Genomic DNA, 105626 nt, shown 5'->3' with positions numbered 1-105626 from the left:
AGTGGAATCCGACGTGGCCTTCTGATGTTGTTCGAGGTGTTGTGCATTCTGAGATGCTTTTCTGCCCACCACAATTGGACAGAGTAGTTATCTGAGTTACTGTAGCCATTCTGTCAGCTCGAACCAGTCTGGCCATGCTCTGTTGACCTCTCTCATCAACAAGGTGTTTTCATCCGCAGAACTGAATGTTTTTTCTTTATTCCACCATTCCAAGTAAATTCTAGAGAATGTGTGTGAAAATCCCAGGAGATCAGCAGTTATAGAAATACTGATACCAGCCCGTCTGGCACCAATCATACCACGGTCAAAATGACTGAGATCACATTTTTCCCCATTCTGATGGTTGATGTGAACATTACCCAACCAGCTGGCCTGCGTCTGCATTATATTATGCATTGCACTGATGCCACATGATTGGCAGATTAGATAATTGCATAAATGAGTAGGTGTAGTGAGTGTGTGTTCCTAATAAAGTGCTCAGTAAGTGAACACACACAGTACATAACTAACGTATTAATTAAATAACGTAATATGTTTATAACACTTGCATGACATATCTATCTATCTATTATTGTAATTATTTGTCTAGAGTGACACATATGATCAAGAAAATTATTTTATTATAGTAAATACATAAAAAGAAAAGTTTGGACAGAGATATCAGATAGATTTGTCAGAATAATTGAGAGACACCGAGCTGAAACATGTAGTTAGAAGTGAATTAGAGCTCATAAATCACATTGTTGAATGTCATCACTGTAATCTTGCATGATCGTAGATTTTCCTCAGCACAGAGCAAGCTCAGCTCCTGACCAAGAGGTGGCACTATATCCTAAACTATCAATCATCCATCAGTCATGTCTTCACGAGTGATGGTGGGAGTGAAATACATACACAAGTACGGAACCATGCAACAGCACAGCCCAGTGCAGAGACAGTACAGAGTACAGAACCATACAACAGCACAGCAGAGTGCAGAGACAGTACAGAGTACAGAACCATACAACAGCACAGCCCAGTGCAGAGACAGTACAGAGTACAGAACCATACAACAGCACAGCCCAGTGCAGAGACAGTACAGAGTACAGAACCATACAACAGCACAGTGCAGTACAGAGACAATACAGAGTACAGAACCATACAACAGCACAGCCCAGTGCAGAGACAGTACAGAGTACAGAACCATACAACAGCACAGCCCAGTGCAGAGACAGTACAGAGTACAGAACCATGCAACAGCACAGTGCAGCACAGTGCAGAGACAGTACAGAGTACAGAACCATACAACAGCACAGTGCAGCGCAGAGACAGTACAGAGTACAGAACCATACAACAGCACAGCACAGTGCAGAGACAGTACAGAGTACAGAACCATACAACAGCACAGTGCAGTACAGAGACAGTACAGAGTACAGAACCATACAACAGCACAGTGCAGTGCAGAGACAGTACTGAGTACAGAACCATACAACAGCACAGTGCAGTACAGAGTACACCACATCCACACTGTAGACAAAACTATGTGTGAATACTCACATTAAATGCCCTTATGGAGAACACCAACAATAATAAAAATAATATCAGCAAAACCAAAACCAATAAATAATAATAATAATAATAATAATATCAACAATAAAAATACCACCACCACCAACAACAACAACAATAATAATAATAATAATAATATAATAATACAAATTATAATAACAACAATAAAAATACCACAACCACCACCAATAATAATAATAATAAGCAGAAGAATAATAAGAATAAAAATAACAACAATGAAAATATAAATAAAAAAAAACAAAACATTTTTTTAAAGTCCAACTTTAAAACCCCTTCATCAAGTGCACTAGAACCCCAGTATGCCGATTGGAACACAGCCCACGCCACGCCTCTTGCAACGCGACTAGGGCGCTCCAGCTCCACATCGGCACCGTAAAGAAGTCTGAGACTGTCGTAAAGCAGTGAAGCGCTGTCGCAAAACGAACGTGAGAAATAAATAAATAAATAAACAAGAAAAAAATAACAGGAGCAAACCATGCACTGCTGCTTCCATAGACTCGCAGTGGCTCATGCAGGGTCGCTGTAGTGAGCATGGGGTTAACTTTCCCTCACTGACTTAATCAGTCATTTAAGTCGCCTGTCAAGCCGAGGCTAATCAGGCTAGCTGGCTTGTGCAGTGTTTCATGGCGCTTTACGACATTTAGGACGTTACTGAAGAGGAAGGCAGTGCGAAGTGCGCGAGCTGTAAGCAGCTCGGTGAAGGATTCCAGTCATCCGGAGCTGTTTTACTAACCTGGGTAAGTTAACTAACTAACTAACTAACTAACTAACTAACTAACTAACTGCCAAGAATAACAAGCTGTCATGTCGATAGGGAGCTGATTATTCAGCAGTGTGTGTATGTATGTGTGTGTGTATGTGTGTGTGAGTTAATTACATTGGTGGTTGACGTTGTTGTGGCATTCAGAGCTTATTATTGGCTTCTTAAGCCGAGGATCTGACGCTCAGGCTTTACCAGCAAAGTAAATATAGGGCTAGTGAGATGAAAATGCCCCAATGCCCCTAATGCCCCTCTGCATTCAGACTTTCCACTTCAGAGAGCAAGTTTATTCTCCAACACACATCTCCTGATAGGTTTAAGAGCGAAATAAATGTGGGGTTAATGACATGATAGGGAAAGAAGCTGGCACTGAAAACACTCATAGGGTCCAGTTCCTGGCAAATGTCCAACTCTTGGGTCCTAATTGTGCTTAACTGCTTCTGTTTTTATATAATATTATATTCTTTACTTGATTTCTGCAGATAGGTTTGTTAAGTTTTAAACTTTTAATGATATGATGACCTAGTCTTTGTAAAAAAAAAAAAAAAGAAGAAAAAAATTACAATATTAATCAAGCATTTAAACACACATTTAAAAGTAAAATTTCTGACAAAGTCTTTGTACAAAAATGTCTTTGCAAAGAAACCATCTCCTAAGTTTCACCGAAAGTCTCGTAATTCTTGTTCTTTGTGTGCGATAAGATTTCTAATCATATGTTACTTAAGTAATGTTCCCAGACAGGGTTGTCAGGTCTCAGCAAAAAATATTTTTCTTGTGTGTCTTTTTTTTCAAGTTCACTGTGGTGCGCACATATTTCTAATACACAACGTGCCTTTTTATCATCTCCTACTACGAGTGTTAACCTCTCCATAATCACATTTTCTTTGGAATATTTTCTTCGCTGTTTTGTCAATTTACCTGTCATTCTGACGATATACAAAACGAAACTTGTGGAATTAACAATAACTAGCCTTGCTACTTTGTTCGAACATGCTCTTGCAATATGATGTGAGACAAAGGGATGTTACACTTTCTCTTTGTTTTGTCGTAGCCTGGGTTTAATGAGATTTAAATCTGATTATTTGCTGTGAAACAAGGTCTTGACTGAGACAGACAGCTTTTTAAACTAGCACAAAAAACCCACCACCCACAGGCTTGCTTTTTCCACATGCAACCTCGTTCCAAAACCAGTCCAATTCACTGTTTAAAAAAAAAACAACAAACCCACAGCCCTGGCATTCCTGTTACAGAAAGACATCTGTAGCGATTAAGAGAAATTCACAGTGTATAAATCACGGACATGGGAGTGTCTTCATCATGACGGTGACATCATGACACATTAAAAGTTCCATGCATGCTTGATACACATCATTTTAATACAAAGTGCTTGTTTTAGGGTTATGCGTATTCATTAGTAGGTCACATGACCGTACCATATCTGTATACTGTACCTATGTTATCTAAAACCCCCGGAAGCGTCACTTCTCTGACACGTCATGTTAAGTGTTGTCTTTGTTTTGTTGTTCTCTTATAAACTCAGCTGATACTTGGTATTGTGATTCTTGGTACTCGGTTTTGTTTCTGGTGAGAGATGATGGAAAAGTGTGAGCAGTTTTTTCTGGAGTGTCTTTATACTGAAGAAAAATGAAACCTCTTTTCCCACAGGATGTAAGGGAATGTTATACAGGATGTAACGGAATGTTACACTGGATATAACGGAGCATGTCAGTTCGAACGGGATACGTGTCTATTACCTGAAGTTTTTTCTACTGATCATTTTATAGAAGGTAAAGTATGGCGTAATCTTATCAGACTGACTGCGAGGAAAAGCGGTGCTGAACCAAAAAACAGAAATGTATTGTAGTGATTATTTTGAAAACGTCAGCAGTGAGGTGAGCGTCTGATCGTACACTGTGACTATCTGTGAAACCGTGACAACCCCAATCAACAACCATCTACCTGTTTCGTGTTGATTGTTCTGTTGCAATGGTAATGGCAGACAGAAGGATTTTGCATGTGCGCAACCCCCTATTTATACCCCATAGAAACAGAACATGCTTAAATGCCCTCATTGCTGTCTGTCAAATTTCAAGCTTTCTTTAATACACATCCCTTGGAGGATTTAAGACATTTTCCAGTGGTTATGGCAATGTCTGACATTTCAGTGAGACTCAATCAGCTTTAGGTCTGCATGCAGTGTACAATTAGGGCAGATACACTACAAAATCTGATAATTATAACTTGCATATACATATTAAACATGAGGGTTATTGTAAACTGACATAAAAATAACTGCTGATTTATGACAAGCTATACAACCTGATAGGAGATCAGTTCTATGTACAATATTCATCACGCCAGCATTTTTTTTTTTTTGGCCAGCAAGATAAAGTCAGTCCCATTCGGATACCAGATGTCATTTGAGGATCCTTTATTTGGGACTGATTTTAGGATGAATGTCCTCTTCAGCTGCCAAGCTTCCTTTGCAGTTAAAAAGACTCATAAACTTGGAAGCTCATTGAAGGAAAACTCCTCCCTGAAACACTTTAAATACGTTTGAAATGTTTGTGATGTATTTAGTGATTCTGGTGCTCTTTTGTCAGTTGGTGCTGTATTTTCATTATTCCTGTGCAGATGTCACAGGTGGACAATGCTCGCCGTTATAACTGCGCTTTTAATAGGAGAAAAATATCAATACCATTTTCTAGTGATGTTCAATGTCATATTAATAAGAAATCCAGTGTAGAACTAGTGGAGGCGTTGGCACAAATGCTGGACTCTAAGTCCCAGAATGCAATGCAGCTATACGACACCGTTGCCCTGGTTACGACAGAGACTCGGCTCGACTAGTCTGTAATCTAAGTGACGGTGAGCATGATGGTGTTGACGAGGGTATTTGCATGAAAGCTTTGGGAGCTGATCTGCTTGAGCAGAGTGCACAGATGAGATGAGAGAGCTGGACAGACTAAAGGACTAAAGCGCCGCCGCATCGCTCTCTAAGTAGAAAGGCTGCAAGGGCTGAATCACACTGCAGCACTGTCAGCACTTAGTTGAATGACATTTTGGGTAATGTAGGAAAACATATCAAAAGTAAAAAAAAAAAAAAAAAAAGAAAGAAAGAAATCTTGGACGCCATTGAAGATGTTAATTATAAGTATTAAAATGTAAGTAATATTACAGCAGAACGTCTGTAATGATTATGATTGATTTATAGCTAGGGAAAGTAAGAGATCTCGGTATAATTTACAAAGCGTGTCTATGTGAGGTATGCCTATCACACACAAAAAATCAACCTCTCCATCAAAAGATGGAGAATATTTAGCTGGCTTTTGTTTATATTTGTCTCTCGGCTGCTCCCATCCGGGGTCGCCACAGCAGATCACCCCTCTGTATATTTTGATTCTGGAAGAGTTTTTACGCCGGATGCCTTTCCTGATGCAACCCTCCCGATTTCCGGGCTTGGGACCAGCGCTGAGAGTGCACTGTCTCGTGCAAACCTCCAGTGGCTGGGGTCAGTTCCCTGACCGGGACTCGAACCCGGACTGCTGCGATGAGTGTGCCGGATGCTAGCCACTAGTCCACCATAACCACTGGAAATATTAAACTTGAAGGCTATTAAGAGCTAGATGTTCTGGTTGTCATGCCTAAGGAATGCAATAATATTACATAATCACATCTTAATCGTATCTTTTAATACAAACCTATTGTTTGGATCTTTATTACAAGTGCTGCTGTTGGGCAGGTTGGGCTTGATAATTAGGAAACTATGTGACTATAAAATAGTCCTGTTGAATGTCATCTGTTTCACCAAGTTTTAAACTCGACTAATTGGTTTCATTCTGATTTTGAGTGGGAGATATAAAGAGTGCCTCCTGCGTACTTCCTGAGGGTTTGACAGAATATTTGGTTCACAGAATATTTCCAAAATGTCAGTTTCCATGGGATGTACTGTGCTCCTCAGGATTATTCATGAAAATGAGTATCAGTTAATCTATAAAAATTAGGGATGCATTGATATTGATACTGATATCACTCTTACTCGTAAAAAAAATGCTCAGTTACCAATATCACTATGATGATACTATGTGACTTAATCCTACTTTACGTTGTTGCTCTAATGAACAGACAACAAACAGTAACAGCAGTCTGGAGGTGTTCACGATTAATGATGCTCTGCTAAAATATCAAGAGGAGGAACTATAATGTTTTCCTACAATAACTGAAGTAATGACGTTTTAACAGTATCTTCAGTAAAAAGTGCAGGAGTGTGTAAAGCAGTATCAGTGAGCGTGGTCATTAAAAACGAGTTCAAGGTGCTGTGAGTTACACACACACACACACACACACACACACACACACACACACACAGAGGCATTCATGAGAACCTGTTGCGCCTGCGAGAGCAGTTCAGTTCAGAGAGCACTGAGCACTTGAGCATCTGTTTGTCAGTGTCTACACAGTGTCTGCAATTCACGGTACATTTTCACTGACCACAATCGCTGATACTGCTCTGCGTGATCAGGTCGGCCGTCCTTGCGCTTTCTGTTAAAGGTACTGTTTACACACTAGCACGTCTTAAACGTAGAACTCAGCACGAGGATAGTCATTGCTAGCAGCTCACAGCAACAACCAACATAAGCACAGCTAAATGAAGTGTTCCATAACGAGGTCTCTGATTAATTAATACTCAGTAGGTTACTCATTTTGGTATCAGTGTAGACGAATCACAGAAAGATTCAGTACTCGTTTGCAAAAAAAAATAAAAAATTGGTGTCGATGCTTCACTAATACTAAACGAATAACACTTGCAGTAATTTTTATTTTGAGCTCAAATATGAAAAACAGGAATGTTGTTTAGTTTTATTTAAACATGTTTTTTAAGTAGTGCAATTTTTTTTTCTACAAAACCCTAGTTTCAAAATTATCGGCACCCCGTCCTGGAGAGAAGAGCAGCACTTCCTGTAATATCTGAGAGACACTACTGCAGAGATCTTGCTCCACTCCTTTTTATTCTAGGTTAGTGCATTTTGTGAGATGCTGTCAGGAAGTGCGTCTTTGTTGTAATACTTTCAAGCATGTAAATACCAGTTATGCTCACAATGCTCACAATACTTTCTGAAAAGTCTTCCATCGCAAATATTCCTAAACTATGCCACATTCACGTCATGTGGGAAAGGAAAACATTTCCTTTTCCTCCAGTTACTATAAAAGTGGCAGTTGTAGTTTCTTTTGTATCTAATACTAGTTAATTAACATTAGTATGTACACCTGTGTTCATGTAAAATCTTTGAAGCTGAAGCGGATGGAGAAATTTGTCAGATGTAGTTCCTTATAAAATGAAATATAAACTAAAATTTCTGTTTTATGTCAGCATGTTTATGTAGGCAGTTGCCTCATTTCCAGGTTTGGTCTGAGAAATCTGTGCCGTGAGAAAGCTTCCAGAATTCTAACTCGTAATTCCTACTTTTTTTTTTCCCCCCTGTCCGAAGGTCGTAAATTGTATTTTCCCCATATGACATGAATGCAGCATTAACATAACATATAACACATAACATAATAAACTCACACCTAAGTTTAAGCAGATTTGTAAACTGAACCTTTAACATTTCTCCTTTTTTCCTCATGCTTAAATAGACACACTGTCTTCTGTAATTTTAAATGTTTTATATAATTATTCTGTATAGCTATTCAATGATTTTCAGCTCATGTGTTTTACTTTCCCAGGTGAAGGGGTATACAGACGCAGTCCAGCTCATCCAGGACTCGTAACGTCCTTCATTGCTCCCCATGGAGCAGTACACGCCGGCCTCATGCACTCAACTCTGACACTCTGAGAGGATTTCCCACCGCTTCATTAAATATTTCACTCATACCACAGAGAGCGATAAAGAGAGAAAGATGGGCTTTTAAAGCACAGAGGCAGCATCTCGTGATTGAGCTCCCCAGAGACGTTCCCGTAGAGAGCGCGGCTTGGACCATGTGGAAGCCACACTGCTGACTCCGGGTTATCGTTGGAATATTTGTGCCTGCATGCTGGCATCGCCCTCACACACCAGCGTGCAGAATGGCATCGAACGAGAGACTGTACGAGGTCTGGATGTTGTACTGCAACAAGGTAAAGTGTGCATATGCCCCAAATGCGCTTTGTACCTTTTTCACAAAAAAGAGACCATGTCCTGTTTCACATCTGTAATAGTGCACTTACATGCATATAGGAAGCAGAGGATCCAGTTGGTAAAACTGTGTATAAAGAGTGTGTAGGGTATGAAACAGGATACACAGGGTGTACATACTTTTAGAAAACGTAGGAATCCCAAATACATCCACAATTTCTGACATTTACAGACTGCTGCATAGCGTGTATGAACGTTGAAATTGCCATTTATTGTATTTTTAATGTGTAGGCCTGAATGTGTGTGTGTGTGTGTGTATACATTTAATGCTAGTACTTGTGCTTCAAAATTCATAAGAACAGAAGTGTGAGAAAGGTCTGTAGGGAATCCAGATCTGAATCCCAAATGGCTCCCTATTGCTCATAGTGCATATCATAGTGCACTCATTTTGTACCCTTGTTTGTAGTCCACTTTGTAGAGTGTAGCGAGCTGGATGTTTAGGTGTTCACTGCTTGTAAATTTCCAGCTCAGTTCATTGACCCTGCGAATGGTGTGTACGCTCAGGAGCAGTAAAATATTGATGTTTGTGCAGAAGTTTATACCCCCATGGTTTCTGAATGGAAAATCAGAATGTTTCAGCTTAAATGATCTGAAAACTGCTCAGAGGTTAGAAGCAGTTCTACATCTCTCTTTGCGTAAGAACATGAACTGAGATTTTTTTTTTCCATCGTTAATGTGTTAACATGCAGTGTTTGATCATGTGATAGTGAAGGAGCATGTGCGAAACATGACGTGGTGAATGCCTTGGTGTGAAATACATTTTTTCTCTCTTCTTCATTTTGAGTCGTGTTCAGAATTGGTGACTTAAGTAGAAAAGTTACTTCAATATTTATGTGGGGAAAGTTTTGCGTATTCAGAGATGGGTTAAATACTCACTGAAGTTCTGGGCGTGCCAGATTTTTCTTGAGTAGAAGCATCTAAGATGGGATTTTTAAAAAGTGCTTAGACCACTGCCTTTAAACAACAAAAATCAGGGATAGAAAATCACATCAAATTTAATTTAATTTAACAATATGGCCTTCATCCTCATTATTCAGCGGTTTATAAAATAGCACTTGATCCAGCGCGGGTCTGAATACAGCCCTATATCTTAGGGGATGCAAACTTTTGCACTTGATGAAGGGCTAGTGAAACAGCTTTGATTTGGGCTTATGGTGTTTTGTGTTTCTGGGCTAGTTATGCATGCTAGATTATTAAAATCAGCGGTAGAAAATTTGGTATCAGATGCAATACAACTGGAGATGGCACCGATTCAATACCCAGGATGGGTCTTGGGCCGATACTAGCAAACATGGTATTGGAGGGAAAAACGAATGAATTCAGTTTGATCCTGTAACATATAGAAAATATTTTTTGGAAGTTGAAATGTTTACGTATAAAGAACCATGCCTGTATATTTGGTTAGGATTGATTTTACTATATTTATACTTTATTTTTTTATTATATTCATTATATTTGCTATGTAGATGTAAGAGTTTAACTGGATAAAAAAAGATGTGGTTTTGTGTACGTAATGTTTTAGCTATGTATTTTTCCTGTATTTTTTTTAAAATTGAAGTGCTTCCATAAAATATAGTTTTGATAGTTTTAAAGAAAAAATATTGGGTGGGTATCGATATCAGCTAATACTCATGGTTTCAGTATTGGTATTACTATCGGAAAAGAAAAAGCGGTGTTGTGGTATCTCTAATTAAAAACATAACATAAAAGCAAAATAAAAAAAGACTAAAAATGAAAAAATAAAAGATTAATGTGAATATACAGATTTGAATGAGACAATGGCAAACATTGAAATCAGTATTTAATAGGAGTCTAGGATATTTCCAGTATATTGCTGATTAAATAGTCTTAGCAGTAATTATCACATTAATCAAATTTAATGTAATCTAACAATATGGCCTTCACACTCATTATTCAGCAGCTTATAAAATAGCACTTGATGTGGCACAAGTCTGAATACAGCCCTATATCTTAGGGGGTGCAAACTTTTGCACTTGATGAAGGGCTAGTGTAACAGCTTTGATTTGAGATCATGGAGTTTTGTGTATTAATCCATGCTAGATTATTTAGCTCCTTGTGTTTTTTTTTTTTTTTGAGGAACTATAGAAACTAGAGATTGTTCTCTCTGTGTGTGTGTGTGTGTGTGTGTGTGTGTGTGTGAGAGAGAGAGAGAGAGAGAGAGAGCAAGAGAGACAAAGAGAGAGAGACACACACAGAGTTTGTTCTTCATGCAGTAATGAGTTAGCATGGGCACTTCTGTATTCTAGCTGGTATGTTAGTTACGGCAGCACGCACACACGCGCGCGCGCACACACCCGTGCACACACGCACACACAAACACACAGTTCAGTAAAAACAGCAGGATGATGACTGCATTTACCAAGCGAATGAACACTGTTTTGCACTAAACCACAGAACAGAAGCGGTGGAGCTTGTAGCAGATAACGGACAGAGCTGACGTTCTATTAATGAGCTGTACATTAAAATGGAAAACACTCTGCTAGTGCGCTAACATCAGGTAGCACTGAGTGCATTCTAACATGCATTTTTAACATAATTTAACTTGAGTACAAAATGGTTGTTGCACTTGTTTAGCTGAATCCCAAATGACTTCCTATTGGACATAGTGCACTATGTAGGGTATAAGATCCACTATTTAATACCCTTAGTAGAAGCTGAATACCTTACACTTAGACATGAAACGAACTATGTAGGATGTCAAAACCAATCTATCTCACCCCATCTAGTGTACTTAAAGTATGTAGTGTGCAAGAAGCAAGTGCACTACATAGGCTGTAGGAACTCTTTCCCTAAAGTAGTTCATTTCAATCTGGAGTAGAGAGCTGAAATCCACCCTATTGGACATATAGTTCACTATACAGGATGTGGAAGTCAGTGGTTCACACCTTACTATAAGGACCACTATGTAGGGTGACTGAGGCATTATTCCAGGCCCTTCATTCATATCTAGTGTGCTTACTGTAGTATATAAGTGTGTAGGGAACTGTATCCCGAATGGGTATAACGTGCACTACATCATACCCTGAGTAGTTTGCCTGATAGGGAGGAGGCGTATTATCACACAGAGTTGTGACGGTTTGCTTCTGTATAATTTTAACACACACACACTTAACAAACTTACCTTTAACAGCAGTCAGTGCTGAGAGCAAACACACTCGAAGTTTGTGTTTGCAGATTTGATGAAGTAAGTGTGTGTGTGTGTGTGTGTGTGTGTGTGTGTGTAGGTGTGAGATATCCTCTCAGTAGGTGCTGAATAAACGTATCAACTGTTTTATTGCGACATCCTTCAAAGGCTGCTATTTCATTTTTTTTTATAGTACTTTATCTGATTTGTAATATTTATTGACATTTACAAAATGAGGTGTTCTCTGTCATAGTGTGTTATGATTCATAAAACCAGGAATAAATCGCACACATGCATCACGGGGCATTACAGATGTAATATGGCTCTAGCGTGTTAAGTCCTACAGTAAAAATGATTGACTTAACTTGTAAATGACTCCTCGGTCCGAGTGACAATTTGGTCCACCATCTTTGTTGAAACTGTCATGGAATTATGGGACGTCCTGCACATAGCAGGATATCTTCAATTCAAATTTGGATGAAATGAGGGACTAAACATGTACTGACCTGATGCTGAGTCTGAAACTTCGAATCATATCAGATTGGATTTGACCTCTGATGCTGTGACAGAATATTTTATGTTGTAAACTCAAGTGATGACGCAACATATATCATCCACTTCAACACAAATGGACTTGACTCTGTTACTAAGAGGATGTTAGTATCAGATCAGTTTAGGGTTATTGATTGATGGTACAGAAAATTTTCCAAAAATGGTATGGAATAGAACAGGCTTTATCTTGGAAACATACAAATGCCCTCAAGCTGATATGAACACAAGCACAGCTTCTGGAGGCTGACCTTTCTGTGGCTTTTGTTTTTGCCTTTTGCGTTTGTGTTTTTGAATTGAATCATGACTCAACCTTGAGTGCTAGAAAGGTCATAAACATAATACTACACTTCAAGGAGAGTTTAATATTTAATATATCAGATTGCTGGTGTCTGGCAGGAAACACACTGAACGCGGGTATGTGTTATAGTGTTCTACATGCACAGTATTGGCTAACACTTTAAAGTTTCCAGTGAATAGCTTCTTAGCTGTGAGTGGATTCTGCACGTTGATCTGAAACAGGAAGTCAGTGATGTTGTGTGGCAGTGATTGACTGATACATATACAGTACAACAGCCAGTGGCGTTTGAGATAATCCACAACCTTGCAGAATTTTAACAGTTTGGACAGGAGGTTAGAGCTAGCTAAATATAGAGAACTGCGAAGAATTTAATGAAAGACTTTTCCTAAAGGAGAAGCCCTGATTGTGTATAACGTTGGTAAAACACTTCTGAAAAGCACTTATCACATAACCACCACCTTGTAGAAAAAAGAAACCTAAAAAAAAAACCTGTGCCAAAACAAACGTGGACCAGTGTTCCGCTGTGGCAACCCCTAACGGGAGCAGCCAAAAGAACAACAACTATCTATAAGTCTCAACAGCAATTGTCTATGTATTGCCCAGACCCATGGTTGCCTAACTGACTAGCTTCAAAATGTTAGCTAACATAAATACCACATGAAATAAAATGACAAGCTAGTTAGCTAATTAAGTGCATTAATACGGACACAAACAAGTATATAAATTCATAGTCATTGTCTTTTTCATTATGAAGAAAGTGTCTGAAGTCTGTAGCACGTTGTGTTTGTGCCCTCGATTAAAAAGCCAGTAATTTGTTGGCCAATGTTTGATGTTTTGCATGTTCCTGATTCTGAAAAGATCATGTCATCCATCCACTTAGTAAAAGCCAGTGTGTGTGGTACAGCAGGTGGTGGGAATCAGAAAGAGTGCTGTGCGCTGTAGTTACAGCATTGAGGTGTGTTGTGCTTCCATCTTGTCTCAACATAGACCCCAAATTGTTTTGCAAAAGTCAGTAGAGAATCTGGTTTAATTTCTCATGTCGTTGAACATGAGTAGAAAAAAGCTAGCTAGCTGCTTACTGCTAGCTCTGAAAATAAGTTACACTCCTGAAACTGAATTGTGGCCAGTCAGTGAAAGAGTGGATAAAACTGGCCAATAAGCTCAACACACAGTTTACATCTTTAACTGTCAGGGTTATTGCTGTTATTCATGTAAGGAAAGGCATAAACAAGTATTAATGAAAAACGACTGCATTCAGAACACTTCAGAGAGATTTCATTTCAGAGGGATTTTCAGAGAGATTTTCTTGTGGTTTTCACACAAACCTTTAACCTCACTGATTCCCTCACACACTTTCAGGTTGGGCAAAGAATCACCTGACAGCTCTAACACTCTAAAAGGCTAAGAGCCAAGTTCTCCTCTCTCACACATTAACCTGACTGTCATGTAGGGGGCGGAGTCAGGGTCAGGTGATTGGGTTCCTCACAGGCTGGTTTAAACCACAGCTTTAACTAAAAGTGAAAGTGTGTTAGTTCCTGTTGGTGAAAGTCCATCCATGAAACATGTTAATTCCTGTTATCGCTTATGGTACAGCAGCTACAAGCAGTCATTTCCTCACCAGCCTCTTTTTTGTCCTCTCTCTGCATTGAAAAACACTTTCCTGTGTCAAAAAACCTCTCTACTAAGAGCCGACACTGAGACTCCTTCCATAAATGTTAAATAAACATCTCCTTATAGACAACTTCACCATGTCAATGATTACACATGTATTGAAATCTGTTTATGTGGAGCGTCCACCATACAATTCCTGTGTAAGTTGTTACTACAGAAAGGATAACGCGGTAGAACACATGCATTAATGTAAACCTGTGATTGGCAGCTGCAGTACATGACTCATAACATTGTGACCAATCAGAATTGAGAATTCAACAGCCCTGTGGTGAAAACGAAAGTAACAATACGCGAATATATAATATAAGACATTACGAAACATATATTTAAGCAATATCGCACAAGCCCGAGTGCGGTTGTAGGTCTGAGGTAATGGTAGCCGTGCTGATATTCAGTAAAGCCGCATGCTTGTGACTGCGATATTGCTTTTATACAGCAGTTCTATAAACAAGAAATTAATATTGAGTAACTGACTTCAGACACACTGTGCCTAGAGGTTGGTTTATTTTGCTCCATGAATGGAAATAGATTTCGAAGAAGCCACACTCACTTTTTAGCCCATCATCTAGCTTGGATTTGAAAGTCATTAGACTTTAAATTAATATTACAATATTTAACTTCACTCTGTGCATTGTTTAATCATTGTTGAGTTTAGAGGACTTGACACAGATTGGTCTCTCTCTCTCTCTCTCTCTCTCTCTCAATCTCTCGGTATCTATCTATCTATCTATCTATCTATCTATCTATCTATCTATCTATCTATCTATCTATCACTCTTTCTTTCTCTCTCTCTCTCTCTCTCTCTCTCACTGTCTCACTCTCTCTCTTTCTCTCTTTCTCTCTACCTCTCTCACTGTCTCTGTTTGTTCTAAAAATATTGTGAGTGCCACAGTGATGTCATAGGCCATGAACACTGACCGCACCTCTGGTTTCACTCTGCGTGTGTGTGTGTGTGTGTGTGTGTGTGTGTGTCTGTCTGAGAGAGAGACACACCTCTCTTGGTGTTGGTTATTTCACTCTGCATGCCAGTCTGACTCGTATTTAAGTAAACTGATAGCTGATTTGATAAACTCTTTTAGTGCTCTCTAAATAAACAATGTGAACAGCACAAGCTCCATTAAACTGTAGCATTACCATTTACACCATACATTAACATCATTACTTTAACACCATACTGTTATGTAACACTGTGGCACACCGCATCACAGCTCCAGGGTCCCTGGTTCTCCCAGTGTCCATGTGGGTTTCCTCCGAGTTCTCTGGTTTCCTACCAACTCCTAAAAACATGCCGGTAAGTGGATTGGCTATGCTAAATTGCCCCTAGGTGTGAATGAGTGTGTTAATGAACGTTCCGTCTAGCTATCATTTTCATAAGTAATAGCAATTATCATAATTAAAATACATTTCATTGTGCCATCCTACTTTAGAATATTTTTGTTTAGATTTAAAGTGCCAAGAATACTACTAGTATTACTACTATTACTACTGCTACTATTACTACTACCACTACTACTTTTATTAATATTACTATTAGTATGACTCTTACTACAACTACTGCTACTATTACTACTATTACTGCAACTACTGCTACTATTACTACTATTACTGCAACTACTGCTACTATTACTACTATTACTACTACTACTTTGACAACTTTTATTACTATTACTATGACTATTACTACAACTACTACTACTTTTATTACTACTGCTACTACTTTTGTTAGTTACTATTACTATATTTACATTTATGGCAGTTGGCAGACGCTCTTATCCAGAGCGACTTACAAAAGTGCTTTTGAAGTCTAGCAAAAATACATTCTGATACTGGCTTGCTAGGTCACAAACTAGGAATACCGTAAGTTCAAAAACTCTGTTGGGGAGGTAATAGACAAGTGCTCAGACAATACAATTTTTTTTTGTTTAAGTGCTAATTTAAGTGCTTTAGGAAGAAGTAAGTCTTTAGACGTCGTTTGAAGACTATCAGTGACTCAGCTGTTCGGACATCTAGGGGAAGTTCATTCCACCACCTTGGTGCCGGAGCAGAGAAGAGTCTCGATGCATGCCTTCCGTGTACCCTGACAGATGGTGGGACCAGTCGAGCATTGCTAGAGGATCGGAGGGAGCGTGGTGCAGTGCGAGGTGTGATAAGTGCTTTGAGATAAGTGGGTGCTGGTTCGTTTTTGGCTTTGTAGGCAAGCATCAGTGTTTTAAATCTGATGCGCGCAGCTACAGGAAGCCAGTGGAGGGAGCGCAGCAATGGGGAGGTGTGGGAGAACTTAGGAAGGTTGAAAACCAGTCATGCAGCTACATTCTGGATCAGTTGCAGAGGACGAATGGCACTCAGAGGCAGACCTGCCAGGAGTGAGATGTAGTAGCCCAGTCTTGAAATGACAAAGGACTGAACAAGCATCTGTGTGGCCTGTGTGGAGAGAAATGGATGAATCCTTCTGATGTTGTAAAGGAGAAATCGACATGAGCGTGTCAGATTAGCAATATGAGAGGAAAAGGACAGTTGTTTGTCCATGGTTACCCCAAGGTCGCGTGCAGTAACCGAAGGCATAACTACTACTACTAACGCTGTTACTACTGCTATTACTATGATTATGACTAGTACTACTACTATTACTGCTGCTGCTCTTACTAGTATTAAAACTATTGCCACTAATACTACTACCATTATTACCACTAATGCTGCTATTACTAATGCTGCTATTACTCCCACTAATACTACTATTAAAGGTAAAGGTCCTGAAATGTGTGAGAGTGCAAAGCCATGTAAAGCGTTATATTTTACTCCATCGTAAGCAGGACTATATATTGGTTATGTTTAAATGTTTTAGTTGGAAATCCAATGCAAAAGAATTACAGTAATTTTGCAGAGTGTTTATGAAGGCGTGAGCATCCTGTGTGTTCAGTTAGTGGAAAAGCTGTGTAGTATTACTGGGATGTGAGACAGGAGAAAGGGGAACCAGTGTTGTGCACTACAAGAGAAAGCTTTCAGATGTCCGTGTTGAGGTTTGGACATCTTGAGTTTAAGGATTTGGGACGAAAGTAGACTTTAATAGGGGTGATGATTTCAGATTAACATGCATCTGTGTATCATCTTTAGAAAGGTGAAAACTGGTTGTGGCTCTGTATTTTATCACCCAAGCATAGCATTAACAAATACATAAAAAAAATAAAAAATAAAATAAAATAAATAAATAAAAAAGTGGGCCAAGGAGTGAACCCTGAGCAACACGCTGAGTTACAGTAGCAGTAGTAAGTTTGCGTTTATATGTTATATTTAAATATGACATAAATACAGTACTCAGGATCCTAGTGTTGGTTTAGTGTGTATACACACACACACACACACACACACACACGGTGGTGCTCTGTAACACAGCAGGAGCTGCAGAGTCTTAAAATAAGCAGGGCGTGTTCTGTACGCCTTGTCCAAAACCTCACTGGGCATCTGTGTTCTGCTAGACAGACAGACAGGCGCACACACACACACACACACACACACACACACACACTCAGAGCACTAGTTTGATGATTTTGGATATGTCTGTTGGCATGGACACACACACACACAAGCTGTGACGGGCGGCTGTAATGACCTCACCCGGAGGAATTTTTGATCAAGACTTCCCGTGAGGTCTGTGCAGTCGACACACACACTTGAGCTCATGAACTAGCCAGTAGTGATTAATGGAGGATTAGCATAGCATGCTAGTATATCTGTCTCATTCTTTTAATGTAATCTCAGGAACACTGATCAGGATTAAACATTAGTTTCATCATGTAATTGTTTATTATTTGTTTTCAAAAGCTTCAATCAATGAACTGTTTGTAATTCTCATGATATGTCAGAGTCTCTAGTATCAGTGCTTTGTAGCAGTAGGTTTTCCTCCACATGAAAGTCTTCAAGATAGAGAGTTGTATGCTTTCTGGTTTCACTTTAACGTGACAAGCTGCGTTTTTGTGTCTTATTTACTTCGAGAAAAAGAGAGAATGGCTGGGAACGACTATTTATAGCTGCTATAATGTAAGTGAGAACAGGAACTAACTTGATTCTCGGATGTTCCACGGCATTAAGCGTATAAAAAGTATAGCATGTCATTCTTTAATAAATTATAATTGTTGGCAAATTGTTGTGGTATAAAAGGGATAAAACACTTATTTGTGCTGTTATAGGAAAGTAATCAACAATCCGGTGCTGTGATGAAGCGGTGTTACTGTTAGCAACATGAAGTTGATTAATTTCCAATAACAGTACGTCCCGTAGTGTTTTGTTCCACAACCAGTTTATGTGCGTCGTATCTGTTCTCTACATTTTTCTACTTTCCAAAAGGCGGGAAATTAATTTCCTTATATTGTCGGTGCGTGTGTGCGCGCGTGTGTGTGTGTGTGTGTGTGCGCACGTGTGCGCCAGCCCGTTCTCCTCCTGTCCTGTTTTTCTGGAATGTTAGGAATGTGTTAGACAATCACATGAGTACTGTTGAATGTGATCAAGCCTGTTTTTTTTTTTTTTTTTTGAACATACACACACACTTTTAGGTGAGATAAGTGAAACCTTCACACCCGTAAAACAGTTATGTTAAGCCCTAAATAATAAGCTCACCTTTCAGGTGTTTCAGGGTGACCGGTGTCTCTATATCAGAGGGGGAGGGGCTTCAGTTTAAATTTGATCAGCCAGTCACGGACAGACATGGTGTGATGTCACCATCAGCCTTTCATTAGGGTTGATGCAGAAACACTATCATAAATTTTCTGTTACATTACACCATCATGAGACTCGACTGAACACTCTTTACGAGAATGGGCAAAAAATGTTTTTGCTGAGAAAAGTACACTGCTTAAAAAGTGTCAGTGTAAGTGTAAATTACAGTGTCAATGTAAGTGTAAATTAGCATGTATACACACTTCATTTCATTACTGTTATTAGAAATAGCAAGTTATTTTGTTTGTGTGTGTGTGTGTGTGTGTGTGTGTGTGTGTGTGTACACGCAAAGTGCTGTTGTATGTGACTTTGACTGATTGTACATGACTATCATAGTATACAGTCAGTTAGTTAGATAAAGTTTTGACATAAGGCATGAGGAAGTTTTTTTCTGGTTACCATGACAACTTGCTGCCCCTGTGGCTGTGTCTGAAATCACATGAAGCTGTGCAGTGTGTCTGCATTAATAATGTAGAGTATAGTGATATGTCATCTATTACAATTAACTCTGTCTGTCTCTCTCTCTGTATCTCTGTGTCTTTTTCTCTTTGTCACTGTGTCTCAATCTTTATCTCTCTTTTTGTGTGTGTCTCTCTCTCTTTGTGTGTCTCTCTCTGTCTGTTTTTCTTTCTGTGTCTTAATATCTGCCTCTCTTTGTGTGTCTGTCTGTCTGTCTCTCTATCTCTCTCTGTCTCGGTTTCTCTCTTTCTCTGTCTCTCTCTTTTTGTGTCTCTTTTTCTGTGTCTCGCTGTCTCTTTCTTTCTTTCTTTCTTTTTCTTTCTCTCTCTCTCTGTTTGTGTCTGTCTCTGTCTCACTGTCTGTGTCTTTCTTTGTTTGTCTCTCTTTTTGTATGTCTCTCTTTGTCTCTCTCTGCCTTTATTTCTATATCTGTATCTCTGTCTCTGTCTTTGTTTGTCTGTCTTTGTGTCTGTCCTTGTGTCTCTTTGTCATATCTCTCCATCTCTCTCTGTCTCTGTTTTTTGTCTTTCTGTCCATCTCCCTCTCACAGAGGGACCCTGATTATCTGAAGCTGTGGTTGGAGATTTTCATCAGCTCGTATGATCGCAGTCTGGATGTGGACTTTGAGAAACAGCCGATCAGGTACGGTGGCCATGTTTAAGCAAAACTAGTACTGACCCTGATACCAATACCAGAATACATGCATAATGTAATAACTTCATGTAGAAATTTGAACATTAACAGCATTTGAATGTTTTTTTTATAACCAGATTATACATGTTGATGAATTGCCTTAAACAAACAAATAAAATAGAGTTCAGGCAGAAGCTACACACTCTAGATATCTTAATTCATTTAAATTGTTTTGGCAAAGCGTGTGTGTGTGTGTGTGTGTGTGTGTGGGTGGGTGTGGTGGGGGTGGGGGTGTGTGTGTGAGAGAGGGCGAGAGAGATTGTGACTGTTCAGGAAATTAAATCATAGTTAACAATATAAAGAGGGTTCTCTCTCTGTCAGGGTCTTGTTTTGTGACTGTTATCTGTGTGTGTGTGTGTGTGTGTGTGTGTGTGTGAGAGAGTGAGAGAGAGAGTGAGAGAGAGAGTGAGAGAGAGTGAGAGAGAGAGTGAGAGAGAGAGAGAGAGAGAGAGAGAGAGAGAGAGTGAGATGGGAACAGAAAAGGATAAGTATTAAGCACAATAATGTACTTTCTGGGGGGGCATGAGAGAGAGAGAGAGAGAGAGAGAGAGAGAGAGAGAGTGCATGAGCAAGAGAGCAGAGAACTTTAAACACTCACTATTTAAGCACATTATGTAACACTCTGAGACACACACACACAAACAGAGAGAGAGAGAGAGAGAGAGAGAGAGAGAGAGAGACCTGTTAGTTCCAGCACATAGCTTTCCCATGCCTGATCATCGGCTTTATTAAATCCCTACGAACTCTCTAGGTTTCTGTATGGCCAAAAGTTTGTGGACACCTGACCATCACACCCATATGTGGTTCTTCCCCAAACTGTTGCCACAAAGTTGGAAGCACAGACTTGTATAGAATGTCTTTGTTTGCTGTAGCATTACATTTTCCCTTCACTGGAACTACGAGGCCCAAACCTGTTCCAGCATGACAATGCCCCTGTGCACAAAGCGAGGAACATGAAGACATGGTGTGTTAAGGGTGGAGTGGAAGAACCCGAGTGTCCTGCACAGAGCCCTGACCTCAACCCCACTGAACTCCTTTGGGATGAACTGGAGCACTGACTGAACCCCAGGCCTCCTCACTCGACATCAGTGCCTGACCTCAGTAATGCTCTTGTAGCTGAATGAACACAAATCCCCACAGACATGCTCCAAAATCTAGTGGAAAGCCTTCCCAGAAGAGTGGAGGTTATTATAAAAGCAAAGGGGGGCTAAATCTGGAATGGGATGTTCAAGCACATGTGAGTGTGATGGTCAGGTGTCCACAAACCTTTGGCCATATTGTACATATAAACTCCCATGTTACTATTGATTAAAATATGCAGATTTAAAAAGAGTCTTCACATTTAGCTTGTTTTTAATACACAAAAGTAAACCATTGTTAAATAACATTTTTTTTTTCCATTTCAGTAGTGAATATTGATGGTTGCTCCCAACCAGAAATACTGTAGATTATGAACTTGCCCAAAGTTCATCCTGTGTGTGTGTGGGGGTGTGTGGGTGTGTGTGTGTGTGTGAGTGTGTGTGTGGGCGCGTGGGTGTGTTTACATATATTTACATATATTTTACCTATGAGCCTTGATACAGTGCTAGAATTGAAATCACTAATTTAGATTATACTGTACACTCACAGCTTTAATAGGAATATCTGTACACCTGCTTATTCATGCAGTTATCCAATCAGCCAATCATGTGGCAGTAGCACAGTGCTTAACATCATTCAGATACAGGTCAAAAGCTTTAGTTAGTGTTTACATCTAATATCAGAATAGGAAAAAAATCAGTGGTGATCTTAGAGACTTTGACCTTGGAATGACTCCTGGTGCCAGTTTGAGTATTTCAGAAACTGCTGATGAATTGTGATTTATACACACAATGGTCTCTAGACTTTACACAGAAAACAAACAAAAAGATCCGGTTCTTCAGGCAGAAACACCTTGTTGACGGGAGAGGTCAGAGGAGAATGGCCAGACTGGTTTGAGCTGACAGGAAGGCTGCAGTAACCCAGATAACCACACTTTACAACCGGGAAGAGCAGAAAAGCATCTCATAGCATGTTGAACCTTGACGCAGATGGGCTACAACAGCGGGAGAGCACATCAGTTTCCACTCCTGTCAGCCAAGAACAGGAATCTGAGGCTGCAGTGGGCACAGGTCGTTGAAACTGGACAGTCTGGATGCTGGTGTTTTTCTTGTCCAGTTTCAATCAGAATTTTCTTCTCTGTATAAAGTTTGATGTGAACACTGTGTAAAGCTTTTGTCCTGCAGCTGCATGATTTTATTCACTGCACATAAGCCACATGATTGGCTGATGGGGTGATTGGATGAATGATCAGGTGTACAGGTGTTTCTATAATACACAGCCCTTAATATAAAAACCTTAAAATTTGTGATTGCGTAAGTATTCACCCCCATTGCTGTAAAACCTGTAAATTAGTTCCAGGCTGCTTGTTTGCTTCTTGATTGTGTGTACATTTGTGTTACTTTAGGCATGTATGATAGCACATTTAGAGGGGTGTGTGTGGGTGTGTGTGTGTGTGTGTGCGTAGGGTGGAGGAGGTGCCCCCAGTCCTGTCTCTGCTCCCTGATAACATCCTTCAGGTTTTACGTGTTCAGTTGCTGCAGTGCGTTCAGAAAGCTTCAGTCGGACTCGAGCAGGAACAGCAACACCTTGCTCTGCTGCTCCTCAAGTTCCTCATCATCATCTGCAGGTGACACACACACACACACACATGCGCAAATCCAATTATGCACGCTCCAGAATTGGAGAGAATGCTCCATTCTGATTAGTCAGAAGGTGTTAGTTGTTTTTCTATAACAGCAGTTCTGACAGTAGTGCAGCTGCAAATCACAGGTTTATAGTAATGCACTCGTTCTAATACGTTCTATAGTAACAGCTTGCACAAGGACTTGTATGATGGACACCCAATAAACAGATTTTTCTTAAAATGTTAATTGTTGATATGGTGATATTTTCTGTTAGACGTTTATTTAGCGATATTTGATACCTGGATGCAAGTGAAGACGTAATATCATGTAATTTCATAAAAATGTAATAAAACATATTAGTTTATTAATACACTTTAATGCGGATAGTGGATTATTTCCCAGCATGCCTCAGTGCTAAGTGAAGATGATCTAAAATCAGAGAGTACTACTTTTGCTCTGTATTAATAATTAATGTTGCTGGAGTTGCAGGTGCTTTCCGCCTTTCGCACACCTGATGTGAGCACATTGTGCTCTTACACACACACACACACACACACACACACACTTAGAATATAGTCTTATAGACTTGCAGTGTTTAACTGAAGCTACATGATCATGTGACGAACACTAACCATCATCAAATACACTGACTGAATGTCAGAAGGTCGAACCATTTTTTGGGACATTTGGTCCAAATAAAAAAAAAAACATTCACACACACGTGCATATACTGTGTGAGTGTGTGTGTGTGTGTGTATATAATATATATATATATATATATATATATATATATATATATATATATATATATATATATATATATATATATATATATATTTTTTTTTTTTTTTTTTTTACACTAACTGACCGCAAAATAATGGTTAAGCTACTTTTACTTTTAAATGTATATTTAATATTTTTATTCAATGGATGTTCAGCTCTTGTATTTATGCATGCAGCAAGGTATGTATTTTTTTTAACCTCTAAATTATTTACAGAATTACATACAACAGTAATGTACATTTAGTTCTCATGAATATAGCAGTGCAGATACGCACGCGCACACACACACGCACACGTCATTTCCTTGAATATTTAGAAAGCCAGAAATGTTCCGTTACCTCACCATAATACACACACACAGACACATATACACACACAGTCTTCTCCACAAACACTCACGCTCCACTCCAGCTGCGTCTGTGTGTGAATTATGATCATGGCATGAAAACGAGTCTGACTGCTGGAACTAATGGCCTGTCAGTCTGCATCACACACACACACCTGACCTGACACAATGCTCTAAAGCATAACACAAATCTCTCCACTGAAATGGTGGGTGAGTGTGTCCGTGTCTGTGTGTGTGTGTGCGCACGTGTGTGTGATATGTCTGATGTCTCTGACAGGAACCTGTCTAATGTGGAGGAAATCGGTACCTGCTCCTACATCAATCAAATCATCACCATGACGACGCTCTACATCCAGCAGGTTTCTCTCTCTCTTTCTCTCTGTCTGTCTTTCCAAGTAAAGCCTATCCATGAGAAGGTGTGTTGTTACCGTATGACTCTGTCTGTTTCTTTATAGCTGAAGAGTAAGACTAAAGAGAAGGAGCTGGTGGATCAGACACAGGCTGAGGAATTTGTGCGACATGCACTGGCTTTCTGTGAGAGTCTGTATGATCCATACCACAACTGGAGACACCGCATACACGGGTATACATACGTTCTTCATCAGACTCCATAAAACACCAGCATTCTCCATTCACCTCCATCAGACACCAGCATTCTCCTTTAAACTCTGTAAAACACCAGAATTCTTCGTTAACCTCCATAAAACACCAGAATTCTTCGTTAAACTCCATCAGACACCAGCATTCTCCATTCACCTCCATCAGACACCAGCATTCTCCTTTAAACTCTGTAAAACACCAGAATTCTTCGTTAACCTCCATAAAACACCAGAATTCTTCGTTAAACTCCATCAGACACCAGCATTCTCCATTCACCTCCATCAGACACCAGCATTCTCCTTTAAACTCCATAAAACACCAGAATTCTTCGTTAAACTCCATCAGACACCAGCATTCTCCATTCACCGCCGTCAGACACCAGCATTCTCATACCACAACTGGAGACACCGCATACACGGGTACACATACGTTCTTCATCAGACTCCATAAAACACCAGCATTCTCCATTCACCTCCATCAGACTCCAGCATTCTCCTTTAAACTCCATCAAACACCAGCATTCTCCATTCACCTCCATCAGACACCAGCATTCTCCTTTAAACTCCGTAAAACACCAGCATTCTCCTTTAAACTCCATCAAACACCAGCATTCTCCATTCACCTCCATCAGACACCAGCATTCTCCTTTAAACTCTGTAAAACAGCAGCATTCTCCTTTAAACTCCATAAAACACCAGAATTCTTCATTAACCTCCATAAAACACCAGAATTCTTCGTTAAACTCCATCAGACACCAGCATTCTCCATTCACCTCCATCAGACACCAGCATTCTCCATTCACCTCCATCAGACACCAGCATTCTCCATTCACCTCCATCAGATACCAGCATTCTCCTTTAAACTCCGTAAAACACCAGCATTCTTCATTAAACTCCATAAAACACCAGAATTTTTCATTAACCTTCATCAGACACCAGCATTCTCCATTAAAGTCCATCATGCACCAATACTCTCCATCAGACTACATCACACTACGTAAATGACTTTCAGTAAATATAAATGAAATAAACCAGTGTGAAAAATGTGAACTAGAAAAATAAACACACACACACACACACAGGTAAAACTCGCCAATCAGGTGTTTAGGCATACGTTTTGGTTAGTGATGTCATACTGTACCGCCTTGTTTATAATCTGTGTGTACAGCTAGAATACAGTAAAATGAAAACTAGCTTTGTTTTAATATGCATTTCTCAAATCCAGGGTAAGTTACAAGTGTTTCCTCACTTCATGTTGAAAGGCCACAATGTTGACTCACATATCCCATGAGCCCTCACTGCTCTGGGCTGTTATAGTAGTTATCACGGGCTTTTATATTTTTCCACAAACACATAAACCCACATGTTTACCGACCATCCTGCGGCACAGGTGTTCTCTGTATTACAGTGTACACTATAGTGCTTCACGCTAATCCAGCACACCTGTGTTTTGTTATTTCTCTAATTGCCCCAACAGCTCTGTAATCCGAGACACACACACACACACACACACACACACACAGATTAAGCTGATCAACCACACCTGACATGTTTGGAGCCAAAACAACTGATGTGGTTTTAATTTTTTTTCCCCACTTCTATTCCAAAAAATGCCGCCTGTGACGTGATGTGGTGAAGGGAAAGACGTGTGTCTCATGTCTGCTCGGCGGTCCTGCTAGCCTTGTTTGGTTTAAATAAACAGGAGTGTCACACTGATGATGTTATCATACTGACTTATTTAATGGTTATTTGAATAATAATAGTGGAACAGTAAGTTATTGATTTTCATATAATACTCTGTCTGTGTGTGTGTTTAGGCAGCAGATCAGCACCGTGGAGAAGAGCAGACAGAAATTTAAAGCAGCTCCTCTAACCGTCGAGTTTGTTCCTTTTTTCTACCGTGAGTAACACATTTCACCGTTCTGCATAAAGCACCATCTCACACCATGCAACACTATCAAATGCCACCTCACACCATCAAACACCATCAAATAGCACCACACGCCACCTCACACCATCATACGCCACCGCACGCTACCTCACACCATCATACACCATCATACGCCACCTCACACCATCATACGCCATCATACACCACCACACTCCATCAGACCCCACTGCACACTATGAAACACCCTCAAATGCCACCACACACCCTGAAACTCCATCAACACGAACAAAACACCATTAACACCTCATTAAACACCATCAAACAAGTTTTTTGACCCTCTTATGAATCTTCTCCAAAAGTCTGATTGTTCCTAGTCCATCAGAACACACTGTACTGCTCTCAACCAATCAGAACACACTGTACTGCTCTCAGCCAATCAGAACACACTGTACTGCTCTCAGCCAATCGGAACACGCTGTACTGCTCTCAGCCAATCGGAACACGCTGTACTGCTCTCAGCCAATCAAAACACATTGTACTAGACAAGTGTTTGATAACAGAACAGTTGTCTGTCTCTCTTTGTCTCTCACTTTTGTTGTCTCTCACTTTTTTCTGTCTCTCTCTCTCTCTCTCTCTCTCTCTCTCTCTCTCTCTCTCTCTCTCTCTGGATGAATCTGTTCTTTGTGTACCATATTTGCGAGCTGCACTGAGCTGCTGATAACATTTCAGCCCTTGCACAAAGCAGTCTCTGTGTGTGTGTGTGTGTGTGTGTGTGTGTGTGTGTGTGTGTGTGTGTGTGTGTGCGCGTGCGTGTGTGTGTGTAAAATTGTCCTGCCCTTCTGTCTATCAGCTGAGACACACAGAGAGGCCATTGAGTGAACAAGTGCAGCTCCAGAGGGCACATCTAACAGCAGGTTTTTCTTTGCATAGATAACACGATGCCCCAGTAACTGATTACCCGTGTGTGTGTGTGTGTGTGTGTGTGTGTGTGTGTGTTTTCAGAGTGTTTTCAGGAGAGTGAGCACTTGAAGGACAGTCTGAAGTGTTGTCTCCTCCACCTGTTTGGATCCATAGTTGCAGGTGGACAGGTGGGGATGTTTACTTTTGCACTTTGGTATCATCAACAATAATAATCAGTATTACGTTTTTAAATTGGCAGTGATTTTTCGCTGCCCTTCGTGTTGCTCAGACCACTCTATGTTGGCTTGCAAGGCTTGTGTGATATCCATACAGCTAGCTAGCTGTAGTAGGTATACATAATCACTAAAAATAGGAATACTTTCCAATAAAAATATAAACTCTGGAGGGAAATGCTTATGCGTAAAATCTGTGGAGAAGAAATATATCCTTATCATTGGTTGCTATCACTAAAAATAGGAATACTTTCCAATAAAAATATAAACTCTGGAGGGAAATGCTTATGCGTAAAATCTGTGGAGAAGAAATATATCCTTATCATTGGTTGCTTCACTTCACTAAATCTGGGTCGTTACGCTTGTCCCGCTCACTTCACATAACAAACGGTTGCTTTGCCTGCTGCTGCTCCGAATCCTCACGGCTCATTTCAACTTTACAACTTCTGGCTGCCACTGCTGGTGTGAACATGTGGTTGAGCAATAAGGAAGTATTCGTATCAGAGAATAGGGTGGGCGGGGCATTTTTTTTTCCCGCTCCTATGTGACTTAAATAAATTCATAAATACCTAAGACAGCATTGGCCCGTAACGTAGCAGAGCTATATGGATCTTTTAGTTTTCTCTACCACTTTTTCCCCCACAGCGTAATGCTCTCCTGGCCATCTCCCCTGCCACCATGGAGGTGTTATTGGGTGTATTGAGTGCTGGAGATTGCATAGGGGAAGGTGAGGATGGAGAGGATTGGGACGGAGCCGCCCCAGATCAGAAGGCAGTGCTCACTCTGTGCTGTCTGAGGGAGGTGGTGCACAGCCTGCTGGCCAGCAGCTCTGATCAGAGACAGGTGGAGATCAGCACTGTGCTTGACAGCTACTTCAAACTGCTCAACTACGACCCCAACACGGCTGGGGTCAAAGGTCACCTGGCCCCGCCCCGTTCCCACCATTGGGAGAGCCGGTTGGTGGCACTGCAGGTGAACATGCTCGGTGAGTGGAGTGGGGAAAGTGTGCCGGCTATCTCCAGTTTATTATTGCTCACCTTCATCCTAATGCCTTCATCATCTGTTCTTTCTTTGTCTCTATCTATCTATCTATCTATCTATCTACCTACCAGAAACAATACAGGACATGTTTGAGTGTTCTGACCGGCCCGTGCTTCAGGCCATCTTCCTCAACAGCAACTGTTTTGAGCACCTGACTCGCCTCTTACAGAACAGCAAGGTAAGAACCAAAAGACACAACTCAAACCTCATACGGAACCCAGAACTCGGAGAACCCCAAATTCAGAACCCCATAACCTGAAATTCGGAACTTAATGCTTAATTGAGAACCCGGAACTCTAAACTGAATTTATTCAGAGCTCAGAATGGAGATAGTGTTTAAAATTCAGAGATAAAATATATTCACATATTCAAAACCAAAGCCAAACTCAGAATTCTAATTAAGAACCCAGAATTCTAAACTTATTTAAAATTCAGATCCCAGAGCTTAGTTAGAACCCCATGATTCAGCATTCAGAAGAAGAAATTCAGAAATCCTACAGTAAGAAGCTAGAACTCAAAATGTAGAACATATTCCTCGCCTAAACCATGGAATTTAGAATCCATTCCTGAAAGTCAGAATTCGGTAATTTCTTTTTAAGGATTCAGAACTTATTCAGAATGAAAAACCTATAAAACTCAAAATGTAATTCAGAATTTAGAGCCCAGTCCTGACAATGCAGAATTTTTAACTTTATTCAGAACTCAGAATTTTTGAAGACCTCAGAACTCAACAATCCCAGTGTATACATAATTACTTAAAACAATGACTCAGAATGCAGAAAACCCAGAACTGAAATTTCAGAACTCAGAAGTCTTACAATGTTGAAGCCCTGTAAGTGTCTGTAGCCTGTGCACTGTTGAGTTTACTGTATGACTATGAAACAGGTATATTATTGTTTATTGTACACTCGGGTTACACACTCCGAGAGCACCACCAAATAATACACCTTTTCACTCAGCTGGTCTTTATTATTCAACCATCTAGTATCAGAAAACTGAGAGTTTAGCTGTGTAAGAGGCAAATCCTCTTACTCTAGTTCACTGCTTGTGTGTGTTAGTGATGTATAAACTTTTGGTAGTACACTTGGTTTTTTGAACCCATGCTGTATTGTTCTGTATGTGAGTGGTAAGTTAATTAGTATAATCATATTAATCTGTCTTTGTAGGTTTAGTGTGTTTGTGTTATAGTCTCACTTCTCTCTTTGTAGAGCCTCTATGTCACATGCACGCTCTCTTAAACTATAGTCTGCTTACTCAACGTGCATGTTTTTCTCTCCTTAAGGCACTTCATGCTGTAACCTCTGACCTCTTGACCTTTTATAAAGTTTAACCCTTTGTACTTGTCTCCTCTCCTCCTGTCTAACTGTGCGTGCGGGCTGCAGCTGGTAAACATTAGGTTCGCCGCAGCAGACAAAGAACAGAAAGATTTAACCAACAGATTACTGACAGGAGAGATTGAAAGCCAGGTACCGCCCACCTGTCACCTTGCACCTTCCACTCCCCCGACTGGGCCACTCCAGGACGAGGCCACACCCACTTGCATTCCTCATCACATTCAAAGGCTATGCAACACCAACCTTAAATGAACCTGACATTCACCTGAACTAAACATCCAAGGCTTAAAACCCACACCTGAACTGGCCATGGTATACCCCAAACACTTGTGTGAACTGAACCTACGAAGGCTAAAGCACCCCAAGTATCCCTAACTTGAATGGATGACATCCAAAACCCCTCAAACATTGATTTAAACTGAACACAAGATCCAAAGACCTCACCTCCAACTAACGAGGCCCCAAAAACAAACATACAAGCCCTAAAGCCACACCCACCTCAATTAAAAACGGAAACTAAAGTCTTGCCATTCAACACCCAGCTGAAGTTACACTGAATTGAACATGGTGGCCTCTAATGGAGTGGCCTGTTGCTTGGTCATTCATAATGCCTATGATGATTGTAGTCCATCCTGCTTCTTTAGCTTTTATTTCCTCTTTACACCAAGCTCATCACATGTCTTCTGGAACTTCAGACTGCATTGTGTGTGGCTTTCACTCCAAGCTGTATGTCTGTCCCTGTCCAGCCAGCGCCAAAACACTTCCTGCTTTGTCTAACAGCTGATCATGTGACCCTTCAGGGCTAATGAAGATGCACTGGGCTGGACAGAGATGAATGTTGGGAATGTCTATGCATGGGTGAATGTGGTGTGTGTGTGTGCGTGTGTGCTTCTTCTGCATGTTCATATAAAGAAAAATGCTTCATTGTCCAGTTCCCTGCTCTTAAAACCACCAGCCATTTTGGCTGTGTATGTGTGGGTTTTGTTCACTACACAGATGTGTGTCTTCCATCCACCTATTTGTTGCACAAGAGGTGTTTCCTGAATAAAGCGAGATGGAAACTGATTGTTGAGTTTTTGTTCCACGGCTGTTTTTAAACACTGAGACAATAAACCTCATTTATCTTTTAGTAAAGTTGTGTGTAAAAGTTTTCACCAAACCGAATGAAAAATTCCCACCATATTTGCAAATGTTTTGGTAACGCTGAATTTCTTCATACTTTCATACATACATTGATGAAAATCAATCAGCTGTAAATTACCAAGCATGTTCACGGCACAGCTAGTTTACATTTAGTGACAACCACAAAACTTCATAAAAGGCAAAGCTCACAGTAATGAGTTGATGACTAAAAGGTAAAAGAGCACCTTCTAATGGTTGGCTGTTCTAAATCTTCCAATAAAGCAGCTCAGCCATTTCAGCGTGTCTTTCACACTTCTGAAAGACAGTGTTTCTCAATCTGGGTCCTGGTGTACGCTTGTCTTGCACATGTCTGTGTTTTCTCTCCTGATTAAACCTTTAATTAGCTAAAAAAAAAGCTAGCCTAAATTGTGTTAGAGAAGTGAAAAGTCCGGGAATTGGACTAAGAGCACTGCTGTAGTAGAAGATCCAGAAGTGCAGCCTCAGATTTGAGAAATGAGTGGATGGAAACACACCTAAACTGCATTGTATGTTTATTGAGGAGTTCGCTGTTGGAGCAGGACACTGGGACTTTATGGTTGAGGGAACAAACTTAAAACATGAGTAATAATCAGTCACTGATACTCTACAAATTCTCCCCAAAACACTAAACACAATCGGCTCCCATAACCTAATGAATTATCTAAGGGTTTAGTACAATGTTATTCATATTCATGTCATGTTATTCAAGTAGTTACTATGGTAATTACGTAACATGCATGTAATGCATTAGTTCTTTTTAAATAACAGAAAGGTAAGTCCATTATTCATGCACATGTAACGTGCATACATTTATAAGAATATTGTACTAAACCTTTAAATAATTAAGGACATGTAAGAATAAGTGGGACTGTCCTCCTAATGAGAAACCCACACTTTCTACTGCTGCCTTTATCACGTGTCCAAAAGATGGATCATAATTTTAATTTTGATAATTATAGTTCCTCATTCTTAATTAAATTATAAATTATAAACCATCTAAGCAAAGGCAGTAATAGAACGTGCTGAAGCGCTGTTGGTCATGTCAGTTAATTGACGTGTGTTTCCCCCATCAGGTGTTTGAAGGCAGGCTGGACTCTCTCGCCGTGGCAACGATCAAAACCCTCACCACGGTGATGCACAAATCGCCAGCCGCCAAGGTCAGTCTTATCGACACACATATAAGTCATGTTGCCAAGTTGTAGCACTGATTACTCATAAGCTCCGCCCATTCAGGAAGTATTTAAGGAGAGGATTGGCTACACCCACTTGTATGAGGTGCTCGTCTCTCTGGGACAGCCGTCCAGGAACCTGCTGAAGGAGCTCATGAACATGGTGAGACACACCCCTACCACATTTATTCATCTCAGCATGTTGTTTTTTGAAGTGGAATTCCACGGTGTCTGTTCCATTGCACCATTTTCCAAGTACCATGGATTACAGCAGTGGTGCAGTCCATGTCGTCCACATGTGAGGCTTTAATCTGTGTATTTGTGTCTGCCTCTGTAGGCGGTGGAGGGTGATCATTCCTCTGTGGGTTTTTTGGGGATCAGTAACGTGGAGCCACTCCTCCTCCTGATCCGCTGGCTGCCGGAACTCGACTCGGCCGAGCTTCAGATCTTCGTGGCTGATCGACTACGGAGGATTTGCGCCTTAAACCGGCGCACACGGGCCGCCTGCGTCAACGCGCGCATGCCAGAGTGTGTTCTCTCCACGCTCGAGAGAGATACTCGTCTGCCGCGTGTATGTGCAGAGAGCCTTCTGGCCCTTCTGGGTGCTCTGGGGGCAGAGTCTCTGAGCGGTGCCGAGCTCCAGCGGCTTCTGGGCCTCCTGCGGAACCCTGAGAACCGCCCTCATCCTTACACTGAGCCGGTGCTGCGCTCACTACTCGCTATGCTCCGGAAACACACGCTTCACAGCGCAACACACTACTTCGACCTGACCCCGCCCATGGCAGGTATTGCTGTACCGACCATTTCCAGGTGGCTAGGCTCCGCCTTCAGCTTCTTGGCCTGGCTGTCGTTGGATCAGGACCAATTGGAACCAGCCGGCAAGGGCGAGAAGAGGAAGCAGTTATACAGGTAGAAGAGAGTTAGGGGTATAAGGGGAGGGGCCAACCAGGGTGCATCATAATATTGTCTTGGTTGGAATACAATAATTAGTGTATATGCTTTATTTCCCTTCAAACAAACCATGCGTTTTCTGTGTGTGTGTGTGTGTGTGTGTGTGTGTGTGTGTGTGTAGTTTCTTCACACCAGGAGGTACAGGGTTCGAGGCCTTCATAAGCTCCTCTGGCTCTCTGGTGGTGGCGGTGTGCAGTAAAAAGGAATACGTCACTGTCACGCTGCCTGATTACTGCTTCTGTGACTCACTGTGGGTCAGTGACATCACTATACATCAAAAACTATATATCCCAGCATTCCCTCTCACATAACCCAGGATTCCCTCTTGCATCACTCAGTATTCACTCTGAGAGAGCAGGGATGGGCATTTAATCAGACGGACATTAGACAGATGGGTGGTCATATAGTCGTGTAGATGGACAGATTGTCAGACAGGTAAATGGATAGACAGCACAATGAATAGACAGACTGTCAGATAAAGAAACAGTAATGGACAGGCAGTTCGTTAGTCAGATAGACATACAAAGAGACAAAAAGTCAGAGCAATGGATAGACAGACAGATGTAAAGACAGATGAACTGTCAGACAGAAGGTCAAATGGACAGATGAATTGGACATATACTCAGGTAGAAGAATAGCGAGACAAACAGGCAGACAGTCAGACAGGTTCTTGTGTATTGTTCCAAATAGCACAGTGCAAATTGTTGCAAATACAACAGAAATATAATGAAACAATAAGTGATAAGTAATAAATAGAATAAAATGTGAGTGTTTATGAAAGGTGCACCTGTTCTAATATCATGATAATAATAACCCCAATGATAAAGTGATAAAATACAGTGTGTGAAGCAGCAGATGTATTGCACAGTTTCCAGACATCAGTATCAGTATATGTGAGGATTATAGAAAACAAAAAATGTTTCTCTTTTTGTCTTTCAGCATTATATTGGTGTTGTGCATGTTCCTGGTAAGAGACCGTTTGGACAGAGTCTCGTCTACATCTACGTGGATGGGCAGCAGAAGTTGTCAGCACCGCTGAAGTACCCCAACATGGCCGAGGTGCTTATGAAGTACAGTTTCTCTGTACTACACACACACACACTCTTCACGCACTACCATAATAGGGCATTAGCATCATTAACAAATCTATCAGATAAATATGAGTTGGGGAATGTTCCATTGTTCCATCTTATTTTCTTTATCTGGTTCTTTGTGAGAATGTTATAGATTGAAAAAAAAAACGCGTAGCATGCAAAAACATGTTCGTCTGCGAGAATAAATTTATTCTTAATGCAACAACTTTTTTGTTACAGCAGGAATTGAGAAACAAATAGATGCGGGTAGAGATGATGATGCCATCTTGTCGCTTTTTTCAGAACATTCTGAATATGTGACAGGAAGTGATGGAAACACATGATAGACAGACAGGTGTCCAGACTGCCAGACAAATAATAGAAAGTTGTCTAGACAGAAAAACACACTGATATATAGACAGGCATCCAGACTGACAGACGCAGACAGACAGGTGTACAGACTGAGAGGTAGACAGAGGGGGGACGGACAGACAGTTGTACAGATGGATAGGTCTTAGACAGTTGTCTAGACAATGAAATACACAGATCTATAGGTGTCCAGACAGACAGACAAATCATATACAGCTGTCTAGACAATTAAACAGATAGACAGGTTTCCAGACTAACAGACAGATAAACAGATAAGACATAAGACAGATAGGCATATAGGTAAATTGACAGTTGTATAGATAAATAGACACACAGATAGATGATGTCCAGACAAACAGGTGTCCAGACTGACAAGCAGACAGGTGTCCAGACGAATAGATGGACGGATACATAGATAAACAGGCAAATTATTGCAAAGACAGGTGGACAGTTAGACAGGTAGATTGACATGTAAAAATGATCTGATGAACTGACGGAAACACGCAATGACACACGTTCTTTTCTGTTTCTCTTCCCAGGTGTTCACGTCATGCTGTATCGGTTCGGCAGGTCAGCGCACCACCACCCCTCCCCCGTCTCAGATCGCCGACCCCCCTCAGTCCCGCACATCTGTCTGGGGGGGATTGTCCAGGCTGGCTCTGATCTCCCCGGGGACGCAGGACAGTGAGTGGGGACGACCCACATCACTGCAGGGACACCTGAGCACTGTGATGGTGTTTAGTGAGGCTCTGAACACCAACACCATCAGAGCTCTGTACAACACAGGTATGTTATACAGCTGTACAGAGAGACAGACAGAGAGAGAGAGACAAATACACAGACTAACAGACAGACTATTAGAGATGTGTATAGAGAAATAGAGAGATGGACAGAGTAATAAATAGACAGATATACAGACAAATAGACATGTATACAGACAGGTGTCCAGACAGACAGACAGACAGACAGACAGACAGACAGACAGACAGGTGTCCAGGGTGACAGTCAAATGGACAGACAGAAAAGTATCCAGACTGCCAGTTGGAAAAGACAGTTACACATGTAGACTGGTGTCCAGACTGACAGCAGACAGGTGTTGAGACAGACAGAGAAGCAGTTATACAGACAGAGAAGTGTCCAGACAGACAGACAGTCACACAGACAGAGAGGTATCCAGACAGATAGACAGTCATGCAGACAGACAGGTGTCCAGACTGACAGACAGACAGTTAGGCAGGTATACAGTCAAATAGACAGACAGACAGATAGATATATACTAAAAATAGACAGATAGATACAATCTATGTAACAGGGAAACAGATAGGGAGACAGATGGACAGGCAGCTAGACTGAAATACAGACAGACAGGTAGACATGTAGAACACGTCATGTCCACATTTACAGTTTGAGAGTAAACTCTTCAACTCCTTGTTTCAGGGCCAAACTGCATTTCTCCCTTTAAAAGTCAGGAGGCGGAGCTTGGTGACCTCAGCACCAAACTCCTCCTACACTATTCACCAAAGGTGAGTGGATGTAGCACACTTCTATAGAGAACAGAACAAGTGATGTACAGTAGTAGATTTAGCCGTAGAAACACTGTTCACTGTGGGCGTGTCCCAAACCACACACCGTATTTAGTATAGGCTACATGCACACCATTGTGAAACACCTCACTGTTATCAGTCCACTGTGGACATGTTCCAAACCAAAAGGACATGTTCCATCATAACCATCATCATCATCAACTCATTTTGGACATGTCCCAAACCACACACCTCACTTGCACTGCATTCTGGGTATTCTGTCCTTTCTGGGGTGTGTTTGCACATTAACATATTGCACTATAGGTAGAGTTTGAGTTTGTAGTGTAGTGCACTACACAGTGAATACAGTATGATTTGGGACATGCAGTGCTGAAATGTGTCCCCTGGCTCCTTTTAGGCCTGTAGGAACCCAATCTGTGTGGACCTGTCCCCTAATCTCCTACACGGACGACTGACAGGAAATAAAGTGGTGAACTGGGACGTCAAGGTGGGAGAGGCAACACGCACACACACACACACACACACACACACACACACACACACACGTGTCTTTCTGCATTGTGTTTCACTGATTTCATGCTTGTGTGTGTGTGTGTAGGACATCATTAACTGTATTGGAGGACTTCCTGTGCTTTTCCCCATTCTGGAGCAGTTGACCTTGTTGACTCCTGAACAGCACACTAGCTCCTCAGGGTCAGAGGGCATGACCCCTGAGTCTACCACACCCACTGATGGAGACTGGGTCATACTGCCTTCCAGTAGAGCCTCAGGTATCTGTGTGTGTGTGTGTGTGTGTGTGTGTGTGTGTGTGTGTGTGTGAGTGTGTGAGTGTGTGTGAGCGAGCTCTGGTCTTGGATCTCGTTAACATTTTAATCATTGTTGCTGTGTGTGTGTGTGTGTGTGTGTGTGTGTGTGTGTTTCAGAGGCTCGTTTGGAGAAGAATCTTGCTGCGACCTTCCTGTTGGTGTTGAAGCACTTCCTGCACAGACACACAATAAACCAGGAGATGCTGCTGCACACACATGGTGTGGCCATCCTCGCTGCCCTGCTGCAGAAGGTACACACCACACACTGTCTGTCTGTCTGTCTGTCTGTCTCTTGATTTAAATTAGTGTTGTTAGAATGTCTGTTTTCATTTACAGTATTTATTTAAGATGAATGATCTTACTTGTAATATGAATTAAAATACCAATATTGTAATCTTTTCTGTGCGTGTGTGTGTGCATGCGTACCTGTGTGTATGAGTAGCTGCCTGCTTTTCTTGTGGATGTGAGTGTCTTGGTCGCTGTACAGCTGTTGATCGAGCAGGTGACATACGAGAATCCTCACCTCCTGCAGCAGCTGCACACACACCTGCTGTTCAACTTCAACATCTGGAACCAAGGAGACTTTCCCCTGCGCATCGGTCAGTCTGTGTGGGGTGTGTGTATGGGTGTATGTGCATGTGGGTGGGTGTGTTAATTTCTTCTGTGTTAAGGGTGTTTGTTTGTTGTGCTAAAGGTCACATCCAGTACATGTCCACCGTCGTCAAAGACAGCAGGAAGCAGTTCAGGAAAAAATATGGAGTGCAGTTCCTGCTCGACACGGTCCGCCTTTACTATAGGTGAGAATAGATTTCCCATAATGCCTCACTCCTCACACGCATAGCATTAATGTTAGTCACTGTAATACTCCAACCCTGTGTTTCGTTACTGGTTCTAATACACCCTTGTCTGCTTCCTCTCTCAGTTGTGAATGGCATTTCATTCATGTAATTTTCTAGGACAGAAGCTCTGACAGTAGTTTTAACTGTAATTCAATCACAGGTTTATATTAATGCACTTGTTCTAATGTGTTGTTATTTCTATATTAACAGCTCATTCATGTAAGTGCTTCACATAATCTAACTCTAATAATAAACTGATATATTAATTATGTAAATCCCTGAGCAGATCATTTCAGCTATATTTGTGTGGTGTAGGTGGTAGAGGAAGTAGATGAAGGTGTGTTAATGACTATTGAAACTCAGACACGTGCAGCAGGATCTTAAGCTGTTTAATAAATATTTAGAATATTTTTCTTTTCTCCTCACTTCTGCACATCTTTTTCCCTATCCTGCCATTTCTCTTTGAACAGTGGGAATCGCGAGGGCGATATGAGCGAGGATGATGTTCGGACCATCAGAGCATCCCTTTGTGGCCTTCTCAAGTATTACATCAGCAAAGGCTCGAGTCAGGAAGAGATACAGAGCATTCTGGGATACATTGCTGCTATCGGAGATGAAGAGCAGGTGAGGGATAGGGCGAAAAACTGTAGAATGCTGTTTAAGGGTATTATTCACATAAGTGCCTGAGATCTGTATTATGGTGCTAAGTGCTTTTCTGCTTAATACTTGTATTTACTAGCACATGATAAATAGTAAAAAAGGGATGTAATGCTGCTGTATAACTAGAGACACACTTAGTCAGGAACAGAAGCAACTTTGTTGTGAAAATAAATGATGATAACCATCATAATTACCCATTTACATGCGCTATTAGTCTTTCAACAATCTTTATATATATATATATATATATATGTCATGCAGCTACGTCATTGCACATTTTCTACTTTTGATTTGGTATTCTACATTCATATTATGTTCTTAAGTATCACGGTGTGTGTAATAGTATGTGAAGTGTAAAGTCTATATAACACTATTAGTATTAAATATTGAAATGTAGCCTGATCTTTCTCCATTGTTCATCATCTTATTACAAACTACCTGACACCAGGTTCTAACATTATCCATTGCAAAACAACATTCGCCATCAAACACTAACCTCGTCCATCTCTCTTAAGCACCAGCATTCTCCAACACACACCAACGTGGTTTGTGTTGTGCGTTCTAATCAGAATCACTGTCTTTGATGGTTTTGATATCTGTCTCTGCTGAAGTGCAAATTAAAAGCAGGTCGCCTCTTTACTGTGTCGCTCTGGTCCACTGAGCCCTTTAATTCAGTAAAATGTCATTTAATTAAGCATGTCTTTCCTGCAGGCTTTCCTGCCTACTCTTAGTCACATGTCACTAATTCGATTAGAGTAGCATGTCACTCTAATCAGTAGCTGGGTTTCATTCTGGATTTTTATTAAGCTTCCTGTCTACAAAGGTTAAGATTAACTGGTATACAATTAACCATGATTAAAAATGATATGGTCTACTGTGGCGATTATTGTCTGTGGTAAAATTCTATTTTAGAAGCCTTGTGATCCAACTCGTGACCAAAAGTCTTAAAAATGCAATGTTGATGCAGGCTAGGCTTTATCCTCTTTATCCTTCCATAGTTCCTAATAATAAATTACAAAATAAAAACATAAAACCAGTAATTATTCCTCACACTATAATCCTACCATCAAATCTCCCAATGTGACATCTCTATTCCTATCTCATTGGGCAGCATGGCAACTGGAAAGGAACCATGGCATCACGTTTGGGATGTGCTTCATTGTTATCATACGTCATAAGTTATAGTGCACTGCCTATTTTGTGGAATTGTTCTGCTCACAAAATTAATTCATTACACAACATACCACAATGCTCAAAACACCCAATATGATTCAGTTTCACCACAGATTAGAAAGAATTCCCATGTTTACATTTGGGTAGTTGACATGGCAGGTAGTGTATGAAACCCAAGATCAGTGAACCAACTAGGCTGCTCCAGGTAACTCTATATTGAGAAATTAAAGGATTGAGTTAGATGATGCTGTATGATGAACCTGTATCCTAATGAAGATGCTGCTGAACTGCTGAGTGATTTGAGCAACTGCAGGTTGACATGTCACTTTTAATATTGCATAATCATCAGATTGAAAACAGCAATGAAGTGTTAGGTAGTTGTCATCATATAAAATAACTTGTCAGCAGCTGCTTTCCTCCCTATGCTGTCATGTGTATTTTTGGCTCAGAGCTGATCTAGAATATATTTTCTCTAAGCTGAATTGTTTGTGTATTTGTAATGTTGAAGTTGTTACTGATTGTGTTTTGTGTGTTGTAGTTGTGTAGTATTTTAGAGCTGCTGCTGAATCTTCTCCAGACGAGTGTGTCACGTGATCAGCTTTTCCTGCTGCTGTTCGAGCCCGGAGCGGCCGATTCCTGCTATGCCCTGCTGCTCAATCACAAACACTCTGACCGCCTCCGAGAGCTCATTTTCAAGGTCACGCCAGTATTTACCGTCTTATACCAACATTCACCAATGTTCACCCTCTTATACCAACATTCACGATCTTACACTAACGTTCACAATCTTACACCAGCGTTCACCATCTTAGGCCAACATTCACCATCTTACACAAACGTTTGCCATCTTACACCAGTGCTCACCATCTTACACCGAAATTCACCATATTATGCCATTATTGACCATTGTACGGCAATGCTCACCGTCTTACACCGACTTTCACCATCATATACACCAATATTTACCATCTTAGGCCAACGTTCACCATCTTACACTGACATTCACCATCAGACACCAATATTTACTGTCTTAAACCTGTGTTCACCACCTTTCACCAACATTCACTCATCTTACACCACCATCTTACACCAATGTTCACCATCTTACACCAGCCTTCGTCATCTTGCACCAATGTTCACCATTTTCCACCATTCTCCATCACACACACCAATGTTCACCATTTTCCACCATTCTCCATCACACACACCAGTGTTCACCATCACACACTGGTTTATTGTGTATCTGGAATGTCATACTGACTTCATGTGTATGTGTGTGTGTGCAGCTGTTTGAGCGCATGCTGAGGTGTGACCGTGTGTATGAGAAGAATAAGCAGCGGTTGAGACTGCGAGAAGTGGGCTACTCTGGCCTTACACTCCTCTTACCCGAACATCACATCACCCCCACGCTAGTGAAGTGCCTCCTCAACCAAATCCTCCACACAGGTCTGTGTGAACATAATAAACCTCTGTGTGTCACATCTATGATATCATATTGTCAGATGAGAAGATGTAAATATGTTCCTAGACAAATTGCACAAAACTGTTACATTTTTGTCCTTGACTTCTTTCTGTTCTAGATTCCTTTCCTCACTTACTCAGAGGGAGGAATTAAGAAGTGGGGAAAGGAAATGAAGAGGGACAATTAGAGAAATGAGATATACCCCTTGATTGACAGGCTCTAACCTTATGCCCTTTTGACCTCTGACTTATAGACTCTGTGGTGAACTATAAGGATCTGATGGCTCTCGTGCAGCTGACTCATCGAGCTGAACTGAGTGTGCGCATGCTCGTCTGCAAGAGGGTAAGAGCTTGGAGGATTTATTGCTATGTACATTAAACTCGGCACCATAAATCTCTCTCTCTCTCTCTCACTCTCCCTCTCTCTCTCTCTCAGTCGTATTTTTTTGTATTATTAATGTCAAGACAAATGAAAAATAGAGGCTAGTGAGGGAACTAGTGTTTAGAACTGCTATAACATGAGTGATAACTGGAACTAACTTGTTTAACAGACGTTCCACAGCATTATGTGTAACCATAAATGGATGAAAATACAAACATACAAAATTGTGTTCGTCATATAGTGTATATAGATTATTATTTGTATTCTAATATTTTTCCTGCATACTCTTCAGATATATAGGAAGTCATAAATTGCCATTTAAAATATATTATTTTAGTAGTCAATTTATAATCAACTATAATTTTGTGTTTGTGTGTATGTGTGTGTGTGTGTGTGTGTGTGTAGTTATATTCCTTGGTGCAGTCTCAGGCAGACGCAGCACTGCAGATGTCCCATCAGCCATGTTGGCAGGACACCCTGATCCGTGTGCTGGTGCGGAGCTGCAGCAGTGACTCTGGGTCCGGTTCGGGGCGGGGCGACTCGGCCAGCCTGGGCAGCATCGGCTCGAGCCGGGCGGAACTTCCTGCTTGTGTAGAGAGTCTGGAGGAGAATGGAGAAGTGCTGTCTCTGTCTGAAACACCCAGCGAAACCTCACAGAGCAGGGGGCTGAGTCTGGACCTGAGCCAGGTTCATGCGCTCGAGCAGGGTGACAGCGGGAGTCAGACTCCCTCACCACTGGAGAGCACCAAGCCTTTCCCAGGTACCGCCCCCGAACGAGAAACCACTTCCTCTCTGGGAGATGACAGCTTCCTGTTCAGCGATAACGTCTCTTTGGGAGAGTCTTTTAACAGCACAGAGGTAAAATGGTGTGACTGTGTGTGTGCGTGTTTGTTTTATGAGGAATGGTATAATACAAATTGTCCATCCATCAATCTATTCATTCAGCCACCTGTCTATATACACAACCACCTGTCCATGCATCCACCCTCCTGTCCATCCATCCATCCTCCCACCCACCTGTACAATCCATCTACCTGTTTATCTGTCCATCTTTCTATCCATCCATCCATCCATCCATCCATCCGTCTATCCACTCATCCATTTATACACCTGCTTGTCCATCCATCCATCTGTCAATCCATTCACCTGTCCATCTGTCCATCATTAAATCCATCTGCTTTTATATTCCATCCATCTACCCAACCACCTACCCACCCTTACAATCCATCTATTCACCTGTCTGTCTAATCCATTCATCCACCTGTCCATCCCATCCATCCATCCATCCATCAATCCATTCACCCATTCACCATCAATTCATCCATTCATGCTTCCATGTTTTCTTCTGTTTGTGATTAGCAGAAACTACCAAGCATTAAGTGATTTCTGTGTGTGTGTGTGTGTAGCGCACGGAGGAGGAGTTGGTGCGGATGATTTTGGAGATAGTGCTGTGTGTAATGTGGAAGGGTGTGTATGGCTCGGATGATGCAGCATGGCTGGAGAGGGGACAGGTGTTCTCTGCTCTCACCAAACTGGGCACAGCTAACGAGCTCTTGCTGCCTGTCGACCAAATCAAACTCAGGTACTCCGCTCACACCGTTATGTTTAGTCACTTCTTTCTTTTTTTATCTGTTTATAACTCTCACTGCTCTGTGTGCATGTGTGTGCAGTCTGTTGGAGCGGATGCTGGAGTGCGCTGTGAGTGATAACCGGGAGTGTGCAGCAGCCACGTTGCCGGAGCACACGGAAAACGCGGTGCGACTGCTGCATGTGGTGCAGGACTTCCTGCAGGCCGAGGGGCTGGTAAACCCGGCACTGTGGAGCGAGAGGCTGCTGGAAGACACGGTCACGCTGATGGATGGCCTCATGGTGTGGTACACTGCTGGAACACAATGGCTCCAGCTCTCACAGCTCGGCCTAAGGCTCTTACTCGGATTTATGGCCCAGCCTGACCCTCAGGTCAGTGTCTGTAGGGTCCAGCACTCAGAGTTTCAAACACTGATATTTTTGAATACCTAGGAATCCTCATATGAACCTGAAAACTCAGTTTAAGGTTAAGGATCTGTGGTAATGACCAGAAGGTAACACCTCAAACCTCAGTGATTGTGAGAAACTAAACAAATAATGATGTGTGTGTTAGGTGTGCGCCATGGCAACGGCAAAGCTGAATGGGATCCTTCAGATGAAAACGGTGGAATCTCAGGACGAGGCGTGTTTCCTGCTAGGCCGGGTTGAGTGCATCCTTCAGCGCTCTCTTGGGGAACAGAAGGAGATGGACAGGAGACGGAAGGATGAAGAGGTGGTTGGGAGAAGAAGGGAAGAGGAGACATACGTATTCCTGGTCCCTCTGCTCCGAACGCTCCTCTCCAAAGTGCACAAGCTGCTGTACATGGAACTGCACCTCCCCTCGCTCCCAAACTGTAATGGTAGCCCCTCCTTCTTTGAGGACTTCCAAATCTACTGCAGCTCACCTGAATGGAGGGTGTACCTTGACAAATATGTGAGTCTGTGTACGTTTTTGGTGTGTGAGTGCGTGGTTTATCAGTCCTTTAGACTGGTGGGTTGTTTAGACTAAGTACTTGAGCTCATCCCTCGACTGTGTAGAGATACAGCAACCGGGCAGGAAAGAACATTTTCCTACTGTAGCAAATTGACATGTGGCATATGTGTAACTGCATCTGTTTCTCTCCTCAGATCATCCCGTACATGAAGCAGTATGAGATCGAGACGTTCAGTCAGGGACATGAGAACATGGCTCTGTACTGGAAGGACTGTTATGAAGCCTTCATGATGAACCTGCACCGCCAGGAGAGGGAAAGAGGCGAGAGCAAGATCCGATTTCAGGTATCACATACACTAGGGGTTGCAAGAGTATTCATTTTTACTAGTTGATCATTAATTAAAAAAAGTAATCGACTTGAATCTTAAACCTAAGGAGAGAGAACCAGAAATTCAGTATGAGTTTAGTTTTAAACATGAAAACCTTAAGTGCCCTAAAAGGTTAAGTCTGCTTTCTCAGTGATGTGTGTGTGTTTTATTAAAATGTTGAATTTGTGTAGAATTGGTAAATGTTGATAAAACAAAGCTTGTAAAATATAATGTGTCGTCACATAATATCATGACTAGACTTTCTTGAGTCCTGATGAAATCTAGCGAGTCTAAGTGGACTAGACCTGTAGATAAACTAACCATAAAGAAACACACACACAGGATCAGTTTGTGGAGCCGTTTAGCCGGCGAGCTCGTCAGGAGAACCTGAGGTACAACAGCATGCTGAAACAGATGCACACGCAGAACAATGCCATTGTCAGGCAATGGAAAGCAGCACGGCGATCTCTCCTGGGTGACAGAGGACCCTGGGCTAACAGGTCAGTGTTTGTCCTCGGTTTATGGAAAATTTATGCTACACAAATGCAAAGGGGCTTATGGGTAAATCTGTCTGTTTATTTTTATATTTTAATATATGCACATGGATAAGCCTTTTGTATACCCTAAGATGGTAAATACAGAAAGGTTACTGGAACATGTGAAATGTGATTATCTGTATACTACAGGCTATGTGTGTGTGTGTGTGTGTGTGTGTGTGTGTGTGTGTGTGTAGGCAGCAAAAGGAGATGCACTGGAAGTTGTCGAGTGCGGAGAATTACTCCCGTATGCGTCTGAAGCTGGTGAGGAATTACAACTTCGACCCTCACAGAGAGGCTAGCGCTCTGAGAGACAATCTGGGTAACACACACACACACACACACGCACACACACATCACTCTATATAAACATACTTTTTATTACTGTATTTGTATTACAGGTCTACAAGTGTCGTGTGTGTGTGTGTGTGTGTGTTTGTTACAGGTGTGCAGCATCAGCAGGTGAACACAGAGTCTTTGTTGTTGGAGGCAGTGAAGCAAGTGAAGGTCAGTGACCTCGAGGATGAAATCCTGGAGCTGCCGGAGGAAGATCCAAGCGGAAGCACACAGTGAGAAACACACACACACACACACACACACACACACACACACTCCCCCATCCCCCTATCACTCTATTTTTACTTCCTTCCACCAATCCTATTATCCATCAGTCCATCCATTTATACATCCCTCAATGCCTCCATTCATCTATTTCATTCCATCCATTTATTGATCCATTGATCTCTTCATTAATCAATCCATCCATCATTCCATTGCATCACCCATCAGTCTATTATTCCATCCATCCATCCTTTCATCAGTCGTTCCCTTCATCAATTCATTCTTCCATCTATCTATACCATCTTCCACCAGTCCATTATTCCATCCACTCATCCATCCATCCATCCATCCATCCATCCATCTATTCATCCATCAATCCATGAATCTTTTCATCTTTCAATATATTATTCCATCAATCCAACAATCCATCCCTTCATCCATCCATTCATCATTCCATCAGTCCCTTCATTATTTGTTCCATTAGTTCATCTATCCATTAATCCCTTCATTCGTCAATACATCCATCAGCCAGTCGAATCAAACGTCAGTTCATTATTTCCTCCACCCATCTATCTCTTGAATTATGTGCTGAGGAAGAATGTGATTCAGCTTCTGATGGATCTGTGACTGTTTTAACTCTGACATTTGGTTCATTGTTGTAGACAACAGTGTGTCACACAGTGTCAGAAACCACATAAACAAGTCTTACTGAGACACTGAACAACTCCAAAAAGCCGTCTGAAGCAAGTGTGTGATTATTTCAGCATGCAGTTTGCACAGTGCTAATCTGGGGGCTATAAACTTCTCTTACTGGCTTTGTAGTTCCAATACAAAACTAAAGCACTCCACACACCAAACATGTCTTGGCCAATCTTCTATATTTAGATACATTTTAGACAAATGGTTCCTTCTACATGTGCAGGTCCTAATCACACATAAAAACTGTGGGAGTGTAAAATTAGTCAAGATAACACACACACACACACACACACACACACACACACACAGTTGGTAACTGAGCACTCTGTCCTGCTCTCAGGGCGGATGATGAGGATGCGGGTCAGAAGGAGAAGTTGGTGATGATGGAGGACTGTGAGCTGGTCACTGTGGTAGATGTTTATCCTGGTCGACTGGAGATTACCAACCAGCACATTTACTTCTATGACAGCAGCACCGAGAAAGAGGAGGGTGAGTTTGTGTGCGTGTGCGCGTAAGCATGTGTGGTCATATTTCTGTCTACATGTAACAGTAGCAGTTCATATTTGATTTGAACCATCCACGTTTTTGCACTATGTTAAAGAGTAAATGAGTAAAGAGTACAGGTGGGCATGCTGTTATAGGAAAATAATCAATGACTGGGTGGTGTGATGATGTGGAGTTACTTCTACCACCCTGAAGTTGATTATTTTACAATAACGGCACATCCTGGAAAGTTTTATTCCTGTTATCCATCAGCAATTTGCCAATGACTAAAATTTTTAATTTATTAATGAAAGACATGTCACACATTTTATCCATTTATAGTTACATTAAATGTTGTGGAACATACAGGAAACAAGTTACTTCCTGTTATCACTTACATTATACAGCTGTAAACAGATGTTTCCTCACCAGCCTGTCTTGTTTTCTCCTTTGAGCTTAATAAGACCAAAAAAAATGCTGCTTGTCATGTTACTGAGAAACTACAAAAAATACAAACTTCTCTGTCCTGATGACTTTCCCATTTCGGAAAGCTTTACCACTGGCTGTTACGAAGCACTGACTCTGGAGACTTCTTACGTAACACAAATACTAAAAATGTCTCCTCACAGAAAATATCAACGCACAAATATTACACACACCTAAGCACAGTCACATGAGGGTTTGTTTGTGTCTGTGTTAGACTGTGTTATGCTACCTCCTTTCAAGTCAGCATCTGATATTAATAATGCTGTGTGTGTGTGTTGCAGGTGTGGGTCAGGATTTTAAATGGCCGCTGTCTCAGATCAGAGAGATTCACCTGCGCAGGTACAATCTCCGCCGCTCAGCCCTCGAGATCTTCCTCATTGATCAGACCAACTACTTCCTCAACTTCAACAAGGAGGTCAGACGCTCTCCCAGCTCTGTCCTAACTGTTACTGATCTACAGAAGTGATCATGTGTTTTCGAACAGTGTACCTTTTCTTCTTCTTCTTCTTCTTATATTGTTATTACTAATTTTCTTAAAATTGTTGTTTTTTCTGAATAATATGTTCTCCTTCTCTGACTTTTTTTATGTGTCAGGTGCGTAATAAAGTCTACAACCGGATGCTGCTGCTCTGCTCTCTCCCTCTCCATGGCACTCGCTCGCCCCAGGAGCTCCTCAAGGCCTCTGGACTCACTCAGGTCAGTTGATGACACAATTAATGACTCACAATTAATGACTCACAACTGCTTCATTGAGCTGTCAGTAAAATTCCCTTTTTTTTTTTTTTTTTTTTTTTTTAAAATATGTGTTTGGCCATGACTTAAATTAAATAAGATAAATTTACCCTAGAGACTCAGAAAAGCACATCCATCCATCAATCCTTCATCTATTTGTCTATTATTCGATCCATTCAACAAACCCTTCATTCATTATTCCATCCATCCATCCATCCACCCATCTATCCATCAATCTATTATTCTAATCATTCATCAGTCGATTTATCCATCCATCCATCCATCCAACAATCCCTTCATCCATCAGTATATTATTCCATTCATCCATCCATCCAGCCAGCCAGCCAGCTCTTCACCAGTCTGTCCATCCATCCATTCATCCATCCATCCATTATTCTTTCCACCCATTTATTAATGCCTTTATCCCTTAATCCATTATTCCATTCATCCATGTGTCTCTTCATCAGTTAGTCCATCTAGCGTTGTATGCATCTCTCTATCTGTTATTGCAGCTGCAAATACCACACACCAGAACTTCACATTTAAACACATGTTGAGCAAAACAGAAGACATGACGCAGTGATATTTTTCAAAGCAGAGTTAATAGAGCAACACAGCTAACAGACCAAAATTCAATTCAGCTCAAATTGAGTGAGAGACTTGGTTTTGCCTTGAGTGCTTAGTGAAGCAGAAGGATAAACTACTGTAAAAAAAAATTCTGTTTCTGTGTTTCAGAAATGGGTGAACAGGGAAATCTCAAACTTTGACTATCTGATGCAGTTGAACACCATCGCAGGCAGAACCTACAACAATCTGGCTCAGTATCCTGTGGTACGGCACTCGCACACTACATCAATCTGCGTGTTCTCAGTTTACTGGATATTAACCATTTTTACACTACTGTAGAAAAGACACACATTCATCAAATGACTCAAAGCACTTTTGTAAGTCGCTCTGCCAAATGCCGTAAATGTAAATGTAAATGAGCATCAAAAATAGCATAAGGCCTAATATAATGGATATGTGTTGTGTGCGCACTGTTGTTTTGCTTCTGAGTTAGACAGTTTCATGTATAATCAGTCTCATTTTTTTATATTCTGTAAAAGACTGTCTTTATAATATTTGTATGTATAAATACATTAATAGGACTAGTTTATATTTCCACATTGATTGGGGTTTTGGTTGCGGTAGAGTAATTATTTTTGTGAGATTTAACCCCACATTGTGTGTGTGTGTGTGTGTGTGTGTGTGTGTGTGTGTGTGTGTGTGTGTGTGTGTGTGTGTTGTATACTCAGTTCCCCTGGATTCTGTCAGATTACACGTCAGAAGAGCTGGACCTGTCTGACCCGCGAGTGTTCCGTGACCTCTCCAAACCTGTTGCTGTGCTTAACGAGAAAAACGCCAAAGCAGTAAAGGAAAAGTGGGTCTCCCATTTTCTCTCTCTCTCTCTCTCTCTCTCTCTCGACTACAATAATTATGATACTTTGATAATTACGGTACTGCGATAATTACGATACTGCAGTGATTACGACACTGCAGTAATTATGATACTACGATAATTATGAAACTGTGATGATTACGATACTATGACAGTTACATCGCTGTGGTAATTACGACACTGCAATAATTACAACACTGGTAATTACGACATTGTGATGATTACGATACTATGATAATTATAATGTTATGATAAACTATGATAACAAACAAATAAAACATTTGGGGACATGCTGTTATAGGAAAACATTTACAATAAGATGATGTGGTAAAGCAAAATTACTGTTACCAACCTGAAGTTATTGGATTACTTTCCAATGAAAGGATGACCCGCTTTGTTGTAATACTTTAATACTACAGCAGTTTGTCAGCGATTACAATGACCCGTCATACTGTTTATCTGTTTATAGTTACATTTAATGTTGTGAATCTTCCATGAAACAAGTTAGTTCCTGTTATCACTTACTTTATTAGCAGCTCCAAACAGTTGTTCCCTCACCAGCCTCTCTCTTGCAGTTATAAGAAAAAAGGCAGCTTGTCATGTCACAGAGAAACTGCAAAGTGTAAACTCCCCTGTCCTGAAGACTGAAGAAAACATTACAGTGTTACCTCTGACTGTCACAAAGTGCTGACACTGGAGACTCCTACTATAAATGTTAGATAATTGTGTGTGTGTGTGTGTGTGTGTGTGTGTGTGTGTGTGTGTGTGTGTGTGTGTGTGTGTGTGTGTGTAGGTATGAAAGTTTTGAGGACCCCACAGGTACTATAGACCGCTTCCACTACGGCACTCATTATTCAAATGCTGCAGGAGTGATGCACTACCTCATCAGAGTCGAGCCCTTCACCTCCCTGCACATCCAGCTGCAGAGCGGCAGGTAAAACACCTCTCTGTCTCCCTCTGCACTCATCCCTCACTCTTTATCTACCCTCTGTCTCTTTCTCTTATTTATTTAGTCGATTTCTCTCTCTGTAGCTCTGTGTGACAATAACACAGTGTCTCTCTCTCTCTCTCTCTCTCTCTCTCTCTCTGCTGTAGGTTTGACTGCGCAGACAGACAGTTTCACTCCATCCCAGCCACATGGCAGACGCTTATGGACAACCCCAATGATGTTAAAGAGCTCATCCCTGAGTTCTTCTACTTCCCAGAGTTCCTGGAGAATCAGAACAGTGAGGAATGATTGTGGGAGGGTAGGGAGGGAAATAGTAGCGGTGTAATGATACCTACATTGTTGAGGATTTGATTTTGGGATCGGGATTAATTTGTTTTTTGATATTTCATGTGTTGCAAATGTATTAATTCCACAGTGCCTTCTCTCTCTCCCTCTCTCTCTTTCTCTCTCGCTCACTGTCTTCCGCTCTTTGCCAGGCTTTGACCTGGGTCGTCTGCAGATCTCTAAGGAGCGTGTGAGCGATGTCATTTTGCCGAAATGGGCCAAATCTCCCGAGGACTTTATTTATAAGCATCGCAAAGCTCTGGTGAGTCACATGCCGATGACATCATCAGCACTCTTCCTGACCACCTAACCCGAATACAAGGCTTTGATGGAAGACAGTGTAGATAAATAACGGTTCATGAGACATGGGAAAGGGAATGATAAAATCAGTTTTACAGCTGCCACGTAGAGGACAGAACATAATGAGTATGAAGAAGGCTCATATTCAGTACTTAATTGTGTTTTGTGTGTGTGTGTGTATGTCTGTGTAGGAATCAGAGTATGTCTCCGCCCACCTCCACGAGTGGATCGATCTAATATTTGGTTATAAGCAGAGAGGCCCGGCCGCAGTTGAGGCCCTAAACGTCTTCTACTACTGCACCTATGAAGGTAGACATGCTAATGCTACACAACACTAATAAACAATGATATCTATTCAGTTTGATTGTATTTCTGTAGCACTTTTAGCAGTAAACATTGTCACAAGGCAACTTTATAGAAATCCAGATGTAGAGCCATATGTAGCCATACCTTTTTTTTTTTTTTTTTAAATATATTGTGACAACTGTTCTAATTTCTGGACACTTTATATTTAAGTTGTAGAATGGAATAATGATGGACCCCAGACAGGTTTTAATAATTGTGAAGTTGAATAAATAAAACTACACTGCTAGGCAAACGTTTTTCTACATTCTGTGTTAGAATTTTTGGTTAAACTTCCATAAATCAGTTAGTTTAATACTCAAGAAGGAGGAATAGGTAAAAGTGAATAATGTTTGACTTTTTAGTTATTTTGGAAAAAAAAATCTAGGTGTATCAGGATTGCTCTATTGTGGCACTATCTATTCTATCTCTGTAACTGTAAGAAAACTCTCGGCTTACAGTAACGTACAGTCTTACACAAACTGCTTCACCAAATAAATGCGCTCATCTTTAATAAAACCTTCATTTAGAGTCCCGTTATATTCTGAGAGTGGCTGATGAACAAGTTCTTAAATACAAAGATTTAGATATTCGGATGTAACACTCATTTGTGTTTTTTTTCCATGCTTAATTACCAATATTGAGTAAACTGAAATAAAACACATTGACAAACCTGGCAGCACCAATGAACACCTTCGTCAACTAGACCAGTTCTTAAATTTTTTGAGATCCCTAACTGTGAAATAATTATGTAATTATTAAATTATACAATTAAGCACTAAACTAGACTTCTTGTTAGCTGATTTAGTTAAAATCAAGAAGCTTGATGAGTGTAAACAGTCTCAGGATGAGGCCTTAAAATCTGCTCATGTGTAATGAAAGGAGCTCTGCTGTTTTTAGGTGCTGTAGATCTGGACGCCATCACGGATGAGAAGGAGCGGAAAGCTTTAGAGGGAATGATCAGTAACTTCGGACAGACGCCATGCCAGCTGTTAAAGGTACAATCCACACCACGCTGAGCCAGCGTAGAAAACAAACACTGGTGCTTAATGGTGGATGAGTGTGGTGTGTGTGTGTGTGTGTGTGTGTGTGTGTGTTGGTGCTTCAGTTGTGTCTGTGTGTGTGGTACACAAGCAGGTGTTGTGGGTGTTGTAGTTCTGAGGTTCTTGTGTGTGTGTGTGTGTGTGTGTGTGTGTGTGTGTGTGTGTGAGTTTAGGAGCCTCATCCTGTTCGTCTCTCTCTGGAGGAACTGGAGAAGAGGAAATCCCGACTTGACACGTGTCCACTTAACATCTTCGAACATCTCACCGACCTCAAATCATTCTTCGTGGAGGTGATTTAGTTTTAATTATAGCAGTTTGTTAAATATAAACCATAACATTTAAATATTCAGCACAGTTAAATATCAGTTAAATATCAGTATTTATATTATTTCATATTAGTTTTTTTTTAAAAATATTAATAGTATTTATATATAACATTTTTTAAATATGTTATTTAGCAGTATATTTTTATATTATAAGATTTAATGCCATACTGGTAATAATTATGAAATATAATATTAATAGTAATTAAGTAGTAATTAAGTAGAATATATTTTATTGATATTGATATGGATAATAAACTACTAATTATGGTACTTCTAACAATAATACTTTAATACAGAAGGTTTTTTAACGATACTTTATTAAGCATGCTGCTGAGCTGTAATGCGGGTGTGTGTGTGCGTGTGTGTGTAGGGGATCAGTGATAACGCCGCCCTGGTGAAAGCAGTGGTCCCGAAGAACCAGTCTCACTCGTTCATCTCTCAGGGCAGCCCGGACACGCTGGTGAGGCTGAGCTCCACAAGCCATAAGCCATTATCCACACCCCCTGATGATGTCATAATATCAGGGCTTATGTATGCTAAGACTAGAGCACGCTACACTGGTGGTCATTCTGTGTGGGTGTGGCTCTGTGACGATATTCTCACCTTAATCACTCCCTGTTCTGATGATAACTTGGGCATGTATGTGTGTGTGTGTTTTGCAGGTGACCGTGAGTTACAACTGCCTGATAGGTACTCATGGCTGGCTCCCTTATGACAAAAACATCTCCAACTACTTCACCTTCATCAAAGACCCCACTGTGGCCAATCAGAAGTGAGTGCTTTTTATTATAATACACTATTGTGCCATTATAGGAGAATAATCAGTGACGTTTATTATCCATTTATAGTTTATAGTCCATGTGTAGATGCCATCACTGTGTTTTGAGCAGTCTCAGCAGAGCAGGAGCAAATGGAAATGGATAAGCATTCACACTTTCCTGTCATTCCTCGCGCGGTACAGGACTCAGAGGTTCGTGGCTGGGCCGTTCTCTCCAGATGTGGATGTCTCTACTAAGCTGTTTGTTGTGTCTCATGATGGGAAACTTCTGTTCAGTGGAGGCCACTGGGACAACAGCCTTCGAGTCACATCGCTGCTAAAGGGAAGGACAATAGCACAGCACATCCGCCACATGGGTAACACACACACACACACACACACACACAGTACATCTAACTGTACACAATAGACACTATGTTATATAACGTATGCTGATACTCTGCTACTCCATATACACAGGATTGTTATCATGAAAACATCATTACTCCATCAGTGTTCCATTCGGGTGGAGGCTCTGTAGGTAGGCAGGATATTTGGTCAGCCTTTGTGTGAAATAAAGTATGTGTGTGTGTGTGTGTGTGTGTGTTCACAGATGTGATAACCTGCTTGGCCACAGATCACTGTGGGCTTCACCTGATCTCTGGCTCCAGAGACACCACCTGCATGGTGTGGCAGGTGCTACAACAGGTGTGTGTGTGCGTGTGTGTTTGTTAGAGCAGAAGTGCATATTGTCATATCGCTAGCCTTCAAATTTTAGAAGCCACTTAAACATACAAAACAGAAGGAAGTGTGTGAGAGAAGTGTGTATGTGTGTGTGAGAGAGAGATGCTGTCATTTATTTTGTGTGTGTGTGTGTGTGTGTGTGTGTGTGTGTGTGTAGAGCGGGTCTCCGATAGGTCTGAGCCCTAAACCGGTGCAGGTGCTGTATGGACACACAGACGAGGTAGTGAGTGTGTGCATCAGCTCGGAGTTGGACATGGCCGTCTCAGGAGCACGGGTAAGACACACACACACACACACACACACACACACACACACACACACACACACACACACCATGTTTCCACTTACGTGATCTTGATTTAAATGGAGAGGGCATTTTTCTCATGAGCAAAGTGTATGATGGTTGTGGAATGGTGAACTCAAGCTCGCTGCACAGCTGCAAACATCACTGAAGCTCAAAGTTATGCAAATGAGCGTGGTGGGTGGGTCTGTCGTTGTACCTGATCTTCGACAAGGAAAATAGCGATGGAATGGTCATTCAGCTCAGCATTCCTGGTTGGGAGCTCAGGCAGCATCCAGTCTGTTTTCTTACATAAACACACCTGATGTGACAACAATATGGCGGCACGCAGTCCACAGTAAACAGGTTTCCTTTTGCAATATTTTCGTTAACGCTATTCGACCATGGTGACATAATTCTTATGAGCAAAAATGAACAAGATTTGTTGATTTATATTGTACATTGTTTCTCATCGCTAATTGCACACAAATAATTCATGTCGATCTTCCTAATATATCATACAAATATGACCTTGCTCTCGACATCCATGTTTTTGTGAGCTAAAGCTCTGCAACACATTTAGATCAAAACTGGGGAAAACAGACTTGGAGTTCTGAGTACAATCACTTTCAGCATAAGTCATTAGACATCTTAGTGAAGCTGTGTTCAGTTTACCTTGGAAGTGGGAAGTCGGAACTTGGAATTAGCTCATTTGCAACCTCTGTGCATTTCAGCTTCAAAGAGGGAAAAACATAAACCCCTTCATATTTGTCTTCGAAGCTGGCCAGCCATCAGTGAGAAAAAGAAGCGAACTGTATAGTCAGTGTGTTATAGATTTAACAAGCTGATATGGCTGCATGTTGATCAGTCTAAAGCCAATGCTAGTATATGCAGTGTAACTCATTTAAAGGTAATGAGTTTTCTGTTGATGCTGTGAACAGCCATTTTAATTTGCCATCATGTGTTGAAGTCATGTGGAGACCCAATTTTCCTAGTAGGGATTCTGAGTTGAGGGAGTGGTTTCTTTGGGTTTTTCTAGTCTTTACTGTAATGCCTGTTACAGTTTACTTTAAATAAAATACACCAAATACACGTAGAATTGCTTATAGACTGTAAAGGGGGGTGAAAACTTTTGCACTCAGTTACATCCTCATTAATTGTAGCAGTTGTCATCTCTGCTTAGATGCCTGATACAAAGTGATGGTGTTGCTGGTGTGTGTGTGTTTATAGGACGGCACAGTGATTATCCACACAGTGAGGAGAGGACAGTTGCTGCACTCGCTGCGTCCCCCCTGTGAGAGCTCTCTGCCTGTGTGTGTCTCACACCTGGCCATGTCCTGGGAAGGCCACGTGGTGGTACATACCTGTGTGGAGGGCAAGGCCACGCTGAAGGTCTCACACACACACACACACACACACACACACACACACACACATTATTTATATAATATATATATATATATATATATATATATATATATATATATATATATATATATATATATATATATATATACACACACACACACACACACACACACACACACACACACACACACACACACATATTGTGAATTTCATCTAGAGGTGGCTTTTTGCTCTTAATGTACACCTGACTGTTGTGAATTTGAATTTCAATTTTGAATTTCTGATTTTAATTTCAAGTGATGATGTCGTAGTGGGTGTTACACCAACTGACCAGTGAGCAACTTTGTGTAAAGTCACTCTCACTGGAAATCTACAGTACTGTGCAAAAGTCTTAGGCACCCTGTTTTTTCAGTACACACTTTGTTATAGATTTTTATTTTATGACTTCTGCATTATCAAGTCAGCATAAAAACACTTTATATTTCTAAGCATTAGTTTTCCAGCACAAAATTAAACGTTACAGAAAAATGTTAGTACGTCAGTAAAGAAAGCAGCATATTACATAAGAGACACTTTTCAGACAAAAAAAACATAATGAAGGCTGCTGGGTTTTGCTGCTAAAATAAGAAGCAAGTACGACAGTCTCCAGAAGAACTGTGGCTGCTTCTGCAAGATGCTCAGTAACACTTACAGCTCATTTCCTTATAAAACTGCATAAATTATCCCTGAGACTAACATTTTTTTTTAAAGCAAAGGGTCGTCACACCAAATATTGACTTCGTTTCATTTATTACTGTTTACTGCTCTTTATAGTATTTTTTAAAATGTAGATTTAAACATTTAATTTCATTAATTTTGAAGGCATCTTTGCTCTACAGCATTTATTTGTGTGTGCCTACGACTTTTGCACAGCACTGTATACTACATGCTTTTGCTCACTGGAAATGTATATTGCATTCTAACACACACTCATTATAAGCACACACAATGCTTTTGCTCACTGGAAATGTATATTACATTCTAATCCTAACACACACTCATTATAAGCACACACAATGCTTTTGCTCACTGGAAATGTATATTACATTCTAATCCTAACACACACTCATTATAAGCACACACAATGCTTTTGCTCACTGGAAATGTATATTACATTCTAATCCTAACACACACTCATTATAAGCACACACAATGCTTTTGCTCACTGGAAATGTATATTACATTCTAATCCTAACACACACTCATTATAAGCACACACAATGCTTTTGCTCATTGGAAATGTATGTGAATACACTTCCAGACAGCAATGATGTGGATTTGTGTTTTTGTCCCAAGATCATAGAGAAGTATTGATTTATTTCTCCTGCCATCTTAAGCAACAGATGCTGAAATTTGTTTCAAAGTCTACTTAAAATTTGCTTAGCCTAGGGTCACACTAGCAGGAGACAAAGTGACAGCCCAGGGTTCATTTTCTAAATTCACGCGCGACACACGCGCGTCAAAGCAGCAATCGACAACTGAGATTTTTCTCAATTGTATGCAAATTAGCTATGACATGCGAAGCAACAAATCCAAGCAATTGGCTCCTCGGATCAATCCTGTGGCTTGCGTAGTCTGACGGTCTTACGCACTCACAGCTTTAGTTCCTACCTGCAATTAGTTTGATGCGTAAAAATGGATGATAAACTTCTAACCGTAGTTTCGTCTCATCTTGTCATATATGACCTTTCATTATGAAAAAAATAAAGCTCGGAAGGAAATAGCAGAGATTGTTGCTGCGTACTATGCACGTACCATACTTACGTTGCTGTACATAGCTAGTACTGTTAATGTGCACTTGCTAATCTGTTAACAAAGCTAGTAGGAAGCCAAGCATGTAACATGTAAATCAAGCAACTGATTTTCAAACTGATTAGTATGTTATTTAATCAAGTTTGTTTTAGAAGCTATATACGCACATAGCTACTGCTGTTCCACATTGAAACTAAAACAATAACAGTGGACAGGCCACACCCCCAAGAGACAACAGCATGGGCTGCTACACGCGTACAACTGAGACGAGTTTGCTTGCTAGAGTGTAAAGGTTCGATTTTATAGCAGTATCCTGAGTGATATAGTGAGTGTCTGAAAGATGTGTAACGTTGCAGTGCTGTGAGAGACATGTGAAGCAACACCTCTGCTAGGTCTGAGTAATAATAATAGTGAAGCAGATGTAACATCAGGGTTTCATTTTGAGCTACATTTACATTGTAACAGTCTGGTGCAGTGCATCATGGGACTGATGCTGCTGTGTCCTGGTTGTCTGTGACTCTTTGCTGGTGATGTTCAGGATAAGAACACGCTGCACCTGTACTCAGTGAACGGGAAGCACCTGTGCAGCGAGCCTCTGAAGGAGCAGGTGACGGATGTGTGTGTGTCGGGAGAGTACGTCATCACCGGCAGCGAGCAGGGCTTTCTCTCCATCAGAGACCTGTACAGGTACATCATCTCTTCTCTTCTCTTCTCTTCTCTTCTCTTCTCTTCTCTTCTCTTCTCTTCTCTTCTCTTCTTCTTATCTCATTTCTTCTCTTCTTGTCTCATTTCTTCTTGTCTTCACATCTCTTTTCTTCTGTTCTTTTTCTTATCTCTTCCTTTCTCTTCTCCTCACCTTGTGTCTTCTCTTCTCTTCTCTTCTCTTCCCATCTCTTCTCCTCGCCTTGTGTCTTCTCTTCTCTTCTCTTCTCCTCACCTTGTGTCTTCTCTTCTCTTCCCATCTCTGCTCCTCACCTTGTGTCTTCTCTTCTCTTCTCTTCTTTTCCTGTATAAACCACTGTGTATGTTTCTTACTGTATATGTTTGTCTAGACTGTGTATTCTGACCAAAATGTTGTTTCTCATGGTTGCCATGGCAGTCTGGCACTGTGTGTGTGTCCTGTGGCAATGCGTGTGCCGATCCGGTGTGTGTCGGTGACGAAGGAGCAGTCTCACGTGTTGCTGGGGCTGCAGGACGGAAAACTGATCGTGGTGGGAGTGGGCAAACCAGCCGAGGTAACACACACACACACACACACACACACACACACACACACACCCCACCATCAGCACTGCTTCACACTGTCTGAAACACTCTCATCATTAAAACTCTTGTTTGCACATCATTAAAACAGATATAAATTTAACACAGCTGATCCAGTCAGAATGATATCCACATGACTCATCTCTTTTTATTCCTTCCTTCCGCTTCACCTTCTTTCTTTTCACTTCTGTCCTCTCATTCCTTTTTCATACTTTCTCCCTCTGCCTATTTCTTGTCCACTGGATCCTCTTCCTATCCTGTTCAACATTTTATACTCTTTCTCTCTTTTTCTTCCTCTGGTTTCTTCTTCTTCCTCTTCTCTGTCTGGTCCTCTGATCATTTTTCTTCCTCTTCCTCTCTTCCTCCTATTCCTCTCCTCCTCATCCTCTGCTTCTTTTCTCTTCCTCTCCATCTTCCTATTTGTTCTCATCCCCTGCTTCCTCTTTCTGTCCTGTTCTCTCTCTCTCTCTCAGATGCGTTCGGGTCAGATCACACGGAAGCTGTGGGGCTCCAGCAGACGCATGACTCAGATTTCATCCGGAGAGACGGAGTATCCCACCCAGGAGCAGATCTGACCCGCCCACTGCCCCGCCATTCACCAATCAGGATGGAGCGAGGAAGGAAGTGTAGTGCGTACTGTTGTATACGGTGTGGTGTACAGTTAGACGAGTGTGTTGGACTAGCGCGGGCGCTGATGTCCAGCTGAGTGTATTGGATTCCATTACTACCCCAATCATATCATCACACACACATACACACACACCCACTCACATTAACATCAGTAACACCACTACAACACTGGTGTGTGTCTGTCTGTGTGTGTGTGTGTGTGTGTGTGTGTGTGTGTGTGGTAAATATTTCATTTGTTTCAGTGGCCTTGTTGTATCTTTTTGCCTTTTATTTCTTAACACACACACAGACACACACGCACCCATAGGAAGGCTGATCACTGTGTGTAAGCGTGTGTGTATATATGTGTGTGTGTGACTGTCTGATTGTGTTTGATTTGTTACTTGAATTCTCAATTATTTATTTAAATGAAGTGGAATCAGTGATTTTTAACTCTACACTACAATGATGAAGGGCTTCAGTAGTCATAACTCTAATCACAAAAGCAATAGAACCCCCCCTACAAAAGACTTCTAATGGTACATTCCACTCTGTAATGCAGCGACTGACCAATCGTCCGAGTCTTCCCGTGATACAGCATGAGAACTGCCACGTACACGCTGTACGCTCCGGGGGGAGGCACTGTCGCTGCCCTCGTCCTCTTTATTCCAGTCTGAAGCCATGCACTCAGTGTTTACTATGCAGGATAGCGTACTTCCACACAACTCAGTTACTGAACTTCTTTTAAATCTTGTGCGTTCTTGTGCGTGTGTGTGTGTGTAGGATTTGTAGGATTTGTGATTTTTTTTTTTCCTTTGTGGAGATTTCCTCTTCCTTAACTGAAGGATTGAGCTTAATTATAATTAGCAATGTTAAGATATAGAGACACACCGATTCCTTTTTTTCCCCAGATTACTCACGTCCTCACACTCGCTTTTTGCATGTGCGAAAAATACGTTCAGTTTAACGTGATTTGTCATGATCAACTTTTCCAGACTTTTCTTAAACCACACGTCACAGGCATACTTCCCAGTAAAATATTCAGGACAATATTCACACACATCACCAGTCGAAATGTTTTGTATCATTGGAGTTTTTTTTTTTAAAATGTTTTTTTAATGTTGCAGTTTTTACCACGTTGTTGAATTCTCTAACGTGATTGGTTGGAAGGTGTAATACTTTATGGTTTCTATAGTAGCAAGTTATGCAGGGACTTGTACAGTGGGCGCTTCACGTAATTGAAGTCTAATGTAAAGCGGATTAAAGTATGTGTTATTTAACAAAGAAAACTGTGTAGGCGTTAGTATAGTAAAGTTTGCTGTAAGGGGATGTGTAAGATTTCTGGAAGGAGTCTCCACTGTCAGTGTTTTGTAACAGTACGTTTATGCGATGTACGTTTACTCGATAACATGACAAGTTGTCGCACTTATAAAAAAAAAAAAAAATTAAGAGGCGCATGAGGGAAGGACTGTTTGTTTTTGCTATATCGTAAGTGGTAACAGGTGCGTTCTACAACAATAAGTGTAACTCTAAATGGATAAAAAGTACGACGTGGTGTTCTTTAATAAATAAAACATTGTATTCATTGGTAAATTGCTGTAGTGAAATAAAACACTTCAGGATATGTTGTTATAGGGAAAATGTTGATTATTTTCCAGGTACAGCATGACCCCAAGTGTTATATTTTTTAATTTGGCCTTTTCCAGATACATCCAGATTTTTTTTTCCCCCATTAAAATAAAACATCAAACATTTCTCAGTTCACTTAGACCTCTTTTCTTTACTTAGATTTAGACTTAGACTTAACGTGAACAAATTTTTTTCAAGTTTAACAATAAATAAATTGAATTAATACGGTGTGTTCAAAAGATTTTGACTGGCAGTTTATATAAATGTTGCTAATTGATATAAATACATATATTTATACATGTTCTCGAGCAGTGGGTGATATTTCTTTAATACTGACACCATGGAAAATGATCCCACAATGCACTTTTCTATCACACACATTAACACACAAGTATCACACACATTGTTAGTATTTCTCTAGCACCAACCGCCTTCACTGTCTCTCACAGAGACTGCAGTCATTTTTAAACAAAGAACAACTTATTTTTGTAGAAATTATAATACCATTGTAGATTTTTTTTTTTTAACACTGACTGTTGCAGACACATTTTTAATAAAACAGGTTTCTTGCGCAGGTCTTAAAGTTGAAAAATTAAATGTAGTCATTTGCAAACGTAGGAAAGTGTAACATTTTTTTTAGAAACATTTGGGAAAACTTTTTGGAAAAATCGGATAAATTTAACAAATCAGCACGCAAATGAAGGTTTGCAATCTCTCTAATGCACTTCTTATTTCATTCTCTTTATGTGCTGCACTTCATGTCATTTTTCTCTTTATTAACCCTTTCATGCATAAATTCCTAAAACATAAAAACATATCCAAAATCGTAGGTATTTTTTTATTACTTAAAATTGAACGTCATTTGACTTTTAATGGATTAGTAAATGGTGTGTCCGTGGGTACGACTATCAGAAATAATAAAAAAAAGTGTTTATAAACAAAATTGTTAACATTCAGGTCAAAAATATTTAACGTTAATGACCAAAATTGTAGAAAATATCATTTTTGAACAAAACATAAGAATATAATATACAAAATGTACGCAGTTAAGGACTGTTGCATGATGCATCTGATTTCATTTTTAATTATCTTTAATTAAAAAAATTTCTGGTTTTAAAAATGCTAATGTGTTCACTGGAGTCTGAAACAAAAAAAAATTGTATTTAATTTGGGATTTTGTGTAGAAAGTTTGTAAAGGCAGTCTAAAGAGAAAAAAATCATGAAAATGATTTATGTTAAAGTGATTTGGAGGTGTTATATTTTCCTAAAAACAGCCTGTACATACAGGAAACCAAACACCGAACTTCTGGAACTTTTAAACAGTTAATCTGGAAAAGAATATTTTTTTCATGAGAAAAGACTAAGATCCCTTTAACTCTAAATATATTTTGTATCATGAAGGATCTTCTGTCATGTCTATATCATATGATATTTTTGCCAACTCATCCAGCCTTAATGTTTACACATTGTATAAATAATATATGTTAAATATTTCAGATCTTAGCCCTCACGTATCTTCCATATCATGTATTTAGGATGTTAAAACTCGGCCGTGTTTTTCAGTCTGCGTTACACATGGCGTGTTGTGATGATTTTGGATCAGTGTGTCTCTAGTCTCTTCCATCAGATCCTATTAAATGCCAAATGCTCTAGTGACGATGTCAGTGAGGGCGTGATGCCGTGTGCTTCCTGTGTAATGGGTGATATCATGCTTACCCTGGGTTAAAATAGGGCGTGTCCCAAACGCTATACTTCGTCCTTAGATAGTGCTGTGACATAGTACTAATGCACATCGTCCCAAACCACATGATCTTCTGAGTTGTCCTGAAGCCCATATTCCTAAATCATTATAACTGTGCTTATAAATGTATGCTGGTTATAATTCCTTTTGGTAACCCTTTCTGTGAAGATCATCATATGTCTAATAAACCATGAACACGGTGGTCATATCATGTTATAATGCTTTCATAAGGAATTATACACATTGTTTAATTATTTATTACAATGCATTACACTTTATAGATATCTTTTATCATGCATTATAAATCGATAACATGATGCATTATAAGTAGCGTTCATAATGTGTTAAATCACCAAGCCCCACTTTGCATAGTGCATTATGAGAAGTTATGATGATGATATAATGTGTTGTAAGTGTTACTTATAACAATTCATAAACGCATTATAAGCAGCGCTACAAATGTAATGACGTCTCATAATTAAATTGATGTGTATAATATTTTACGAATGCAATATAACATGTTATGAATGTATGGCCTTCATAGAAAGTGCTCCTGGGTTCTTTCTTTTACACTCTAATAATGTCTCATAACGCTCCAGTAATGTCCTTAATAACGTACAGTATAATCAGAAGTTATAACTGTTTATTATAACACCATGTTGTGTTCTATATGACCTTTATCATTAATAATGGCCTGTGTATAAATACAAATATCAGTTTAATATTTATTAACAGTTATAAAGTCATTATGAACATTTAAAATATCACAGTGCTTTTAGTAAACTTAAATTCTTCCTAATTATATTTAACATGTAAAAGTATCTATTAATCTATTAATATATACTAGTTATTTATTTCCCCCCTTTTTTTGTGTTGTGGAAATTTCTGATTAATTACAAAAATGATGAGGACACACACATGCGCTTAACCTAGGAGGGACAGGAAGTGATCTCGTGTGTGTGTGTGTGTGTGTGTGTGTGTGTATACGCACTTGTCCACTTTTTTGTGATGTTTTGTCAGATTGCTATTAATCTTTAATTACATGCGTATTTATAATCCATTTTTTAATTGTTAATAAATATTATAGTTGCTTTTATATTTATATAAATGTTTATATTTATTCACAGGTCATTATTAGTTATAAAGGTTGTCCAGGACACCACATGGTGTTAGATGTACAGTATAATGAATAAATAATGCTAATTGCGTTACAACTTTTATTTATTTATCTATTTATTTATGTATTTATTTATAGCGCATTGTACCACAGCAAGGTTGTTGATTCAGAAGGTGTTGATGAATTCTCTGTAACAGCGTGGCTCTTAAAAAAAGTGGTTCCGCTTGTAACATAAATGACAGGTTTATATTAATACATTCTCGTTTCTAGTTTTCTGTAAGGAGATATTTATTTAACGTTTATGGAAGGAGTCTCCAGTGTCAGTGCTTTGTAAAAGTCAGAGGAGTTTGTGCTTTTCAGTTTCTCAGTAACGTGACAAGCTGCAATTTTTTTGTTTGTTTGTTTGTTTTTTGTCTTCAGGAGAGGGGGAAAGAGAGGCTGGTGAGGGAGCGACTGTTTATAGCTGTTATAATGCAAATGGTAACAGAAATGAACGTGTCTCGTAGACATTCCACAACATTAAAAGTAACTATAAACAGTTACAAAATATGACCTGTCGTTCATGAATAAATTATAAATCATAATTGTTGACAAATTACTGTGGTAGAAGAGGAATAAAACACTTACAGGAAAATAATCCACTTTGGGGTTTGTAGCTGTAACTTCATTCCACTACACCATCATCTTTGATTATTTCTCTGTACAACAGCACGACCCTTACTTACTACTTATGAGCCATTACTAGAGTTTATAAAAATGAGTCATTATCAACTTAAACAGAATTATGTATGATTTATGAGTATGGGCTTCAGAGAAATACGTATGCAGTGTGTTACCAGCACAGTAGCTTTTGGGACACAGCCCTTGGGTGTTTTTTATTTTTATTTATTTAATTTTTTCTATATTGTGCTCAGTTGAAGTGCTTCCTGTTTCTGTATTCGAGCTGCAAATGGAGATTAAGCTAATAAACACTAAGACCAGTCATCGTAAGCAACTTTTTAGACACCTTTTTTTTAAACAGTGAATGTTCTTCTTACACTTGAGTCTTTTGGATGTTTTTGATGTTGTTGTTGTTTATTAGCTTTTAATTTCTTGAAAATTCCTTTCCTATGTTATGAAAATTGAGTGCCTTTTTTAATTCCCAGACTTCCTCTCATGATTTAGAGCCATGACCTGCTTGTGACCTTTCACCTCCAGCAGCATTCCACAAAGTAAAAAAAAAAAAAAAAAAACAAGGAAAAAAAAATCTATTTAACAAATCTGATTTAGTCATATCAGACCTGTGATTTAACATCACCAATGGATGTGTGTGTATATCTGTGCTTATATTTATATATACTGTATGTACAGCATGATTATTATTTCTGTCTGAATTGTAATTTTTTTTGCACTTTCCAGGTACAACCAGTTGTGAGAGATGATTTTGAAATAAATGTCTCCCTGATCTGTACAGATTAAAAAGATGCTTTGTATGCACACTCGGAAAATGATTATTAAAGTTGTGTTGAAAGTCGATCACGTCATGTGTGTGTCTTGTGGGTGTCTTGTGTGTGCTGGGTTTCAACTTCTAGCTTATGATGTCATTGTGGGTTTTCCAGCAGCCGACCAATCAGGAGCTTGGCTTCAACTCACTCCAATGAGAAATACACACTCATTAGAATACTAACAAACACTCATTGTAATCACACACAATTAAATTCCTGTGAATTGCAACAGTGCTTAATAACAGAAAATTATCACTGAAAAAAATGTCAGTGACGTCAATAATAAGTGATAGCGATCAGGTTTTGCTGTTAGCTCTTAAAAACAAAAGAGTAAGAGTTTTTCTCACTCACTATTTTCCGTATCATATTAATGAGAAACCCAGTGTAGAATTAGTGGCAATGTTGAAGCAGTCACTGGACTTGAAGTCCCAGAATGCAGTGCAACAATAAGCCACAGTTGCACTGAGTTTGGTTTGGCTCTTTAGCAATCTACAAGAGTGATCTTACAGCAGTATTAGCACAAAAGTTGAAGCTGATTCGTCTCCTAAAAGATAAAGGCCCTGTCACATTGCTCTCTTTAGGTAGCGTTTGCAAAATCCCACGGCAGCACTATCAGCAGTTAGTCGAGTGGCATTGTGGGTAATGTAGGGAAGCGTTAACAAGTGAAAATAGACCAACATGTCACAAACAGTAACGCTGACTGAACCCCAGGCCTAATCACTCAAAATCAGTGCCTGATCTCGCTAATGCTCTTGTAGCTGACTGAACACAAATCCACACAGCCACGCTCCAAAGTCTAGTGGAAAGCCTTCCCAGAAGAGTGGAGGTTATTATTATAATAGCAAAGGGGACTAAATCTGGAATGGGATGTTCAACAAGCACGTATCAGTGTGATGGAAAGGTGTCCACAAACCTTTGGCCTTATAGTGTATCTATCTATGAATGAATGAATGAATGAATGAATGAATGAATGAATGACAAAAGCCCACAGATCGCCCTCTAGGCGAGCCATGCTGGCTCGTGTTCTCGCGATATCTTCCAACGAGAGTAAGCGAAGTGCCTATTCTCGCGATATTTCACAACGTGAGTAAACAGTCGCCATTTGTAGAAACTGGGGAAAGAGAGGAAAAACTGAGGAAAGTATTGGGAATATTTTCTAGACGTTTCCTCGCAAAATTGTCAGATCTAATTTCTGATCAGAGGCAAATGTAATTCTGAATTATCCTGCTGTGTCCACCTGCCCTGCTGTTAAAATCACATGTTTGGAGTAATCAGTGAAAACTGTACGTAGTTTGGGGGCCGGGTAGCTTTAGTGTTAGCTTTAGTATTAGCATCCCTGGGCCTGGTGTGTTGTTAGCTTAGCACTTTTTCACCTCCAGCACTTTAGCTGAGCTGTTTGGGTTTTTCTTTTTGTTTTATTATTATATTTTTCTCAAAAATGATCATTGAAAACCTCGATGCCTTGAAGACGTGGCTCTCCAAAACCCTCGAACCAATGTAAGTGGATGAGTTAGCCTGTTAGCCTAGCATAGCACTGTTTCAGTTCAGTCTACCGTGTTAGCCAGTTAGCACTGTGAAGCTGTGTTGAGCTAGCTACAAGCTAGCTACGAGTTTATGTTGTTTATTATCAATTAAAGCCAGAGAGCTGGTCAGCAGCGCTGTGTGTCTGTTTAACTGCGGCACTGAGCTCGGGCTCGTCTGACAAATTCAACCGCTGTGAAGAAATAAAGACAGTTTCCGAATAAAAATCCTGCAATAATCTCTGCACAGTGCTATCATTTCAGCATGAAGCTCCGGGCAACAGCGAAGAAATAATAATATTAATAATAATCATAATAATAAAAAGAACAGCTCTGTCCAAAAGGGACGAATAAATAAATTTTATTCAGTGCAAGATTTGTCAGAAATAAACATTTTAGGAAGTTGATAGATAGATAGATAGATAGATATTATCAGAGATTAAGTATTAAGATAGAGAGAACTTATTTTCTAAAATTAAAATCATCTTCATCATTTAGCAACTCTTATAATAAAATGACAGAAATAAAATGATTAACATGATTTCCACCCTTTGGAAGTGTTACGTAAATTAAAAAAATATATTTAAAAAATTATGTATGTAAATAAATATAAATAATTTTTATTTTATTCAATGCAAGATTTGTTTAAAAAAATTAGAAAGTGTTTCTTTAAGCAGCGATTCAGAATAAGAATGGTCTGAAAAAAATTATTTTACTTTTAATAAGTATCACTTCCAAAGCATAAGAAGTGTTTATTTTACTCTGAATAAAATTTGCCAAGTAAAAATTGCAATTTTAAAAAGTATTTTTTTTTCAGTGAAAAATATTCAGAAAAAAAAATTTTAATCTCGACCCCCTTATTGTAAAGTTCTTAATCTCATTTTAAGATTTCACTCAAATGAAGTTATGAGAAACAGTAAAATATATTTTTAACCTTTATTCAGTGCTAGATTTGTCAAAAATAAAAGTGCAGTTTTATAAAATACTTTCTTGTTTTTCCTTTAAGTACAGTTCAGTGTAGAGGTCGTTTACAACTTATTATTAAAATTACACGTTACAGCTGTTTACACAATATATGCCAAATTCTCAGAATCATTAGACAATCAAAGTCGTTAGATAATGTTTAAATCATATTACGAAGCTTTATTTTCACATGTGCTATTTGGCCTTTTTTTTTATTAAAACACACTGGCTGTCTCGCTGGTTTGCCATGCGGTGTGCAGATGTGATGCTGACCCGTCTGCGCTCGCTAAATACGTGGTGGCCTTGGTGAAGAAGGACAAGTCGGAGAAGGAGCTGAGAGCGCTATGCATAGACCAGTTGGATGTATTCCTCCAGAAGGGTGAGAATCTTTCCTCAGGTTTCTGTGCAGCAAAACATGAGCGATTGCTGTAGACTCCTGAGTAAACTTTGTGACCGCTGTTGTGTTTGTGCAGAGACTCAGACATTTGTGGATAAACTTTTTGAAGCTGTGAACACGAAGAGCTACCTACCTCAGGCTGAGATGCTGAGCTCCACAGGCAGGACCGAGAGCCACACACGCTCCGACAAAGACGAGCAGAAGAAAGAGGAGGTGAGAGAGGTGTATATATACGTGTGTGTGTCTGTGTGTGTCTGCGTGTGTGTAAGGTTTACCGATTTGTGTTCTTGTAGCAGCTGAGTCGGGATGATGAACGAGAGAAGAAGTTCTCCAGGAGAGTGAACCACAGCCCACAGTCCAGCTCACGTTACAGCCGAGACAGCAGGTAAACACAAACAGGTTTTAAATAATAATCACAGTTATAATTAATATAAATTATAATTAATGTAAATCACTGTTAAAACTTCAGTGACTCTAAATTTGCTGGTTGATCATCCATTTCGCAGGAGGAGTGATGAGCGCAAGAAAGATGATCGGTCCAGAAAGCGAGAGTACGAGCGTCCTCCGCCCAGACGTGACTCGTACCGTGAACGCTACAACCGGCGCAGGGGGCGGAGCTACAGCCGGAGCCGGAGTCGCAGCTGGAGCAAAGACAGAGTGCGTGACCGCGACCGTGAAAGAGAGCGTGAGCGAGACCGAGAGCGCGAGAGAGAGCGGGAGCGCAGCAGGACACGCTCTCGCAGCCGCTCCAGGTCTAGGAGTCGAGGTTGGTGCACACACACACCCAGACACACACACACTACTGCTGGCTTATTATATTCATAATGATAGGACTAAAGCAGAGGCCACGCCTCCTTCATTGGAACAGTCTGAAACAGAGGCCACGCCTCCTTCATTGGAACAGTCTGAAACAGAGGCCACGCCTCCTTCTAAGATGCCATTCATTTAAATTGACCTGATATGCATGAGAGGACATTTTGATCAGTTTAATTAGTTTTAATCAGTCTTTATTAGGGAACCAAGCACCAAAGGTGCGTAGGCAGCACACTATTGTTACTCTCCGTTTCTTTCTTCTTCTTCTGGCTAGGGTGTCTATGGCAGCCCATAGAACCATCTAACAAGTTGTGAAATTTAGCACACTGATTGGGGAGGGTCTAAGGAACATTCTTACCAATTTTGGGCCAAGTGCTGCCAACGCTCTAGCGCCTCCATCAGGTCAACTTTGGGCCTAATTTGGAAGTACATTTATGGTCATAACTTTTGAACCATGTGTCCGAAGTTTAAAAGCCAGGCATCTAATTTGATTTTCCGCCATTTTGGATTTTGTCAAAAACCGTTTTTTCGCTACTCCTCTTATGAATTTTGTCCAATCCCCACCAAGTTTGGCATTTTCTTCTTCCAACCAACATGGACAAAAGTTATCAAAAAAATATCGATATTCCAAATGGTTTGCCGGTAATGTGCCATCAAATCTGATGACAAAGCCGCCAAACAGGCAGTGAGGGTGTATCTCAGCAACGACCTTGCACATTGACACAAATCTTGGTATTCATCTTTAGGACCATGCTCTGAGGTTATACAACAAATTTTGTGACAGTGCCACTTATTGGTCAACAGTTACAACAACATGCCGAAAACATTTTCATCTAACTGCCATTTTTGTTACTCTTGCTCCAAATTTTGTCCAAGTCTTCACCAGGTTTGGTCAATTTCTCACAACATATTGAAACCTGTCTAAACTTGCATAAAGTGGGGATAAAGGCCCAGATTGAAAAAAACATAAATGCCTTAGGTGTTTTTAACTGCAAAAAGAAAAGCATTTTTAGGTCAGAGCAGTAGCAATCATGACCACAGGTAAAAGGAGCAACAGACAACTCCACAGGTCACAGCAGTAGTGGTAGCTGCAGCAGCAATGCCACCCTGCTGCCCATTTATTCATCTAGACCGTTCCTCCTACAGTTAGAGAATTCCACCACTGTCCATGGTCAAAACATACACATCATGAGTGAAACTACAAATCACTCTTGAATCGCTTTGCCTAAAGGTATGGCTCTGCTTTCCTGTGATTGCTTAGGCAACAATTGTAGTGCGTCTGTGAATGTGTGGCTGACTGAGTCTGGGTGCTTGGCCCCCGAAAGTGCTGCTTGCAGCTTTAATTTTTATTTTTATTTTACAGAGAGGGAGCCTGGAAAACCAAAGTATGACCATGAGCGGCCAGAGGGCGGAGCCACTGAGGCCTATGTACCCCCACCCCTCGCCTCTGCTCCTAGCTCCTCCCATTTCCCTGTACCCGCCCTCAGCAGCACCATCACTGTCATCGCTCCCACTCACCATGGCAACAGCACCACGGAGAGCTGGTCTGAATTCCACCAAGACCATGGCCCGTATGGCAGAGTGGCTCCGCCCCCTTCACGCAAGCGCTGTCGTGACTATGACGGTAAGGAGGAGGGAGGAGTATCCGGGTCTGAGATCAGTCAGATTGTGTTAATTATGTATGCAACATTAGGTAAACTGTCTTACATGACAATTAAAACAATTCAGTACCTCTTTATTGCTCCAAAACTATCTTTGTCATAAATTAACAGATTTTTTTTTTTGGACACATTATTTCACCATCATAAATAGCTTGATTATTGAAGGGATGTTCATTTTAGGCAACAATTCTCCTGTAATTTCTTACATTATTGTTTACAAATTACCATTTAGATATGTTATATATATAGTTTTTAAATTTGATATTTTCATTTATCATCACTGTGTTTTTTCTCCTCACACAGAGAAAGGTTTCTGTATGCGAGGTGATATGTGTCCATTCGACCATGGCAGTGATCCGGTGGTGGTAGAGGATGTCAACCTTCCTAGCATCCTCCCCTTCCCGCCTGCGCCGCTTCCTGTCGGGGATGGTCCGCCCCCTCCTGGTCTGCCGCCGCCTCCCGGTCTACTCCCCCCTCCACCGGTTAACCTCCGGCCCCCTGTGGCACCAGGCAGCCTCCCACCTGTCGCAGGTACCGTTGTATCACCCATTACTTCAAATAGTGTCAAAATACCATCAGCTGCGGGTGAGGATTTAACTGTTTTAGTGAACTGAACCTTAAGAAGCCACAATAAAGCTTTTTTAATGTATGTTTGTGTTGTGCAGGTCCTCCTCCGCCTCTCCCAGCACTGGATGCTCCTCCAAACTCCATGACCAGCTCTGTCCCCTCCATCGTCTCCACGTCTCGTCCTCTACTCCCTCAGCCTCCGCTTCACCTGGTCACTTCAGGCATCCGACCCCCACTCACACAGCCACCGCCGCCCCTCTTCACCTCGGGTAATCACTCTAACCTCCGTGCATTTGTGAATAAACTATAAAACGTTCACACAATCAAATCTTAAAAACATGATTTCGTCTTACTTGTAACTTTTTTAGCTAGTGCACAATCATGGTTTCCCTGGTGAGGGACTCTTATGTCAGTTGCGGTGTTAGGTGAATATCTTAATTAATTAATAAATAAACAAATCTACTGTTGATTATCAAAATGAAAGAGAAAGAAAAGATTAATCAAAATGCACGACAGACATTAAAATTGAAACATGACAGAGAAAATATAAATATGAAAGCTCAGTTAGAAAGAATGAGCAACAGATTTGTACTGAGTGTTGAATTCTCGCTGATAAAATGGGTAAATAATGAGCATACGAGTCTGAGAGTCATGGACTCACTGTGGTAGGGGATTCACACAGCATGAAGGACATTGTCTTCTAAGGATCCTGTTTTTTTGGTTTTGTTATCTGTAGATTCGTTTGAACCGGACGTGTATAACCCCGAAGCTCCTAGTCTAAACTCTCGCCCTGCGTATAGACCCCGGGTCAACGTGCAGAGACCGAACCTCATTGGCCTCACTATGGGAGAAGTGGATCTTCCTCCACGAGGTAAAGTCCTGTGTACAGCATGTAATGGTGCTCTCCATATGTAACAATATTCCTGTTATGAATAAGGAATAAAACACACTGGTGTGATGAAGCGGACTTACTGCTGCTACCCTGAAGTTGATTATTTTTCAATAACAGCACATCCTGAAGTGTTTTATTCCTCTTCTACCACAGCAATTTGTCAATGGTAACATTTTTTATTTATTAAAGAGCAATAAATAAATTGCATTAAATTTGTAATTGTTCCAGACTTCCAGAATACAAATAAAAATGTTTATCATTCAGGAATTCATTAATTATGTGCATTCTTGAATGAACCTGTATTAGGAAAAAGTAAGAAATGAAACGTGGCCAAACATATTGTGAATATTTATGTTTTTGTTCTATGTGATCTCCACAGATAAAATGTTGAACAGCAATACTGCACGGATCGTTTTGGAATCAGACTCCAGGAAGCGAGGGGTGGGGCATCATGATGGCGGCCCTCCTTCTAAAAAACCTTGGTTTGATAAGTAAGTAATAACGAATAAGATTAAAAAGTTTTACCCCATATATGTATATGTATATATATATATATATATATATATATATATATATATATATATATATATATATATATATATATATATAATGTTTTTATCCATTGCTCCATTCACCTTTGTAACAATGCCATTTTTGTGTTACTCTAAGATTGCTGATTTTTACTTTACCACTTATTTCATTTAGTTACTTACTTACTTATTATTATTATTATTATTATTATTATTTTTCTTCACAGGTCAAACTTCAACAAGCCCAACCATCATGGCTACCATAAGAAAGTGCCGCTGCCTCTGCCGAACACTAAGCTGGCCATCCGGCAAATACCACCTGACCTGAACAACATCAGCAAACTCAACGAGCACTTCAGCAAATTTGGGAAAATTGTCAACCTGCAGGTGAGCTGCGTCTCATGGTGTATCACTTTATTTTGCTACATTAGCTCTATGCAGCATGCTCTGTTTGTGAGTAGTGTCTAGGTAGGCAACATATATGTCATGTTTATGCTTTGAGATGAAGTCTTTTTTTTTTTTTTATTATTTGAACAATCTAATTTGATCTATTTTACAGTTGCCTTTTTTAAATTGCATAGTAATTTCGGGTTTTTCTTTTGCAATTCTATTTTAACATTGTTCTTTTTAATTTATTTAATTCAGTTTATTTTATCATGGTAATAATTGGTTGCAGATATATCATAGTGTTGTCAGTGTGATAATTATTAAGGAATACAATGCAAACAATATAAATAGTGAAACTGGTGACATTTAATTTACTGTAAGAGGTTATAAATATAGTTGTACTGTGTATATTATGGTATTATGATCATCATTTTGATGAAACAGTTTCTTGATGTAACTGGGGAAACACTGATTCATTATAGTTATTTGTGTGTGTGTGTGTGTGTGTGTGTGTGTGTGTGTGTGTGTGTGTGTGTGTGTGTGTGTGTGTGTAGGTTGCCTATAACAATGACCCTGAGAGTGCTCTGATCCAGTTCGAGTCTCCAGAGGAAGCAAAGCGCGCTATGCAGAGCACTGAGGCTGTCCTCAACAACCGATTCATCAAAGTGCACTGGCACAGAGATGACGGGCCGCCTGGCACACAAACACACACCCCGCTCAACGTGGTATACACACACACCACCAACCTACATATGCTCTACTCATGCACACAGTCAGAATCTCTGTGATTCACATACACTCAAGCATGTTTGTGCATTCCATAGAATATTAAAATATGAAAAGTTTTTCAGGAGTCTGTCAGCGAAGATGTATATGGTATCTGAAGTTTGTTTTTTGTTTTCTGCACATTAATGAGGCTTAAGCATCAACATCAATGATTGTGAGTGTAAAATGTGTTTTGTTTCCTGTTGTATCAGAGTGTGCAGCAGCCTGAAGCCACCAGTCTGAAGCAGTCGGTGAAAGATCGTCTCGGTCCTCTGCCCTCTAACAGCACAGAGCCACTGCAGGATGCCACGCCTCCATCACAGGTTCCGGCATTGTATTTGTAAATTGTAACACATTTCTGTTCTAGATAATTCACATCTATTTAATTTTGTTTGTGTGTGTTTCCAGTCTTCACAGAGCGCCGCCCGGTCGTCGGTGAAGGAGCGGCTGGGTTTCTCTAAACCAGCGCCGGCTGAAGGAAAGGTGCTCCATCGTTATCTCTCGTTATCACTCTGATGTGTACTGTTTTTGTCTCTGAGACAGGCTGAACATTTTGCTTCATCTCTGCAGGTCTTCTCCACCTCCACTGGACTCACGAAGACGTTTTATAACCCGGCTGCGCTGAAGCCAGGCCAAAAGGGTGTGATGACGGGGACAGCTGCCAGCTCTGAGGATGCACTGAAGAAGAAGCAGGTTAGTGATGAGGAATAAAAGACTTCGGGACATGTTGTTTTAGGAAAATAGTCAAGTCAAATCAGGTGGCTTTTATTGTCATTTCAATCATATACAGCTAGTTAGTACACAGTAAAATGAAACAACGTTCCTCCAGGACCATGGTGCTACATAAAACAACACAGAACTACAAGAGACTACACATTACTACATAAAGTGCACATGCAAACAGCACAAGACAGTACAATAACTACCAAAGCAGGACAATAGGCACAGTAAGAGACAGTGCAGCTCCGAATAGTACACAGTTCTAGTATGAAAGTGTCAGATATAACAGTAGTGCAATAGAGTAACAATATAATAAATTTCTGCGAATGTAAACATAACATACTGTAACATAGTATTCAGCAGATCAGCTTGTACTATATATGGACGTAGCAGTTATTGGGGTAGCAGCCAGGTTGAGTACAGTAATGACAAGAAATTATATACATATTTATATATGTATGTATGTTATATGTGTATGTCAACTACCAGGTATGGTCCTGATGTTGATTATTTTCCTATAACAGTGTGACCCCAAGTGTTTTATTCCTTACTTGTAGCTATAAAAATATCAGGATGTACCTAAAACTGTAATATTGTGTTATACTTTTATCATAAACACTGGCTTTTCCTGACCTCTCGGGTAGGAGGCGCTAAAACTTCAGCAAGATGTGAGGAAGAAGAAGCAGGAGATTCTGGAGAAGCACATTGAGACTCAGAAAGTGAGTCTCTGACAATAACACAATCCTTCACATTTTACTGTTTCAGATTTTTGCTGAGATCCGCTCACTGTTTGAGAAACACTGACTGTGTGTGTGTGTGTGTGTGTGTGTGTGTGTGTGTGTGTGTTCAGCTGCTGATTTCTAAGCTAGAGAAGAACAAGTCAATGAAAGCGGAGGATAAAGCTCAGCTGATGCAGACGCTGAACACTCTGACAAACAGCATCAGCAAACTGCAGGAGGAGATCAAGGGCCTGTCCAGCCCACACACACTGCATAGTGGCATCAAAACCAAGGCCCAGGTACGCTCACGCACACACAGATGCTACGCTACACTTTCATACCTGTAGTTGTGATCTGCCCAGTACAGTGTCTGTGTCAGATAACCCAGTTCTGTAGACTGGTTCTATCTTTCAGAGTAATTCAGTCTATAATTTATGGTTTGTGTGTGTGTGTGTGTTCAGGCTCAGAAGGAGCTGTTGGACACTGAACTCGATCTGTACAAGAAGACACAAGCTGGAGAAGACACAGCTCAGCTCAAACTCCGATACACACAGCTGCAGCTCGAGGTACACACACTCTGCGCACTGCTTACTGTAGTTCCTGAAGCTTCCACTAGGAGGCAGTGTTCTCCCCCCACTTTTTTTTTTGATCGCTTTATAGCGACCAAATACATACTTGTACAAGTTGGGGAGGAGTGAGGACGATCTTCTCATTCACTCACTGTGTGTGTATGTGTGTATGTGTGTGTGTGTGTGTGTGTGTGTGTGTGTGTCTCTTTCTCTGTCTCTCCTTTTCTCCCCCCACAGGCAGCTAAGCGGGGCATTCTGACCCCAGGGCGAGGGAGGGGGGCCCATGCCCGGGGTCGGGGATCAGCGCGGGGACGTGGACGGGGCATTAGGGGCAGACCGAGGGGGGTTCCTACCCACTCCGTGGTAGATCATCGACCCCGCGCTCTGGAGATCAGCGGCTTCACTGAGGCTGATCGAGTGGATCTGCTGCCACATTTTGCTGTGAGTCTAAAGCGCACACTTGTGCACACACACGAACGCTCCAACATCACCACACTTTCCAGTCATCCAGCAGAGGAAGATGAGCATCTTCCTGAAAGATGAGACACTTGTAGAAGAATCACATTTCAAACTCCCTTATGTTGTCTGGTTTGTGCACTTTATACAATTCAGAGCATAGATATTCTGTAGTGTTAAAATCCAGGGTCTTAGATGTGGCAAAATTATTGATACCCCTAGAGAGTATTTAAACAATATACCTAAATGTCTGTGGGAACAGGAAGTGTGTGTTTTGCAACATGTATTTGAAAGAAAATACTTTTTTTTCCCCACTGTTTTTATTAGGTCATAGGTAGTTTTAATTTTAATTATTGTCCATTTATGCAATTGTGTTTATGGGTGCTGATAACACCAGTTGGGTTTATGCCTGTGTTAAGAGTGTAAATGTGCATGGTTTTTGTGTCTTATCAGCAATTTGGGGAGATTGAGGACTGTCAGATGGAGGACTCCAGTCTCAGTGCTGTCATCACCTTCAGAACCCGAACAGAGGCAGAACAGGTACACACACACGTTCACAGGATCATGCTCTTTCTAAGTGACTCACTTTCACACAATCGTGTACTCGCGCTGAGTCATAAACAGATTTCTAGCTCTTCCACCTGCAAGGAACACACTCACTAATACACAATCTCTCTCTCTCTCTCTCTTGCTCTCTCTCTCTTGTTCTTATTCTCGGATGCTCCTGACTTTTCTCTCCTCCCACAGGCTGCTGTTCATGGCGTGAGGTTTAACAATCAGGATCTGCGTCTGTCCTGGTACAAACCAGCCGTCCCTCTCAGCGCAGCTGACACTGACGAGGCAGAGCCTGAGGAAGAGGAGGTCAGCTTCATGTCTCATTCACACAACAGTTTCTTTGTTAGATTAGATTAGCACACTAGGGCTAAGTCGCATTCATACAGGTTTGAGAGTCTGTGACTGTTAGCCTCACGTGAGGAACAAATGTGTGGCTGGTCTTCATGAAGTAAAGCATTGTTAGTGCACAAAAACAAGTCTGTGTTTGGTAGGGATGTAACAATACATTGTGATATGATACATCACAATGCGAAAATGTGACGATGTGTATTGTGAAAATAGCAGCATTTTCTTAATTGTGCATCTAATCCAACTGCAGTTTGAACACCAGAGTTCCCAGTCTGCATAACATAGTTATCCATAGAGCCCGCTGGTCATGTGATGACATTCTTTCATTGTGAGGCTGTACCATTACCAGAATGGCAATCTTGTGCATGTGCGAGGTGACCAATAGCCTGATTGTACCAGATTGTAGCATGTTCTAGCCTCTGTGATCTACAACGCTTGAGAAAGGAGCAGCAGAATTTTGGGCATTTTAGTCGACTTTGGAGCTCTGTTTCTGGTTAAAATGACTCCTCAAGTGCTGTTACAGAGCTCCTTATGTTTCAGTCAGTCATTTTCACCAGGTCATTGACTTTGTTTATTCGATCGAATTTTTGGGAGAATTTATAACTTTATTTATTTTTAAGCTATGGTGAACCTGTAGTACATTTTGTTAGAATATTAAACAAAATGTGCTACATTACTGCTATCATTATTGCAATGTTAATCCTTTGTTCATAGCACTTTTTGATTTATTTAGTTTTATGCAGAGAAAAATGCACATTGCTTTGCATTGTTTCTGATTCAGAAATAAAAAGGGAGTCTTTTCAGCCATCATTTTTCTTCATTAAAATTTTGTACAGAATATTTTGAGAATTGAATCGAATTGCAAAGTCTAGGACATTGCCAGTAGATGGAGCCAAACTATAACTGCAGTGTACTAAGCAGGAACAGGAGAAGAATGGACAGTGTGCGTAATTTAAACCTGTGTGCGAATCATGAAATTCGCCAAGGTCACATGACCACTTTGGGAGTCCAGTCTATGCTGGAGAGAATAAGCATATGATAACCTGATGAAATACAAATTTATTGGTAAAATAAAATTCTAAACCAAATTATTTATTAAAATGACTCAACTTCTGTTATGATGCTAACATGATAATATGATTTGTGTTCACATGGTCACGCTGATGTGCATCTTTGCTTTCCAATTTCCCACAGTTCCAGGAGGACACTCTGGTGGACGACGCGCTGCTGCAGGATGACGATGAGGAAGAAGACGATAATGAGTCACGCTCCTGGCGCAGATGAAGATGTCTCTTGGCCTAGCCCCACCTCCATCGTCACATCACTTCCTTTTTTCATTTCATTTTTTGTCATACGGTTGTTTTTAATTAAAAGGCAGTTGAATGCCATGAGTATGCCATTCATGTTTTATGTATTAGCAGTAACACTGAACTGATGTCTCTCTCAGCACAGTTCAGATTTTTTCTTTCACAGTGTAAAAAATGTCATTGAATTACCTTTCATTGAATCTAGTCTATTATGAGAAGCCACGTTTAATTTGTAAAAATCGGGATACGATAACTAACTTTTAATTTCAAAGAGCATGTTGGGTCACATGTAGTATGACTTAATTTAGCACATTTAGCCTTTTGAGCTAGTTTGTGTTTGTGTACATATTTTATGTATGAGTTTTAATGATTTGTATGACTGCTTTGCTTCTCCCGGCTTACTCTGAAATGTCAAAAAAATAAAGAATTGAAATGGTCTAGAAAAAAAATCAGCTGAAAAAAAGAAGCAAAAAAAAAAAAAAAAAGAAACGCAAGCTGCTGCTGCAGCAGCACTGGTTTAAAAAAAAAAAAAAGAAAAAATATAAAACGGCTGAAAATATAAAGACCATTTCAAAACAACCCCCCACCCCCAATCCTCACAAAAAGAGCAAAATTCCTATTTTCCTGGCCCCAAAAATATGATGGGTAAGTGACAGGCTTTAAGAGGAAGGTAAGTGAATTGATTTTAAAAAATGATTAAAATATATATATATATATATATATATATATATATAGCAATGTGTTTAGTTTGTTGCTCCAATTGTAAATTAATTTGTTTATATTTTATGCAGCTTTGCATACAAATGGTAAGATTTCTGTTTTATTAATTCATTTTTGTGTCTCCTCTTTTTCATGAGTCATTACTGGATGGAGCCGTTAAATTTTATCCTGAGACCATGATCACCCAACATCATGGACCTCCAGACCATCAGACATCAATATCACCACCTACATGGACCTCCAAACAGCCGAGTACTTGACCTTACGCTTATCATTCCTTGTTCCATGGAGAACACCATTGCTTATTCTCAGCGCTAAGAGCTTTAGTCCTTCTTTTTGTGATCAAGGATTTGCCATAGACCCCATTTCCTCCCGGTTTGTTCGTTTGCGAGCTCTCCCATATCACACGACACACAAAGCCACCACATGGCGCAGGGCAGTGTAACACACTCAGAGGAGAGCGCTGTCTGCCCTCTTCCACATCCACGACCTCACAGACACCCACGATTGGCTGCTGTCGCTGTGATTGACGGGAGAGAGAGAGCACCAATTTTTGTTTGTTGGACTCGGATAGCTGAACACTTTTCTGTTGTGACACTCAGGAGCAGCATGGACTTGTTTTTATTCCTCTTCCAGAAGCTGAGAGAACTTTTATAAATATACCCACGTATTAACCCTCAGCTGCTCATCTCCTCCTCGTCTCAACTGAAAATCGCTTTGGATATAGGTATCTGCTAATTAAACGAGTGTAAGCGTGAAGAGGAGTGCATCCTTGCCTTTATTGAGAGTCTGTTTTATGCTTTATTAGGAGTGCTTCTGAGAACAACCCAACAGGAGCATTTTTTATTTTTTTTTTTGAAATTTGTATCGTAAAATCTATTATATATCTTCCAAAACCTTGCTAGCTTGTTCGTGATTTGATTAAGTTGTTGGATCGCTACGTGTCATAGTGAAATGGACAGAAGTCTAATCAATTTGGTTTGTAATCAAATACGTCGCATGTATGTATGTTGGTTTAATGTGTTTTTTTTTTTGTTGTTGTTTTTTTAAATCTCGCAACTTTCTTACATCACATTTAACAGCAGCTAAAGACCAAATACCGAATAACAAACACAGACGTAAATCTTTCACATAAACAAAAACATTTTTTAAATTTATTTAAAATAGCACAATTGGTTACAAGCGGCAGGAATTCGAGTACGTGATGAGAACTCGCATATTTTCTCCACCGGGTACGCAAGCTGTCGAAATGAAACGTCAAAAATCCAGAATATTCTTCAGACAGGAAGCACAGCTGCGCATTCAGTCTTTCAGAAGCTCAATAAACTGTGAAATAATTTCTAAAATCTAATTTATTAAACATTTTTGTGATGATGAAGTCAATCACAGCGGCTGCTGACGACAAAATTATCATTTCAGGATACTTTAAGACATTTTTTTTGCTTTATACAGGAGCAAAAAGTAATCTAAAAATGTATTTAAAAAAATTAATAAATAAAATAATAAATAAAAAAATATTTTTTTGAAATATTTAAAAAATAATCTGAGGGAAACTGAGTTTGGGGATAACACTGAAAAGGAGGAAAAATTACTTTTATTTATTTATTTATTTATTAGTAATTAGGTGTAATTTAATGTTTTCCAATTTAAAGATTCCATACAAAATTTTTAGCCAATCTTCTGCCTCTAATCCGAGTTCGTAACTGTTTGTTTAAAAAAAAAAAAATCATGTTAGATTTTTTATTTGGGGTTGAGATGCATGTAAAAGAGAAAGCTTTCAGTTTCAGGAAGGTCTGTAGTGTTTAAAACTATATAAAGTAGAAAATCTCAAAGTCTATGAGTGTTCATGAGAACACAAATGATAAAAAAGTGAATTATGAACATCTCTGAAACATCTCCATCTAAGTGCTCTTTAAGGGCAAGCTAGGAGCAGTGCTAAGAGCAGTGCTCAGTATTCTGGGCTTTATAAATAAACTTGACCATTTTCTTTTCACAGACTTTCCTCTTGCTTATTTGTCATGGTCAGTTGGCATTCATATAAGGAAATGTTTATGAATGGTCATGTTTGCTGGCTGGTGGTTCTTTTCTATCCCACAATTCCTTGCGGTCACATTTGCATGGCGCAGGAGAGGAGTGATAACCCAATCAGGGCAGCGGTGTGGCTCTCTCACCCGGGAGCCTGTCACCTAAAGTCAGCTAATTGTGAGGAATTCGGTTTGGTCTCTGCTAAAGGCCTGCTCCGTTCCAAATTTAGGTTGTCTGGCTCAGCGAGGGGCCTTTTAAGTGGACACTAGGCCCACGCAGGACGTGCTGCTTTGTGTGCGCGTGTGTGGGACATTCTTCATTTTTTCAGCCGACCTTTGACCCTAACCTGGGGTTCTAACAAGCGTTGCTGGCTCAGACGTGCTGCAGATTAGCACATTGTGAGGAAAAGTGATGGATATTACATTATGTTTTTTAAACATGGCTGTATTTCCCAGCGAGCCCAGTCCTGTCTCAGCTGGAGCTTCCCATAATGCTGTGATGGATTTGTTAAGCGCTGGAGCTCAGTGTGAGCTTTGCACGCAGGGGTCAGATGAGTTTCCGTCTAACTCGTTTAGCTTGGAAAATATTGGCTAACGAGGTTAGTGTGTGTTGCGGGGTGTCGGATAACGCGTTTATGGCGCGCACCTCGTTTGTTTAGGACTCTTTTCATTTCTAATTTGCGTCAGCAAGATGAATGGACGACACTCTTAACGAGCAGAGCGAATGATGTGTGACTGTGCAGGTTGTGATCTCTGAGCGTAATTGATCGTGTTTTCATTGCAGTGGTGTTCATGGACACGAGTGAGGACGTGTTTGAATCCCAGGAGCGCAACATGTCGGTGGTGGATTTGCTAATACAGCAGGGAGGATCGAGTCTCTTCTCATTGTAGACCAGACAATATACACAACTACATGTGGGTATAATTTCCACTCTTTTTTTTTTAGCCACACAATTTTGCCACCACTTTGTAAAAATATAGTTTGTTAGTATCCTGTCTACACCACCTGTCTAAAAAGTGTGTGTCAATGTGTCTTCGCTCATTGTTCTCCATTCTGTCGACACAGGATGCAACCCTGAAGTGTTTTATTCCTCTTACACCACAGAAATGTATCATTTTATTATTGATGATAAGTTTTTATGAGTTTATATTACAGGTTGTGTAATATCAGTGAAGAAAGTTAGTTCCTGTTATCACTTGCGTTATTGCAGCTATGAAGCCTCTCTGTTTTTTCTTCTCTTGAAATGAGGAAAGTACAAAATGCATCTTATCATGTTACCAAAACATTCCTAAGACTTGCGTTGGAAAACATAGAGCTTTTTATCTCTGATTGTTACAAAGTGCTGACACTGGAGACTTCTTCCATAAAAGTTGAATAAATAACTCTTTACAGGAAACCTCACCGTATGAACTTTTGCAGTTTTTATTTTGTTCAACATTTTTCTTATTGAAAAAAGCACATTAATAAAAACGTGTGATTTGAAATAGCAGCTCAACGCAGCACACTCCTGTAAAGGTCAAACACACACAGGGTTCAAATAAGCCAAAAAGTACAAGTTGTTACATTGTATTTTCATTGCATTTTAAAATTGTACTTTTCTTGTCTTATTTTATATTTGTTTATTTATATATTCATTAATTTATTCATATTTGACTCATTGAGTCAAAATGTATAACTGTTCTGAATGACACATTTGCATTTTACTTCATTAGTGTGTATCTTCTTTCTCTGAACAGGTAATAATAATAATAATAATAATAATAATAATAATAATTATTATTATTATTATTATTATTATTATTATTATTATTGTTGTTGTTATTGTTATTTCTCAGCCTGTCTTGCTGTCTCTCCCTTTTTTCTCTCTGTCTGTGTTTCTCACCCACATTTTATACAGAAACTGTTTACTCCTTTCTGTTTCATCAAAACAAACTCCAACCCCTCTCTCTCTCTCTCTCTCTCTCTCTCTCTCTCTGTGTGTGTGTGTGTGTGTGTGTGTGTGTGTGAGCACACGCATATGTGTATGCGAAAACCAAATCCACACTGCTAGTAGAAAAAGCTGTTAATATTTCATGTGATCACGAGGCTCCATAAGCAAATTTGGCTTGTGAACAAACATGATTAATTTAGTGTTTATCCGTGACGTCTTCCTCACAAACAGAACCCCTTTGGTCAGCGCAGTTTGAGACTAAACCTCCGGCTCTTCATCATCATGAACGCTCGAGGAGTCATTCCACATCAGCTCAACTACTTATTATTTTACTTCCTTTATTTAATAACAGGATGTGGGGCGGCGTGCGTGGGCGTGTGCACCGGTGGGCCGGAGGAGCTCCCTGAAAAATGGCTCTCATTGTGTGAGCGAGCTGAAGCGGGACATTTCTCTTTCTCCCAGCTCCATCCGTCTCACTCTACGCTCTCGAACTTTACCTCATCATGTGGCCGAGTGCTCTCAGCTGAACCACAAATCCCAGCTTCCCCAGCGACCATGCAAAATTACGAGCATAAATCAGAGAGGCTCATGGGAAAAGGCAGCATGTCACCAGAGCAAATGTATCATGGAGCATGTGACCTCATCGTGCACTCTTTATTTTGTGTTAAACATCCTGAAATGAAATCCTAAATGGTGGGATGTGTGTGTGTGTGTGTGTGTGTGTGTGTGTGTGTGTGTGTGTGTGTGTGTGTGTGTACAGTGAAGTTTCTGTTAATACTTAAATGCTAACACTTTTCCTTTCTAGGTTCAGGACACTTTACTAACAATGTCTACAGCTGCTTTTTAAAAAACTCATAATTGATTATATATACTGATTGAGTAAACATTTAAATATCTATAAAAAAGAATAATAGAGAACAAAAGTATGTGTTCCTCTCTGTGTGTCCAGCTCTCTCTCTCTGTGTCCAGCTCTCTCTGTGTCCCCCTTTCTCTCTCTGTGTCTCCCTCTCTCTGTGTCCCCCTTTCTCTCTCTGTGTCTCTCTCTCTCTCTGTGTCCCCCTCTCTCTGTGCGTCCCTTTCTCTGTGTCCCTTTATCTCTCTGTCCGTCCACCCCCCCCCCCCCCCCTTTGTGTGTCCTCCTCTGCATGTCTCAGTGTATCCCTCTCTGTCCCCTTCTCTCCACATCTCTGTGTCCCGCTTTCTGTTTGTTCCTCTCTGGGAGTCCTCCTCTCCGCATATCTCTCAGTGTATCCCTCTCTCCGCATGTCCCTCTCTTTGCATGTCCACACTGACTGATGGGCAGGATGAACCTGGTGCTTTTTCGCTTCCTGGCCTCTGGGTGGCATCGTGCTGTTTCAAACCACAACATGCTGTCTCACTTTCTCTCTCTCTCTCTCTCTCTCTCTCTCTCTCTCTCACACTCACTCACACAGTGCTTAGGGAAATCCATAATACTTAATTATTTTAATTTGTTTATATTTTTATAACATCATAATTAAATGTTATCTAACAATCATGTTAATCTTAAAATAATCATGTTTGATCAAATGCATGTTGAAATACCCACAAGTAAATAAAGATATTATATATAATATAATATAATATAAAATATAAAAATGTGTGTGTGTGTGTGTGTGTGTATATATATATATATATATATATATATATATATATATATATATATATATATATATATATATATATATATATATATATATTATATTATATTATGTATGTATGAATATGAAGGACTAATCTTAATGAATGAATATAAAAAAAAAATTAACTTTTTTAATAAAATCTAAGTAATAGGACTTGGTATAGTATTATTAGCATACTGTATTTCAAAAACACAATATTATATAAATATTATAATATTAATATAAAAATTCATATTTAAATATGGAAATATAACAAATACAAATCTATTAAAATAGAGTTCACAAAATAAATACGTAAAATAGAAAGTTATAATTTGAAAAATATCAATATTTAGCTATAATTATGTACAAATTCAGTAGTAGCTTGTGTGTGTGAGATCATCTCTGTAATGTCTTGGAGTGACGCTCAGATTGGTTAAAAGCAGTCATGTGACAGGCTGAGTTGAACCTAACTGGGGTTAAATACCTAAATCTCCTAAGACTAAAGGTCGTGACCTCAGCTACACACTGCACTGAGTGTATGTGGTGTTTATTCATGAGTGGAACTGTGTTACTGCACTGCTGCACACACAAGCATACACAGTGACACACTTTATTTATATTTGTTTATCTTTTGCCTACATTCTCATTCTCTCTCTCTCTCTCTCTCTCTCTCTAGGTTTTGATTTTATATAAAATTTCTATTTTTTAATATAATTTTTATTTTAAATTATGTTTTATTTAAAATTTCATTTCTTTCTTTCATTTATAATTTCATTTTCTTTTTCTTTCTTTCTTTCTTTCTTTCTACATCTCCTCAGCTGTGTCTGTCTCTCAGGTGGTTGGCTTACCAGTGGATGATCCTCAGCGTTAGTGGATTATCAGTGCTAGTGAAACACACACACACACACACAGGGTCGTATGACAAGGTGTATGAGATCAATTCTGCAGCAGTGTAGTGGTGTGTGCATGTGTGTGCGCATGTGTGTGCGCGTGAGACTTGTGCTGTAATGAAGAGACAGTGTGAAGCCCCTGAGGGCCACTCATCCTCTTGTCCCCTCGTCCCCACATCCCCTCCCCTACGGTCCTATCGCTAAATTAGCTGACTCCCTGACCCTGCCTGTAATTGCATTAGTTTATCAATGTAGCTCGCAATTTATTACCCCCGGCGAAACACACACACACAGCTTGTCAGGTCTCACACTGCACAGACTAATTAGAGAAACGCAAGTGTCTGAGCAGAACTCAGTGTATGTGTGTGTTGCTCAGCTTACTGTTATTGAATAAAAAACTACACTTTTCAGCAGCCTAAAATATGTACAGTACCATTTGTCACTTTCTGTTTCCATAGTAAAATAATGGAACAGATTGTCATCTTAATACTCTCATAGCCCCATCCTAACACAATCACACAAACACCATAATAATACCCTCATAACCACATCAAATCCCTTTCACAACACTCTAATAACCCTATTATAACACAATCCCAACACCCTAATAACACCATCATATCCCTTTCACAACGCCATAACACTCTAATAACCCTATTATAACACAATCCCAACACCCTAATAACACCATCATATCCCTTTCACAACACCATAATAACACACTAATAACTCTATTATAACACCATCATATCCCTTTCACAACACCATAATAACACTCTAATAACCCTATTATAACACCATAATAACACTCTAATAACCCTATTATAACAATCCCAACACCCTAATAACACCATCATATCCCTTTCACAACACCATAATAACACTGATAACCCTTTTATAACACAATCCCAACACCCTAATAACACCATCATATCCCTTTCACAACACCATAATAACACTCTAATAACCCTATTATAACACCATAATAACACTCTAATAACCCTATTATAACAATCCCAACACCCTAATAACGCCATCATATCCCTTTCACAACACCATAATAACACTGATAACCCTTTTATAACACAATCCCAACACCCTAATAACACCATCATATCCCTTTCACAACACCATAATAACACTCTAATAACCCTATTATAACACCATAATAACACTCTAATAACCCTATTATAACAATCCCAACACCCTAATAACGCCATCATATCCCTTTCACAACACCATAATAACACAATAATAACTCTATTATAACACCATCATATCCCTTTCACAACACCATAATAACACTGATAACCCTTTTATAACACAATCCCAACACCCTAATAACACCATCATATCCCTTTCACAACACCATAATAACACACTAATAACTCTATTATAACACCATCATATCCCTTTCACAACACCATAATAACACTGTAATAACCCTATTATAACAATCCCAACATCCTAATAACACCATCATATCCCTTTCACAACACCATAATAACACTCTAATAACCCTATTATAACACAATCCCATCACAATGGTGCTATTATAACACAATGCCAACACCCTAATAACACCATCATATCCCTTTCACAACACCATCATATCCCCATCATAATGAAAAAACCCTAATCATACCATCAGAACACCATAAAACACCCTAATACCCTAATAACCCCATCATAACAATCCCAACACCCTAACACCATCATAACACCCTAATAACATCATAAAGCCACAGTAAGCACCACCACAACATTGTAATAACACTATAACAGCATAATAACACAATCACAACACAAACAGACTAATAACACCATCGAACATCAACACCATAATAACACTGCAATAACACTATGTAATAACATCATAACACAGTAATAACACCATAATAAAACCTCAGGAAAGCATTCGAGTTTTAATTCCGATGCAGGCAGCTACAGGAAGCCTGCAGAGGGAGTGTAGCAATTGAGTACTCTGAGAGCTAGATCCTTCTGATGTTGTAGAGAAGAAACCTATGTGTTGAGAAACAATGTGAGAGGAGAGGGACAGTTGATTGTCCATGGTTACCCCAAAGTTGCATGCAGTTACAGATGATGAAAGCTGAGAGTTGTCCAGGGAGATCAGGAGATCTTGACATGGGGACGCATGTTTGTGGAGGTACAGCAGCTCAGCCTTGTTGGGATTAAGTTTCATCTGATGAGCTGTCACCCATGCCGAGATGTCTGCCTGGCATGCTGAGATCTGTGTAGAAGCATGAATGTCTGAGGGAGGAATGGAGAGGTTGAGTTGAGTGTCATCAGCATAGAGGATGGAAAATAAAGTCTTGTGGTTGTGCTTGTTAGAGGCTTCTGAGAGGTTGAGGAGAATGAGCACTGATAGTCTGATCTAGTGGCATACAAATTCTTGGTGATGGCCACAAGGGCAGTCTCTGTGGAGTGTGCTGCTTTGAAGCCAGACTGGTTAGGATCTTGGAGGTTGTTCAGGGTGAGATAGACAGACAGTTGATTGTAGACAGAGCATTTAAGGATTTTAGAAAGAAAAGAGTGATGTGATACCTGTTGGTAGTTGCTCATGTCTGAGAGATCCAGAGTGGGTTTCTTCAGGATGGGAATATTTCTTGCTTTCTTGAATGCATTCTAACGTTTGAAGATAGGAAGGGAAGGAGGTTTTCTGAGGTGGTCTGGATCATCTGGAGGGGTGAGATCCAGTGGTGGGATTGCCGGACAAGATAATCTGCAGGGTCTCTTTAATTGATAGAAGAGAAAAATGTCAAGTAGCACCATCATAACACAGTATCGCCATCACAACACCCTAATAACACCATCATAACACCGTCACAAACACCCTGATAACACCATCATAACACCACAAACACCCTGATAATGCTATCACAACACTGCAGTAACATCGTCACAAACACCCTGATAACACCATCATAACACCACAGTAACACCGTCACAAATACCCTGATAACACCATCATAACACAGTCACAAACACCCTAATAATGCTATCATAACACTGCAGTAACACTGTCACAAACACTCTGATAATGCCATCATAACACCACAAACACCCTAATAACACCATCATAACACCACCACAAACACCCTAATAACACCGTCACAAACACCCTGATAATGCCATCATAACACCACAAACACCCTAATAACGCTATCATAACACTGGAGTAACACCGTCACAAACACCCTGATAATGCCATCATAACACCACAAACACCCTGATAACACCATCATAACACCACAGTAACACCGTCACAAATACCCTGATAACACCATCATAACACAGTCACAAACACCCTAATAATGCTATCATAACACTGCAGTAACACTGTCACAAACACTCTGATAATGCCATCATAACACCACAAACACCCTAATAACACCATCACAACACCACCACAAACACCCTAATAACACCGTCACAAACACCCTGATAATGCCATCATAACACCACAAACACCCTAATAACACCATCACAACACCACCACAAACACCCTAATAACACCATCATAACACCGTCACAAACACCCTAATAGCACCATCATAACACCACAAACACCCTAATAACGCTATCATAACACTGCAGTAACACCGTCACAAACACCCTGATAATGCCATCATAACACCACAAACACCCTAATAACACCATCACAACACCACCACAAACACCCTAATAACACCATCATAACACCGTCACAAACACCCTAATAACACCATCATAACACCACAAACACTCTAATAACACCATCATAACACCACAAACACTCTAATAACACCATCATAACACCACAAACACCCTAATAACACCATCATAACACCACAAACACTCTAATAACACCATCATAACACCGTCACAAACACCCTAATAATGCTATCATAACACCACAAACACCCTGATAATGCCATCATAACACCAAAAACACCCTAATAACACCATCATAACACAGTCACAAACACCCTAATAACACCATCATAACACAGTCACAAACACCATCATAACACTGTCACAAACACCCTAATAATGCTATCATAACACCACAAACACCCTAATAACACCATCATAACACCCCAAACACCCTAATAACACCATCATAACACTGTCACAAACACCCTAATAATGCTATCATAACACCCCAAACACCCTAATAACACCATCATAACACCACAAACACTCTAATAACACCATCATAACACCCCAAACACCCTAATAACACCATCATAACACCACAAACACTCTAATAACACCATCATAACACTGTCACAAACACCCTAATAACACCATCATAACACCAAAAACACCCTAATAACACCATCATAACACAGTCACAAACACCCTAATAACACCATCATAACACAGTCACAAACACCCTAATAACACCATCATAACACCACAAACACTCTAATAACACCATCATAACACTGTCACAAACACCCTAATAATGCTATCATAACACCACAAACACCCTAATAACACCATCATAACACCCCAAACACCCTAATAACACCATCATAACACTGCAGTAACACTGTCACAAACACCCTGATAACACTGTAGTAGCACACTCACAACACCGCAATAACCCCAAAGTAACACCATCGTAACACCAGCAGTTTTCTGCTCACCATCAAAACTATGCAAGCCTTTTTTCTATTTTCTTTCTATTTAACTTTCTTTTTTAAAAAAATTATTTTAAGTGTCCTGTTTTTGTATTTTCTTTATTTCCTTTCATTCTTTCTTTCTGTTTAAATTTTCTGTTTCTATATTTTCCTTGTAACTCTCTTTTCAAATTTTCTGTTTATTATTTATTGCTTGCTTATTTAAGATTCCTTTCTTTCTTTTTCTTTCTTTCTTTCTGAGAAGAAAATCTTAAGTCTCATGCCTTACTCTTTCTTATTTTTGTTTAAGTTGTATATTTTTTCTACTTTTTTCTATTTAACCTTTTCTTTTATATGATTTTAAGTTTCCTTTTTTGTATTTTCTTTTTCTTTCTTTCTTTCTTTCTTTCTTTCTAAGTTTTCTGTTTCTATATTTTCCTTCTACCTTTTTTCAAATTTTCTATTTATTATTTATTGCTTGCTTATTTAAAATTCCTTCCTTCCTTCCCTCACTCACTCCTTCCCTTCCTTCCTTCCCTCCCTCCCTTCCTTCTTTCCTTCCTTCCAAGCTTTATTTTTCTCTCCTATATTAATTGCTTATTGTTCAATTTGTATTATTTGATCTTTATCACCAGATGAGAAGAAAATCTTCAGTGTGTCACTCCATTTCTCTCCTTTTATTTCTTCTCTCATGAAAAGTATCGTCCTTGTCCTTCTGCTCCAGTCAAGTTTCTTCATTCTTGTGTGTGTGTGTGTGTGTGTGTGTGTATAGATAATGGCTGTGTGTATCTGGCCCTATATTACACACACGTCCTCTGATTGCCTCATGGCCATCGCCCCTCCATTTTGCATATTTACTGACTATGAATCACATGCTCGGCTCTCCAGCTGTCTCCACACACGCGCACACACACACGCACACACACACACACCTTAAAGCCGTTTAATTAAAGCATGTATTATTAATCGGGCTATATTTGAGTCGTTTTTCTGCTCAGGCTGTGCAGACGAGTGCTACATTAAGGGTAAATTGTTTTGCAGTAATTCCCCTTTAATGTTTCTCTTATAGTCGTACAGTGTTATGGAGGAGGTGATGATGATGGTGATGATGATGGTGATGATGATGGAGGAGCCGACACAATGTCACTCTTACAGTAACTCACTGCTGATGTGAGCAAGTGCAGATTCGGCCTTTAATTAGGTCTGTTTTACAAGTCAAATGCGACAGAGTCGAAATATGAGCTTAATAAAAAGTGCCAGCTGAGATGATTCTCTCTCTCTCTCTTTCTCTCTCTTTTTCTCTCTCACTCTCTCTCTCTTTGAATATCAGTTTCTCTCTCCAGCTTGCGGGCAGCAATGATTCTCACCCTGCTGTTTGTCACGCTAATATACGATCGGCTACATATTGCAGATATTAGGATCATGAATGTGATGCATGGCAGGACGCAGAACATCACTGCATGGTGAAGTGAAGTGACGGCTGATGAGCAGAGCAGCGATACAGCTGCATTCAAATATTATAATCAATACGCAATCAGTACAATCATCATATTCAACTGCTCTATTACACCTTTATTCCATTTCATTTGCACAATAAAATGAAATCATGTCAGTTTTTAATAGCAGTTATCAGGCCAAACGGTCAGTTCTTAAATAAATAATAAAACGCTTGTGGTTGTGCTGTTACAGGAAAGTAATCAATAACGAGGTAGTGTGATGCAGCTGTTGATTATTTTCCTACACCAGCACGTCCTGAAGTGTTTATTCCTCTTATACTACATCTCTTTTCTAATGTTTACAATTTTTATTTATTACTGAAAGACATGCGTCTTGACAATTTATTGTTCCATTTAATGTCGTTGAACATCCACGAAACAAATGAGTTACTATTGTTACTTACGTTATGAAAGCAGTAAACAATCGTTCCTTCACCAGCTTCTCTTTTTCTCTCTTGAAGTCAATTAGACAAAAAATACAGATTGTCATGTTACTGAGAATTTTTTTTAGGTCACCTAAATATATATGCACACATCTTTATTTTTTCTGTTTCTTTACTTTGCTTATTTTTTGTTAAGTGTTTGTTTTATTATTTATAGATTATATTTATTTCTTTGACTTGAACTCCTCCTGTCTCTAACAGTGAAGGAACTACATTAATGCTAACGCTAATGTGGCCCATAACTAGCATTGATGTTGTTAGCTAACTAATTTGATTGCATAGTAAGAAGGAGGCGTGTTAGCTAAATGTGTGGAGGTATGACGTGTGTCACGGTCTTACTTTTTCTGTCTCTCTCTCTCTCTGTCGTTTATCAGGCCTGTAGCAGCTGCATCCGCCATATTGATTCTGTGGAGGCAATTTGCTGAGAAATGGCCGTAAAGTGTGGGATTTATCGCATGGCCACTTGGCTGTCAGATGACGGGTGTAAAACGTGGCTGTAAAGAGGAGAATGATTCTGGATGCGATGCTTTCTCGTAAATAAATGTGGCCTTTTTCAATAAGAGTCCAGTACAGAGGATTATTGAGCACAGGGAAGGTCAGACATTAATAATGTCCCACACTTTACCTATTGACGTGGATCTGTCCGTTTCTAATAATGCTATTGGTCATCATGGTGTGTTTAGGGTCCTGGAGAGGACACACACATACACACACCTTCCCAAATCCAACAGCTCAAACTCTCTTAATATTGTTTTATCAGTTTAAAAGTGGGATTTTGAGTGAGATTTTTCCAGGTGGAACACCATCAAACAGACCCAGAACATAAGTATGGTGAGGGTAAGAGATGGGTTGGAGAAAAAAAAACACACACTTTAGTCGTCTACTACGTCTATACTATGTCCATTCAGCAGATATTAAAATAACACCTTAAGATCATTGCTGTGGTTATGACTCAGAGGGCATTATCTCAGTGTTTCTGATTTTAATTAAATACTTCCTTACAAATTGCTAAAATAAATTAAGTAGAACCCTGATGTTGTGTAGTGTACAGTATAAGCCATTATGCAGGCTGGTTATTATAGCTACATTCCAACAAGGTGAATGCTTTAGATCTGTGGTTTTCCGTATGTAGCAATAACACACAATGGACCATGCTGCTAAATGAAACTAATATATGCCAAGGTGGTGTGATAGGGTCTGACACAACACTTTATCACCATGGTGTGTATTATTTTTGTATGACAGGATGTACTGAAGTGTACTATTCCACTTATACCACAGCAATTTGCCAATGATTATAAAGAATTTATTAATGAATGATACATTGCAATTTTTAACAGTTTATAGTTAGAGTTAATGTTGTATTGTTGACAAGCTAGTTCCTGTTATCACTCATGTTATTTCAATGATAAACAGTCATTCCCTCACCAGCATCACCTTCTCTATTTTTCTCTCTCTCCATCTATCAGAAAGCAGCTTATCTTTTTACTGAGAAACCGGAAAGTGTAAAAAGCACTAACACCTGAGTTTCCTTCCATCAATGTTACTTATAACTGTCCTAAAAAAAACCCTCACCACATCAATGATTATATATTTTACTTTGTTAAACAACACATTTTTAAAAATTCTGTGTATTATTAGTCTCAGATTATGTGGGGCGTCTGCCATGAAGTCCCCGTGTATGAGCTGTTACTATAGAAACAATAACGCATTAGAACGAGTGCATTAATATAAACCTATCGTTCATGTTACAGCAGGAACTACTGTCTGAGCCGTGCTGTTATACAAAAAGAATGCACACCTTCTGACCAATCAGATACAAGAATTCAAGTGCACTGTGGTATAAAAAACATAACACACACCTGCCACCCAATCAGAAACTTTCTTTATGATCATGGTGTTAGATAACTGTGTTGGTTTTTGTTTGTCTGTGATTTCTAACTTGATTTTATTTGCCAAATCAAAATTCATATTTATTCATATATAATATGTATAAACCTTTAAACTGAAATTATTATTGGTTTAACAACTATAATCCATGTGCTAAATACATATTCATGGCCTGAAAAGTCATAAAGTTGTATTCATTTTACTACAATGTAAAAAAAAAAAAAAAAAAACTACAGGAAATACAGAGATATCTCTGTGTGCCTTCAGCTCTCAGACAGAGCTGTACTGGACTCGTATTAGTCTGAGAAATATAATTTGACAAAATTATTAGTATTTAATAACTGGTAGAATTAAAATAGTTCTAGCTGGTGGACTTGACTGTGCCAAGTTTCTGGATCGTGTGCCTGCGTGTGTGTGCCTGTGTGTGTGTGTGTGCCTGTGTGTGTGTGAGAGAGAGAGTGAGTTTTTGCCCTTGCTCGGCTGAGCGTGTCTCTTTAATGACGAATGATCCAGGTGACTTATGGCCATCGCATTAGCGGAGGTGAGGCTCCGGTAATATCATAAAGCAGTGTTTAAATATTTTAATTTCATTCATCAGGAACCTCTGTGATGCTCTGCTCCTGTTCTGCTCATCGCTCATCAGCTGAACGAGTGCATTATTCATTAGCACTAATTATTTTCCCATAACGCCTGCCCCGATATATTTAACCCTCCTATCATATCGGCCCGTAATGACCCTGTAAAACTGAATTGCTGTGAGAAGAGGAGTTGAGAAGCTCATTTAGAGAGCATCAGAGAGAGAGGGGGAGAGAGAGAGAGAGAGAGAGAGGTAATTTAGGATGAGAGTCTCTTTTCTAATTTGAGGAAGGACATTTGTTCCTGTCTGCTTTGCACACTGAGGGAGATTTCCTTATTTGATAAGAGTGTGTGTGTGTGTGTGTGTGTGTGGCAAAGCTATACCAAGTTTTTGGTATAGTGTGTTTAATCCACATCCATATATACCAAAGGATTATATATGGAAAGATAATAAAATGGAACATGTTAGATATAAAAAAATATATGAAGATTTAAATATAAAATTAAAAATTTTTTTGATATAAACTAAATCTTGTGATTACAAGTGGGTGTCCGTTCTAGCAGGAGGTGTAGGCCCGGGTTCCAGCTGTGGACATTTAATCAAGATGTAGACGTCAGTTCCAGCTGTGAGCATGGATCCCAGGTGTACCAGGTTTGGGAGATCCAGTTGCTCCAGTTCTTTCTATGCAGGTGACTGTAATGTTAGCAGTTAGCATCTTTAATCTGATTTAACACTGGACATAAAACATTTATACATTCAGCATTTCTGCCACGTAGCCCACTGTAACACTGTTGCTCATTAAATTACTAACTGATAGATAGCATAAGGTTAACTAAAAGTTTTTGAGCTTAAAAACCTGACTTAAAAACTATTTTTGTACATTAAAAAAAATCAGTATTAATCACTTAAAAGCAGGGGCGGAAAGTAACGGTGATTTTTTGAGTATAATTACATCATAATACTTTTACATGAGTTTTTCCATATTTATTTACACACATATTTCTACACTTACATCTCTGTTTATTTCACTTACAGTTTACAAACATAACAGTGTAGACATGTTTTGTATATTACAGTTTTAAATAATATTTCTATTTTTATTTTATTACTAGTATGTTTATATAATCTTTTAAAACCAAATTTATTCTTTATTATCTTTAGCTGTTTTGTCTTGAGCAACTGGCACATCAACTTCCTTCACAATCAAAAAAGTTGATCTTATCTTAAAAATAAAATATTCAACTTTACTATTTATTTTTCATCACTGTTACAGAGTTAATAGGTAACCACGTGATAATGATCTGCAAATTCTGTGAGACGAAATCTGTGGAGATTTCAGCAGTTCACAGCTCAACATCCAACCTGCAGAAACATGTAGAGGTGAGCTATTAGCTAGCTGTGAGTGAGCTAGACTAGCTAGCCAGATCTTTTACAGTATAAAAGCTCTTAAAGCAACTTAAGATGTCATGTCGTTGTTCGGTAGCAATTGCCTGCTGTGTTAAATATATTTAAGTGCTGCTACAGCCTATAGGTGACGCTAGCTAACAATGGGCCTCATTTGTCAAGCTGGATACGAACGGCTTTATGTTATCATTAGTATGAGCATTTACACAAGAAATTAGGTATTCATGAAAATCCCGTAAATTCGGAAAAATGTTTGTATCCTACTCATGCTTCTGAGTGTGTGTAGATTTATGCATTTTTATTATGTTTACAGCATTTAGCAGACACCCTTATCCACAGCTACTTATAGAAGTGCTAGTTCACTAGGTCAGGGACTAAGAGCACAATTGAGAAGACTTTGTTGTTTTATATTATTGCCATTTAATGAAGATAAAAAATGAAGAAAGCAAGCCAACACAAACTCATAAATTAAGAAAAATAAAACTAATCATTCAATTATAACAAAAGAAACTGTGTAAACAGAGGACGGGCTGGTCTTCTGCGCAGAGCCGTAAGCCGTAAATAAACGCCTCAGCTGACAGAAGATTTAGTGGATTTAGTGCTTGCTTATTATTTATATTATTAAATATTCCTATTGGTATAATAGTGAGTCCAAATAACTTCCACTCTTTTTTTTCAGACTTGACTCTGATCGATCGTTTCCTGCTCCAAGCTGTCTGTGCACTTGACCTTTTATGGAGTTTTGTGGGCGTCACTACATGCAAATCAGCTGTGCAGTGCACACACTTGGTAATGTACGGATTGATTGGCAGTCATCAACATATACACGAAGCAGGAAGAAAATCAGAGTTTCCAAAACCTTTGTAAATTTTTTGTTCAGTTTGCTGTACACAAAACTTTGCTAAAAGATAATTGAGTCCCGTTGTACGTATGAGTTAACATGAGCTAGCTAGCTAATGAACCTAGCAAGCTACTGAAACTTCAACAGCATTTGGCTAAGTTAGCTAGCCAGATAATGTAATCTTTCTTTATATTCTGTTGATAGGGACCATTTTGGAATTAGTTGTGTCAGTTGTGGACATAAGAAATAGTCATTTGTAAAGTAATTACTCAAGTAGATTTTCACCAGATGACTTATTTACTCTTACTTGAGTCATTTTTTTGATCACTGCTTTTACTTTTACATTTACTAGTTGAATTATTACTATAGCAGCAGTACTTTTACTAATCAGTATTCCCGTTTATCCATAATCATCCACGAAATTCTAATAACATTTTGTTTCACGTGTCCCTCCATGCATTCCCAGTTACCATGGAAACATGTAATGTTAGGGGAAAAAAGTGTTATTATTTGCTTTCCATGTTGTCCTTAAATGCTGATCTGGTTATACTGGAAACATGTATTATTATAGAATATATAAGTTTCACTTTAGAAAAGCTGTACGAATCCCCTCTTTTTGTTCAATCATCAGGTCTTTCGCAAATATTAATTAGTGTTTAAAAATATATTAAAAAACTATTTACATATTTCAGATTTTCTTTTGCAAGCACAGCATAAGTTATACTTCCTTTCCTTATATTTTCTTTTCTTTGTACATTAATGATTCTGAATAAGACACACTTACATATCTTACACACCTTTACACAGTGGCTTTATTGGGTGCATGGATCATTAACATTATGTTTTAAGATAATAATAATAATAATAAAAATAATAATAATAATAAATGTATTATTTTAAATATTTATAGAACAGATTTCAATGCATTTAAATGCATGTAAAGGTGTTTTACAGAGGAAAATAATGCAAATAAAAACAGCATAAGGGAAAAAGCAGAAACTAGAGAAAAAATATAAATTCTAGACAATTTACAAGTAATTAAAAAATATATATATATTAGAAAATAACCATGAAATAAATTTCATCATTTCATCAGATGAAGTAATAATAAAGGATTGGGGAAAAGCAGGATATTGTAGCTCAAAATATATATATATATATTAACACGCTTTTAACCTCACAGACAGACTGACACACAGATCCTAGAAACTACTGATGCACCTAAGTGATACTTTTATTTCTGATTCTAAACATCTTTTTTTAAACATCTCGTATCCCCACTGGAGCTTCGTCACACACTTGCACGCTGTGTGTGAGCACTCACCTGAGCTGTTTACTCTGTCACTGTGACGTCTTTATTGTGTGTGTTCTCCGCATGCTGCTGTGTAATTGTGTTAGAACGTTGCGTTGCTGTCCTCGGGCCAAATCCAACACGCGTCTGAAGTGAGAAGTGTCAGTGAGGGCGCAGTGAGACTCTCTCTATTCTTTCTCTTTCGTTTTTTTCTGCTTATGTTTATTTGTGCAATTCTTGAGCTTGATATAAGATGACTTTTGCTCAAAGCATCAAGCAGGTGTGGTAAAATCACATGCAGAGCATCATCGCACCTACAACAAAAACACAGAGACACCTTTCCTCTATTTTCTTACATTGCATTTAATAAAAAAAACATTTAAATAAATATAGTTTGGCTACAGGGTGTGCTTTTAGTAGTATAGCAGTCAACATCTAATTTAGCATTATTTTTAATTTGTTTAATTGTAATTGATTAAGTGATTGTTGATGTTATTACTCAGTAGGTGTTTTAGTTATATTAGTTAATAGTTAGAATGAAGGATGCTCTGATCCTAGTTTATATCTTCAAGAGCTCCAGGCAGAAAAGTGTTCATCCTATAGCCTGGAGATCGCGAGTTCGAATCCCGACAATGCCACAGCCATACATGGCCAGGACAACAAAATTGGTCATGCTTTCTGGGCAGGAGGGATGACATACTATCTCTCTCGTGTCAATCACAGCAATATTGTCCAATCATGGGCTTCTGTGAGCTCATTTATGTGGAAGAGGAGGGATAGAGGGTGTCCTGTTGAAAAAAATGCAGTTGGCTGGCTAACACGTGTCTCCAAGGAAGTTAGCTGCTGTATGATAGAGGAGAGCTGGTTGGAGTGTGGGAATTGGCCAAGACCAAATTAGGGAGAAAAATAGGGAATAAAAATCCAACCTTTACTTAGATACGAATGTCAAAGCTCAGAATATCGGCTGAATATTGGATACTTATGTTCTGTGCTCACTCTGGTTTTTAAGACTATTGTGGTTTGATTATTTAAGTGTTGGTTATTTTCATTGTTATGCCCAAATTCATCTATAGCCATACAGAAAAGTTCATATAAACTCAAATCTGCTAATCGCAATGTTAACCTTTGTAACTTTTCAAAACATTACCTTACTTTGAATTGTTTCATATTTCCAATTGTGAGACCATGTTAGAAAAATATGTTCTAACTTATATAATATTTCAGTAAAAAATCTTACTTTTTTGGGCAGCACAGTGGCATGGCGTTGTTACTTGGATTACTTAGTGTGTGTGTGTTTGTGTGTGTGTGTGTGTGTGTGCGCACGATAGACTGGTGTCCCATCCAGCATCCTGTCTTGCACCCAGGATAGTATCCAGATCCACCACGACCCTGACCAGGATATAGCGCTTACTGAACATGGATGACTTTCCTTTTAGTACAATTAATTAAGAATCATTTAATTAAGAATAATTTTTCTTTACATTTTGGGACTTCTCATAAAATGTACACTACTTCAGACTGGCCTAACCCACCTGTTAAAGAAAACATGAGGCATAATCACACCTCACATTTATTTTAAAGAACACTGTCCACACTTTGGTTATTCTGCTGTGATTTAAACTAATCTCTACTACCTTGCAGTTATCCCAGTGTAGTATCCCACTACAGCAAACAGCTCAAAGTCCAATTTCATGTCATTATGGACCGTTTCAGTGTCATCAATCAACAAATCATTTCAAGCCATTGACAAAAGCAGATCTTAACATCTGGAAGAATTATTTTGTTCCATGTTCTACAGTCTACAGTTCTGTTCTACAGTCCTCTTTTCTGTCCATTTTTATTACAGAGGGTTAAAGAGAGACAGATGTACAGATGACATTCATTAATACTACTATACTATGTGTAGAACCTGTAATGGGTACTCATGGCGTATATTGTCGTTTATATACTGTATAGTAAGCATGTTGTGTATGGTTAAAACCCTTATGTATACCACCCAAGCACACCATGCAGTGGGTTTAGCACTACTATATTGGGTAATTTCAAAAAGGAAGCTAATAATACTTTCTGAATCGTATGATGCACTGGCCTGTCTGCATTTTTCGGGACCCTGCTCTGACCTCAGGACTTCAAATTAGCGTGCACTTCCCCGAATCTGCGGAGGAGATTCGGATTATTAAATATTCAGGCTTCAATTTTTCCTCCATCAGGCGTTTGAAGGGTTCATAATTACAGCAGCATTGGAGCTGTCATTAATTGTAGGGACGCCGGGCAGGGCAGGATTTCTGTCTGACACACTCAATCATTTTCTGGATGTAAGACAGTCTGCTGGTGCTTAATGATGAGTGACGGATACTGTGTTAATTCATTTACTTGTGAGACGTGGCCGTTATCTGGACATAACTAGTGATTCCCACAATTAAGTTACTCAGAAACTCTAGTTAATATTACACTCATATACAAAAGACTTTACAGTCAGCATACTGATAAATGAATATCATCCTGTTGCTGTATCTTGAAAGTCAGTTAGAAAAAAAATTCATTATGTTAGCTAGTCATCAATGCTAACCTGGCTTAAAAACAGTAGCTTAGTAAGAAATAAAACATGTGGATGTGGTGTTATAGGAAAATAATCAACAACTGGGTGCTGGGATGCAGCCCAGTGTGAAGTTACTGTTACTACCCTGAAGGTACCAATTACAATATTTTATTTATTAAAGAACACATTATCTTCTTTTTCATCTGTTTTTACAGTATGTTGTGGAATGTCTAGAAAACAAGTTAGATGCTGTTATCATGGGCTCAGTTTAGCATCCAGTCAAGTTGGAAAATGATCAAGAATCAGGACAATTCATCAGCAGTAGTGCTCTTCTCATACTACACAATGTAGTTAGCTCTATAGCTATCCTTGAGCATTTGAATACAGATAATCCACCGGACTGCAGTGCGACATGAAGATGAGCGCTCCTGGCCCTACCTCAGTAAAATGTTTCAATATGCTGGAGTAAGCAAAGGCTCATATAAAATGCGACGTCTCCTTCTGCCTCTGTAGAAGGCATGAACTTCATCTAATCTGAAAAAGCATGTTAAGGTAAGGTTCTTTAGTTTGCTAGCATTAGTTAGCCACTTTTCTTTGCTAAATCCAGGTTAGACTTTGACTAGCATTGATTCTAAAATAACTGGCTAGACAGCAAGTCAAATTCTGGCTAATTCTATCTTAAATATTGTACACTTACTGACACTGAATGATGTTCTTCAACTTTTTTACTTCGATTTCAGTACATTTTTGCTGGATACCTCCACTTACAATTGAGTAATTATCTATACTTTCAGTTAAGTATTATTACTCAGTACTTTATCCACCACTCTTGTTTGACTTTAGCCTACCACACATCTAGTGCCTTGCTAGGCTTCTAGTGTTTATATTTTGGGAAATAGAAGAACTGAATATTGTGGGTGGGTACGAACAAAAATAATAACTGTATGAGTGGGATAAAGTTGAGTGATGTAGCTGAGGTTGAGGAACTTCCAGAGCCATGCTGGCACTGGTGCTAGTTCTACATTCGTCTTTTTTCCCCCTTAGTGTCTTCTAGTGTTTCAGAGGAATGGTGGTAGGGTTCATAATTAACCCTTTCATGCATAAATTATTTTAAAACATATCCAGATTATTTGGTGTTTTGTTTGTTTATTTTTACTTACAACTGCATGTCATATGAATTTTGGCTTTTTCTAAATATCATATTAAAAAATAAACAGATTGTCATGTGTGGGAATACCATGAGTAAAAAAGTGTAAATTATTGTACAGTTGGGGTCATGAGTTTACATACGCCTTGCAGAATCTGCAAAATGTTAATGTGATCATAAAAATTGCACTGTGTTTTTTTATTTAGTACTGCCCTGAATAAACTATTCCACATAGCAGATGTTTACATACAGTCCACAGAATGATCAGTGTAAATTGTTATTTAGTTTAAAAATCTTATTTTTTCATTTAGTATTGCCCTTCAGAAGCTACATAAGATATTTACATGTTCCCCATGTAAAATATAATAATAATAATATAACAAAATAATAACAAATTACACCAATCATCCATTCAAAAGTTTATACCCCCCTGGCTCTTATTGTATCGTGTATCGTGTTGCCTTCTTGAGCATCAGTGAATGTTTGCACCTAATATATATATATATATATATATATATATATATATATATATATATATATATATATATATATATATATATTATACATGTGCTAATTTAAAATAAAAAAACAATCAGGACATGTGCACTTAGGGTTTAAATTTGAAATACAGAGTTTTCTCACGGGTGTTGAGAGGAAAAGACTAAAACCACTGGGTAAAACAGACGGGACTTATAAACCCAACATTAGTTTATAAAAGTGACATAAAACACAGTGGGGATATTTTAATGACTGAACTGTGAGATGTGATGTAGAGGAGCTTGTGTCTGGCAGCATTAAAGGTCAGAAATGTCGCAGCTGCTTTATGGCTGTCTGTTAAAATGGCATGATGGGAAATTGAGTTTTCACAAACTATATCAATGTTTGCTTTGGCTTTTATTGGCTCATGAAACAAAACTAAATAAATAAATCAGATGACGAGGTGATAGATACTGCAGTATTTTCTAGATGAAGGGCTGTTTATTAGGTTTGGATCGTAAAATATGAATTTAAGGTGCGCTGCGTTATGCTGTCATGAAGGTGATAATCCAGATGTGTATACAGGTGTGTATATTAACGTAATTTGGCATTTACTCACAAGCAACTCTGAATCTTGTATCAGACAAGATTTTATTTTGTGCATAAGTTTGCTTTGATGCCTATAAATGTCTTGTCTGTAATTGTCAGGTGGACAGGCCAGAGTCTACAGACAGATTATATTCAGTCGGACTCATTTTATGCACCAGAAAGAACATTTTTCTCTGCATAATAATAAAAAAAGGATCCTCACTTCATTCTCTCAATATGACTGCGAGATAAATCAAAGTGGAAATATTTCAGTAGGATTTAGCCCAAGGAGAGGTAATTTAAATAATATCCCTCACCGAGCTGCTTCCGAATAAAAATTACGTCTCGGGCAATATTTCATCCGACGTGGAGGGGAGAGAAAGAGAGAGAGACAGAGAGAAAGAGAGATTTCCTTCCGAAATAACAAAAGCGCAATAACTCAAACGGGCAACCTTTCCATGAACAAGGTTAATTATGGCGACGATGACGAACACGCAGAAACAGACGTCTCCGACTGCGTGTCGTTATTTAACCAGGCCTTGAAGAGATGACGGCCTACAGATAACCAAACCCACTCCTGTAACTGTGCTGTGTATGATGGGATTAATGCTGTCATGACCCAACAGCAAGCAGGATGAGGACATAATGATGACGATGTTAAGGAACCATTAACTGTCTATAGGGAATTAAATTGCATTCTAATATCTAATTCTGTCTTTACAGGTTTGCTGTGACACTAAATAGCTATTTAGCATGTATAGAGACAATAATAATAATAATAATAATAATAATAAAAAATCTTAACTTAGTGCCTTTATCCCAGTCAGAGTCACATTGCATCCGAGACCTATCCCAGTAACACTGGGCATGAGGCAGGAATACAACCTGGATGGAACGCCAGTCCATCACAGAGCACCACACACACATTCACACACTCATTCACACCTAGGGGCAATTTACAGTAGCCAGTCCACCTACTGGCATATTTACAGGAGGTGCGAGGAAACCTGGAAGAAACCCACACAGACACCGTGAGAACATGCAGAACTCCACACAGACAGTAACCCAAGCTCGGGAGTGAACTGGGAATCCTGGAGCTGTGAGACAGCAGTACAAACGCTGCTGTTGTTTTGCTCGTACTGTATGTGTGTATATATGGTGCCTTTTAATGTACTGTAGTCCATGCAGGCCATATTCCAACTTCACACCCAGTGTTCCTGGAATAGGCTCCAGATTCACCTCCACCCTGATCAGGATAAAGTGTTTACTGATCTTCAGCTGGAGAATCATTAGACACATTCAAGGGGGTACAAACGGTACAAACTTTTGAGCTTACTTAAAAAAGCGACCCATTAGCTGTAATATTTAGGATGTTGTAACAGGTTGTCAATTGGAAAACATCTTTACATGAGCACTGGATTCTGTTTTGTAGGTAACTGTGAAATCGAGGTACATTCTTTTCTTTCTTTCCTTTCAGAAACCAAGGAGTGTACAAACTTTTGCACTCAGCTTATGACTTCATGACTTGGTCTAGAATGTGAGCCCAAGAAATACATTATGAAATAAATACATTATCAAATAGCTATACTATAAGGCATGTTGCTCTTGAGCTCACGTTCCCTCAACGTGAGAGGATTTGACACGTTAATACAGTGAGTTCACGTCTGCAGAATGAGAAGTGATAAAAATTCCCGACTTAACAAATCATTTAATGAGCACGAGGTCACATATATTATGTTGTAAAATAAATCTTACCCGCATCTTTTATTCTCTTTGTATGGAGGGCATGAGGAGAAGGAGAGCCTGTCCTGTCAATCACTCACGGCTGAGCGAAACACCTGCGAGACGCAGACAGACAGAGACAGCCAGACAGAAAGACACACACACACTCACGGATACACACACATTACAGTCTCATGAGTGTTTAATTGGCCAGAGGCGGGCCGGAGGCCGAGGCAGAGAGCTGTCACTCCATGTCACGCTGAACGGAGGCCCGCACTCGTTCTCCAGGCGAGAGACCTTCGCTTTGATGGAGCTGCTGCAGCTGAATAACGACAACATGGCCTCATGTTCTTCACTGTGAGGAGCGCAGAAGTCCCAGTTTACACCCGGAAACATGCCGGCCTTCTGTACATACACTTCCTCTGCCTTCTTCTTCTATCTGATTGCCTTGTTTTCTTCTCTCCCCTTTTCTTCTTGTTTTAGCTGGTTCTTCAACCTCCTTCCTTCCTGTACTTTACCTTTTCTCTTTTCCTTTTCTTTTCTTTTATTTCCTTTCATTTTCTTTCCTTTTTTCTTTCCTTGCCTTTCCTTTCTGACATTCTTCCTTTCCTTTCCTTTCCTTTCCGACATTTTTCCTTTCCTTTCTCATCAGATTTTAATTTCATCTACTATCTGACTCAGAGTTTTATTTTCTTCATTTTCTTCTTCCTTCTTCATTTCTTTTCTATTTCACTTCATTTCCTCTTCCTTTTCATTTCCATATTCTTTTATTTCCTTTTCCTTGGCCATCAATTTCTTTACTTTTGTTTTTTTGCATTTCATTTCTCCTATTTTTTCGATTTCCTTTTCTTTCCTTTCCCTTCAAATTTTCATTTCATGTGCTATT

The 105626-nt window shown here is 39.6% G+C and overlaps 2 protein-coding genes across 5 annotated transcripts; both read left to right on the top strand.

Moving 5' to 3' along the window:
- Window positions 1-1984: 1984 nt before the first annotated feature.
- Window positions 1985-65351, top strand: nbeal1 (neurobeachin-like 1). 3 transcript variants are annotated; one of them, XM_034311460.2, is made up of 56 exons: window positions 1985-2306; window positions 7243-7345; window positions 8054-8444; window positions 19888-19979; window positions 22576-22737; window positions 24142-24223; window positions 24320-24447; window positions 26281-26363; window positions 27357-27442; window positions 28133-28472; window positions 28600-28706; window positions 29911-29994; window positions 32097-32180; window positions 32257-32355; window positions 32530-33101; window positions 33265-33397; window positions 34083-34202; window positions 35125-35371; window positions 36023-36108; window positions 36527-36616; window positions 36728-36899; window positions 37053-37186; window positions 37378-37534; window positions 37630-37732; window positions 38245-38398; window positions 40146-40304; window positions 40894-41053; window positions 41323-41411; window positions 41856-42308; window positions 42857-43032; window positions 43121-43409; window positions 43591-43950; window positions 44145-44294; window positions 44661-44818; window positions 45052-45176; window positions 45300-45423; window positions 46455-46603; window positions 47365-47498; window positions 47678-47779; window positions 48551-48646; window positions 49111-49235; window positions 50047-50187; window positions 50349-50479; window positions 50679-50788; window positions 51018-51135; window positions 52069-52166; window positions 52385-52501; window positions 52908-52997; window positions 53200-53309; window positions 53499-53671; window positions 53908-54002; window positions 54196-54312; window positions 55549-55710; window positions 58016-58164; window positions 58577-58712; window positions 59214-65351. In XM_034311460.2, the coding sequence occupies exons 3-56, from the start codon at window positions 8394-8396 to the stop codon at window positions 59313-59315; spliced, it is 8064 nt and encodes a 2687-aa protein (XP_034167351.2). In that variant the 5' UTR covers window positions 1985-2306; window positions 7243-7345; window positions 8054-8393; the 3' UTR covers window positions 59316-65351. The 3 variants fall into 3 exon arrangements, with proteins under 3 accessions (XP_034167351.2, XP_053083017.1, XP_053083027.1); XM_053227042.1 differs by lacking the exon at window positions 7243-7345; XM_053227052.1 differs by lacking the exons at window positions 7243-7345; window positions 29911-29994.
- A 1042-nt stretch (window positions 65352-66393) lies between these two features.
- Window positions 66394-78978, top strand: rbm26 (RNA binding motif protein 26). Of its 2 annotated transcripts, none has more exons than XM_026933608.3 (22): window positions 66394-66817; window positions 68064-68182; window positions 68277-68413; window positions 68497-68585; window positions 68707-68966; window positions 70377-70637; window positions 70978-71205; window positions 71340-71510; window positions 71978-72112; window positions 72513-72624; window positions 72891-73050; window positions 73605-73775; window positions 74028-74138; window positions 74224-74298; window positions 74386-74508; window positions 75180-75254; window positions 75386-75553; window positions 75716-75820; window positions 76061-76264; window positions 76733-76819; window positions 77027-77140; window positions 78377-78978. In XM_026933608.3, exons 1-22 carry the CDS (start codon window positions 66759-66761, stop codon window positions 78464-78466), a joined length of 3054 nt encoding a protein of 1017 aa, XP_026789409.1. In that variant the 5' UTR covers window positions 66394-66758; the 3' UTR covers window positions 78467-78978. The 2 variants fall into 2 exon arrangements, with proteins under 2 accessions (XP_026789409.1, XP_026789408.1); XM_026933607.3 differs by having other exon boundaries at window positions 68494-68585.
- The last annotated feature ends 26648 nt before the right edge of the window (window positions 78979-105626 follow it).

This window comes from Pangasianodon hypophthalmus, chromosome 2 (genome assembly GCF_027358585.1).
Source record: "Pangasianodon hypophthalmus isolate fPanHyp1 chromosome 2, fPanHyp1.pri, whole genome shotgun sequence".
Lineage (NCBI taxonomy): Eukaryota > Metazoa > Chordata > Actinopteri > Siluriformes > Pangasiidae > Pangasianodon > Pangasianodon hypophthalmus.
This window is presented reverse-complemented; position numbering and strand designations above follow the sequence as displayed.

Excerpts from the sequence above, each read along its gene's own strand:
- rbm26 (XM_026933607.3), top strand. The coding sequence starts at position 66,759 with ATGATCATTGAAAACCTCGATGCCTTGAAGACGTGGCTCTCCAAAACC. Across the intron at positions 68,967-70,376 it reads CTCCAGGTCTAGGAGTCGAG|AGAGGGAGCCTGGAAAACCA; the intron begins GTTGGTGCACAC and ends TTTATTTTACAG. Across the intron at positions 72,625-72,890 it reads AAAAAACCTTGGTTTGATAA|GTCAAACTTCAACAAGCCCA; the intron begins GTAAGTAATAAC and ends TTTTCTTCACAG.
- nbeal1 (XM_053227042.1), top strand. The coding sequence starts at position 8,394 with ATGGCATCGAACGAGAGACTGTACGAGGTCTGGATGTTGTACTGCAAC. Across the intron at positions 51,136-52,068 it reads CTACTACTGCACCTATGAAG|GTGCTGTAGATCTGGACGCC; the intron begins GTAGACATGCTA and ends TGCTGTTTTTAG. Across the intron at positions 53,310-53,498 it reads CCCACTGTGGCCAATCAGAA|GACTCAGAGGTTCGTGGCTG; the intron begins GTGAGTGCTTTT and ends CGCGCGGTACAG.